Here is a 144179-nt window from a genome sequence, read left to right on the forward strand (position 1 = left end):
ACGAAGTTTCGATCAAAATACATTCTCACAGATTCACAGACAGCGTATCGCAATTACCTCAGGGGCAGGGTCGCACCGCTAGCAGCTGAAATACTGCAAGATAGCTACACCCGTGTCTACCAACCCACACACAAACACTTAATATCGGTACCAGGTCACCAGGGCATCACAGGGAACGAGAGCGCACATGCATCAGCCCGAGCATTTCTCCCCCGGGCACCCAGTGCGGATGCCGTGAAACCTCCTCCCCACTACTAACTTACACCGACATACTTCAGCACTTAAGTTTATCCCGTCGGGTTTACCCTCCGCCGGCTAAGACAATGGACAAAGGGGAGGAACTACACATCCGAAAGCTACACACCAACACTTACAACAACCCACAAAGACTACACATAGATCCGGTGTGACTCACACTGCAAATTCTGCGGGGAGAAGGCGGACCTGTACCATATGGTATGGGCCTGCCAACGAAATCAGGCGATCACTGTTAATAACCAGCCAACGCAGGAGGGGTGGGAGGCAGCTCTGACCAGCTCGGACGAAAAGTGTCAAAAGCAACTCATCGAAAGGGCCCGGACAGCAGCCTACGCCAATGGGGTTCTGGACTGAGAGCGCCAACCACCGCTACAACCTCCTAAACTATTTCATTAAAATATCTTTACCAACACCAACCTCACGAAACACTTGCATAGACCTCCTCTTTGAGAACCAGACATTGGTGCAGCAAGTCGAGCATATATTGATCTATTTCTCCGACCGCAAAGCTTCCTTCATGACAATCCAGAACAGTTAGCGGATTGTTTCTTGAGGAAGGAATATGTGTTAAAAGAACCAGTTGCCTGTTATTGTGCACACGTCTTGCTCCAATTCTTTGCCTCTATCTGTCAAAGAGCTCAAACAGCCGATGAGCCGCGCACAAATTTCGCATTAGGAAGTAACGTTCTCCTCGGCAATTTTTCCTACCAGCAAGGTTACACGCACAGGAAGTTCTGACCGTTAAAATGAGATGGTCCTCGAGCGCTGACATCTTTCTGCCAAGAACGCTTCAGAATATGAAGATTAAATGAAGCTCTCCTCGGTTGCTTTAGTTCTAATAATGTGAGGGCATAAACATTTTGAGTAATGAGTAGTTCGACAGGGCTCAATATTTAGCTAATCGGTTTTGACGCATTTCGCCTGCTAACGCACCTAATTCACGTTTGGCCTCACTACACAAATGGACCAATATTTTTTTCTTCCATTCATTGCAGACTGGCGTTTGTAAGCTCTTTGGTGCATTATACTCAAACCAGATGGTAGTCAGCGCTGATGGAGATTTCACTGCTTTTGCTTATTCTCCTGCTCTGTTTTCGTGGTGTTGTTTGGTTGTTTTAACGAGGATAGTCGTTTAGCTCAAAGCACAGTTGTCGTGTAGCTCTATATCGCTTTTACTCTTCCCAGTGCTACCACACACCTAGAACTTATTGGTGTCAGCTGTTGCTGACATACAGCACTGTCAGCAAACAACACCTTCAAAATGAATTTTGGAAAATTGGAGGGTACAATTAAGCTCCTCCTTAAGGATAGGACATTATAGCATAATGGCTTAAGTATTATATATATGAAGAATTCGTCGTTCTCTGCTTTATATCGATAAATCCCTGGAACCCGTCATAGCCCTCCTGATGCCGTGGTGCAGCCGTTAAGCGATGCGCCACTGCCCTGCGATTAAAGGTGCTCCCAGTGCTGAGACTTGTCCGACTAAGGTTGCTCTTCCCTTCGCTACCAATCATTAATTTAACTGCCACCTGCCACGGCGGGCAGTTTGCTCTCCACTCGGTGGGCACGCTGCGATATCACCGCAAGGTCACGCAACCTAGGTAGCCCACCTGCCTCCTATGCTGCTGTCAACGCGCCACATGACATACTAATGCTCGTTTTTATTTGCTCACAACGTCAACAACATCGACGCTGACCCCAGATTTTGTGGGTAATGGGTCCTTTAAGGTTATCGACTTAATAGGGGCCCACAAACTTCTCATTTATTTGTCCTTAGGCCGCAGCGCTGGCATCGTCGTGGCTCGACTTCGTGCTCACTCTAGAGAAGGTCGGCGGCCGCGAAAAGTACTTCGGGCAGTTTCATGATCGATACAACGCTTCGCCGCCGGAACCCGAATCCATTGCGGCACGGCTGGCCACTGAGAAGCAAGTGCTGTCCATCCTGGACGCTGCGCGGGCACCAGCGCTCAGCACCCGGCCCGTTATCGCCAGCCTGGCCAAGGTTGCCGCTCAAGTTCGCAATTCTACCCTGGACAACTGGCTTGATCCGGTGATCGTGGCTCCCGGAGGAGGCACTGCGAACGACAAGACATTGGTGTCCGTGCAAGACGTTCGTGTTCTACAGGCGGTTGACGAGCTGCTGTCGGCTTACAGTGAGGCTGCTTTGGTGGAGCACCTATCGTGGTGGCTGGTGCAGATATTGACCGTGGTGGGCTGGCCCCAAGGGTATGTCATCATCGCCGGCAGTCGGGAAGTAAGTGTTCTTCTATACCCTTCGATAGCTCCTACGAATGTGCACGAGTTGTCACGAATACGTGCATTTCACGCAGATCGCAGATATTACGTTTTTGAGTGTAGATTAATAACTCTTAGATCCGGAGGTGCTTTCCAAAAGCGCTTCCACAACACATTAACATTCACAACAGGGCAATCTTTAACAGGAACATTAGAAGGGTAACGTTAAAAAATTCCTCATAAAGTGTCTTTCAAGAGGAGGGGCGTGATAGCATTCAGGACTGAGCAAGACAAGTGAAATAAACCAAAGTTGGGCTAATTGCCACAGCATCTATAAAAGGAAGAGCGCAATAACACACGTCGAATGGAAGGCACATAAATCTTGCCTTCTCGCTTCGTCGTTTTTCCATGCCCTATTCGCTTCAAGAACGGCAGGAGGTTCCGAGCAATCCAAATTTATAAATTAATGGGGCTGCGAAGCTGACTGTGCGGATTTGAAGAAAGTCCGCTTCATGGCAAAAAGCCCATTATGTGTAAAATATCAAACCTAGTTCTTTGACGACGTATTGAGATAATCAACGGGGAACACTGAGTGGCCGCAGATTCTTCGCGTTAAAATACATCTTCCATTTTTTTTCCGCGACCTTTTCAAAGCAACAACAGCTTCCGAAAGAACGACTTTCAAAAAGTTTTCCTTGAAATAATAAATCAAAGAACACCGCAGGTAACAGCCTAAAAAAAATAACAGAAAAATCTGTTTACTGGTTAAGAAAAATTGCACACAGAGGCGGAAATCACTTTCATGAACGGTTTTTATGAGGACGCGCAATAGTGCAGTTCACGCCGTCCAGAGTCGTCACAGTCATGTGTCGGGACAGCATCGGCTGCGCGAGGATTAAGCTCCCTCGTGGGGGAACCAGAAGCACAGACGACAGCGCCATCTATAGCGCTACGCGGAACTCCGCGGAGCCGGTGAGTGTTTCAGTTGAAGCACCTATATAAAATGACAACAAAAATTATCCACCGCAGTGGTCATCACCATGGATTCTCTCTGATGTACTAGGTCATTGGACGTCTGACAGATTGGCTTACAGTCAAGAGTGACGAATATGAGAGCGCTTCGGTTCGCAGCAACGTTTGCTGTAATACGCAGAATGGACTGCAGCAGCGTCCGACTTCAGACGCACTCTATGTCGCCGTGCTTCTCTCATGTCGCAAGCTGTCTTGTACATTCATATAGCTGTAAACCCGTGAGGCTACCAGCTGTAACGTGGCGTGCTTCTTCCTCAGTGAGGTACAGTGACCTTATCAGACCCTGACTGGCAAACATACTATGAGGGCATCTGAGGTTCTGGAATTGGATGAGTTTAGAAGGGTCTAATTTATGACACATGCAGGTAAAACCTGTGAAATCGTTTTGCTCTAGCGTTGGAAATGGTGGCGAATGTCTTCTTTATGACTCTTTGTCATTCAAAGACAAATTTCATTTGCAAAGACAAGCGTTTCTTGCCCTGCACTTCAATATCTGGAGTATGAACAATAAGGAAGACAGCCTTAATATGATCCTGGAATCTTTGGGTGTGCAATTCAATGTGATCTTGTTCACAGAAACTTGGTTACGATCCCATGACGATCATATTAGCATAAAAAATTATCATTATAATGGACTAATACGTCAGCAAGGAAGACGTGGAGGCCTTGCAATTTATGTCAGGAATCGCTATCCGTACTCTCTGTTCGACGAATTTTCTGTTATTGATCCGAGTGTGGAATGCTTGGCTCTTTCCGTTACAAAATGTGTTGTAGCTTTAATATATAGACCTCCTACTGGTAACAAATCACACTTTTTTAAATTTCTTGAAAATTTTTTTGAGTACCTGATCTCCACTAAGCTCACATTTGTAATTATGGGTGACATAAATATTAAATTACGGCACGAAGATGCCAACTCTGCAGAATTTAATAGCATCGTTTCTTCCTATGCCTGTACAAACAATATAACTCTTCCTAAAAGAGTTACTTCAGATACTGCTACTCTGTTTAATGTCTGCATCAATAATGTGATGTCTTCTGATAATGATTTTGGACTACTTGCATCAGATATTAGCGACCACCTGCCAATTTTCTGCAGCTTTCCGATTGGTGGTAGAAAAACTGCAGATAAAGATGCTGTTGTAAGGTGTAGAGACATAAACGAGACTTCCCTTAATATATTTGAAGTATTAATTGAAAGCACATGTTGGGATTGCGTATACGCCTTAACAGATGTAAATGAGGCATATTCTGAATTTTTTCCAAATTTAAACATTGTTATTACAAGGCCTTCCCTCCCGTCAAGAATAAACTGAGGAACAATAAGTTTCGTAAGCCTTGGATGACCAAATAGCAAAGAAAAATGGCGTTTCATAAGTTTGTTCAAACACGGTACGGTAACGCTTACGCCGAATATAAAAAAAAATATAGAAACAAACTTAATATAAACATAAAGGCTTCCAAAATGAATTATAACATTGAACAGTTTTCAAAGATTCAGAACGACTCTAGGAAACTATGGCTAGCGGTCGCTAATATATCCAATAAGAAACAACCTAAGAAGATAATCGAAATTATGACATCCAATGGTAAGCACCGTAACACTGAACTACCTAATGTAATGAATGAGTATTTTGTGGCAGCTGGTAACGTAACTACAGGCTCATCACCACCTGCGTCTAACTATAACAATCTGGTTACTCTTTTGCCTAATTCAGTAGTGTTCGAACAGGCTACTTTCAATGAGGTAGCGACGTTAATTATAAACATAAAAGTTAATGAGGCTGCAGGACGCGATGACATAAGGGCACTTCCACTCAAGTATGTGTCAGTATTTACATGTGACATACTGAGTCATATCGTTAATCTTATGTTAGCGGCTGGCGTATTTCCAGATGCGCTAAAAACTGCACGAGTCACTCCGGTATACAAAGGAGGCGATAAAACTGAAATGTCTAATTATCGACCTATTTCTGTCCTGTCAGTATTTTCTGAAGTTTTTGAAGGTGTCATTAATAATAGCTTGATGGGCTTCTTTCATAAATATAACATTATCGATAGTTCGCAATACGGATTTATGAAGAATAAATCCACAGAACAAGCTTTATTAACAGTGAAGGAGAAATTATTGAAAATATCAAACATCGAAGATACACGCTTGGTCTCTTTCTGGATTTTCGTAAGGCGACTGCGTGCAGCATAAACTCTTATTGCAGAAACTAGTAACTTATGGTATTTGTTGTACTGCGTTAGATTTGCTAAATAATTACTTACATAATAGATCTCAGTATGTGCAGGTAAATAATGTATCTTCCAATCACTGTGCTATTAGACAGAGAGTGCCACAGGGGTCAATATTAGGACCACTCCTGTTTATCACCTATATTAATGACTTCTCCAAAATACCAGGGTCACCTCATTTAATGATGTATGCGGATGACACTAATATTTTCTTTTCTGGAACTTCCATGTCGGAGTTGGAAACAAGTGTAAATTCTTATCTAAGAAACGTCATTTGTGGCTGCAAAATAATAACCTAAGTTTAAACCTGACAAAAACCAACTACATTATTTTCACACCTATTAATGCATTCACATCGCAACTTATCAATATACATTATGCAAACACTACAATAAGTCGGGTTACTAATCAAAAATTTCTTGGCGTTTGGTTTAATGAAACCCTGTCCTGGAATGTACATGTTTCAAAGCTAACCACAGAATTAAGTAAAGTTGTTGGATGCCTGTATAAAATTGCACCTTTAATGCCTGTTTGGCTTAAGCTAGCAATATATTATGCCTTTTTCAATTCCAGGCTATCGTACTATATATTTGTCTGGGGAACCACGACGGCTGGTAACATTGAAAAACTTCACACACTCCAAAAAAGAGCCTTGCGGGCATTACAAGGATTTTATGGCTTACCGTTAAATTTGCCAACTGCTCCACTCTTTACAAAATACAGTCTACTAAACACTAAGCAGATTTTATACACAAAAATCGATTATATGATTCCACCAATGACACCCCGACAATGAGGTACCCCTTCCGAAAAATAATGAAAGTAGTACCAAGAGTCCGTGTAAACTACAGCAAACAAGGTTTGAATTATCAGGTACCAACTATCCTCAATGTGTTTCGCCTTAAAACTGAATTTACCATCTCTCTAAATGGTTTTAAGAAAAAAATCAAGAAGCTTTTGTTAGAAATGACCCTCTATTAACATGAAACTTTCTTAAGGTCGTCTCGTTTTTGGCGCATATTTTGTTCTTTTTACTTTTTTACTGCACATCATGTTACTATATTGCCACATTCCTCGACATTCTCGTGGCGCCGTCTCCTGGCCGAACTGTCTTAACCGCCATCCTGGCTAGCCTTAGCCATGGTGGCGGGCGGGGCTTCTTCGTCGTCTCTTCTTCGGGTTCCGCTCGGGAGTTCGCTGCTACCTGGCGCTGTTCAGTAAAACGTGACCTGGCTGTCCCTACTGTATAGCCGTGACATATTGGTGGAGGTGCTGGGTAACGTCCCATGTACACTGACTCTGAAGACACCTTTGAAGCCAGCCCTCAGTGCGTGGACACAACCCCCGTCCACAAAGCGAGCCGCCGCCTGCGAGGCCTACAGCCAGAGTTCAGCGGCCTGACAAAACCGGCAAGAGATATGACATCAACCACAGCTAGCCAGACCACTCAACATTTTGGAGCTGACACTCTCTTCGTACTTCACGCGCCCAGGTCACCGCCGACGTTCGACGGTGACAGGTTCGAGGATGTTGAAGACTGGTTGGCCAGTTTCGACCGTGTGGCAGCCTTCAACCAGTGGGACGGTGAGCGCAAGTTGAGGAACGTTTACTTCGCGCTAGAGGACTCGGCAAAGATCTGGTTCGAGAACCACGAGTCCTCTTTTGCCACCTGGGAGGTTTTTCGTCGCGAGCTGCTGGCGACATTCGGCACCAGTGAACGAAAAGAGAAGGCGGAAGTCGCTCTGCACTCGAGATCGCAGCAGCCTAATGAGAGCGTCACCATGTTCGTTGAGGACATGATGCGCCTCTTCAGTCGAGCCGACCCTGCTATGGCCGAGGCAAAGAAAGTGCGGCACCTGATGCGGGGCGTTAAGGAGCAGCTGTTTGCTGGACTTGTCCGCGACCCTCCAAGGACAGTGGCCGATTTTACGAAGGAGGCAGGGAGCATGGAACGCTCCTTGCAGGAACGCGGTGCACAGTACGGCCGGCAGGCTAGTATGGCAGCCGCTCAAACCTGCACGCCTACGACGCTGCCTCCTGAAGATCTTCGAGACCTTGTAAGGAGCATCGTTCGTGAAGAACTCGCGAAACTCCGCTTCGAAGCTCCACAGGCCAGCGTCGCCGCCCTGTCGGACGTGGTACGGGATGAAATCCGTGGAGTGGTGTAGCCAGCACCAGTTGTTCCGGAGCCGCAACCCTACATCATGACCTACAGCGAGGCACTTCGACGGCCTGCGGCAGTGGCACAAGCTTTTTCACCTGTGCCGGCTGTGCAGTACCCACGTCCAACTGTGCCCACCACCGTGCCGCAGGAATTCCGGCCCGCCATGCGTAAAGCGGACATGTGGCGAACGCCGAGGAACCGGCCACTCTGCTACCACTGCGGTGAGCCCGGCCACATCCTGCGCCACTGCCCCTACCGTCGGATGGGTTTAAGGGGTTTCGCTTCAGACGCTTCCTCGACCACGCTACGGCGAGCGACCCCAGGAGATTGAACAATACCTGACGTCCAACGTGCAGGCTCAGACCGTGCCGCGACGCCAGTCTCGATCCCTATCGCCCAGGAGACTCTCTTCTCCCAGCCGCCCGTCGACCTCTGGCGAATTCAGAGGCAGGTCCCCACGGCGGGAAAACTGAAGACGGCGTCCTCTGGGGGTAGAGCCGCCGCAGCTAGAAACAAGAGCCTCCACTCGACGATCTGCAGCGACGACGAGACCAACGACCACCTGACCCGACGAGCCCACCGCCGACGAAGAGCCAGCAGTTGGCTTCTACGGAAATTCCAGTAACCGCCGATAACTGTGAAGTAACCGCACTGGTAGATACCGGCGCTGATTTCTCTGTGATAAGCAGCCGGCTAGCCACGACCCTTAGAAAGGTTTTGACACCTTGGACTGGGCTCCAGATCCGCACAGCCGGCGGCCATGTTGTGACGCCGACCGGCGTTTGCACCTTACGAATTCAGATCCGCGGCGTCACTTTCCCCGGCTGCTTTGCTGTGCTTCCTGAGTGTTCTAAAGACCTGATTCTCGGTCTGGATTTTCTACAGGAATATGGGGCTGTCATAGACTTTAAGGAGCTGATCGTCTCGTTTGCCGCACACCGTACTGTTGGCGACGAACCGCAGCAACGCTGGACTAAGTTGCGGGTCTGCGATGATAACGTGGTGATTCCGTCGAGAACCACCATGCTAGTAACTGTGGAGTGCGATGACAGCGCCGGCACTCATGGCATCGCTGAAGCCAACATGTCACTGCTCCTGGGTCGGCAAGTGTGTGTAGCTCGCGGGCTTATAGAACTGAACAATAAGCGAGTCGAACTACTGATAACAAATTTCGGTTGTGAACCCCAACGTTTAGCGGCCAACACAACGATTGCTTATTTTGAAGAACTCGGGGAATGCGCCGGAGAGTACGCGTTGACAGGGACTACGAAGTCCGTGGAATCAACGAATGCTCCGGTTAAACTCGACGTGAACCCGAATCTCCTGCCTAGTCAAAAACGCAACCTGCAGACTGTCATTGACTCTTTCCAGGACTGTTTTGCGTCAACCTCCAGAGTTAGGCAAACGCCGATAACAAAACATCGAATTATAGTTGATGAAAGCCAGAGACCATTACGCCAGTCGCCGTACCGGATATCTTCAAAGGAACGGGATGCAATTCGAAGGCAAGTTCAAGAAATGCTCCGCGACGACGTGATCCAGCCATCGAAGAGCCCGTGGGCGTCGCCTGTGGTCCTAGTTGCAAAGAAAGATGGGACCCTCCGGTTTTGTGCTGATTACCGACGTCTGAACAAAGTCACTAAGAAAGATGTTTATCCTTTGCCGCGCATTGATGACTCCCTAGACCGTCTGCGCCACGCCAGATACTTTTCATCACTCGATTTACGCAGCGGCTACTGGCAGATAGAGGTGGACGAACGTGACCGGGAGAAGACCGCATTTATTACCCCGGACGGTTTGTACGAATTCAGGGTGCTCCCCTTCGGCCTATGCTCAGCTCCGGCAACTTTCCAACGGATGATGGACACTGTGCTTTCTGATCTCAAATGGCAGTCGTGTCTTGTGTACCTGGATGATGTTGTCATCTTCTCCGACACTTTCGAAGAACACCTCAGCCGCTTACGCGCTGTTTTCGAAGCTATCCGTTCAGCTGGTCTCTCCCCTAAGCCCGAGAAATGTCACTTCGCTTTCCAGGAGCTGAAGTTTTTGGGCCACATTGTGAGCGCCAAGGGCGTTAGTCCAGACCCCGACAAGACTGCCGCCGTCGCTTCTTTTCCCATTCCTGCCGACAAGCGAAGTGTGCGCCGTTTTCTGGGTCTCTGCGCCTACTATCGGCGCTTTGTGAAGAACTTCTCCCGAATAGCTGAGCCCCTTACTCGCCTCACCAAAGATAACGAACCGTTCGTCTGGGGTCGGGAGCAACAACATGCCTTTGAAGAGCTACGCACGCGTCTTCAAAATACACCCATACTTGGACACTTCGGTGAGGCAGCTGACACAGAACTGCACACAGACGCGAGTAACGTTGGCCTTGGTGCGGTACTTGTACAGTGGCAGGATGGTGTCGAACGCGTAATCGCTTACGCAAGCCGCACGTTATCACGGTCTGAGGTGAACTATTCCACCACCGAAAAAGAATGTCCAGCTATTGTGTGGGCAGTAACGAAATTTCGACCCTATTTGTATGGCCGCCCTTTCCGAGTGGTGAGCGACCACCACTCGCTGTGTTGGTTGGCAAATCTCAAGGATCCCTCAGGGCGACTCGCACGCTGGAGCCTCCGACTGCAAGAATTTGATGTCACCATCGTGTATAAATCAGGGCAAAAGCACAGTGATGTAGACTGTTTGTCCCGTGCCCCACTTCCTGCCAGTCCCGTGGACCTCGATGACGATTCCCTTTTCCTTGGGGTCATTTCCGCTTCCACCCTGGCTCACCGCCAACGAGACGACATTGAATTACGGTCCCTGATTGACTATCTCGAAGGAAGCGCTCAGACTCCGCCCCGCATCTTTTCACGCGGCCTGTCATCATTCTGCTTACGGGAGGGTATCCTGTACAAAAAGAACTATAGGTCGACGGAGCTCTTCCCCGCGGAACAGCTGCGGAAATTGCCACCTTCTTCATGCACAACATCGTGCTTCGTCATGGCGCACCCACGGTCGTTATAACTGACAGAGGAACGGCCTTTGCCTCGGCGCTGACACAGGAAGTTATGCGACTCAGCGGCACGAGTCACCGACGAACAACAGCTTATCACCCCCAAACTAATGGACTCACTGGGCGCCTAAATAAGACGATCGCCGACATGATTTCCATGTATGTCGACGACGACCACCGCAACTGGGATGCAGTACTCCCTTACGTTACGTTCGCATATAACACCGCGCTGCAAGAGACTACTCACTTCACACCATTTCGCTTAGTCCATGGTCGCGAGGCCGTGACAATGCTCGACGCCATGCTGCTTCCTGGTAGTGAAAACTCCACTGTCGTGGGGGCCGACCGCTTTGTTCACGAAGCCGAGGCCGCCCGCCAACTTGCTCGGCAGCATATCCGGCATCAACAAGAAAAAGACGCTCGCCGTTACAACCATCGCCACAGGGATGTCACTTACCAGCCCGGAGAACATGTTTGGGTGTGGAGCCCAGTCCGTCAACGAGGGCGCTCTGAAAAGCTTCTTCGGCGGTACTTTGGCCCCTATGAAGTGTTACGCCAACTCGGCGAGGTAAACTATGAAGTTCTCCCTCAAGGAACTGTTCGTTCCTCTAGGCGACCAACGTCCGAAGTTGTGCATGTCGCCCGAATGAAGCCTTACCACGCCCGCTAGCAGCTCACTCGTCTCTACCTTCTCTCTCTCCACTCGGCTCTTCACCGTTCGCACCCGTCGAGATGGTGATCGGCCAGAACCGCCTCATGGAATTCGGCAACGTCAACATCCATTCCACACTTGCCGTGCTGTTCAACCACAACACGCTGCAGCTTGAATATTTCGTCGGACGGAGCCTATGTCCAGACGACTAAGAGCGCAAAGATCATGGCATTCTCCATCCTGACCGTCCATATGCTCCAGCTATCCGCATCTATGATGATTGTCTTAATGCCTCCCTCTCCTCGCGTACGAGATCACGACGGCCGAGAAAGTGGATTCCGCGCCCGTCGCCGATACCTACTATATACACCAGGACTACTGCGCCTCTGCAAGGGCACTCTATGATCAGCGGATGTTCGTGCCCCAAAAGCCTGTGCCCGGGGAAGCGGCTGCCGGACCACACGCCCTCCAGCGCCGCGGGCGGCGCTTTCCAGAGGGGGGGAGCAATGCCACATTCCTGGACATTCTCGTGGCGCCGTCTCCTGGCCGAACTGTCTTAACCGCCATCCTGGCTAGCCTTAGCCATGGTGGCGGGCGGGGCTTCTTCGTCGTCTCTTCTTCGGGTTCCGCTCGGGAGTTCGCTGCTACCTGGCGCTGTTCAGTAAAACGTGACCTGGCTGTCCCGACTGTATAGCCGTGACATTATTAATTTACTACGCTTTTACTATTTGGTAAATATTCAATGTTTACATGGTTTATGTGTCCGTGCGGCGCTTGTGCACCTCTTTTGTGTAATTGTTGTGTATCTTGTGTTCTATTGACGTTGTCAGTAATGCATGCAGTGATTCTTTACTTGCATTCTTGTTATGCCATTGCATTTACATAAATATATATATATATATATGTAGATTATATGTCCTGTGTGTTATATACCGTGGCGACACTTTCTAATACAGTGCTTCTCTATCTCGTTTTGTGTACATAATGTCACCAATTGTATTTTGTTGCCGTGATATTATCACGCTTGTATATCTATGGTATGTGCTGCGCACCGCTGCTCATGCTTGAGGAGCCGAGACCTCGTCAGGCCAATTGGCCTTTTGCCCCAGCTCCCTATTTCTCCTCAAAAGAAAGAAAATAAATTTCAATTTCAATTTCAAAAAAATCGTCGAATCCAGCAGCATAGGCGTTCGGGCTTCTCTAGAGACCACAGCGACGTGCACAGGCCCTGATAATAACTTCACACAGATGCCGCTACGTTTCCAGCGACTAAACGGAGGTTACAAGGAAGGAAAGCAATGCTATCGAAGGTGAATATCTTGAAGCATTCTTTGGCGGCATCGGAAGACGTACAGCAGCATGCAGGCGAAGGCAGAGGAGATATGAAATTTCGGCGACAATGAAACCACTCTGGGTTTCTCCGCCTTATTCACCGCATGGAGGAAAAGCCTGAACATCGTTGAGGTTTCAATGGCCGATCTCTTCGCCATTTTAAATGGTAGTGCAGACATAAGCAACCCTGGGTTCGACGGAATGCGGTCTGGTCAGCTAGTGGCAGAGTAGAATAAATCTCGAGTCACTGACCAAGTCTGAAACCATAGCGGACGTTTCGGACCCGCTGCGGGTTCCTTGTTCACATCGAAGAACCGGTTGAGTAAGATGCGGCTAAAGTAGCTAAAGTGAGCTTAAGAACGTGGCGAATACTATTTCCTCGGCTACCGGAAAAGCTTCTCTCGCTTCCTCCAGATCGAGAATTCCCGGACTGTTATTGCCTGCTGCCTTAGAGTACACATTTGCACAATAAGGCTGCTACCAGCTACAGTTGAAGGGTTGTACATGCCTAACACTTGTTAATCGTTTCAGCTGGCGTGACTTAGAGACTCAAAGCTAGCACAAAGTGCGGTAATCTCTGGTTTCGAGCGAACTTGACGGCTTGTTTGGAGGAGCAACGTGATGCAAAGGTGTCTAAACTTCGGTGTCTTTCTAGGTGTCCTCACAAGTTTCTGAACATTCTTTTACGTCTCCCCTAAAGGACGTAAATAAGCTGCATTTCAAAGGTCTTCACCTTACGCAGGCTGCAGCAGTGCAGTTGAAGGCGGAATGCTACCGGACGATGGCTGGTAGGTTCGCTCTTCTGCTGGCCTCCGAGAGTGCCGTCAAGTTCTTCACTCCGGAGTCGCGGCGAGAGATAAAGGCGTTCCTGAGGGGGCTGCTAGACTTACTTAGAGGCGTCGCCAAAAAGGTTCCCTGGCTCAGCGACAAATCCAAAGCGACGATTGCCAGAAGGATCCTAGATCTTGACGTACGACACGCATTTTCCTACTAAAGATGATTTAAGCAAAGACACATCTTTACCGCTGTGAGAGAGACAAGTTTTCAATGCCCATTGAGTCAATGGTTTCCGGAAGGATCCTTCGAGGGACATCGAACTGCGCCACTGCTACAGAGTGAATTGCAGTGGTCATTGAGAAGTCAGCATGTGGTCCCACGAATAAAGCTAGGCACGGAAAACTAAGCACTGTATATATTAAAAACAATTGAAGTGAAGCACTAAGAACCCTGAAGTCACTCTTTGAAGTGAGGGCTATTTTTGACAGTAGCATTTAAATATTCAGTTCGGCAAAATCTGCAGGTAGCGATGGCGCGGAGATGATAGCCACACCACGATCTTTGTTTCAGAGCTGTTAATTATGTCCCTGCGAAGCTGCCATAGATCACTGGCCTGTTGGGCGCTTTTTGTTCTTGGTCGTCGCAAAGTGCACTGAGTGGCTAAAAGTAATGAAAAGTAGAATGACGCACCAACAAAAGTGGCTTTCGTAGCATCGGACTTAGCACTCCGCTGTCATTTTGAGTACAGAATAAACTTTCATTTACGCACAGACTAACGTAATCCACAATTGACGCTTCAAGAGAGGCAGCTTTTCTTTTTTTTCAAGCCCAATTTAGTGCGAGGCTGTTGTAAAAGATCGCTGACACTCCAATCATCATTCGCAACCTATCCTGTAGTCGATCCACATCGGGTAAAAGGAACATTAAAAACCCGCGATAGGCACTGGCTGCTCCATATTGAGTTCGATGCCTATTGTCTCAATGGACTTTGAAACTGCGCATGTGAAAGAGGTATTACTGCTGCAAGGGTAGAGCGCCTACGATGTGCACTATCGGCGACAAACGTCGCATAGATGCATGAGTTGCAATTGAATTGCGCAGGTCTTATTAACAGGTGGCTCTATACCACACTTGTTGAAGTGGAACTAAGGGTCCTCTTCAATTCTGCCTGCTTTAGTTTTAATAAACAAATGAGAACCGCCAATATAGTGTGATACTCGATCTTTAGGTTATCTTTCATGGATCTCAAAATCGGCAGGCTTTGCAAAAAAAAAATAACTCTAAGAAAACTTAACAACGCTACTTTCGGTAAATGCGATAGCATTATAATCAGCGACTTTTAAGGCAGATCACAATACCGGCTTTTTGTCTTCGTGGTGATGCTTCTGCTGGCGGCGACGTAGGAGAGAGAGATGGGGGGGGGGAGAATAACAGGCGAGATTAAAGTGAAATTGGAAGGTTACGTGACCTTATGACATCATAACTGTCTTGACTATTCAGAATATATTTTGATAGACCACAACGTCGGGTTTATAGCATTCTTGTTAAATTTGCGGGCAGTGCTACGTGCTTCAGCACATGTGTGATATTGCTTTTCATTGTGTAAACCCTTTAAACTTCCCGTTCTCGCATTTCGTCCGTTTGTTACAAGTATAACGGAATGAAGGACTAACCGTGGACTAGAAACCACAATTCAGCAAGCCAGCTTTGAAAATTCGTAGTCAGATAACTACCACGCAGTACGCATTTGAATTAAGCCAACAGTCTTCAAAACAAAGGAAAGAATAGATGAACGTTCCTACTTTCTTTTAAATGTTTTGTGTTTATAAATGAGAAATTAATACACTTTATGGTTGAGAGATGGCTATTTAATAAGTAGAAATAAAAGAACCCCGCGACGCCGGAGGGATCTGAGCCCACTGCCCTAGAATTTCGTGTATTAGCACTGAAATAGTTCGCGCGTATATTGTATCCTGCCTACGTGTTGCTGTACACAAACAGTCCTTGAGGAAGAAGACTGGTAATCAGGACGTAATACTCAGTAACTGTCTCACATCTTGATGGACACCTCAACCGCGCTTTGAGAAAAAGAACAAAGTTGGGAGTTAAAGAATACAGATGGAAAGAGGTGCCGTAGTGTAGGGCTTAGGTATAATTCAGACCACCTGGAAATATTTAATGTGCACTGACATCGCACAGCACAGGGCCTGAGTGGGGCGCTAGACTACTTTGTAGGTGCTGCACGGGGAGCTTCTTTTATCTTAACAACTATATTTCGTTACCATATTGTACGCCTTCTTATATGTACACAAATTGTGTTCGAGATAAATTCCTGTCTCGCCGCGATGAGGACCATAGCCTCTAAAGGCAATAGCATTTCTCGGCCTGTCACTTCTCTTTTTGTTGACTGCAGGTCACACTGTGGCCTCTGAAAGTGGACAACAGCAATGAGACGCTCTGGGAGTTGTACTCCAATTTCTGCGTCTCCTGTAACCAAACTGAGAACACCACGAGCGTCTCAGCATCGCCATCAAGAACCTCGGCGGACCCTTGGCGACCGAGGCTGCTAGACTACTGGGTGGACAACAGCATCAAGTTCTGGAGCCTCACCGCCGCAGAGCGAGAGGACATGCAGCTGCTGTGGCAGGGAGACGCGATCGAGGCACTGCGGTACGAGCCGTGGAGCAACCGGCTTCGAGTGTCCCACGTGGCCCTGCGCAGCCCGTTCTTCCACCCAGCAAGTACCGAGCTCGAGCATGCGAACTTCGGAGGCCTCGGAGCCGCGTTCCTGGCTAACGCGTTGCAGATGTTCGTACCGCCGGTGAGTTGACAGGAAAATGCTCGCCCTTGGTGATAGTCTTCATTGCCTTGGAGGATGCGGTTGCTGAGCAACTTTACATCTTTGGTTGAGCCAGAAAGAAACATGAATATACTCCGTTTCACAAATATCTTGCGTGGAGTGGAGCTTACTCGAGCGAGCCGACAGCTTCCTCAAGAGCTCTCTTTGAGAAAAGCAACCAAGCTGCTTTCAGCACTCCATACACTACCAAGCGCCCCTTTGTGAAGCAGACAAGAACTATAGCTAGACTGCAGGGTCGCACAGGTTTGCCTCACAACCGATGAGCTCAGCTAGGAATCTTAATTCCGCAGTATCATCGCAGGCTTGTTACTTTTGCTAAAGATAGCATGCTGCCACGGCCTTTCTCTGGAGTCGGCTATTGGCTGCTGGTAGCTTCGACTTTAACATGAGCAAGTTATGAGACTGAGAATACGATGTGCTTGGTGTCATACCTTTCAACTGAGACAGTCACAAACTGCATCTCTTGTGTGCTCACTACTGAAATAATTTCAACTACACGCGTTCATAGCAGAGCCCGTGTTCCGAGTCCAAGTACTGAAACCTGAGGTGTTTCTGCTGGCTCGTTCCTACGCTCTCTGCCAATGTAAACCTGCCTGAAATAACATAATTTCAAGGGTCCATCAAAGATTTTGCATTCCCTCTTCAATTCAGGTTGCAGATATCGGCCCTGACGTGCCCCTGGAAATCTGGCCGGAGATCAGCGGTATTGAGGACTTGGCCAGCAGCCTAAACTGCAGCGCTGAATTTCTTCCCAACCTGCGTGACATTGCTGCTTTGGGGCTTGCCTGGCACGCCCTGAAAGGCAGAGTCAACGCTTCGTCCGGAGACAGCAGCGTGCGACCACCGCACATCAGTGGCCTCGCCATCAAGGACGAGAAGAATGTGGCCCACTTCTACAGCGCAGACCAGCTCTTCTTTCTCACCTACTGCCGGACCAGGTGCGCTTTTATCCGTTGAAGTCAGATCTCATCTTAACCTTGATATCAACCCTTTTTTGGTCAAACTATTAAGCCATCAGAAAAAAATCACAATTCTGACATTCGATGATCTAATAAACCCACACAGTGCAATAAAGTTGTAAAATATTCCTCTCTCCCTCTCGCCCTAATATTTGCGAAACCAATATGTCGACCACGTACCCGAAAGTCTTTGCCCCATTTAGTGCAAGTAGACAAAGTTCGATCGAGGACCCTATCAAAAGTATCTTACGGCAGCGAATGTTGTACGAACAGCTGCAATTTCTTAGACAGAGGCGGAGAGGCTGATGGTAGAATGCAACAAGCAAGCTCATAACTAGTTTAGTTTAGTTTAGTTTAGTTTAGTTTAGTTTAGTTTAGTTTATGGGGTTTAACGTCCGCCGTAGTGGAGGGCTCCGGAAATTTCGACCACCTGCGGTTCTTTAACGTACTTCCAAAGCTCATATCTGAAGCACAAACTTTAACATATTGGGCGGTAGGTGGGACGTCTCAATGCGCGACAAGAACATTTATCTTCGTGCTGATGATTGCATTCATTAAACATACTGAGATAATTAAAATGAAGTGAGAGATGACGATAGTGAAGTGGTATACGTTGCTTTGAAAAGATCTTTCCTATTTACGAGTTCCAGTGTTGATCAGCGAGTTTAGACTTCCTTCCTCGTTGCACTAGTACATGGATCTGTTTTGTGCAGCAGCCATGACATTGTTTTTTTTTTTTTCAGAGAACAAATGTGCTTTATTTCAGTGGATAGTAATTGCTTTTGGTAGGCAGTATGCATCAAGAGAAATCCTATTTCTGTGGGGGTAGGAGCTTCGATGTATTTTCTTGAACAGATAATGAGAGGTGTGGATGCCCGATGTGGCGAACAATCCGCACATTATTCTCCACAAATTCTGGTCCGAAGCGTCTGTTTTTGACAAACACGGCCCTCAGGCTCAGGTAGAGTAAACAACTTTTTATCCAGCAGTCGTTCCTATCTTTGTAGCAAAAGCGCCAAAAACAAATTAAGCCTGAAGAGAGGTTAAAAGATAGAGGGAAGTGAAGGGAAGCTCGGCTGATACTAGCTACAAAACATTTTGAGTAGGAAGCATTTTCACATACGAGCATGTTGACATCGAATCATGCATGCAAATTCAGTGAATAAATGAGCGCACTGCTTTCAGACAGTATGTTTGGATTCCTGACACTAACCGTTTAAGGGTAGATATTCTGTCAAGTTACGTAGAGGCTGTTTTTCACCTCGCGTAAAGCATTAGTCATCTACTGCTCCTCCAATTATAAGGTCTCACACGTACATTCTTTGCCATTGCCCCCAGTAATTCTTTTCTGCCGATTACTTGATTTGACCCTAATGCTTGAAGAGAATAGCTTGCCGGAATTGTGCCACCGCTAATGTGCCTTCGCTGTGTAAAATGCGGGTGGTATGTCTATTTTTCATGGAAGACAGTTGGGCTAGTTGGTGTGAATTCGTTAGTGACTGCGACATTGCAACTAGCGTGGAAATCACAAGGACAGCGACAAAAGGAACCGACGGGACAGCACGCTAGTCTATTTTTCCAGGCATTACACCCCTTAACGCCGACCATGAGGCCAGAGGAGACCTTCAGCCAATACCAAAGCGGTGGATAGCCGGTGGCATGTAGAATAGACCCCGACACAGCCGCGTTGAAGAAAAATTGTGAAGAATATTTGATTTCTAAAATAGCGACATCGAAAGGATGCACGCAATAAACTCTGTCAAAAGGGCAGGCATTGCGTCTCTGCAACGAGAGTATCAAAGAGGGATATCAACACGTTCACGTTTTTACACCATTTCGCGTCCGCCTTTGATTTGACGTTTTGAACCATTACATTTCGAAGAAAAATCGAAAGACAACACCAGATCACATGTAAAAAAATGACTCCTAAAAAAATGCATACTTCAGGCGCAAGCCAATACTACTCGCAATTGAAATCGCCACTTCATGCAAATACGTTAAACTGCAATGAACAGAGGGTCAAGTCAACGAGCGTAATTCGAACAACTACAGCAAATATCAGAAACTGGTAGTGGCCGGTTTTTAGTGGCCCTGATAACTAGCGTTCAACTCAGATGGAAAGAACTTCACTGCGCAACGACAGACTAGTCACGTAAGGAACAAAGGACACGCGGTCATGTACACCTCAGGACGTGAACATTCTTGTGATAAACGCGAGGATGGTCTCTAAATGGGCATCCCAATCACCTCTACATAATTGATTCGAAATATTACATCAGACTACAGTGGTGCCTCTGTGAAACTAAGCTGAATGAGAGCGATAACATGACATTGAAATCAAAGCAGTAAACATTGAGAAGCAGCTCAGGAATATTTTTGGTGTAAGCATTTTCAAGTGCGTCCCTTTGGTTAGGATCATTAAGGTCTTGACAATGAACCTTGCTGCAAAGAACACCATTCTCTACCAGTGGAGGCAAGTCTCTACATCGATGTTTATGCTTTCACAAACGGAAGGCATCTAAACTCCCGCTCTGCAGCCTCATGGTCGGCCACTGTAACATTAGCGTGGAGAAACCTGAAGCGAGTGCTTCCCAGCCTTCTTGAATGACGAGATAGGGCGAGATATTACCTCACTCCCACCACATATCAATAACCAAAGAAGGCGCCTTTCTGAACTACAGGTGTGTGTGGGGAGCTCTGAAGAGCTGTCTACATTGTTACTGAAATCTACTGAGTCATGCAGTCTCTGCTTTGCCTAAATACCTATGTGGGGTTCCGGACTGCGTATCAGTGGACTTTGGGCACATTCCTAGGATTTTGTGGGGTCCATTTTGTATTAATGTGAGTGGCTCCCTCTGAAATGCCGAAATATTCCTCGCGACGAATAGATTTTATTCAATTCACTGTACCTACTCATCCCAGAAAAAATATGATGATGCACAGTACAAGCGAAAAAGAAAAGAAAAGAAACATTCTTAGCTTTTGTTAGCATGCTGCACACCTAAGAGGAGATGAGTTTTAATTATTCTCTCTCAACAGGTGCGCACGCAGTCGATCCCGTGGCAGCACACGCGGTCCAGATTGCAACGAAGCGGTGCGCAGCATTGCAGACTTCGGTCGCACCTTCAACTGCGCCCCTGGGTCGCCCATGGTTCCCACGAACGCCTGTTACGTTTCCGACTTCTTCTGACTGTGACAACGTCGACGAGGAGTTTATCATCGTTATCATCATCATCTGTCAAACCCTAGTGACCGTGGAGGGGGGTATTGCACTGCTGTGTTTTTAGGCTGTGGGAATGTGCGAACTTCCAGTTGTTTATTATTTGCTAGTGCCGCGAAAATTGTTTTTTTTTAGAATCTTAATTTTGTGATCCCGGATATAGGTTTTACGGCCGCTATACGATTAACGTCCATTTGCGACTGCAGTTGACATCCGAGTTACGCGATGAAATTATGACAATTTGTAGCAGTCAAACTTATTTTAATTACGCTGAGTTCTCATTGAAGATTTGCCTTTAGCCATAATTTCACGGTGAGTCATTTAGCTCGAGGGGCAACTTGCTGAAAGAGTGGCTCTTGGTACTATGATACCAAGGACTGTATCAGGGCCACACTTGGTGTATCAGTGCTGCCAAACCCGGCTGGTCCGCCTGGTAGTAGACTAGTTGAGCTCAATGCAGTGTGGAAATAGAGCGATCTTCGACGCACGAGAGGTTCCGATGCCTAGGAATTCTACTAATTTGTAAAGTCGCTGCATCAGTGCGGCCTGTTCAGCGATATCCGCTCAGTCTGCATCCTCCGCCGTTATCTGATGCGTTGAGGGGTTAGTCTTGGCTTTATCTTTTTGCAAACCTATTTATCTGTGTACTTCAAAATATTCTCACTAGAAAACAAATTTCCCACACTGATAAAACCGCCACATTTGTGTTTTTACTATTGGCTTTTGTTTCATCAGTAGCAGTAGGGAAGTGTGACAGACGCAAATTCTCAAGTATGCCGCGCGAAACGTTTCTCTAGATTTTATAGAGCTGTGTGCGTGTTTTATGCTTTGATAAAAATTGTTTCCATCATATTTCTGTGTTCTCATCCGCGCATCAGTGACCTTACTCGCTGGCACTGAAGTATTAAAACTGCTTAACTTCATTTTGCCTGCTTTTGACTACTTCTCTTCTAAAGTTTGAAGCGTACTGTTATTCAATGCCATACTTTCCTTGATTTAATTGCTTGAAATTGTATGAGATATGAGAGGGATTCTGAAGACTTTTTAAATTACTTCCGTGACTTTCTTTCTTGTGCCATCCCCCCCCCCCTCCCCCCCACCGCCCCGCAACGATCCTCTAGCTTCCTCGCTACACGGACATCGCAATAAAAAGCTGGTGTTATAAGTTCCCTCGAGAACTTGTTCCTACGGGATAGACCATTATGCCGTGCTTTTCCGTAAACAATACATCACGAATTACCACCGGCATGCTGCCGAGGCGTCACACTTAGTACTACTCTAGCCAGAGCACTCAGAAAACATAAAACGCCCTTCTAACCACATCCCGGCGCTCCTTCTACGACTAGAAATGATCCCCCCGCGCTAATCAGAGCGCTGGGAACGTTCAGTGAGAGTTCATATCAAGGTATCACTGGTCTAAAACAGTTCAGTCATCCGCCACTTCCCTTATCCTTCGGCCTACTAACCATCAGAAAGGGTTCGTCGAAAGTTCTCGGGCCACAGGGTCTACTTTTCAGCAGGTCAACACAGCCGCGTCTGGCTTCCCGAAGTCGTCAGCTACCTGTGCATACCTCTCGCACACAGGTGGGGCAAAATTTAGGTCTTTTAGGGCCGATCTTCACTTGGGTATCGTGGCGGCGGCGCTAGGCCTAACGCCTACGGCGGCGCCCGACCGTGAGTGAGTCGCCCACCCGCGGCAAGATGGCTTCGCCAAACCTGCAACGTGGCTACGACCCGGACGCCATGGCCTGGTCCGAGGTTCCAGCAAATCCAGCGCCTGATAGCCCGGCCTCTGCGCCCATCGAGAACTTGAAGTTATTCAAGCTAGTGGAACGCCGCTCCCGCAAGCGGAACGCTTCCAAGAAAGCGGACGCCACGTCGCCAGGCCGCTCTACACGGCACAACGCTGCTGCGCGCGCTGCAGCGCTTCACGGTGGGCCCCAGGGACCTGCTTGGAAACCAAAGCCGCTGCCGCGGCTTCATCCCGGCCTGCGTGCGGTGCGGTACCGTGGGACACCGAGCGGACACATGCCCCTGCCCGGATCCAAAGTGTGGCCTTTGTGGCAGTGCGGTGTCGATCGTCGACGGGGTGAAGACACCGCATGAGTGCACACCGTCCTGTGCAGTCTGTGGGCAAGCCCACGCCCCCAACTCCCGGTACTGCACGGGGAAATTAAGGCAGCTCAAGGTGCTCGGCCGCAAGGCTAGGCGCCCAGAGCTCCCTGGAAAACAGCGACCTGGTCGGCAGGCAAGTCATCCCAATTCAGGTGCCGGTGGTGGAACGCCGCGTGGAGCTGACGGCATCGACAACAAAACGTCATCATCATCATCCTCGGTGAAGTCACCACCCGGGAACAAGACTACGCCCCCACCGCCACCGCCCAGCGGCAGGGACGCTGGCCACTTCCCGGCGCTCAAGACAAATGGCGCTGCCGGCGCCCGGGCATCAGCGTCTCAACACGGCAAACAACAGGTGAGCAGCTGGGCTGAGATCGCCTCCTCCTCCTCCTCCCATTCCCCCTCCTCCCCAGTTACCGTCTCCGCACTCGATGCGGAATACAAAAAACAGATCGACGTGCTCCGGGCACAGAATGAGCTTTTGCTCAACAAAATTAAAAATTTAGAATCAAAATTGGCGTCCGCCGCTCCGAGCCCGCAGAACTCGGACGCAATGGAGAGCGACGCGGAGATCTCGCCTGCCCTCGTGACAGCCATCTCCGCGATGGAGGAGCGCTTAACCTCTAAATGCTTCTGGCAGCAGAACAAAACACTCCAAACATATCACACCTCTGGATTTTAGAACAGATTCCTTCAAATACTCTTTTCTGGTTCGCACTATTCACGAATGGAACAAATTACCAAAAGAAGTGATTCAATGTTCGGATTTAAAGGCTTTTGAAAACGCCCTCATGAAGTATTTGTGACTGGTTTGACTGGTATGTTTTTGACCCATATCACATGTCATTTTGTCTTTCCTATAAATTTGTATTGTTGTATTGTTTTGTATTTCTCCTAAGGCGGTGATCTGCTGATGTACTGCATCTAGTTCTTGTTTATTTCAAGGATCTCAACTCCTGTCTTGGCAGCAGCTGACAGTATGAATAAATAAAATAAAAATAAATAAAAATAAATAAAAATTACGATCTATGAACGAGACCGCCATTGACCAAATCTTGACCAAGGTCAAATCTGCCATCCACGCGGTAGTATCAAAACACATCTTGGACAACCCCCGCCTCCTCCGTCGGACGGGGCCCATTAGGGACGTATCCCGTCCTTCAAAATTCAACCGTCTGATTATTGATTCGGAGAATGAGGACAGCTGTCCCGCTCCTTCCGTCATCACCCCCTTGATGGCGCAAGTAGCTGGCTCTGAGGCAGCCAATCCCTCCTCCTCCCCCCCCCCCCAAGAATTTTAAATCACGGCGAGACACCTTAGTCAAAGGAGTTCCGCCATCTCCAATTCGCCCATGTCAACTTCCATAACACAGTGGAACTGTAGAGGCTTTAAGGACCGCGCTAAGCGGGCCAATTTCCGCCTCTATCTTGAAACTTTCGAGTCCTTACCAGCCGTGGTTGCCCTCCAAGAGCCAGGCCTGGGCGCCACAATTTCAAATTACACGACGTTCCAACAGGACCCCGCGTCTTGTCTTCTCGTTCACAAAGACTACACAGCCAACCTAGTGGATCTCGACCTCCAACTAGAGTACTCTTATGTAATGGTGACCCTCCTACCAGTCCGCCGCAGGGACCCATCGTTGCATATACTCAACGTGTACTGCTCTCCCAAACTAAAGCGAGTGACTTTTGCGGACCTCTTTAGCCGCGCGCTAAGAGTAGCGGGCCGCGATCCCCTGCTCATTGTGGGTGACTTTAAAGGGACACTGAGGAGAAATTGAAGTTGACTTGCATCGACAGAATACCAGCTCCTGATTACAAAAACGCCATTCATACTGACAACAAAGCTCCTGTAACATAGAAAAGAGCAAGAACCAAAATACAGGTATCGCCGCCACAGGCCGAACTGCAAGTACAAGCTTCATGGCGTCATAGAACAAAACAGTGTTGCTAGAACCAATAGTTCTAGCAACACTAGGACACGAGAAGCTACGAATCACTGAGGCGCAGCAAATGCATGCGCAAATCTCCTTGACGTCGCCAGATGGCGCCACGTACCCGATAGCTACGCGCGCTCCTGCAGCGCCGGGACCAATCAGCGCTTGCTCTCAGCGGTATTGGGGCTCCCGGTATTCCGCTAACGGTAACAAGGTACACGGTATGCTAAAGGCGTCTTTTTGCGAGAACTTCGTTGGCGACTTCGAGAACGGGATCCATTGTAACGCTGGCACAACGCCGGTGCAAATGTAAACGAAGCGACGGCCGCAATAGCCGATAGATGGCTTCAATGTGCGGCCGGCGGTAGCTTTCTTTTCGGCTGCTGCTGGGCCGCACTGCTGGCCGCCAGAAATCACAGAGTCTGCGTTACGTCATGTGAATGTCATGTTTCACGTCACTTAGTTCTGTGTCGTCATAGCAGAATCCCAAGTTTGAATCAGAGCGGCGGGAAAAACTATTTCAACTTCGAATCCAAATTTCTTAGAAATAAATGCATCTTTCGTTGCCGGCCAAGTGGCAACAAAGCCATGAAATGCCGAACTATCGGATTTTGCTATAAAAAAAATATTAATAGAGCTCTCCTCAGTGTCCCTTTAACGCTCCCAGTCAGCAGTGGGGGTATCGCAAGGAGGAGTCACGCGGGCGTAAGCTGGCGGAGCTTGCGTCCACGTTGGGCCTCACCCTACACACGGACCCTGTCCACCCAACCCGGCTAGGAAATACCGTGACACGGGATACGTGTCCGGACTTAACCTTCACTCGCAACATACGACACGCAGACTGGCTCAACACCGAGGAGACCCTCGGTAGCGACCACTGCATCATTAACACTACACTACGCACATGCCCCCTCAAGCGTCCAAGAACACAAGCCCATATCCCAGATTGGGCGAAATTCAGGCAAAATTTTAACTCACTTGATAATACACCCATTTCCGTGCAAGGCTACACAGCATGGTCCCAACAGCTGCTGGCACACCTTTCCTCGCATGAAACACACATCCAGCTCTCGGAGGCGGTCACGGACGTGGATAACCACCTTCTACACCTCTGGGAAGCCCGTCGCAGCCTCGTCCGCCGTTGGCGACGCCAGAAACACAATAGAAAGCTTAAAGCTCGAATTGCCGAGTTTACCCAGAAAGCGGCAGAGTACGCGGCCCAACTCGCCGACTCCAACTGGGTAGATAGATCCAACACGGCCGCGCGACAAATGTCCAGCCGAAACACGTGGCGTCTCTTTCGAGCCCTAATCGACCCAACCCAAACACGAACCGAAACACAAAAACATTTGCAGCGAGCCCTGGACGCTTTTCCTGGCAACACGACTCAACTGGCACAGAAACTTCGGTACCAGTATCTGTGTACAGCCCAAGACCCCCGTGGATCTGCGTACTCTTATGCAGGCAGAGAGAACACGGAGCGGGATCAACCTTTCCAGCTCCATGATCTGCTGGCGGCTCTCGCCAAAATGAAACGGGGCACTGCGCCAGGACGGGATAAGGTCACCGTCAAGCTTTTGACGAACCTGCCCGACTTGGCATACCAGTCCCTCCTGGAATACGTCAATGCGATTTGGTGCGGGGACACCCCCCTGCCAATCGAATGGAAAACGGCTTTGGTCACTTTTATTCCTAAAGCTGGCAAACCAATTGACACAGATAACCTCCGCCCCATCTCTCTCACCTCATGTGTGGGCAAACTAATGGAAACGATGGTGCGGGATCGGTTATCTACATATCTTGAACACAAACAAGTCTTTGCGAGCACCATGTTCGGATTCTGCCCACACAGATCCGCACAGGATGTCCTCCTGCAACTCAATCGGGAAGTCCTTGACCCCCTCGAATGCCCCCATAATGACCGGGCAGTACTCGCCTTGGATCTCTGTGGGCCACGCAGGGTAGCACAGGAGACATTAAAACCAGCCTGCAAACAGCGGCGACGATAGTAGACCGCTACGCCCGCCGCTGCGGTCTTCAATGTTCCCCTCAAAAATCGGAATTTGTGCACCTCCGCCCCTCACAGAAGTGCACAACTAAAATATATATCTCTCTTGAGAGTGGTCCCATACGCGAAAGTGATGAGATACGGGTACTCGGACTCTACATCCACAAACACAGGCGGCCAGACACTACATTGGCCAAACTCCGTAAGGTGGGGGACCAGGTGGGCCGCATGGTCCGCCGGGTTTCCAACAAACGCGGGGGGTTACGAAGTAAGGATGCCTTGCGGCTGGCAAACGTCTTCGTAACTAGTCGAATTCTCTATTCGACTCCTTATCTCCACCTACGGAAACAAGAGGAGGACGCCCTTGAGGTCATCCTTCGCAAAATTGTTAAACGTGCCCTTGACCTCCCTATCACTACTTCAAACAGCCGGCTTATGGCTCTTGGGGTGGTGAATACTTTCCGGGAGCTCCGGGAGGCACACCTTACAAACCAGTACACGCGCTTTTCGCTAACGGAGTCGGGTCGCCGCCTTCTTGCTCGACTCCATATCCAACACACCCCTCCAATGGAAGACAGGTTTCGCATCCCGGAACTGTGGAGACGTGCCCTCCACATGCGGCCTCTTCCAGCAAACATGTCACATCAAGACCATAATGGTCGGCGCCTGGCACGAGCGGAAGCGCTAGCCCGATATTATGGCAACAAAACAGGTGTATACTACATGGACGCCTCCGGCCCTCACCACGGGGGATGGTACACGGCCGCGGTAGTTCACAACAGCAACACAGTTAACGGCCTAACTTTCAGAGCCCGCAGTGCAACACAAGCAGAAGAGGTCGCGATTTCTCTCGCGGCCTCACATTCCAATTCAAAATACATAATCACCGACTCGCGAGGGACCTGTCGGAACGTCGAACAAGGCTGCACTCCCTTCCTAGCCTATCGAATATACCAAAATCGCATACGGGATACGGACCCCGCACACCGTTACCTCATATGGGCCCCTGCTCATCAGGGGTTGGCAGCAAACGAGGCAGCAGACGCAGCCGCCCGCGCGCTCTCTCACCGGGCTGTTTTCTCCTCCCCATCCGATCAGGAACCCGATTTTAACCCGGTCTATACATTCAAAGATACTACAACATATTATCAAAATTGTCATCGCCTTTACCCTAGCCCATGTAAAGGCCTGAAGAAGGCGGATGAGCGGCTCCTTCTCCGCCTTCTCACCAATACTTTGCTGTGCCCGGCAGAGCTAGAACATTTTGACCCCTCCTTTAGCGGCAGCTGCCCACACTGTAGTGCAGTGTCTTCTGACACCTATCACATGGTGTGGGCCTGCCCCTCCAACCCCGCTATTCCCCCCATCCCCAACCCAACCCGGGAGGACTGGGAGGCGACCCTGCTCGGCTGCCACGACTTACAGGCCCAACAAGCCTTAGTCGGGCGCGCCCGGGCGGCAGCAACCGCCACTGGGGTCCCATACTAGGGACCTCCACCTAGTGTTTGTAAGGATCGGTCCCTTACGGGCTGATCCAAACATACCTCCTGTTCATTCGTAATAAATGTTTTCACCACCACCACCACCACTTTTCAGCAGTATATCCTGACACTTAGTACGTAAATCCTATCAAGGTTCTCAGAGGTGGGAATGATACCTCTCTTACCCTTTACAGGAATTTTGATCTTCGGGCGTTTCGTAACTGCCCGACTGTGCTGCTCAAAACCACAACCTGTGGTCTGGAAACTTTTTGTCACCGCTGTACATAACAGACCAGCTCATAAGCATGGCCTGATAAAGTGGGGTCAATGCTAAGAATCATGTATGCACTGTTCCTTCCCCCGAGTGTCCACGCGATTGCTAAATTTTTCGACGTGCTGCAATCTGAAGAAGGGTACGACAGAAGAAGCGTACGACAGACCCATGTCCACGAATTAAAGATAACAGTGTATCAGGAAAGGAAAGGCGCAGTATATCGAACCGGGCCATAAGGGAGGAATGAAAGGAGGGACAAAGGGTCGCCGCAGTCCGGTTGTTGCCGGACTAATTTCGACCAGCTGGGTTCTTTCAATTACACAGACTTCGCACACTACACAGGCGCCTTTTGTCTCTCTCCTCCATCGAAATGCGGGCGCCGCACCCGGGATCCGCTCACGTGACCTTATGTTCAGCACTAGAACTCCATAACCATTGAGCCACAGTGGAGGAGTTGGAGTGGGTTAGTCTCTGGGCCCACCCCCCCTCCCTCCCCCACCGAATCCGCCCTACAGCGGCAGGTAGAGGAGCTCAGGCGCCAAAATCAAATTCTCGCCCGTAAAATTCAAGAATTAGAAGCTAAGCAGGCCGGGCAGTCCGAGCCCATGCAGAACGCTGAGCCCGAGGATAGTGATGACGGATCCTCAGTATCATCTTGCCTAACTAGCGTCTCGCGGCAAACTGCGGACACGGTGGTCGATTCGGCCCCCGCGGACGCCGGCCGCTTCGAGGCCCTGGAGCGTAAAGCCGAGCAGTTGGAGGAGCGGGTGGCAGCGCTCCCGAACCAAGTTATGATTGCGGTCCGCGAGTCCTTTCAGGACATGTTCAGTTCCGCATTTGCTGCAATGCTTCCCGACATTGCGGCCCAGGTGACTGACTCTGTCCTTAAGGCGGTGCAGCCCTGGGTCAGCTCCCAAATAAAAAATTCTCTCTCCTGCGACTCCCCGCAGCTAAAACGTAAAATAGCTCCTCGACAGGCAGCGGAAGAAAGCGGTTCCGGGCCGATAGCCGCGGCGTTGATGCAACCCCTACCTGGGGCTGCGCCGGCCCCCGAACCGAGTGGCTACCCAGCACTGTAAAATAAAAACATCAATATGGCTGGCAAACCTTCTCAGAAAGCTAAAAAATTAGACCGATTCGAAATCATTCAATGGAACTGCAGGGGTTTCAGAGCCTGCAAAAAACGGTCACATCTCCAGCTCTACCTGCAGTCCCTTGGTGACATGCCGGCGCTTCTTGCTTTGCAAGAGCCCGGCAATGATGCTGAATTCTCTGGGTATAGCTCGTTTCAGGGGGGCCCCTCGACCTGCATCCTGGTGCATAAAGCATACACCGCGATTCAGGTCGATCTTGATCTGGAGACTGAGCAAGAATACACCATGGTGAGGGTTCTGCCTCTCAGGCGCCGCGACCCGTCAATACATGTGCTTAATGTGTATTGCCCCCCGCATAAGCCCCGTGTTACTTTCAGCGAAATTTTCTATCGTGCTCTCAAGTCGGCTGACAATGAACCCCTGGTGATCATTGGGGATTTCAACGCACCCAGTCTACATTGGGGCTATCAGGACGTCCCTCCGGTACTATTCTCCGACGGCTATGCGGAGTGGGCAACACAGGTCACCAACATACAGAAACAACACACGCAAACACTTCACACCACCGACGAGATCCCCGCAGTGGACAATCACCTCCTGCATCTATGGGAGGCGCGCCGGAGCTTAACAAAACGATGGAAGAAACAAGACGAATCGCAAGCTTAGAGCTCGTATTGCACAACTTACGGAGCAGGCTGCGGCATATGCCGCCCAGCTCACAGACACCAATTGGATAGAACGCTGCAACTCGGCAGCACGTCAGATGAGCTCGAAGGGGACTTGGCGTCTCTTGCGCAGCCTCATCGACCCTTCTCAAACGAAAGGGGATACGCAAAAACAGCTCCGGCGGGCTCTGCACGGGTACCAAGGTACGACGGCGCAACTTGCGGACACTTTGTGCGACAGGTATCTCTGCCGCACAAACGACCCGGTTGGGCCCGAGTACACGTACTCCGGCAAGCCAAATCAGGATTTAGACGCCCCTTTTGAGTTGCATGACCTTAAGGCGGCCCTGGCTAAAATGCGCCGAGGTGGGGCACCGGGTCGGGATCGCATAACAGTGAAACTGTTGGCGAACCTCTCCGACTGTGCATATCTCCATTTGCTACAATACATAAATCAGATCTGGGATGGGTGTCCGCTCCCACTCGAATGGAAAACATCCTTTGTACCGTTCATCCCCAAAGCAGGTAAAGCCGTGACTACGGACAACTTGAGACCCATCTCATTAACCTCGTGTGTGGGAAAGCTCATGGAGACGATGGTTAGGGATCGCCTCTCTCCATACATGGAGGGTAAGGGCCTCTTTGCAGACACTGTGTTCGGGTTCCGCCCGCACATGTCTGCACAGGATGTCCTACTCCAACTACACAGGGACATAATACGACCCACAGCCATGCAACACAACGACAAGGCCATTCTCGCCCTCGATCTTAAGGGGGCGTTTGACAATGTTAAACATGCCACCATACTCTCTAACTTGAACACCACTAACTGCGGGGCGAAGGTCTTAGCCTATTTCAGAGACTTCCTCTCTGCGCGTCAGGCGCTCCTCCGGATCGAGGACGAGGAGTACGGCCCGTACTCTATGGGTACACGAGGTACACCACAGGGGGCGGTGTTATCACCGCTCCTTTTCAACATCGACATGATGCACCTGCCCGGCCGACTGGCTCAGGTAGATGGCATAAAACACGCACTCTACGCAGACGACATTACAATCTGGACCACCGAGGGGAGCCTTGGGGATGTAGAGGACCGCCTACAGCAGGCCGCCACCATAGTCGAAGCATATGCTGCTGACTGTGGTCTCCAATGTGCTCCCGCCAAATCAGAGCTTCTACACGTCAGGACAAAACACAAGGACAACACGTCTCTACACATATCTCTGTCAGGCGGTCCCATCAGAGAAGTGGCGGAGCTCCGGATCCTGGGTCTGTTCATCAATAACAAACTTAGGCCGGACTCTACTATAGCGAAACTAAAGAGCATAGGTGAACAGGTAGGGCGCATGATCCGCCGTGTTTCCAACAAGCGGGGTGGTCTGCGGGGCAGGGACGCGCTACGGCTCGCCTATGCCTTCGTGACCAGCCGGATCCTCTACGCCGTGCCGTACCTACGCACCACCAAACAACAAGACGAGCGCATTGACGCCATCATCAGGAAGGCAACAAAGCGAGCACTGGACCTTCCGGTGGCTACCTCCAACGCCAAACTGAAGGCGTTGGGAGTGGTAAACTCCTATCAGGAGTTGCGGGAGGCCCACCTCGTGAACCAATATACGCGGCTATCGCAGACGGTGCCTGGGCGCCGCCTGCTAAACCGCTTACACATCCAACACACATGCATACCAGAGGGGACGGAGAACATCCCGGTGCTGTGGCGCCACATGCTCTTGGTCGCTCCGCTCCCGCGTAACATGGACATGGCTTCACACGAAGGCAGACGACAAGCGCGGGTTCGCACGCTTGAGAGGCAATATGGCTATAAAGACGGCGTCTATTACGTGGACATCACAGGGCCGTCGCCCGCGGGATTCTTCACGGCTGCCGTAGTCCACCGGGGAATGAATTTCGATGGGCTATCTTTTCGGGCCCCAAATTCAACACGAGCGGAGGAAGTCGCAATAGCTCTCGCTGCCGCCGATCCAAAATCGAAAACGGTTGTCACAGACTCTCGCCGGGCCTGTGAACATTATCTTGCAGGCGAAATATCACCTCTGGCCTCGCAAATTCTAAGACGCGCTCTCGCCGATCCAACTCGCACAAAAGTGATCTGGGCTCCTGGCCACCAGGGTCTACGAGGCAATGAGGCCGCTGATGGGGCCGCCCGAGCGCTCACACACCGGGCTCCTCATCCTAGCTCTCATGGCTCAGAAGCTCATAAACCGCTTCTGCGGTTCCGCGAAATCCTAATTTATTATTGCGACAGCCACCGTCTCTACCCGGCACCTGCCAAGGGGCTGAGTAAGGCGGAGGAGCGAACTCTGCGGCGCCTGTAGACAGGAACCCTTCTCTGTCCTGCAATAGCAAAACACTTCGATCCGAACACAGATGGGCGCTGCCCGCACTGTGGAGAGATCTGCGATATCTTTCACATGGTGTGGGCATGTACTCAGAATCCTCACCTTCCCCCCTCCCCCACCCCCACCCGAGAGGCATGGGAGACTGCCCTCCTCAACTGCTCCACACTGGAGTCCCAAAGGGCTCTGGTCAAGCGGGCGCGAGACGAGGCCTCGTCATGCGGTGTCCCGGACTAAGGATACCGACCACGCAGCAGGGTTATTTTTTTTTTAACCCTCAAGCTCTCTTTGATTACAGTTTTTCACCACCACCACCACAGTGGAGGAACGCTCTATAGAGCAGCTTCGCGGTCTATTCTCTATCTGCACGTTGCGTTCGTAACAGCGCCTAGTGTTGCAGTCCTAGTGTTTCAGTCCACTGTAGCAATGCATCAAGGTTCGCCTGTCATCCACAGTCTCGCCCGACTAGTGACACACCCAGTCAGCATAAAAATTCAGCGGGCACTTTGGCTCTCTAAAGTTCTGCAAGGCGAAAGCGTTTCCTGGCCACTGTACTTTATTTACTTTTTTATTTTTCATATTTTGTTTTTATTTATTTTTTTGCTCCTTTTCTTAATTTTATTGTTTTTATTTTCATTCTCACATCTTATCTTTATTTTGTTTTTTGTTTATTTTCTTTTTCTTTTTATTTTCCTTTTCTTAACTACACTCCTGTCATTTTATTTATGAAGCCCACGCATTCACTAGATGCGCCTTTATTCATGCTGGAACCTTGAGCCTTTTAAGCAGTGACGCCGAAAGGCGGACGAATCTGCCGACGCGTCTGTCGACACGGCTGCCGACGCGTCTGTCGACACTCCAGCCGACGCGTCTGTCGACACGGCCGCCGACGCGTCTGTCGACACTCCTGCCGACGCGTCTGTCGACACTCCTGCCAACGCGTCTGTCGACACTCCTGCCGACGCCTCTGCCGACGCGTCTGTCGACGCGGCTGCCGACGCGTCTGCTAACGACAGTATGAGGCATTAAAGGCTTTCGCCTTAAAATATACCGGTTTTTTCCATGCCAAAATAACTTCAAAGGGGTGCATTATAGAACATAGTTGTGGAGTCAGCTATGCGGTCGACGCTCTCGACAGCGCAAGGTTGACGCTGTGGGAAAATACGCTCTACATAAGAGCGCGGCGGAGCGAAAATAAAGGGCAATTAAAAAGTGCTACAAAAGAAATACTGTGAGACGCGAATGGAACGAAGCGGAAACGTTAAGAGGTCGAAGGCCCACATGAAACCTGGCTCACCGCCACGCCCGAGCTCACTTGTACCTGGATTACCCCGTAACCGATGCGGCAGAGGAGCAGGTTACACGGCCCCTAATTATCTTTTCCGCACACTTACAGGCCTACAGGCAGGCCACACAAACATACCTCACACCTTACAAAACTCTAGAAAAAGCGAAAGAACACGCCTTTTGCCGAATAAAAAAAATTGCCGACGATTACTTCACTTCCTAACGCGAAATTTGAGCTCTGCTATTCAGCGGTTTCAACTTTTCGATAAGGTTCAGGCAAAAAATTGGAGCAAGACATGTATGTACAGTTAGAGACAACTTGTTATTTTTCACACGTATTCCTTCTTCAAGAAACACTTGACTAACAGTTCTTGACTCTCATGAAGCAAGCTTTGTGGATGGAGAAATAGATGAATATATGCTCGACTTGCTGCACCAATGCCTGGTTCTCAAAGTCGAGTTCTGCACAAGTATTTCGCGAAGTTGTCACACCTGTGGGTACTGTTACGAGCGAGAGGAACGGAATTCCCGCTTGTCTCTATATATCTATATTAAAGTCACCGCCCACCCAGCCACCCCGGCAGGGGGCAGCGTTTCTGGCACAACGTTGTCAATTCCAAAGCATGCAGCGCACATCTGTCACTACCGCCACGTGGCTTAAAGCACGATTGAGGGATCAAATGTTCCAAGAGGGCAGGTATGCGCCTTCCCTCTGATTCATGTGTTCACAGAGATGTGTGAGACAGATACTGTGCATTTCCTTTCTTCAAAAACTAATTTACCAATTTTACCCTCTGCCTTTCAAGCCCCCGCTCTATTGGTTTCGCAGCTGTGGGAGACAGATTCTGCGTATTTCCTTTCCCCAAAAATTTGTTCACTGAAGCTTAAACGGCGGCTCGGGCGGTCAGTGCACTTCTTATATAAGCTCGCTCCATGTCTGTCTGTCCTTCACGCCAAGGCAGGCGTACACATACACACAGTGTCGGCTGTGCAGTCTCCTCCTCCATCTCGCGCTGAGCGCGCGTCCTCATTGATCAAAGGCCGAGAGTGGCTTCGAGGAGCATCTAGAACTTTCTGTCGTGGCGCCAGCGCCGTCGCGCGAGTGAAGACGTGGCGGGCACCTCTTAGCGCACGCAAGGCTATGCCCTCTCCGTCAGCATCGCGTAGAAACGACTTGGACAGTCTATAACATTTGATAGCAATCCCCCTGCGCGCCGCGTCGGCGAATGGTTGAAGAGGGGCAGCCACACACAAAAGGCTAGTCGCTCTCCAGGGGTTCGTTGAATCAGTTTTACCAATCGCGCCGGTGAGAGCCGTGCGCGCCGCATTGATTTTTTTTTTTGCTGGTTTCTTGCTAAGGAGGAGAGGAGGTTGCGCTTTTACCCTCCCCTGGATACAACGGACAAAGGCGACGCTGCGAAACGCAGAAACGGGCGCCTAGGAGCTGCGCTCTAAAACACACTCTAGTAACAGCAGTTAAACGAAAGTGTCCACCCTGCGGAGAAATAGCTGAGGATTTTCCCATGGTGTGGGTATGCCAAGTCAATCCCGGTATTGAGAGATTTCTTAATCCCAATACGGAGCAATGGGAGGCAAATCTGCACACCGAAGACCCCGACCAGGAACGAGCACTGGTTCGCCGTGGCCACGCCGCGGCGCAGGCCAATGGGCTGCTGGAAAAGGCGAACCATCCAAGACTCCGAGAATTTCCATGCATTCAACAGTTTTCACTTTGTCGCTCTTCTTCCTCGTAGGACATAGCCCACCGTCCGTGTACGTCGTGATGGTTCGTGCTGGTCGCCAAATCCCTGACCGCGCCCCAGCATTGTTCCAGCTCGGTTAGAGCAAAGTTACAGCTCTGTCATGAGCAGTTGCGCTGCACTGGCGCGCACCCAGATAACTGGAAGAGAGCGCGCGCAGTTTAGATGGTTTAAAGGGGAGGTAGAGCCCCACAAGGCATACAAATATTTACAGCGCACTCTCTGCGTAGTTGGGCGTAACGCGCCATTACGTACGCAGTCTTCTTAAGACTGCCTTAGTCGCTTTGGGACGTTAAGCCCCATAAACAAACAAACAAACAAACATCTTAAGACCTCTCCTAACGATCTCCTTACAAAAAGGGTAATGCTGAAACCATCGTAGCAGGTTTTTGTGCGTTGTGTGCTGGTCCCTACAGAGCGTAGACCCTGAGAGCGTGCCAGTTACGCCATCGAATACGCAGTGGCAGCAAGGCCTTCAAGAAAACAGAAAATGTGAAACTGCATCGCTTCATGAATTAGGTCAATCTCACCAACCAACAAAAACATAATGAAGTAGAGGGCTTGCGGACATTCACCTAGGTTTCGCACTTCTCAGACCACAAGCCGAATGCGCAGGGTCGAACACTTTATTAAGTTCGCTTCCCAGATGGATTTCGGAATTGGAGGTAGTCATATATGCGACTGCCTATGTGTCAGAGCCTTTTGAATCTTTATCAATGTTTTTAGTAGCCGTAATGAAAAGAAGTTCCAAGCAATAGCGGTGCTTAGCGTCGCTTGAGTTATTATGGGCGAAATAAGTCAAAGTAAGCTGAGACTAGAACGAAATCAATCCTGGCCTATAATTCAGTTCCATAGTAACATCATCATCATCAGCCTGACTACTCCCATGCAGGGCAAAGGCCTCTCCCATGTCTCTCCAATTAACCCTCTCTTTTGCCAGTTGTGGCCACCGGGTCCCCGTAAACTTCTTAATCTCACCGGCTCAACTAAATTTCTGCCGCCCCCTGCTACGTTTGCCTACTGTTGGAATCTACTCCGTTACCCTTAAAGACCACCGGTTCTCTTGCCTTCACATTACATGCCCTGCCCAAGCCCATTTATTCCTCTTGATCTCGACTAGGATTTCATTAACCCGCGTTTGTTCCCTCACCCACTGCGCCCGCTTCCGATCTCTTAACGTTAGACCTATCATTTTTTTTTTCATAGCTGGCTGCGTTGTCCTTAAGTTAAGCTGAACCATCTTTCATAGCCTCCACGTTTCTGCCCCATAGGTGAGTACCGATAAGATGCAGCTGTTGTTGATTTTTCTCTTCAGGGGTATTGGCAAACTGCCATTCGTGCCATATTCGTGACCTGCCATATGCGCTCCAGCCCATTCTTATTCTTCTAGTTATTTCCCTCTAATGATCCGGACCAGCGGTCACTACGTGCCCTAAGTATACATATTCTCTTACTACTTCCAGCACCGCGCCATCAATTGCAAACTTCTGTTCTCTTGCTAGATTGTTGAATTTTACTTCGGTTTTCTGCATGTTGAATATAAGCCCCACCATTCTGCTCTGCCTGTCTAATTCATTAATCATGCATTGCAGTTGATGTCCTGAGTGACTTAGCATGGCAATGACATCAGCGAATCGCAGATTACTTAGGTATTCTCCATTAACTCTGATCCCCAACTCTTCCCATTCCAGTCTCTGGAATACCTCCTGTAAGCAGGCATTGAAGAGCATTGGCGAGATCGTGTCTTCCTGCCTGACACCTTTCCGTATTGGAATTTTATTGCCGACTTTATGGAGAACTATAGTAGCTGTGCAATCGTTATAAATATCTTCCAATATTTTCGCATAGCACTCTTCTACACCCTGATTCCGCAATGCATGCATGACAGCTGAGGTTACCACTGAGTCGAATGCTTTCTCGTAACCAATGAAGGCTATATATAGGGGTTGGTTATATTCTGCGCATTTCTCTGTCACCTGATTGATAGTGTGAATGTGGTCTGTTGTCGAGTATCCTTTACGAAAGCCTGCCTGATCATTTGGTTGACTAAAGTCCAAGGTTGTCCTGACTCTATTAGCGATTACCTTACTAAATACCATGTAGGCAACGGACAATAAGCTGATCGGTCTGTAATTCTTCAAGTTCTTGACGTCTCCTTTCTTATGAATTAAGATAATGTTAGCGTTCTTCCAAACTTCTGGTACTCTCGAGGTCACAAGGCATTGCGTATACAAGGTGGCTAGTTTTTGTAGCACAATCTCTCCTCCGTCCCTCAGCAAATCTGCTGTTACCTGATCCCCACCAGCTGCTTTCCCTCTTTGCATTGCTCCTAAGGCTTTCTTTACTTCCTCCTTCGTTACTGGCAGGATGTCCCATTGCTGTGCTCGACTGCCTCCCTCAGTAACTTGATGATTACATTCGCTACTGTATAGATTTGTGCAGAACTCTTCGGCTAATTCAACTATCTTATCCATATTGGTGATGACATTGCCCTGTTTGTCTTTTAGCGCATACATCTGGTTTTTACCTATGCCCAGTTTTCTCCTCACTGGTTTTAGGCTACCTCCGTTCCTTAGAGCATGCTCAATTTTCTCCATGTTAAACTTTCTTATGTCGGCTACCTTGCGCTTATTTATTAACTTAGATAGCTCTGCTAGTTCTATCCTGTCTGTGGAGTTAGACGTCCTCATGCTTTGACGTTTCTTAATCAGATCTTTAGTCTCCTGAGATAGCTTGTTGGTATCCTGTCGAACCATCCTACCACCTACTTCTGCGGCGCACTCTGTAACGATAGCTGTAAGATTATCATTCATTGTTTCAACACTACGGTCATCTTCTTCAGTTAAAGCGGAAAATCTGTTTTGCAGCGACATTCTGGATTCCTCTACCTTCCCTCTTAATGCTAACTTGTTAATAGCCTTTCGCTTCACCAGTTTCCTCCGTTCCCTCTTCAAATCTAAGCTAATACGAGACCTTACCATTCTGTGGTCGCTGCAACGGACCTTACCGAGGACATCCACATCATCTACGATGCCAGGGTGTGCACACAGTATGAAGTCTATTTCATTTTTAGTCTCACCATTGGGGCTCTTCCATGTCCACTTCCTGTTTGCTCGTTTGCGGAAGAAGGTATTCATAATCCGTAAATTATTTCTATCTGCGAACTCTACTAATAACTCTCCCCTAATATTCCTAGAACCTATGCCATAGTCACCTACCGCCTTGTCTCCAGATGCTTTTTACCTACCTTTGCATTAAAGTCGCCCATCAGTACAGTGCACTGTGATTTTACTTTGGTCATTGCCGATTCCACATCCTCATAGAAGCTTTCAACTATCTGGTCATCATGGCTTGATGTAGGAGCGTAGGCCTGCACCACCTTCAGCTTGTACCTCTTATTAAGCCTAATTACGATAGCTGCCACTCTCTCGTTAATACTGTAAAACTCCTCGATGTTGCCAGCTATATCTTGATTTATGAGAAATCCCACACCTAGTTCTCGCCTATCTGCTAATCCACGATAGCACAGTACATGCCAGCCCTTTAGTACTGTATACGCCTCATCTGTCCTCCTAACCTCACTAAGCCCTATGACATCCCATTTAATACCGGCTAATTCCTACAGCAGCACTGCTAAGCTAGCCTCACTTGATAAGGTTCTTGCGTTAAACGTTGCCAGGTTCAGTTTCCAATGGCGGCCTGTCCGGAGCCAGAGATTCTTAGCAGCCTCCGCTGCGTCACAGATCTGACCGCCGCCTTGGTCAGTTGCTCCGCAGCCGCTGGGGACTGAGGGCCGAGGGTTAATTGGTTTGTTAATTGGTTTGTTCATAGAAGGTTGTGGCCAAGTACTACACCAGGGTGGCCAAATCCTGTTCTGTTGAGGAAGTGCGTTTTCGGTTCTGGTCACCGAAATCAGGCCGCACTCCAAGCCTGGTTATGCAATTCCATCGACACGCGGAGTTTTTTTTTTTTATCCGGTGGAGAATTGCGTGGCACCGGGATTCGAACCCCGGTCCTCTTGCACGCGAGGCGGATGCTCTACCTCTACGCCATCGCTGCTACTCTACGCCATCGCTGCGGATATTTGTCAATAATAGTGTCATTTTCCCAGATGCCCGTGCATCTCTGTTTGCTAATGGCGATTTATGAGGACTGGCACGTAGACGGCGGAAAGGAGGTGGTGGTAATGGCTATGACGACGACAGCTGTGTTACAAAATCGGTTGTGTCATTGTACACGTATTGCTTGCTACCAATAACAAGCTTGTTGACACGCATCTTTAACGCAGCGTTAGTTTGCTGAGCATACTCAAAAAGTTTTTTTCGGGCCAACCTAACACGGGCTGAATAATCCTCACGAACATTAAACTCCGAGTTTTTAAGCTGAGATGTAGCTGAAAGAATTGACGATTTGGTTTTGAAACGCGCAAATTTTACAATAATGGGACGATTCTTTGCGTCCATGTAACGTCCCATTCGGTGCGCACGCCCGAAGTCAGCAGGATCAATTGACACGCCTAGTTTCTCGCTGCAGAAGGAAACGACATGCTCTTCAGATCGCGCCAATGTTTCATGTTTTACATCCGAAATTCCAAAAAAGATAAGGTTCGAAGAAGGCGGTTCTCCGCGTCATTACATTTTTCGGCGAGCTGTTTAATTTCAAACGAAAGTTCAGTACTGTTCTGGCTTGTGTTATTGTGTGGGCAGGGGCTACTCGAGTGATTGTTCCTAACATTTCTTTCCAAATCATCGACACGCAGAGACAGATGATTCACAGATTCTAGTATGTTAGACTGGGCACCGCGAATAGTTGACAACTCAGCAATTATTGTGGCATGACATTGTTCGAGGCGAGCGAATGCTTCAGAAATAGACTGTAATGATACAGAGGGCCCAGGATTAAGTTCAATATCAGCTGACTGGCGAGCATCAAAAAGACAAGAAATGCATTAAAGTAGTGGAAACATGAAAGGCGCAGTATCCGGTGAACATAATCGAGCATTTCAGGGGGGGCACGACGCCGGAGTAAGAACGGGTCATTTGAACGGACGGATGCCGAGGACGGCAGGTAAGTAACCTGCGTAAGAAGGGGCGAAATCATGACCGAGTTCCGAGCGGTGCAGTGCCCGAGTAGCTCCAGAGCAGATGCGTCTTTTCTAGTCGATGCGTATCTCCCGCGCTGATAGTTCCGCCAGGTTGCCAGGCGTTATACTTGACAGGGGGCGGGAACGGCGGTAAAAGGCAGGTTTCAAGTTCTTCGTGGTCGGTGACGGAAGGGTACCAAGGTAAGTCGATGAAGCCGACGAATCCGGGGGGTTTGTTGAAGCAGGGAGGCGGTGCCGTGATGCAGAGTAGAATAAAAGCCTGCGTAAGAAGGGGCGAAATCATGACCGAGTTCCGAGCGGTGAAGTGCCCCCATAAAATACTTCGTCGCTAGTGTTAGGTTGTTCTTGCCGAAACGCAGACAATATTGCGCTGCAGAGAAATTTCGCCAGCTGCGCAGTTGACCGTTGCTCCACAATCGCGCAGAAAGTCAATGCCGAGAATGGCATCATGCATGGTCGGGCTAAAACAGCAAACTCAACCCGAGAAGTTTCTTCAGCGATGGCGACTGACACGCAGCGGAGACCCGCAGGTCGCAAATGTCCTCCCCACTCCTGGCGCCGTGGTTCAGCCGTTAAGGGGTGCGCCTCTGCCCTGCCGTGGAAGGCGCTGCCACCGGTGGGGCTTGAGCGACCGAGTTTGTTCGTCCCGAGCAACCTCTCGCGACCAATCATTAATTTAACTGCCACCTGCCACGGTGCGCAGCTTACTCTTAACCTGGGGGGCAGGTAGTGATGACGCCACAAACTTACACGCTGGTGTTTTGTCCTTCTCTTGTGTCGTCTTTCATTGCGCTGTTTTTCCAATTCGTAAAACATGTACCAACCAGACCGTATTTACCCTCTTCTGAAACTTAGGTGACCTAGGTTGCCTGCCTACCTCATAGGTCGCTTCTCTTTTGATTTTTAGTAGATTTTTTGCTCGTAGACAAAGACATCGACGACGGCGACGACGGATTTTCTGCGATACGAGCTCCTTAACGCTGTCCCATCACAAATTCTGCGCGCGCCGACATCGCACTGCGCGTAATTGCCCCGCCGCAGTAGCTCAGTGGTTACGGCGCTCGGCTGCTGTCCCGAAAGACGCGGGTTCGATCCCGGCCGCGGCGGCTGAATTTCGATGGAGGCGAAATTCTAGAGGCCCGTGTGCTGTGCGATGTCAGTGCACGCTAAAGAACCCCAGGTAGGGGAAATCTCCGGAGCCCTTCACTACGGCGTCCCTCATAGCCTGAGTTGCATTGGGACGTTATACACCACAAACTTAACTAAACAATTTTCTCCTGCCCGAGCAACCACTGGCACAGCTGGCACCATGCTCCTCCGAATTTACCCAAGGTTACCCAAGCTTACCTGAATTATATAATTGTTATATTATTGTTATCTAATTTAAGTTATACTTACGTTATATAATTTAAGTTATACAATTGTTATATAATTTTACAGAAATATTGCAGGTAATGGTGCATTCTTCTGATATATAGCAAATTCTTTCCTTTATCGTGTTTTCATCAATCGCATCGAAGAGTTAACTCTCCATAGAAAACCAAGGGGGAAAGCTTTTGACGGTATCAAAAGTGTTAATAAGCATATATTCATTGTTTTATTGAGAACTTCCCTAACATGAAAAAATTGCGCTTATAATGAACAGTTTCTCGTTCAAAACCTCTTCTGTCCAGATTTGTTGGGTATGCAACCTTTACATAGTGTTGACTCTAAATTTAGCCGTATCGTTCACCAATCATATGGCCACTGAGTTCGGTGCTAAATTTTCCATAGCCCTGCAGTGAGAGCTCGGACAATGTGATTATATATACAGGGAGTGCACTTTTTAGGCTGTGGCTGCTATTCCTTTGCTGGATACAACACGGACATAGGATTTTTTTTCCTGCACTCGGAGCCTGCATGTTGGTACAAAAAAGGAATCAACCAATATCAAATGGAACCGTTGACTGTTTCCGCAATGCGGCATCGAATTAGCAACCTGTCGAGAGTTTGCCAGCTGCTCGTCTTGTGCTACCAAGGTGAAGCTTTCTTGTATTTTTTATGGTTGTGGTAGTGTTGACGCTTGCAAACAAAAAAAAGCACCTGCCTGAAAACTTCTGCGCCAGTGCCAGTCTTGGAGCAAGTGTTTCTTCAACAAATGCTCTCTATATATAGAATGAATTCATTATTGCGTGCTCTTCCGCAATTTCCGGGCTTGTCACCACCTAAAACATCGGGATTGTTTATTTTAGGTTAAGACTCGCGATGATCGCTAGGGTATTCGCAGAACACAATATTTCGAATAAGCGGTTGTGTGCAGAACTTCGCAGAACAAGACGACAATGTAAAGATAACAGTCGCGAGCGCTGCGTCAATATTGCAGTTCAGCTGATATTACACCATGTTGCCCTTACCCCTGTGGCGGAAAGGCCAAGTTGTTTGACGTGATCGTCAAACATAGGTACGGCATGGCATGGTAAGTGGGGTTTAACGTTCCAAAGAGTCACATGAGCTGTGAAAAGCATGGTTACAATCGATTTACATTACCCGGGTTTCTTTACGCGCACGGACATCGCACAGTGCACGTGCGTTCTTCCACGCAAGCTTTCTTCAAAATGGCGCTGTAGCGTCTGGCGTCCATGGGGTGAGCAGTCGTACCCGATAGACACTAACACAGCGTGACGAATTGAACGTTGCTTTGCTGAGTAATTCTGTTGAACTGCTTTGCACCGAACCATGTGGCTTAAGACGAGATTTTATTGCTCTTCACCACTTCAATATCAGCCTTTCTTCGCACTCTTCCCACCCTGACTGGCCGGCATTGCGGCCGCACGTTGAGCACCGAGGACGTCTTGAAGGCATTTCTGAAAGGCGAACACAAAACGAGTGTCAGAAAACTTTTTGTCGCTGAAGATATCACCAACAACACGAGAGTTAAGGCCCGAATCTTTGCCGAGCTGTTGTTTCCACGCAGGGGCTGGCTCACGGACATGAGAAAGCAAATGCCGCATCCCAAGGAAATTATTTTTGCGATCTTTAAAAGTACCCGCAGATTGACTAACATAGCAAGTGCACCACATCATCCACTTTCAACATGTCCTTTTGTTTTAAGTTTAGAAAGGATGTACAGCCTTTGTCAAAAGTTTGGAGCCCAAGGGGTTTGCTTCTGAGCCTCGCTGTGTGGTTCGTGATGGATATCCAGCGCTCCAAATTTCCTCTGGGTAAGATTTCTGGTTGTGCCTCCTTCAATGAGTAGGACTTCCCAGAATGCTTCAGGAGTCCCACTGCAAGGCTCAGAAGTACACCCCCTGGGCTCTAAACTTTTGACAAAGACTGTGCCTTGTAATAAATCTGGCGCAGTTTGCGCGGACCAAACACTCTGCGTTTGCGAGCACAGCGGATAAATTTTCGAGTGCACTTAAATAAATTGATAAGCTGAGTTATGTCCCACAATGAGAAGCGCATTAACAACCTTTGTAGTTTTCGGTTATACATGAGATATGCAGATTAGAACAGCATAAGGCGCCCGAAGGTGCAATAACTAAAGTCATTAAGCAATGCATATCTGTGCTGAAAAGATTTTTTCCATACACCATACCGAAATCACGAAAGTACTAGCAATGAGCTTAATGGCTTAAAGTTTTGTGCCGTTGCTCTGGACTTTAGAGCGCCAGAGGCTTCATTTTAGCGCTCTTTTAAATCCTCTCTTTGTCTCCCCTCAAACGGTATACTAAGCCGCATTAAACAACGCCTCATTTGCCGGAGACGACATTCAAGCTCTCGAAGGCTAGCTGATGAGATCTTTACATGCTTCAGATTATAAAGCATTTAACTTTTTCGTCATTTCGAAAGGCACTTTAAAGAGAAATGCGACGAAGTTTCAAAGCTGTACTTAAAACGAGGTCAGGGGCACTAAGAATGCATGAGCAGGAACGCAGCATAAAAACAAATTTGGCATTTTCGGAGAGCGTGTGGAAGTATTCGCATGCACTTGCAAAATACGGTCTGCGGCTGCATCTTCACTTTCCTGGAACTAGAACAGAAATTGTACATTGGTTCTTTTTTCAGCAAGTTTTTCCCCTCTTGTAGCGTGAATAGTGACTTTATAGCACCTCTTAATTGAATCAACAGGAACTAGTGACCGCCTTAGTCTGAGAGAAAGCCCAGCGCCAGTGCTTACGCAAGTGAAAAAGCTAAGGCCACAACATTAGAACCAAAATAATTTCGTCGAGTTGCCGTGTAGCTCAGCAATAACATCGTTACTAATCTGTGCGTTTGGATGTGGAAGGGTAGTGCGCTTTAATATTCGTGGTCCAAGTAAATGACCTCTCTGCAGCTGAATAATTTTTTGCCCCTCATAATAAGAAAACGCGATAAAGATAAAAAGACTACGTTTATCCTCTAAAAACGTTGCGTGCTGAATCAGTGCTGTGGTTGTTGCTCACGGGATTCTCAAGGGTAATAAATAAAATTAATTTAAGCGATGTATTAGGCCCCACTTCTAGAAACATCTTCAAGCTCACAATCACTATCATTATTTCAGTGTGAATATAATTTTGGTTTGGTATGCGGAGTAAATAGAAACGAAAGGCGCTTTAGGATTGTTGGCTGGTTTATGCACAAGCGAATGAAGGGTCCGTTACAAGAAATGGTGCTGATGGAATAATCTTTTCTCTGAGCACAAACCAAATAGGCGGGCATAACCTTTACCTTTAAGGCAACTGCGACGATATTCTCTTTATGCTTTCTTCTGTTCCTTGAGTAACCACGCGGTGTTACTATGGTTAGTTTCCTAAAATGCTGCAATGCGCGAAAGTATAGTGGACTTCATCTTCAAGGTGCTTCCCGAGTGATTCATACCTGGGTATCAGATCCAACGAAAGATCGATTATATCATAATCTGAACCGGCTTCAAAGTTTTTTCACAGCTGACTTATGATCACTAAATATGATGCACCATCTTGCTATCAGCCGCTGTATATAAATGTCCTGATTCTATCATTATGTGCAGCTCTTCTGCTGTGAAGCACATCTCAAGCTTAAGTCTATAGAATTTCATTCGCTCAGTCGGAAAAGCATAGAGACCGCAAGGGAAACTATGATGAGCAGACAAGCCATTAGTAACTTTGAGTCTCCTCCCAGTAATTTTTGGTTACTGTTAACAACCTAATTTTCGTAATGACGTAATTTTCGCGTGTTTTGCACATTGCGTAACTCGAGAAACATACGTCACACGATTAACTTGGGCAACAAGACGACTTATGATTTTCCGAGAGAACCCAGCAGGTTGGTCCCATCTGCAGATAGATCCTGCTCATAACAGTGATATTTTTCGGCTGAGAGTAAGCCCTTGTTTAAAAAAAAATGCTCTTCATTTTCCACGACTGGTAGCTCAACGGCAGTTTTAAAAGGTAACTTTCCGAGCCCGTCACCCAAGTTCTTGTTCGTTCTTCTTGTTCGCTCGTTTTCAGCTTCATTGCGTCTTTATGTCCAACTCCTGTCTGTCTTATCCATGCAAACTCTTGAAAACGGCTACGACCACAAAAGCGATCGCAGCGTTCCACAGCTTGTGCGCGTAAGATTTTGTATTCTCCCTCTCGACCAGGTGAGTTTAAGAATTAAATTAATTTTTAAGACCTGGCTGATACTGTACTGCAAAAAAATTTGGAGTCACTTTGGCGACTAAAGTGGTGCAAGGCGAAAGCCTGAGTACAGCATTCTGCACACGAATGTGGTTGTGAATGATGATTCAAGTGCTGCCAGCGAATGACGCGTCCATTGGCTGTCTGCGTGTGTTACTGATGTGTGGTTAAGATGTTAAGCTTCGCCTGTAAGAGTGGAACGCGACAGTGTCTTGCAACGCTGCCAGGGAGTCTACAGAACGCCATCGCCAATTCGGCTGTACGCCTTGCGGGACGGTAAATTTATTTTTTGAGGAAAGGAAATGTATCTCTCTCGCATATCTGGGTGGACACCTGCACCTCGCCGTAAGGGAAAGGGGGAAGATGGGAGTGAACGAAGACGCCGTATTAGCTAGACGCGCCTTTGTTCATTCCAAACCATTCAGCTGGCATTACGGAGTGGCTAGCGTGCTCGTGTCGCACTCCGGAGACCCTGGTTCGATTCCCCAACTCGACCAATTTCGTTCTCGGTTTTGTTGATTTATGCGGTCTAACTAGAAAGGTTAATTAGGCTATTTCATATTTATATTATTGCAATTCTATCCATCGTGTTCTGTCATTCACCTGTCAAATGTTGGAACTGTCTAGGATGTTCGACACAACGTATATGAAACGAGCAACGTCGAACTGAGTGGGTAAGTGTGTGGTGGTGGAGCGAACGCAACCGAGATACCGCAACAGAGATCAGTACCAATCCTTTTTGCCTACTTTGAAGTTCCTCCTGGGCTGAGTTCCACGATATTACGGCACTGTGGTGCATGAGCCTTGCACCTGTCTTTGCAGGTATTGCAGATACTATCAGATACAAAAGTTTGGGGTGCGAGTTCTCCGGAAAACAGTTTTTGCGGCTTCACCCCGCTACTCAGTCGCCTGATATTGTTACCAGAAGAAAAAGCACTTCGGCATATAACACTTTCACATAATATCAGGCGACTAGGTAGCGAAGGAGATCTACATTAAACGTTTTTCCAAGAGCTCGCGTCCCGCAAATTTTTGTCCCAGACAGTACATGGTTCATGCTCATGCATGATACGTTAACCTTGCAGATTTTGGGTAACGGGGAGGAGGGAGGAGGGGGTCAGAACTAAGTAGCCTGCCACATGTGCTTCGCGATATGTGGCGCTGGCGAAAAGTTTCAAACTGAAACAATAGCCAAATTCTTTCAAACTATTGAGCTCGCGAAAAACAAGGTGTATACTGTATGTGTTCCAAAGCAACTTCGAGTATTCCAGCCTGGGCCCCGGTGTTCTTTGTGCTGATGCCATGTTTACGTTGCTCGACATGTAGATGCGAGAGTATTCAGGGAGGAAAGAGAATGAGGATAAAAGTTGCGGCAGCTGGGCAAGATAAGCTAAGCATAAAGCGCAACGCGCTACTTGTGAACAATTTAGTTCGCCGTTCGCTACGCACTCTCAGACACAAGCTTTCGGACATAATTTCGTTAACCTGATTGATCTGAAAACTCACCGTCTTGGCATTGTCGGTGGCCTGCAGCCGTCCCAGGTATCCCGTGTATTCTTTGTAGAGCTGTAAAAAATGGAACAAATGTTGCGTAATTTCTAACGAATCATACTACATGTTACCACACCACTACTGAACTCGTGTGGCTTGGTATGCGTGTGTTCTTGTGTCAGAACAAGTCAGCGGGCGTTGTTAAAGGGCGGTAATTATGTATAAAATTAAAGGAAAAGCTCTATCGCACACTGTTAGTCTTTACCAAAAAAGATACCACGGCAAGTAATCAGGCGTCTCTGCAAAGTGACCCTGCGTTTCGAGGTAGTAATATTCAAAGCAGAGCGAAAAGTGGTGGCAAACTTACCTCGCTTGTTATAGGGGAGAGAGTGGTCGTTAACATCGTGGAACGCGTGCATTCAACTCACTGGGCCCGCGTGTCTAGCATTGCAGGGCTATTCATGCGAAGTAGACAAAGGCGAAGGTGATGCGACTGAGCGTCCTAAAAGAACCTTGCAAAGTTCTCGATAGCCCCACCCACGTGCTTGCTGCAACTCCGTTGCACTATTCAGTACCCGCATAAGTGACTCACATAACCACAAACGGAAATAAAAAGCCGGTATCGTGCAATTTCTGTTCTGTGTATTAAGGGGGGGGGGGGGGGGGGGCATGTCTTCGAGCGTTGTAGCAAGCCTTAAAAAACCCGTACCACTTGTTACGTTTCCTTGGAAAGAGAATGCGCTCTGATATAATAGCTTTATACCCAAATCTCCCGCTTCGCGCCGAGGGCCACAATCTCACCCAGACTTTTAGGAAATAGACGTTGATCATTATTTCCTGCCTACTCCTTTGTCAAAAGGTAATCACGATGCCCTGAAGCTGTAGCAAAAAGGGTATTTTCATTATGAAAGACGTACAACCGCGCAAACCCGTGTTACAGGTCCGTGAATCAGATGAATTTGCATTAAGAGCAACACGGTAACACATGACTGAATGCGCACATTATTAGTTCCACGTTGTATAACGGATCTTTTACTTTATCGTCCAGACTCTATGGAGTAGTGAGAACGAAGGAAAATTTTTGGAGGCAGATCATGTATATGTTTAGCAGGGTTGTTCTAAAAGTATCTGCTGCTTCCGGCAACAACATTCGAAAAATTTACCCCTAAATCAGTCGGCCTGGGGTTACACTTTCTGCTATGTGTGCAACTATCATCGCTGCACCTGATGCTGGCGCCGTGTACCGCTTTGAGCGAAAGAAACTGGGTGGCGCATTTTTTCTACAAGAGTCTCCAGCCAGCGAGCCCGGAACATAACAAGGCTGCCAACTTACACGCTTGAGCTCTCAGGCACAAATGTAACGTGAGCAGGATTTCGTGTTTCCTAGTTTTCCTATTTTCCTATTTCGTGTTTCCTATCACGCAGATCACAGTAAAGCTCGGTGCACAGGATTTTTTTGAGTAGCTGGGCAATCAATTGCCCCAACAGCCACAGTGGCGTTTTTTTATATATACTACTGCATTTGCAACTTCCAGCACGATTGAACGTTAGCAATTTTCGTTACCGGATGTGCGGCCTCCTTCTTGCTGTAGCAGGCGTCCACCTGTAAAAGAAAGTATTAAGCATATTCATCGGCGTTGAATGCTCGCGTTAATTGGGGTTTTGCCATCGCACGTATGCTTGCTGTCGCGCGCGCATCATTCGGCATTTCAGACGCAAGCAGAGGATGGAAAAGGTGTGAAAGGAAAAGTGTCAGCCGCCTTCAATGAGAAGCCATGCTCAAACATAATGCAAAGTGTTGGTATTTGAGACCCCTGCCTCTGCATGTTAGTTTACGTAATGCAACTGCAGCACTTCGGCTGATTTAGGCTGGGCGTGATGACCCAGATTCTATTCCAGAATAAAACTGACAATTGCGGTGTTTCCGTGAAAGTGAATACTCGTTTCGAAAAAGCAGTTGCGAAAAAACAGAACGATAAATCCTAGAACCAATTGAAATCAAGGCGTAGACACTCAATGCTTCAGCAACAGCTCGGTCTCGTTTACTGCAAGAAAACAGAATTTCATGCACGGGACATAGTTTGGGACATGGGAGATATCGGCACTTGCAATGCCAATTGTTTTTTCTTGTTTTTTTTGGCCGAGTGTTTGTTGCTTACGACATTGTTTGCCCTGCTCTGTTGTGACAATTTTCACCGAGTAAAATTAGGTTGTGTTTCTAGCGTCTTGTGTGCTCCTCCTTCTTGTGAATGTGTCCTTTTCTGATGGTTTCTTTTTCGTAATCATGCACAAATTGGTCCAACAACCTACGCTTGTTCAACATTATGCCAACACGTGCTGCTGAGATGCCAAATACCACATGATGCTTACCGCGGCCTCAACCTTGCCAGCATCGACGGTGGTGTAGACCTCGGAGGCGCACTGCGGACACTTGCGAGGAGCTCGCCCGTGGCTGGTGCAGTACACGTCCACAGGACCACCTGGTCCTGTAGGCTGCCGGCGACACAGTGGAACAAGGAAGAAAATTATGGTGAAGAAAATTACATCCTGAGTAACGCCCATACGCAGAACGTGCCACCCCGATTTTGGCTAGAAGCAATAAAAATAGTGAATGACCAACGCTGCCCTTAATCCCGATCGACTCAACTACGAGCTACCACGCGTATGGCAGATCCGCAAGGTGCGAACCAAGCCCCCCCCCCCCCCCCCCCCCCCCGACCCAAATCGTACCCCAATGTTCTTGGAGACCTGGTTCTTCTCACCGAATGTGGGGTCCGGGCAAAATTGGTTCTTTACGCCCGCTGCTTTTCGCCTTAAATGCAGTTAGCTCGAACATCAGTTTCTTAAATAAAGTTTGATTCGCACTCTGCCTGCACAGCACATCACGAAGTGTCGTCCGCAGTGAAGCCAACAGCGCTTGTGAGCAGAGTGATTATTTTTTATTATTACATCGCTTATGAAACCGGTGCAAACGATGTACCTTTTTTCCGGCTAGGAAATGGTTACGCCACTTACACGCTGCATGTGCATGTGCATGTTCACAAGAAGTCTTCAACACAAAGTGCAATGTACACAATTTTTTTCTAATTTTAATTTCTGCACACGTGAGTTCACAGGATTCAGCTGCATCTTTCAGGTTTCACATAGCACCTTCCTGAAAACGTGGCTGTTTCTATGTGTAGTCAATGACTGTTTTCGTAGCTGTGTTCAGAATGGGCTGTGTGGTAGATAAACAGCGCTTAACTGAGCAGTGTTTTAATGTTATTTTTACAAAGAAAACGCATGTTTTGTGGCGGACACGTGAAATTCCAAGTGAATAATAAGAAGCACCTCAGCAAGTCCTACATGTTACATTAGAAAAACTGACGGTCTAGTTAGTGTTGCATCGTTTTCAGCAATCGGTAGCAGCTAAACGATGCAACGCCAACTGGCCCGATAACTTCTATTCTCAGCCCTTGTGTGTTGGTGTCTTCTTATGCTCAGTACTCGTGCTGCTACGCGCGCTGAAAACAATAATACATTACAGAAGCTGTAGGCTCAGAAATAGGTGTTACGAACTACTTCGGCATCAAACGCACGGGACACATCGAGTTACCGCACAACCACATATTCATAAGCGATTAAACCGATTTTTACACGGGTTGTGGAAGTCATGTGCACTAACTGCAGCGAGAAGTGTACCTTATGCACACACTCCTGACTCGTTCGTGCCTGGATTACCACCTTCCTAAACTTTTTATTGTCTCTACTAAGATTCAACACCTCTGTACTGTATTGTGTAGTTGACCGACCATCAACAATCCACTTGACAAACCTTTTTCAAGGTTTAGGGGATCTTAGCTTTCAAGACGACAGACTTACAACCAGTATATAAATTTTCAGAACTTCAACATTTCTAGTTCGCTACATAATAGCTGTCTAGGCTGCTTCCCTACAGGACCACAAATGATTGTTAGTATAAACAACTAAATCCATCAAAAGCAGCCCCAACTTCAACATTTGCTTCAGGTGCCTTAGTGAAGACACTGCAGTTGCAGCTCTAGTGAAGTTGCGTGCACAAGGGGTGACATGTGGGAGAATAGAGAAAAGCAAGGGGATGAACTTCTTTTGGTAACTTTCCAACGCAGTGTGTCAAACTGGCGTTGAAAACAGCCTATTAAAGAAGCGAAGCTCATGAACGGAGCAACTCAATACAGCACAGCTCAGAGTACAGTGACTTTTGTCTAATATTGAGATTTAAGCACCTGTAAGAGTTTTTTAATAAATATAATTAATGTAAAGTATCAATACTCACCCCGTCCACTATGGTGTCCTCTTCGTGCTCCGCACAAGAGAGATACTGAAATACAGAAGGCGTAAAGTGTAACGCTGTTAGATTTCCTATCACTCGTACTCGTGAATACAGCAGGGAAGTTAAGAAATTCTGTCAAGATCTTGAAATACTAACTACTTGTCTCCTCACGTCTACACTTTTGAGGTAAAAACTCTTGCGGTCAAACTAATTACGCTAATAAAGATTATTTGAACGCAGGAAAATTCTAAATTACGCTCCTCGGCTGCAGGAAAGCCACAGATTTCTGGTTTATGGTTTATGGGGTTTAGCATTCCAAAATGAGTCAGGCTATGAGGGAAGCCGTAGTGGAGGGCTTGTGATAATTTCGACCACTTGGGGTTCTTTAAAGTGCACTGACATCGTGCATTACACAGGCTTCTAGCATCTCGCCTACATCTAGATGGGACCGCCGTAGCTGGGATCGAACTCGTGTCTTTCGGGTCAGCAGCCGAGGACCACAACTACTGAACCGCCGCAGCACATCACTAAAGAAAAGTCCAGAAACTCTAATCTGACTAAAGAGGGACCTAACCACCCCTGACTAAAATAGTTCGTCGTGTCGGGTGGTCAGGGGGGGGGGGGGGGGGGAGCAACGGCCGGCGAGGTAGGTTTGGGTCTAGCAGGCTGGGGCATAGCCGGAAGACGCGGGCCAGGAACCCGCAGCCGATGTAAGGATGCAGACACAAGGCTCCGAAGAATAATGACCAGGAGGATGAGAGTTTGGTGGTACCCTGCAAGCTCCACCAAATGTTACGTGGCGGCCAGCCGAACAATGAGGTGCGATGAACGCTGTACAAAAGATGATTTAATGGCCGCTGGCCTACCATGAGTGCATGGAGGAAAAAAAACTAGGAGAGAGTGCGCTCAGCCTCTGCAAGCCATCCTCCTCTGACGCCGCTGCCGAGGGCCCTTTTGCGCACTGGCTATTGGGAAATGGGCCCTCCACAGTTACCAGACTGCCAACCAACGGTGTTTTTTAGTGAACGTCCGTGCTCCGATGTAGCGCAGAAGCGCAGCGCCTGTGTTGCAGCTGTGCTTTAGTGATGTGCTGCGCCGGAATGCGTACCGAGCTCGAGGCTGTCTGAAGGCTCCGCGTCTCAACACTTCTGTTGATTACTCTCGAGTTTTTGGGTGCACTGTAGAAAACTGCAGGTAAACTTTTCATGAAAGGGTGCGGCCGCGACCTCGATCGTCACTGTTCAACTGTGGTTCATAAAGAGAATGGAGAGGAATTCCGTTCGTCGTTATACACACATACGGAGCGTTTATCTCAGCGCATGCTATAAGCGGAGAACTCGAGAGTAGGCGAAGAAAACGAGCCTCTAAAAAAGTGCGCAATGGCTTCCAGAGCGCTCGCGGCGGACGGACTTGTTTAACGAGCGCTCCGGCGCGCTGCGCAAGATTCTGTTCCTCGGGCAGGCGGACTTCGGCCCGCCCATGGGCCCGCCGTTCTCCGCTGTTCTCGAGGCACACGTCGCGCCGAATACGCTCGCGCACATACGCGGTTCCGACGTGAAATGCAGCAGTGAAGTATTTCTCTCTCTCGCTGTCGAGAGAGGGTGCCGGCGGTTTTACGTCTGCCCCTGCGCGGGGTCTCCCGGCCACTGCGCACAATCACTTACAAAAAGAAGTAAACTGTATGTACTACATAGCCGCGCGCACGTAGTGTCCTGTCTCGACTAATCGCGCGCGCGGTACACTGCACTAGCGGGAAGTCAAGCCCGCCTGCTCGATGAACGCATAGAGGCTCACCATTGTTCTGTCACGGGTGCGCGCACTGACGCGCGGCCACAGGAGCGCTTCACGACTGTCCGGTATGATTCCCAGCGCCCTGTAGGCCGCGAGCATCTCGCGACGCGGCACTGCAGAAGCGGCACAGCGAAGGAGCATGTGGTCTCCACTGCGTCGCAGTCATCGCACGCGTCGCTCGGGGGTGGTGGCCGCTGCGGCGAGCGAGCAGTTTGCCCTCACCACGGAGCCGTCAGTGAACACAAGCAGATGGTCACACAGTTGCTCGTAGAGCGAGAGAGCGAAACCGAAACGGAAATCCGGCTAAGAGCTACCGCTGCCTTGTCACGTGAGGGCCTATTTCCCATGATTCTTTCCATTATATTTTTATGACTAGGCTTCAAGACTGTGACGTCATGCTCCCTCCTAGTTTTTTTTTCCTCCATGCATGAGTGCTCCAACCCGCGCCACTCCCAGCTTCGTCGTCTTCGTCACATTCTCAAGCTTACGGTTTCACTGCGCGTCTCAACCTCACCGTCACTGACATGCTCCTCATGTTCGTCTCACCTGCCCACCACGGCTGGAACGTAGGCCCCATATCGGCCGACCTCTCCACCTTTCCCTCATTAAAATTCCTTTCTCTCTAGGCCCCATATGTTACATTTGCCTACATTTCCTCCCGTCCCGCCACTGCCTGCTTCGTCTTCTTCGTCACACTATTTTGTATTCATTAATGCACTAAAAATATGCAGTAAATAGGTTTATGAGATTTCATGTTAGGTATTTCAAATATAGGGTTAAAATTCGTCAAAAATACTTCACTTAAAGCATGCTTCGAGCACGCTTCAAATACATAAAAATATATATGCGATTTTAGCATCTTCTCACTATATTCAGAGTGTACTTTCATAAATACGAAATTAATTTGTCCGAAATAGAGTTCAATTCCGAAAAAAAGTCTTCTAAATACTTCTAACTGACTTAGAACAGCCTAGTGCTCGAAATCACGTTTCAGGGGATCGCATTTCCATGTTGGCAATTTATTAATAGCGTACTTTTGTATTATGAATTTTATTCGCCCAAAGTATGCTTAAATTCTAACATATGGGTGGCCCTCGTAAGCACATCTGGAGCACACTTCAAGGTGTCGTACACTCTAAACAGAAAAGAGCAAAAAAGAGAGTAAGCTGTCCTCTTATGCCCTTTATAAAAGGGTGTGCGCTAGAGGACTTTACTCCCTTTTTACTCCCATATAGGTGTATTCTTGTTATTAGTGTAGAATAATCGAGTGTCGGAGAATCGCAATAGAATATTGGAAATGTGCCAACACTCATAATCATCATCAGCCTGACTACGCCCACTGCAGGGTAAATGCCTCTCCCATGTCTCTCCAATTAAGCCTGTCCTTCGCCAGTTGCGGCCACCGTATTCCCGCAAATTTCTTAATCTCATCCGACCATCTAACTTTCCGCCGCCCCCTGCTATGCTTGCCTTCTCTTGCAATCCACTCCGTTACCCTTAATTAAGGACCAGCGGTTATCTTGCCTTCGCATCACATGCCCTGCGCAAGCCCACTTTTTCCTCTTGATTTCGACTAGGATGTCATTAACCCGCGTCTGTTCTCTCACCCACTCCGGCCGCTTCCGATCTCCTAACGTTACACCTATCATTTTTCTTTCCATAGCTCGCTGCGTTGTCCTTAACTTAAGCTGAACCCTCTTTGGTAGCCTCCACGTTTCTGCTCTATAGGTGAGTACCGGTAAGATGCAGCGGTTGTATACTTTTCTCTTGTAGTGTGTGGGATAACTTTAAAGCTATATGGGTTCGCTATTATTTTTAACAACAGTGAAGAGACAACTACATTCTTTTAGGAGAACAAAACAGGATTATATTGTGAACTGAAATAGATAGTACGTCCGAAGTAGACGGAATACAGTGAGCTTCTCCCTGGGCGGTTGGGCCGAGCACTCGACGCTTGGCCGCTGGCTTCCCCCTTTCCCTCTTATGGTCGGCGACTCGACCCTTGGAAGCAGTGTTCTTTCCCGGTTGGGGTCGGCGCGCAAGCCTCTTCAGCTCCGGGCCCCCCTGGGGTGGAGCCGCGGCCTTACAATTTATGGCCGCGCCTGTCACAGTCGAGTGGCGTTGAGGGGAATTCTTCCAGGACCGCGTTTTCGTTTCTCCGCGTAACAGGATACGTTGTTTTTGTCGTCGAGGCCCCACTTCGGCTCCGCGCCTTCTCGGAATGCTGCAGTTTGGCTGCAAACACGGACATGCTACCGTAGCTGCGCCTGGCTTTCTCGTCCGGTTCCACTACATCCTCCCCCCAAACGAGTATACTCATTTTACTTTAGTCTCTAGAGGGTAGAGAAGTTGCACTGGTCGCCGTAACTGCATTCCGGATGGCATCTTTATTTCGCAAGAACGCACGTGGCCATCTCGCCTTTTGAATAGTTCCACGACGCGAGCTGTGCGCCACATATGTTTTGGTGCATTATCGTCCTGGACAATGACGATGTCGTCCACTTGCAGAGTGTTGGCTGGACTTGCTGCCGATGTGTGAGCTGACCGTAGATGCAGCAAGTACTCTCTTCGCCATCGCTTCCAAAACAAGTTCACGATAGATTGCCGGTATCTGAAGCGACGAGTAATGTCCGAAGCAGTGGCTGAAAGCACACGGGTCGAGTGTGCTGCAGGGGGGGCTGTCAGCCTCCTGCCAGTCAGCAAATAGGACGGCGTTAAAACAGATGGCTCACCAGGTTCATTAGTGCTGTACGTTAGTGGTCGAGAGTTAATGGTGGCTTCCACATCGGTCAGTACAGTGGCAAGCTCTTCAAAGGAGAGGCTTTGACGACCGAGGATTTTCCGTAGAGCGACTTTTACGGATTTTACCATACGTTCCCACCAGCCTCCCCACCACGCTGCTCTTTCAATTATGAACTTCCAGGTGATCTGCTGCGAACTGCAGTAGTCCTGCGTTTCTCTACTGCGAACGACGTTCCAGAGTGTCTTGATGTCCTTTGATGCCTTCTTAAACGTTAATGCATTATCACTATAAATGAGAGATGGCATTCCTCTTCGAGCCACAAAACGTCTTAGGGCAAGCAGGAAACACTCTGTTGTTAAATTGGAGACAAGCTCCAAATGAATGGCCCTCGTTGTAGCGCAGGTAAAAAGGGCGATGTAGCTCTTTGAGCTAACCTTCTTTGTCGTCGTGTATAAGGATCCAGCGAAATCAATACCAGTGACATCGAATGCATGACTACCGCTCACTCTATCACTTGGTAGAGGCGCTGTTGGAGCGGTCGCTGGCTTGAGTCGCTGTCGGAGGCACACCGGGCACTTTCTTATGACCTTCTTCGTCACTTGACGGCAGCTCGGGATCCAAAATTTTTCACGCACTTCTGTCATTGTTGTCTTCAGCCCTCCGTGGAGAGTCCGCAGATGAGCTGCTTGAATGACAAGCTTTGTGATCGCGTGGCCCTTTGGAAGTAGCAATGGGTGTTTGATGTCTTCAGGCAATGGTGAAAACTGAAGCCTGCCGGTGACACGTATCAAGCCGTCCGCGTCAAGGAAGGGCTGGTACTGGATTATCTGCGATGACGTCGGTAAGCTCTCCCCGAGTGACAGGGCGTTAATTTCTGGCATGAAACACTCCTCCTGAGCCTGCCTAAGCCAGTATTTTTCAGCTTCACGTATCTCTTCGGTCGTGAGGTATGCATGAGCTTTCTTGTTTTCAGTGCGGCAGTTTTGCGCAAATCTAATGACCCATGCACTGACTCTCAACAAGCGGGTGTAACTGCTGAAATGGTCTGCCTGCAGAAAAGGTGGCAGATGCGATGCCTCAATGCAGATGCGATGCCTCAATTAGGAGCTGGCTGGACTGCTTCTTTCTTTCTTCATCTGCCAATATACTGTCACTCTCGAGCAGAGACTTATTCGATGGCCAGTTATTCGAGGCTTTCGAGAGCCAATCGGGCGCTCCACCAGCGTGCGTTAGTCAAAAGTGCCTCTGCTTTCATTCCTCGAGTGAGGCAGTCGGCTGGATTGTCCGCACCCGGGCAGTGGTTCCATTGTTCTGGGCTGCTCGCACTCTGTATTTCGCCAACTTGATTTTGCACGAAAGGCTTCCAGTTTTTGGCTGAGCTACGAATCCAATGTAGCGAAATCATTGAGTCAGACCAAAAGTACGTTTGCACTGCCTCAGGGACTATATCTTGCAAGTATGCTGCCATTCTTGTTCCAATCAGGGCTGCCATTAATTCGAGCCGAGGTAAGGACAGAGCTTTCAGAGGTGCTACTCTTGATTTTGCAAAAAGAAGGCTCACGCTCACCTTCCCGTTGTCGTCTTGAATCCTGAGGTAGGCGCAGCAGCCGTAAGCCTGTGGGCTTGCATCGCAGAAAATGTGCATCTGCCAAGAGATCCCATTGTTCGACACGATGCAACGTGGGAAATGCAGTTCTTTGAGCTTCACGAGATCTGAACACCAATGTGTCCACTCAGCTTCCAAGTCACAGGATAATGGCTCATCCCAACCTAACCCCTTTTCCCACATCCTCTGAAATAGTATCTTTGCTCGTACCACAAACGGAGACACAAGGCCCAAAGGGTCAAACACTCTCGATGACGCCCGCAACACCGCTCGTTTCGTCTTGCTCCCCGTGCTCACGTTAGTTTGCACACTTGTGAGGGATATTTGCATGCGGTCATTTGTGGGCATCCAATGCAGACCAAGGACCTTTTGTGTCCCGTCTGAGGCGGCGCAGTCCCCACTCAGTTCTCTTCGCACGGCGGCCGAGTTCGACGTCCACTTTCGCAGGCGCATTCCTGCATTTTTCAGTATGTCTGCTGCTTGTGTTGCTATTTTCATAGCCTCGTCGTCTGATTTTGCACCCGTTACTAAGTCGTCTACGTAGAAGGAGTCCTTCAGTAAGCTAGCCGTTTCTCTCAAGACACTGCTTTCCTTTTCGAAGTGATGAAGAAGTGTGGCTGTGAGAAGGTAGGGGCTTGCTGTAGTTCCAAATGGTACTGTCACGCCGCAGCTAGCGTGCGTCGTGGTAAAGTGTGAGGAGTGGCGCCGAAAGGGAGCAGGGGAATGCGCAGACAAAAGGAGAAGGACTTAAAACGGCGTAGCGTGCGAGGGTCGCGCTCCTCGGCCCCAGCGAGTGGGGAATGGTTTCTTCTAGGAAGTCGGTCCGAAACCCGAGACGACGACAGGACGGCTCGGATGGACTGGCGCTGTTATTGTTTTCGTTCTTGCTAGCTGGCCAGAGCGGCTAACAGTGGAGCGTGTGTTTTGAATTGTGTTTGTTTCCTTTTGTTGTAATAGCTTCTAGTTAGCCATGGCTGCTTACAGCAAGGTGTGTGTTTTATATTGTTTACTTGTCTTTTGCCTTGTGACCTCTTACTTCTAAACGACGGCGGGAAAGTCGTCGATTGGCTAAAAAGTAAGTTTTGGCGGGAGGATTGTTTATTGGCGGAGGATGGAGTTTTGGCGCGAATGTGACGAGATGGGTGCGCGCGAAGGAGAGCGCCGAGGTTGGGTGTGTGGCAGCCGGACAGATCGGTCGTGTGTGGCCGGTGGTGGTCCCGGGGCCGAGAGCGTAGAGTTGGAGACGCGAGTTAGTTGAGCGGCGGCCGGACGGGTTGGCCGTGTGTTGGCCGGCGGTGGTCCGGAGTCGTGGAAGTTTTGAGGTTTTATATTTAGTTAAAGTGGAGAGGCCGAAATCATTCGGCATATGTAAATAAGTTGTATATACATGTGTAATAAATAATTTCTTGAAGAAAGCCTTCCAAGTGCCTCACCATCCGAAGGCCTGCACACCTGTCTAAACTCACCAGTCGCAAAGTACGTCCCCCGGGTCACTCACGAGACCCGCCCTCTACGACTCCGCATCAACATCAAGGAGAACAACATCAACAACGACAGAGAGAGAGAGGGAAAAAAATTCGTGACTAGCGCAGCCGACAGGATTCGCAAGGGACCGCTGCTTTGCGACGGGAACGAGGAAGACAGAGGCAACTCAGGTTGAGAAGACGTCGATTTGGTGAGCACACAAGGAACGTTTGCCCTTGGGTGGCGAAGAGAAGTCGAAAACTGGACGTCAAGAAAGAAGAAAGAAGGCACAAGAGACAGCAGACGGATCTTCGACGATCATCACCGATCATCGCAGCTTCGACACCAGTGTAGGTGGGAAGAGGAATCGTGGACACCAACAGAGGAAAGCAGGACGGACTTAAATTGAAGGGGACTTGAGAGTGCGGCGGCGTTTCGTAACAAGACTTGTGGCGTACCAGCGTGAATTTTATTGTGAGAGAACTCTGGAACTTGTTTTGACTGACGATCTTTGAAGAGAAGGCAGCGAAAGAAAAACGGTGAGCGAACAGCGCTGCTCTCAAACTTTGTGCTTTATGCTTACGAGGGGAAAGAGTAAACTACTGTCGCCGGAGATGGATAGTAACATGACAGGGGAAATGAGCGAGACAAGCACGGAAAACGGCCAATCTGGACCCAATAGGCAAATTGAAATAGAACTTGAGAAAATGAGGCTAGAGAGGGCCAAAATTGAATTGGAGACAGAGAAATTACGCAGGCAAGGCACAGCTGATCTGTCAGAGGGGAAAGAAGCAGTAAAATACTCCACAATGCTGAGCAGTGTACTACCTCGAATGCCGAAAGATGAGTCGCTTATTCCGGGGTGGTTTGATTCTGTAGAGATGCTTTTTCACTCCTTCAGAATACCGGAAAGCGTGCAGTCTATCACCCTGATTCCATACCTCACTGACCGCATGCGATCGATGGCGATGCAAATTGGAACAAAGGAGATACTTGAGTACAAACTGCTAAAGGAGGTAATTTTGAGGGAGTTGCGATTAAGCCCGGCGGAATATAAAAGAATGTTTGACACAGCTAAGAAAGGACCGCAAGAATCGTGGCGCCAATTCGGCTACCGACTACGCAGTTATTACTCTTATTATATCAGCAGCAGAAAAGTGACCGAAATTGAGGAGCTGATGGAGCTGGTAGTGGTCGATAAAATGAAAGAGGTCTTGTCTAACGACGCGCTCCGACAGATAGCTCTTCAAGAAAACAAAAATTGGCTTAAAATCGACGGACTTACAGAAGTAGTCGAGGCGGTGGAGAGCAGCCGAGGGAAAGCATTTGGGGCTGGCGTTGCGCGCATGAGTACGGCCCGCGGCCAAGGATGTAGGAAAGAGGGGGAGGCCGGGGCGTCGCAACTTCGTGGGGGAGAACCCATGGAGGTGAAGTATGCGCCATTTAGAGCACATACGATGACACGCCAGTGTTACCGTTGTGGCCGACTAGGTCACATGTCTAGGGAGTGTCGGGAAACTGAGGTAAAGATCGGAAACAGAGATATGGGTGTCCGCAATGTTGCTACGGAGGGGCATTCTGCCGGCAGGGAATGGGAGCAGGATAGGGGAAAGAACCCAGCGTCACCCCTCTGTTACCGCTGTGGCCGTTTATGGCATATGGCCCGAGAATGCCAAGAGACGGAGGCCAGGAAGATTACAGCCAGAGTGATAGAAGTAACCCCTCACCGCGCTGAAATTCTGTGCCAGGACCGGGAGCCAAAAGCCAGCACTCAGTTGACGGAGACGCATAGGGTGGGCGATGTCTCCCTCTTTTCAGGGGAATCAATAATCTTGGCACGAGTGGTTTCGGGCGCGGACATCACAGTGGTCAGGGGGTCACTACTGCCGCAAGAAAGGGTAGATCCTCGAGGCAAAGTCGCATTGAAGGGTGCCTTCGGACATCAGATTGAGGCTGAGCTGGCGTATGTGCCACTAAGAATTGATCGGAGGGGATCACATGTTGCCATCTTGTGCGCATTGACAGAGGAATTGGCGAATGAAATTAATTGTTTGTTATCAGTGAGCGACTATAATGAACTGGTCAAGCAGAAAGAAAACGAACAGATCGAGGACCACTGTAATTTAGGGAACCCACGCGCTACTGTGGCGGCGGTTGTCGCACAGCCATGTGAAAACGAACAGCTGGGAGAAGCAACGTCATTGAACTTTAGGGCACTACAGCTGGAGGATGAAAGCTTAAAAACTTCATGGCAACAGGCGAAGGCTGGCACCCATGGTATGCAGGTAACCAGCGGCCTGCTATATCATTCAGATAAGATAAACGGGAGGATGGTGAAACAGCTGATTCTGCCGAAATGCAAGAGGCAGGCGGTGTTACAGGTAGCCCATGACAGAGAAGTTGGTGGGCATCTTGCGGCGAAGAAAACAAGGCAGCGCATAAAGAATTCATTCTTTTGGCCGAACATGAGCACCGAGATTCTTAGGTATTGTCAGGCGTGCCCACAGTGTCAAAAGAATGCTATACAAAGGAAGTCGGACAGGGTACCGATAGCACCCCTGACAAGACCGGCAAGCCCATTTCAGGTGGTAGTGATGGACTGTGTAGGTCCAGTAGAACCCCCGTCGTCAAAAGGCCACAAGTATGCTCTTTGTCTAATGGACGTATGCTCTCGGTGGCCAGAAGTAGTCTGTTTGAAATCGTTGACAGCCCGAGCAGTGTGCCACGCCCTTGTGGAAATATTCTCTAGGGTTGGGGTGCGCGGAGATGGTCTGCTCGGACCAGGGGACAAACTTTACGGCAAAGGTAACCCAGGAACTGTTGGCCCGTCTCGGGGCATCCCCTAGATTTTCAACCCCTGGTCATCCGGAAAGCAATGGCCTTGTTGAAAGATGGAATGGGACATTCAAAAGAATGCTGCGGCATGTCATTGGAGAACACGGACGGGGGTGGGACCGACTTGTCCCGTGCCTTTTGTGGGCATATCGCGAAGTGCCCAATGAAACGACCGGAGTGTCGCCATTTGAGCTCCTGTATGGGCGCACCCCTACAGGGCCATTAGCAATATTAGAGAAGTCTTGGACCGGAAACTGGACCCTTCCGATTACACTGAATGAGTCGGCAGAAAAGTATTTACTGGAACTACGTCAGCGGCTGGCTGCCATGTCGGAGGTGGTGGGGCAAAATTCTGCCGATAACCAAAGAGCATACGCGACACGGTACAATCTGAGAGCACGGCCGAATAAGTTTAATTGCGACGATCTCGTTCTAGTCAGGAATGAGGATACGTCAAAGGGGCAGTACGCCTGGAGGGGGCCGGCAAAGGTAGTTGAGAGGAAGCGAAAGGATAGCTACGTGGTGCAGATGGAGGATGGATCCCGAAAGTGGATACATGCAAATAATTTGAAACCGTTTACGGTCGGGGTAAGGACAGTCGGGGTTGTATTTGAGGATGAAGAGTTCGGAAAGGTGGAGGAGGTACCGGTAGTATCTGTTCGCATGAGCGAAGCAGAGGTAAAAGACTGTCATATCCAGGTAGTTGTCCGTCGGCACAGTGAGGTGTTTTCGGGAAAGCCGGGGAAAAGTAGGGCAGGTAAGCACACGATCCGCATAATGGCCAACGCACGTCCTGCTCCTCGTCACCAGTACAGGGTCCCGCTAAAGATGAGAGTCGAGGTTGAGAGACAAGTACAGGAGCTAGTGGCAGAGGGAATGATCTATCCCAGCGAATCCCCTTACGCCCACCCTGTGGTGTGTGTGGCGAAAAGCGACGGGAGTGTGAGGCTCTGCGTTGATTACAGATTCCTCAACTCCATTACAGAGGTAGACGCCTTTCCGATGAAAAAGGTAGACGACCTCCTGGCGACTGTGGCAAAAGCATGCTGCATAACAATTCTGGATTTCACACGCGGGTACTGGCAAATTCCGCTAGACGAGCAGAGCCAAAGATTAACCGCATTCGCGACCGACAGTGGACAGTACGCCTGGACAGTGATGCCGTATGGACTAAGAAATTCCGCGGCCACTTTCCAGCGGATTATGAATGAAATTCTCTTTGAGCATAGAACGTATGCGTGCGCTTACATCGATGACATCGCAGTTTTTTCTGAAAACATGAGCGAACATGCCCAACATCTCGATGCGGTGTTGGAGACACTCAAATCTGTGGGGCTCAAGGTAAATGCTGAAAAATGCAAATTTGCACAGGGAGCGTAAAGTACCTGGGGCACATAGTCGGTTCTGGAACGCATTGTCCCGATCCTGAGAGGGTTCGATCAATAGAGGCAATGCAGCCACCACGAACAAAGGCGGAACTCAGAAGCGTACTAGGGGTAATGAACTATTACCGCAACTACATAAAAGATTACTCGCGGGTAGTGCTGCCCCTCACAAACTTAACGAAGGGTCGTCGAAACGGCCCGATCAGCTGGCAGAGTGAACAAGAGCAAGCATTCCAAGAGGTGAAGAGTGCGCGGGCAACTCTAGCTGTTCTGTGCCCACCAGACATGTCCAAGCCTTTTATTCTATCAACCGACGCGTCCCAGGAGGCAATCGGAGCATGTCTGGCGCAGAATGCAGAAGGAAGAGAATACCCAATTGCATTCTTGAGCAAAAAGTTGAGCGAATCTCAAGTGAAGTGGTCGACGATTGAAAAAGAAGCGTTCGCTGTGGTATGGGCATTGGATCAGGTGAGCACATGGGTACTGGGAGCGGAAGTGCATGTCAGGACGGATCACAACCCTCTGCAGTATGTGGCCACTGCGGCATCGAGCAGTGCACGGCTCCCGAGGTGGGCATTGTCGCTACAGAAGTACAACATCACGGTCCAGCATATCAAGGGGGGCCACAACGTGCTTGCGGACGCGCTTTCCCGCATTCAAACCTAACATGAGAAAAGAAAAAAGGAACCCCTGAGCACAGAGCATGAGAGCAGCGATGTTCGAGGCTCACCTGTGTGGAGTGTTGTTGTGGTTGATTTCCTTTTTATTTGCATGCATGATTTTTGTATCATGAACCTTCACTTCAAACATGTAATCTTGTGGCGTATGGTGCGTTGTGCAGAAGTGTACATTGTTTTCATGTACTTGCATGCCTGTATTCTTTTTCGGAGTGTATCTCAGGGTGTGTCTCGACGGGAAGATTTAGTGCTTTCTCGCACTAGAGAGAGAGGCTGCGGCTTGAGGCAGCCTAAAGGAGAAGCATGCTTTGTTCGGAACTGGCGAAAAAAAAAAAGGTCGGGGGAAAGAATTGAGAACAAGGGGGGGGGGGGGGGGGTGTCACGCCGCAGCTAGCGTGCGTTGTGGTAAAGTGTGAGGAGTGGCGCCGAAAGGGAGCAGGGGAATGCGCAGACAAAAGGAGAAGGACTTAAAACGGCGTAGCGTGCGAGGGTCGCGCTCCTCGGCCCCAGCGAGTGGGGAATGGTTTCTTCTAGGAAGTCGGTCCGAAACCCGAGACGACGACAGGACGGCTCGGATGGACTGGCGCTGTTATTGTTTTCGTTCTTGCTAGCTGGCCAGAGCGGCTAACAGTTGTGGGGATACACATGAATCCCCTGCCCCATTGTAACGGCCGCGCGTAATTATCACGCGATGCTATGCGCGCGCCGTTCGGGAGGTTTTGCGAGGGAGGGCACTCTCGCCACCCCCGCTTCCTTTCGCTCCCCGCCGCGGAGACTTTCCCTCTTTCCCCTCTTACAACGGAGAGACCTCCTCTCCACAGCCCGGGAGGAGACGCGATTCTCCCGAGGCTCGCTCGTCTTCTGGCGGGAGCCGTGCACACGCACGGATCGGAGATCTGCCACGGAGACCGCTGCCCTTATCGCCCGGCCACCGTGTGTGACTTGACCGCCGCGGGCCGTGAGCGAGGAACCACGCGAGGTGAGCGGAACCTACTTCCCCCACATTTTTGCGTGCGTTCTGCCCTTTGTGTTTTCCACCCCCGTACGCGAGCGGAACATCCTCGCTCGTTACGGCGGTTGTATTGTTGCTGCTGCATTGTATTGCTCGGGAGCAATAAACGCTCCTCCGAGTAGCATACTCGTGTTTGTCCCCTCTGGCCCGAACCCGCCGTGGTTGCGACTCACCGCACCGCGGGTTGGGGGTCACAGCTCTGACTGCTAGGGCTGGCACGCTGGTGCTAGAGAGCGACAACTGCTTCTAGCCCTTTGAGCGTTATCACAAGAATAGACCCCCATATTCTTGGCGCCCAACGTGGGGCCAGAGGTGTGACAAACCGAGTGTCTGTGTGAGCGACTGCCGACACACAGACTAGCCATGGCGGCGAGCGGGATTGACTTCCAGTCCCTGCTGTGGTTGTCCAGTACGGCTTCTCAGCAGCAACATCCTGGTCACGGCACTCACTTGGCTGAGACGCCTAGGCGAGCCGTCCGGACGCCTAGCGCGATGGGCGCTACTCCTCCAGCGTTACGACTTTACCGTGCGCTACAGGAGGGGCAAGAACAACGTGGTGGCGGACGCACTTTCGCGCGCGCCCGTTGACGGCTTGGGAAGTAACAACACTGCCCACTCCGCAGCGCCCGACAGCCAGAGCAGCGCGACTGCCGCGCAGCTCACACAACGCCCCGAGGGAAGGGACACCCCGCCTTCCCAGGGCGAAAGCGTGAACCACTTGGAAGCGTCAGTTCCGTGGTGAGCGTTTTCAGCAGAAGGGAGCTATTGGAGGCACAGCGGGAGGATCCATTTTGTCGAAAAGTGTTCGACGGGCTCAGGGAGCCGGGCGGCGCGGCCGCGGCGCACATGGAGGCAACTGGTATTGTTGTCCGTGCGGGGCGCTCGAACACAGCTGGTAATGCTGTGAGCGCGATGGATTCCTATCTGCTCGACTCCGATGGCATCTTGCTGAGATATATCCCCTCCGAGAAGGATACACACGAGTCCTTCAAGGTGGTGATTCCACGCACGCTGAGAGGAGCACTTTTACGCTACTTTCATGACACGTGCATCGCTGGGCATGCGAGTGGCCCTAAGACTTACCTCAAGTTGTGCCGCCTCGCTACCTGGCCTGGCATGAAGCGGGATGCGATACGCTACGCCCGCTCGTGCGACGTGTGCCAAAGGGTCAAGCCACGTGGTGGACGCCCACCTGGGCTCATGCAGCCGATCAATAGCCAGGGTCCTTGGCAAATTGCGGCTTGTGACGTCATGGGACCTTACCCCAGGACTCCGAGTGGAAACCAATATCTGCTCGTTGTCACAGACCATTTCAGCAAATGGGTGGAACTTTTCCCACTTCGAAAGCTGACGGCACGCGTAATCATGGGGAAGCTGATCGAGGTGTTCACACGATTCGGCTACCCCGGGCAGTTGATAACGGACAATGCATCGTACTTCACTGCCAAACTTTTCGTGGACTCCTGTGCGGCCCTTGGCATTAAGCACAGGAGAACAACCACGTACCACGCCCAGGCGAATCCCACGGAACGCGTGAACCGCAACATCAAGCACATGCTCGTTGCATTTGCGGAGACGCACATCGACTGGGACACCTGTCTCCCCGAGATTGGGTTTGCTCTCAGGTCGACCGTGAACCGCTCGACTGGGTACACACCTGCCGCTCTCAACCTTGGCAGGGAGCTGCCGAACCCGTTAGAACTTACTCTACAGGTTCGCAGCAACACCCCGATTGCTTGGTCGGCACGCGCTGACTATGCGACCGGGCTGCGCGCGAGGATGACGGAGGCTTTGGACAAAGCACGCCGGAATCTCAGCACTGCTCGGGCCCAGCAGAAAGCGCAGTATGACCGCTCTCACCGGGAAGTTCACTACAAACCGGGTGACCTGGTGTTGAGGCGCAGTCACGTTCTGAGCGATGCCAGTAAGCGGTTTTCTGCTTCTCTGGCGCCGAAATGGACGGGACCATATGTAGTTCGTGAGAAACTTTCCTCTCTCGTCTACAGGCTGGCGGACTTGACGCTAAGACCGACCGGCGGGCCAGTGCATGTCTGTGATCTCAAACCCTACTTTGACAGAGGGAACGAGTGGCCTGTGGAGAACACCCTCCCCCGCCAGCAGGCAGCCGCACCGAGACGCAAGGCTCGACAACAGAGCCCGGCGCCTCGTTACAACTTGCGCCCACGGCAGAAACAACTCTGACCAACGCGCAGGGAGTAATTTCTCCTGCTTAATATGGACGGAACACCCCTTCCATATTTCGCAGCACGGCTTCCGGAGCAAGCACACGCTTTCTCGTCGGAAAAGACCGAGCGGGGTTAGACTAACTGAAAAAAAAAATGTGTGTAAATCGTTAAAAGTAACTAAAAAGAAAAGACGGCTTTGCAGCCGCAGGCCAGCCTTCACAGCGTGCCCGGAGGAGAGCCAGCGGACGCCGCAACGACCGTTGCTGCTTCTAACACCGAGAGCCAGGCCGTTTGGAAGGCGGCCGCATTCCGGAGCCAAGAGCCCGCTGTCGCCACCAAGTTGCGCAGAAGAAAAACAGCTTCCGGTCGGCCGCAGGACGAGCGAACGGGAATTCGGGGAAACCGGGGCCTGTGTCTGCCGCGGCGAAAACTGCGGCAGAGAAGCCGTCTTGGAGTCCCCCTGTCCCCGCGGCAGCGGCTTCGCCCACGAGGGAAGCTTGGTGCCCCGCTGGGCCCGCCTCGCAAGTTCTCTGCGGCAGAGGGAAAATGGGTCGGCGCGCCTTTGTCACCCCCCAACCAGAGGAAAAGAGGGCGAGCCAAGAGCAAGCGGTTCATCCAGCTGAGTGGGGGCTTGCCGTACGCTACGACACGGTGCGTAATTGCCCTGAGCCTGCCTGCCGCCCGCGCGTCCCGGCAAAGCTGCCCTGGCCGACTCACGGGACCTGCGGTCATCGACCCCCTTCAACCCTGGGCTCCACGGTCGTCCATGGCGGTCGTCTACACTGCCTTCCTGCCCTGGCGTCCACGGCCTTCGACGGCGGCACTGCTGGCTGTGAGCTGAATCTTTTCTTAATTCGTTTTAAAGTTAAACGGCGTTTCGCCGGCCCCACTCGGTATACCCTTTTGTGTGAACGCGGTCACTTTTCAGCCGTAGGGCAGTTTTAAGGAGGGGGGGATGTGGGGATACACATGAATCCCCTGCCCCATTGTAACGGCCGCGCGTAATTATCACGCGATGCTATGCGCGCGCCGTTCGGGAGGTTTTGCGAGGGAGGGCACTCTCGCCACCCCCGCTTCCTTTCGCTCCCCGCCGCGGAGACTTTCCCTCTTTCCCCTCTTACAACGGAGAGACCTCCTCTCCACAGCCCGGGAGGAGACGCGATTCTCCCGAGGCTCGCTCGTCTTCTGGCGGGAGCCGTGCACACGCACGGATCGGAGATCTGCCACGGAGACCGCTGCCCTTATCGCCCGGCCACCGTGTGTGACTTGACCGCCGCGGGCCGTGAGCGAGGAACCACGCGAGGTGAGCGGAACCTACTTCCCCCACATTTTTGCGTGCGTTCTGCCCTTTGTGTTTTCCACCCCCGTACGCGAGCGGAACATCCTCGCTCGTTACGGCGGTTGTATTGTTGCTGCTGCATTGTATTGCTCGGGAGCAATAAACGCTCCTCCGAGTAGCATACTCGTGTTTGTCCCCTCTGGCCCGAACCCGCCGTGGTTGCGACTCACCGCACCGCGGGTTGGGGGTCACAGCTCTGACTGCTAGGGCTGGCACGCTGGTGCTAGAGAGCGACAACTGCTTCTAGCCCTTTGAGCGTTATCACAAGAATAGACCCCCATACAGTGGAGCGTGTGTTTTGAATTGTGTTTGTTTCCTTTTGTTTTAATAGCTTCTAGTTAGCCATGGCTGCTTACAGCGAGGTGTGTGTTTTATATTGTTTACTTGTCTTTTGCCTTGTGACCTCTTACTTCTAAACGACGGCGGGAAAGTCGTCGATTGGCTAAAAAGTAAGTTTTGGCGGGAGGATTGTTTATTGGCGGAGGATGGAGTTTTGGCGCGAATGTGACGAGATGGGTGCGCGCGAAGGAGAGCGCCGAGGTTGGGTGTGTGGCAGCCGGACAGATCGGTCGTGTGTGGCCGGTGGTGGTCCCGGGGCCGAGAGCGTAGAGTTGGAGACGCGAGTTAGTTGAGCGGCGGCCGGACGGGTTGGCCGTGTGTTGGCCGGCGGTGGTCCGGAGTCGTGGAAGTTTTGAGGTTTTATATTTAGTTAAAGTGGAGAGGCCGAAATCATTCGGCATATGTAAATAAGTTGTATATACATGTGTAATAAATAATTTCTTGAAGAAAGCCTTCCAAGTGCCTCACCATCCGAAGGCCTGCACACCTGTCTAAACTCACCAGTCGCAAAGTACGTCCCCCGGGTCACTCACGAGACCCGCCCTCTACGACTCCGCATCAACATCAAGGAGAACAACATGAACAACGACAGAGAGAGAGAGGGAAAAAAATTCGTGACTGGTACCCTACACATTCTCCATTCTTCTACGTTGGGCAAAGGTTCCTGAGCAATAGGTGGGCTGCTGTACCAAAGAAATCTCAGCGCGTCTCTGTCCTCCGGTCGGACGCTGATTTGCAGAAATGCCTTCTCTATATCGGCAACAAGTGCAACCTCGTGCAGACGGAATCGCAGTAAAATGCGCACCAAATCGCTGATTAGCTTGGGTCCTTTTTCTAAGTGGTCATTAAGTGACTCCTTGCCGGGCGCGTGCGATGAGGCGTCAAACACTACGCGCAATTTGGTAGTGGTCGACTCGGTTCTGACAACTGGTTGGTGCGGCATATAGTAGACGTGGTTGGTCTTCGCTCCCTTAGGAACTCTTTCCACATGCCCTTCTTCCATGTAGCCTCTGATTGCCGAGTCGTACTCTTCCATCATTTCTTTGTTTCGACTAAGTCGTTTTGTCAAGCTGCTTAGTCGGTGCACTGCCATGCTTCTGTTATTCGCCAGCTCGGCGCTTTCGTCTTTCCATGGCAGAGCAACCTCGTAGCGGTCCCTTTTCCGCTCAATATTTAGGACGGAAGGTTGACACGTTTGTTTATCTGGCTTGTCGTTAGTTTCAATGGAGTCCTATTCCCAGAATTTTCGAAGAGTCGTTTCGTCTGCGGCTTCGATCCCAATTCTCAGCACATACACGTTGGCTGCCAAAGCGAGTGCGCTGGTGACGTTGTAAGGACCTTGGAATGTCCACCCTAATGTGGTATTGACTGCGGTTAACCCGTCGTCCTCTCTGTGACGGCGAACTTCTCCTGTCACGAACTTCCACAGGTGGTCTGAGCCAATCAACATTCCGATGCCAGGTACTGCTGGCATGCCGGTACACAGAAATTTATCTGCAATTAATGCTCCACTCTTTTCCATTTCTTGCACGAAACTGTGCTCCACAGGGACTTGCAGAACATCGCTGCATATAAATGGCACTTCGACAGCGTCTACCTTTGTTTCTTTTTGATCGTATTGTCCCCGTAGAACAAGCTCGACAACGCGGCATTTTCGCACACCTGTACTAGTGCAGCCGAATGTGTTCAGTTGGAAATCCTTCTCTCCCAAGACTCTCAATTTCAGCGTTCGTGAGACGTCTTCTCTGATAAAGGTTCGCTGACTTCCTCCATTCAGCACTCCGCGTATGTAGCCATGCACACTGTCCCCAACAGCCCATGCGCGGAACGTCTGCAGAGCTACTTCTTTGTTCTCTCCATTGCCAATTGCTGCGTGGACGTTGGCTGTAGTGGCAGCAGAGGCCCTGTATAGCCCTTCTTTGGTCGCAGCATTGTTGCTCCCCGCTTTCCAATTGGGATTGCAGACTGATGACGCATGCCGTTTTTTACAGTGTATGCAACTGGTCTGTCGTCTACAGTCTTTCGCCTGGTGACCCCACTTTGTGCAGCGGAAACAGCGCCTTGCCTTTGCTAATCTATTTCTTTTTTCTTCGATGGGGAGGACTGGCAGTCTTCCGTTTTATGCTCTTGAGATTCACAAACGGAACATATTTCTGCACTGGCGGAATTAGCATGCAGCACCGCAGCACTTGCCTTCGTCGGGGGTTGCCGTGCGCTGCTTTTGAAGCCGTCTTGGACACTGCGCTTGGGCTTCTGTCTCTCATATACAATACTGGCACCTTCCTGGCATCTCTCTCTACTTTCTGTTTCCAATAGGAGGAATTCCAGTACTTCTTTCAGCCTTTCCTCGCTTTTGTCTGAATCAGCCACTGCAGCTCCAGGAGTCGACTCATAGTGTCGTAAATATGAACGGAATTCATCCAAAGCATACCTCAGTTCTAACAAATGGGCAGTTCTTTAAAGACATTTGCGGCACACTTCAAGCTTACGTGGAATAATCTAGTGCTTGAAATGACGTTTCTGGAAACAATAAAAAATTCTTCCTTTTCTGCCACCCTTTCGATTTATCTTAACTTCTAGCAAACACAATCACCACTTAATTACATTACATGTGGAGAAATATACTGTCGGCGCATCAGGCCGGTAAGTTCGTCTTGGGCACCTCCAGGCCCGAACATACCAGCAAAAAAGGACCCTGACTAGCAAGGCCGACCGGCTCCCATAGACGCCCATGTATTTGTTGGTTGACTGTTCGTCTCTTGACCGATGCCTGCCGCAAGTTACGGCTCGCAATTCGGTTCTAGGTCGTCCCCAGATTCGAACATGACCAGTCCCGCACTTGTATGATAATATGGGACTTCATAGCCATTGCGGTAGACAAGTTTCACCGGGAAAGATAATGTAGAGTCTTTGTAAAAAGTAATCAGGCTGCATGGTTTGCTTCTAGCTTGTATAGTGGAGCCCTTGTGGCTTTCCTAAAGATCAAAAGGTGTTGGAACGTAAGAAGACCTCCAGTCCTTACCTTTAACGACCATTTCAGCTTCAGGGAAGCTGTAAAAGCTCCACTCTACGAGCTAGAAGCAAACCATTAAGCCTGGTTACATTTCACAAAGACTGTACTATCTACTACTACTACTACTTGTGGCTACGGAGGGGGGGGGGGGGGGGGGTGCACTCGCTCTTCTGCCACCCTCTGAATGGGGGCACTGCTTGGAGCGGGGAGGGAATTTTGTGATGGGGGGGGGGGGGGATGATTTGCAGGCGGCACGCGCGCAGTGGTCGTCGCTAAGACGGCTCCTCTGGCGTATGGTGCCGCTCGTACCGGGGAGGGGAGGGCTCCTATGCGCTGGGACTGATGCACGGAGGCTGGGGCCCTGGAGAGGGATACAGCTGGGCAGCTGGGCTGGAGGTACGGCTTAGAGCCGAGTCCAGGCCTGTCGCCTGCAGGAACTCCAGGAGTAGCCTGAAGGCAGCGATGGGGCTGCGGGCTTTCGTGGGGTGAAAATAAGCCAAGCCAAAAATTGCGCTTGTCAGAACTCTTTCAGTTTGCTGAAGTCACTTTCTGTCGTCATTTGCGGTGTGCGACATCTTTCCTGTTGAAGTGGAGTCGCGTGACCTTGCAACATCGTCGAGCTGTCTTGATTGTTGACAACGCCGCGTTTTCTCAGAGATGGGGCGCATCCTTTGCTTACGCATTGAAATTGTTATCGACCAAACGATTCTGTCGGCACGTCAGTGATTAGTTTTGCCGCTGACAACTTTAAGCAGTCTCGTCCAGTAAAGCGCAGTATTAGTCCTTTTTAAGCCGAACTGAATATATCTTTATTCTATTTTTAGTGTATTTAATATATATTTTAGTACATTCTGAATGTGTAATAAATATATTAAGAAGGAAAAACTTGTATTTTTGACATATTTGTAAAAATTTTCAAAGTATTAGTCGAGGTATCTTACAAAGCATTCATTTTAGTATGTTGAGTATAGCGACAAAAATAAAGAAGTATTATGAAATTATTGAATATGTTCGAGAGGCATTTTTAGTACAGCATTTTTTCGCTAAGGGTAGAGTCATGCCGATATTTTTCCGGAAAAGGGTTGTAGCGCCGAAACAGACAGCACACATAAAGCTAGACGCGACAGGCGCAATCTGGGCGTTGTCTGTTTCGGTGTGTTGTCTGTTACGGCGCTACAAGCTTTTCTGGAAGCATGTACCAACTAGCCCCACAACAAGTATTAGTCATGCCGATAGTTCAAGTGTTTTGCTATCATTATGTCAAAAGGAGTTGCTGGCGTCGCAGTCATGCACCAACATCTCCCTTTATGTACATGTCAATAAAAAAAAATACGAGCGCTTAGCAAAAAAAAGAAAAACAACGGTTCACTTGAATCGGCATGTTTGGATGCAGCAATTATTTGCGAATTGATCACTCACTCTGCACATTCAAGAAATATGAATATATGCCCTGCCTCGCAAATCATATCATGGTCGACCAAACGGTGGTGAATAAAGGTAATCGAAGGAACCTAGGGCCTTTAATAAAGTCGCGCGGCCACGGCAATATAAACACTAAAAAAATAAAAGAAAAAATAAAATTAAATGCTACTCGACGTGCTCACACAGGCACGAAGAGTACCGCTCTCTAAACAAATTAACGAAGCAAGGAACAAGGAAACTCCTTGCTCAACTCACAATGTCCAAGGCAGTGGTGTTGAGATGGAGGGCGTAGAGGAACTGCAGGTCTCCTTGCAGATTGGCGGGCAGCTTCTTTTGGGCCTCCAGTGCGCACTCACGGATCATCAACTGCCTTGCACGGACCCACTGGGAGTACGGGAAAACGGTGAGCCATGAACTGCCACGAACTGCGGCGAATGCATACTGCGGCCGGTCGCCTGACGCAGGAGTGGTCGTGATGCAGGGCGTCAAGGCGCGCAAATCGGTTTAGTCCCTGCCACATGCTACAATGTCAAAAATGGAATGTCGACAGAGCTCTTGAATGCGGCCGGCGCGTTTCTGTTTTTTTTTTCCTTTTCAGAATTTTTGGCTCGATATTTGTTGTATATTTTTCTGCACACCCCCCTTCCTCCCTTCATTGAGTTTCACATAATTCCCACATTATAAAACTCGTTATGACGTTTGTAATGCAAGTCGCCTGTGAAAATTGGTGTTGAATAGCTCTGTAGATAGCACTGCGGCAGGATTCAGAGCGCCCTTAGATTATTAAAAAAATACTACAGAAGGGCCCTCCTCTGACAAACAGTGTCAAAATATTTCTAAATACAACAAAGAAAATAGCGCATCTAATACGCTTGGGTTTCCCTCTCACGTGCAGGAAGCTTCGGGTTTCGTGCTTATTGTGATAACTGCTTTTCGTATTGTTCTTTTACCCATTCGGCCTTAATTGATGTGTCCTACCCCCCAGACACATTGCAATGGCTAAGGTGGTAATAGCTCAAGTTAATAGCATCAAACAAGCGATAACGTTTTAACGTAGCTCAACCGAGTAGATGTATGAAAGCATATATGTAACCTGGTTGGCTCATGGTTTTGGTTTGCTGGGTCGTCGGTACGTCCGGACACGATCTTAGACTCGGGTTAAGATCTGATCGAGGTTAAGCTGACATCATCCCTTCGCGCTGCAGATGAATGTTGACGAAGATGACGGTGTACAATGCACAGCGCGAGAGTGTACTCAGGGTGCTATGCACCGTGGCCAATCCCCCGCCGTGGGTATGTGCCATTAAGCCTGGGGACATCATCATCATCATCAATTCGAGGCGTGATCGGCGACGGTGATAACCTAGTGCTCTCGTCCAGTAGCCAGTAAAGCTGGTATCTTCGCGGTGTCGCGGGTTTGAAGCCCAGTCACGGCACTATTTATTTTATTTCTTCAACTTCAAAGCCAAGGATGCCACAAGATTCATGGATGGGTTTAACACCGTGAAGTAGTCCTTCCGCACCAAAAGGCACGCAGATGTAGTGACTAGCATGTCGCGCGCATGATTACAAGGAGAAAATCTGGCCTTATTGTTGTGGATCGCGAAAAATGGCTCTCAGAATAGGAACTGCTGCATCAAGCAAGCTTATCATATCCATTTCAAGGCACTACGACAAAGGCACGCACCTTTCCTTTCAAGGAATTCTTGTATGTGCAGGCATCGATCTGTAAATAAAAAGCCCATATACAGGGTCTCAAACACATGAATCGTGCATTTCAGCCCAAAACATTATGATTAAGAAAACGAAGGAATGAGAAGTCTTCATAACACTTCTTGTTTAGTTGCGTCTTTACGTACACCAGTGTTTAAATATAATTAAGCAAGAGTACATTGCTCTTGAACAACCAGAGAAGAAGAACTAGTTGTTCAGAGCATTTGAGAGAAATTAACGATCAGTATATAGTTAATTCCAAGCTCCCTTCGAGAGAGCGCCTTTGTTACGGTATTGGTATTACTAGCAGAGATAGTAACTAGGAGTTGTGAATAACCCAAGGTGAAGTATAATAAGTAAAAGTGCCACTAGTACTATAAGTAGCAATAATCAAAGTATTAGTAGCGTGCACCGTAACTTCCTGAGTAGTGGGCACACCTGAACTATTGCAAGATCGAAAATTAAGACCGGCGAATATAATTAATGGCTTGGCGATAGCGATATCAACCTGACGGACTAATTCGCTACTTCGGCAGTCCCTCCACGCGCCTGCAAGGATGTATCCGCGGCCCTTTGATAAAAAAATCGAGCATATGCCTTCCACTCTACTCTCCAATTAAAGTGTGAACTCGTTTTATTGCGCTTTCCATATTCGTAAACTGCATGCCACCCATTCTTGAAGTGCCTCATCTCGTTCAATAACTGCAATAAGAACAAAAAGTAACTGTGCCAATAAACTCGTCTCATCGTCTGACCAACAGCCGACATTAGATTTAGGGAACACAAAGTCGGGAGTCCTAACTCTAAGCAAAATTGTATTTAATCGCCTATACAAGAAAACCACTGAAGGCTAATCAAAGAAAAAAGTAAGCAGGAAATAAAAGATATATCTGCACTGAGAATTTCACCCGTCGTAGTCACGCGAGGTCGACTTAGTGCCTGCCGCAAGTATACCTTTTTCTTGGTCTCGAGGTCTCCCTTCTTGAATAAGCTCATTGCGTGGGTCATGTACTGACTAGAAGTGACCCCTGGTGCCATGGTCTTCAGACATCCAGTCCGAGCGGCTTCGTTCATCTCCTTTGTCTGCACATCAATAAAAATATGTTAAGAAAAACACATCCTCCTCCCACTCCATTTATTTAACGCATTCCAATAAACTTTCTCGTACGTGTGTAGTATAGCACATTAGCGACGTGCTTGATCTCCCCGCTTGATCTGCTTGATCCTCTTGACCTAGCGCCCTGTTTGGTTAGCAACAGCATCATTCTCCCTTCACTCGCTCCTTCGTAGCTTGTTTACGCCTTAATGTTTAAACCATTTCAAACAATTAAGAGGGGGTTCCGGTTGGTTACACTGATTGGAAGAAAGGCGTAACCAACCGGAACAATCTAATTAACATCTTCGGGCTTCCTCTGATGCACGCTCTGTGCGTTAGCACTTTTTAGCGCCCACTTATTTAAAATTTATAGAGTTGTCATTTGGTTTGCGAAAAGAGAGAGGAACACAAGTCTATGATAAAACAAGAAGACTCACCGGTCCCTCATCCAAGACGTAACGCATGGCACCTTCGAGCTGGTTGGAAAGAAGTACATTCGTGTGAATTAGAGCATGCTGTATTGCAGCTCTATTCGCGGGTGATTTTTCTTTCCGCTCTCCAACAGTTCTTGTCACACTGAGATACCGCTAATGAAGCTACGCCTGTTGGCACTGTTAAAATGCCTCAGGCTGCACAAAATTTTGCACACCGATTAACGCAAGATTGACGCATTATATATAAGCTGTTTTGTTTTTAATTGCAGTTCTCAAACGAAAGCAAAGATTTTGATATGTATAAAGATGTTCCTAACTGCCAAAGATCGTTCTGCAAAATTGAATAAAGCACTTTTTACGATAGGAAACACCTGTTACTCAAAAAATGAAAGCATTACGATTGACGCTTGTTTCTTACGCTGTATGCTTGCGCTACAGCATCATGACAATTTATAAACACACTAGCGCGATACTTAGCGGAACTAAGATTAATTCTAGTAGATTAAAACCGTGAAGTGCATCAGTACATTCTCAGAAACGTACTCTTCACAATAACTTTGATTTCACACTGAAGAAAGACTCTAGTGAGCCACGCCCCCCCCCCCCCCAAAAAAAAAGAAAAAAAATCGAAAACCTTTTGGCAGTATGCTATTACACATCTAATATGTAACCGCTACACACTCGATAAAGTACATAGAACGTAACTGCTCCCACAAAGAACACGCAAGCCCACTTGCCTCCGAAGTGACGCGTACCGCGTTGTCTTCGTAGCCCTCGAATGTCTTCACCACGTCCTTGTAGCGCGCCAAGGCATCGGCCTGGGACAGCTTCGGAAAAGCGCACTTGAGGCACTTGGCCTGAATGGCCTTAATGTCCAGGCTGGGCTGGGAGGCCGAAATAAAAAAGTGGATCGTTGGCACCACATATTGCACACATCTTTCAATCAAGACAGCTCCCTACCATCTTTCGCCTAATTCCTACACACAAACACGGAAGCAAACACTTGCGAAAACAATGCACATACTCTAAACTGTGGATGAAATCTAGCGAGTCTGTGATGTCGAGAATGAGCCAGTCCCGGCAGGCAAATTAATCTCGCGCTGATATATCAATTATACGAATGTGTTAGAGCATAATAGGTAATAAGCAATTCCAATTGCAATTCACATGACCCGAAAGGTAAATTTACAGATAAATAACTAATTCACTATCCGTTCTGCAAAAAGAAAACACCCAATGCCTGCTGTTATTGTGGCAGGTGATCTAGTTTAAAGTGTGCGTAATTAAGAATTCTGGGCGATAAGCTAGCCAAAGCACGCCCAGGACTGGGTTAATTGAAAGCCTATGGGAGAAGTTTTTTTCTTCTATGGACGTTAATTAGGCTGATGATGTTAATTGTGATGGTGGTGGTTACGAAAAGTGTACAGACAACGACTTTCATGACGAATGTATGTGTGACGATGTACAAGGCATCATCTGTCCACATAAATCAGTACACGTAAATCGACAAGTGGAATTCGCCTACGTAATTGCAAGTTGTGCACGCTTTGGTTTCAATGGTGGCTATGGCGCTGCATATAATCCTAGAAGAATAAGCTTACTTCGATATCACTTTATTTAACCCGTGCTCTGCTCCATGTAAGCAATCTGATCTATTTTATTCGATGCAAAATAACCAAAACAGCCTAATGATAGGAGCGTTTTTAGAACATGTTAAAATAAGGAAGTCAAGTTGAAATTCACATGACTCCAAAGGCAAATACCCAGCGCCTTCTATTATTGTGGCAGACGATTTTATTATCCTGGAATTCACTTGTGCGCATGCCGATAACAATCGCAACCGGCATAGTGCGGAAGGATGAGCGCCAAAAATTCCTAGATATTCTCTCCATTTCTTTCATCTAAGCCTAATGGTTACTGTCCTGACCCGTGCGTCTTCCTAGTCAATCATCTTTTAAGAACGAACCCAAGCGACGCACTTTTTAGGGCCCTGGGTTGTATCACTGCTCAGAGTATGTTGCACTGTCGATTTTAAAAATAAACAGAGAAATTGAGCCTAATACAGAAAATTAGATTGAAATTTTAGACGGGGAAGGTGGACGCAGTGTTTAGTGAACTGTCTTGATTTCCATCGCAGTTTCTAGAATATGTGTCTCATCGCAACGCGAATGAAAGCTGGATTATTATCAAAATCAAACTGACTGTGCTGAAGTACTATCGCATTTCAAAAATCGTAATCACTGCACCTGCTCAGAACTTAGGGTTCACTTGGCATATAAACCACTGCATTAACATAAAAAAAAGGACCTGAGCTCGAAAGTAAAGTTGGCCGTCTTTGATGATGATTATCAGTGTTATAGGTGAGTCCTAATTGTGCAAACTTGAAATTAAAGCCCAGTAAAATGTTTTTGTACAATGTTATACCAGAGCTCAATAAGTGGCAACAAAAAAATTGAAAAAAGGTTAATTTTAGGCATTAGTCTAGCTTAATACAAATTGCTAAAGATAACAAGGTTTCTTGCCATAACAACAAGGTCCTTTCTCCGTAATTTGCGCCTTATGGCGCACATCATGTAAGTGACAAAGTTCACTAACTACATGACCAATTAACGAAAACTTAGTAATCAACACCTAGTTTCTTTTTGGGGGGCAAAAATAAAGGGCGAAATTGAATACCGTCAACATAAAAGGTGAGCCCAGATTTAAATTTTTTTAGCCGCAAATGTGGTTCGAATTACCAAACGTTAAAGATACGCAAATTTGCCCTCGTTCAGTTGGCTTCCTCACACTGCATATTTATATAATGGCGCCGCTGCACATGGTACGGCTGCGGAAATTGAGTAAACCTCATCTACTTTATCAAATACATCTACTTTATCAAAAACGGTTTGTGTATTTGATGCAAATGTTAATGGCACCACTTTATATATATGTATTGCGTGAAAGCTAACTCTACAAGCTTTGAAATGCGCATTTTTGACTTTCGATTACTAGAATCACATTGGCGATTAAAAAATTTAAAACTGGGCTCACCTTCAATGTTCGCGGCCTTCGATTTGTATATAATATTGTCCTCTAATATCAGAAATAATAAAGTGTATTAGTTTATTTTAGTTAATAATTCGTGTAAATATTGACATTTATAACCTAAAAAATGTCCGCTTTCCTGTAGAGTCCACCTGAAGAGACCACATCAGTGTATCTCCAGCAGTTATTAAAATAAAAATTTATAAAGATTTCTAAAATCCAACCTAAATATTCACAAATACGTTCGAGCGAGGTACCCACATTATGTAATAAGGAAAACTCCTCTATAGGTATGATTCCTTTTTAAAATTTGTATAGAATAAAATGACACACCCGGTGCAGCACCTTTTTACATAGCATGCCATCGCCAGTGTTAATTCCCACTGAGGTCATTTGAAAGAGAAACAGATCGATTTGCGAGCGCATGTTTTATTGTAACAAAAGGCGTGTAACGTACTTTCCCCAATGAAAATTTTGCTGTGGAGAACTAATTGCGTTATCCTCAGCATCTCCTCAAGAAAGTGTAAAGTTGGATAATAACTAAAACGAAGTTCATGTAAGACGGCCATCTCTGAAGCGAGAAGTGTGCAGAAGTAAATAATGATTACAATCAAATGTGATTTTTAAAAGCTGCAGGTTTCTTTGGGAACTGCGCTGTCAGAAATTTTTTTGAGGCTGGTGAGACAGTTTACAATGGGCATTCGCTTAATCGTGGTATTATTCGAGGCGGTCATATTTTAATTTGTATCCGTGCAGCAAGCAGCGAAGTCTCCCAGAAATGGTAGCGTGAAAAGGCCGCGCACCTCCATATGCTGAAAAAGCAAGTTCTTTTCAGTGCCCTTTTGTAGTAATTACAGCACCGATTAAGAAAGGCGAACATTAGCAGACATGAACGAGAATATCTGCAATCAATATATGAAGACGGCGAAAAATAAAAAATACAAACAGCGAAGAAGGTTTCTGCTAAACCTTTGTTGCAGGGAATGTTTTCGCGGCTGTTTTTTTTTCAGTGACCCGTTCGTTCTTCATGTAGCAATTGCACCGGCTCATGCCCCCAAACCATTCTCGCCCCCATGAGACGTTGCGAGTACAATGTGTCCTTTTGAGTTGCTCACAAATGTAGCCAGGACTATAATTATTCCTTAATTCAATATTTGCCTGACACTGTGAAGCTATACCAAAGTCGTATCACTGTTACCGGGGTCAGTGACAAATGTGTCATAGTTTCGAAGTCTAAAACTTACTGCATCGACACCCTTCGTCTCCAGCTCCTTTTCCATGCAGCTGGTCATCTGAAAAGAAATTGTCCCGCCTTCAACAACGCAACAAAAACTTGGACACAAAGATAATCCCTTGTTTCTTGTCAGAGGACACCAATGCCCGAGTTTCAAATGACTGATGGGGCAAAACAACACTACCTACAGAGTGGGCACCCTATATCACTGCTTTTTGCAGAAAATCACGCTATAATGATCCGGATGTGTCAGCCGTATTAATATTCTATTTTGTTTTCACGTCGAGTGCTCCGTAGGGGATCTAAATTCATCGCCATGATGTCCTGGTACAACGTCCCCCCAAATAGTTACATGAAAGCGTTTCACCTTTTTTGCATGCGTGGCTACAAATAAAAACGGCGAATCGGCATGACCGTCGGATTTCTTTTTATAGATGTTTTGGAGTGCACATACCTAGAGATTGTGGAAAGGCGCATTTTTCCGGCGAAGGGTTGTTTATGTAGGCAATTTTTTTCGCATATCCTGCGATTGCACAACGAAAATCAGTACAACCACAGATCCCATATCAGGATGCTTGAAGTGTTCTGCTACTTATTGTCAAAAACGAATCCCACTGCTCTTCTATGAGAGTCTTGGTTGGCTGATTTTTAACGTCACAAAGCGGCTCAGGCTATGACAGACGACTTAGTGAAGGGCTCCAGAAATTTCCACCACATTTAGGCGTTCATATTGTTACGAAGACGAAGAAGAGGACAGTGGCGCGGGACGGAGCGCTCGCGCTAGGCCCGCAGCCATTAAATAATATTATCATCTGTCATCATGTCGTCCTTTTCCTAGGCTTGCCGCCTCGTAACATTTGGTGGAGGTGCTGGGATATGCTTAGAATAGGTGATTGTCAGTAAATACAATCTTTACATCTGAAAAGCGAATGGTTACATCTTCCGAAAGCTCCTGCGTCACAGTTAGGGGGTTAAGACGCTCAAGAAAAATGGCGTAAAACGGAGAGCTGAAGTTAAAAATCGCTGAAACGTCATCTACAATTCCAAAAACTTTAAAAACATTGGTTCTCTCAATGTCTGCGTCCGTGTCTTTTGCGCTCTTTTAGGAAGCGTGGACCACCAACCAGCCCGCACGTCTACCCCATTTAATCTGTAGTTACTTTGTACGCTCACTTATATTCTAGTGACATACAACTGGGCTCGTCTATTTCAGAAACACAATGCTGAGAAAGCCCAATGTGCAAGGGCGCCCTTCCCGCTACAGAAGCATGTTTGAGGTCTCCTCGCATTGTTTCCACAGTGACTGAAAGCAGCTTGAGCAATGAAATTTCGGCAAGAAATAAGTGCTTATAGTTTTTATTCACAACACGCGCGTACATATGAAAAATACTTCGACGAAACGGACGTCGTCCGCGCCGAAGAATTTTCCGTGGACAACGACAATGTTTCATTCTTACGACAGAAACGAAAAAAAAAAAGCCTAACGCCTGGGAGTAATCGTACCCTATCCTTTTATTTTTCTAACGTTTGTCTGCTAATAGACAACCCTGAAGATATAATTGAAGCTTAATCTATCCAGAAGACAAAAGTCATAATATGGCGGCTGGCGGATGCTACAGGTGCTCGGTGTCGTTTAGTAGCGAGCATCCCTCCTCGTGGCGTACGCTGAGTGTATATGTAACTTCGAAGTTTCGTGTCCAGAAAAGGGCATTTAAAGATATTGGTATTATCCATATATTCAACGCCAGAATATATTCAACAGAATAGCGTTGCCAAAATTAAATATCATCTCCGCAATTATAGTGCATGTTGAAGCGCGAGATTTCCTTGGTCATGAGTCGACACTTGAATTTCATATGTATCAAAACTCATTGTCGTCTGTTTTCCTGGATAGGATGCGAACATGAAGTAAAAAGTGTACACCAACTCAGGAATGCTGTTTGGAATGCCGCAACCTAGACAGGAAAATATAAATTTCTATTTTGCTACTGCATTGTTTTCAAACAAAACGATTCAGTTGTTTTTTTTTTTTGTTCGCTTTTATGGCTTGCGACTGCTCCGTGACAAAGGTTCGAGGACACACTTGCATGCGCTAAGCAAGAGTAATTGCAATTAAATAAAACTGAGATAAACAGATAAGTAGGCAGAACTTGAACACGGTACTCTTACTCTTCATATGCTTAAGTGCAACGCTACACAATCTGCACAAAACTGCAATTGAGGTACAGGTCTTCCGAGTGGAGACTAAATAACTCAGAATAGAGTAATAACTTTGGGAAAAGGCAAGACAAGACCTATACTTGCATTTTCCTAGCTACACCTTAATATCTAGCATTACTATATCAACAGATATGCTTTGGCGTTCGGCACCTCCCAAGGATGCGTCACCCGGTGCGCCTGGGTTGGCACTTACTACTGATTTCCTCTTCACCACTTCGTTGGTGCCGTCGAGCGGCGTCATGGTGATCTCGCACACGGTCTGGCTGAGCTTGTCCGGCGGCGTGCCTTTCGGAAGGATAGCCTTCAGCGCCTCCTCACGGTAAGCATCCAACTGCGCGTCGCGCTAAAAGAAAGAGGCCGGCAGGGGGCAGCAGTTAGAGCTGGAAAATAGTTGCCTTCGGTTGCGACATTCAGCGCACGCATCCCAACAATGCGACCTGGCGTCTGTTGACATGGTGACAAGAAACACAAACCCGCTGGTTTGGGCGAACTTGCGACCTAAAAAACATTACACTCGGCGGCTCTGGTAGTAGTGAGCTGTACGCGGCGGTCAGCGAAAATCAGAATGTCCGTCGCTCTTAGCCAAACTAAATTTGAAGGTGACACCTAAGTCTCTCGCGTATGTAACAAAGTGACAATACCGAGTGCCTCCGGGAATAGAGAACAGTACTGAGCATTCGACTTAGTAGAAGCTTCTGCAGTATACAGGCATTGCAGAATCAGGGTGTAGAAGGGTGTTATGTGAAAATATCGGAAGATATATATAACGACTGCACAGCTACCATATTTCTCCATAAAGTCAGCCATAAAATTCTAATAAGTAAAGGTGTCAGGCAGGGAGACGCGATCTCGCCTATGCTATTCACCGCCTGTTTACAAGAGGTATCCCGGGGCCTGAAATGAGAACAGTTGGGGATAAGAGTTAATGGAGAATACCTAAGTAATCTGCGATTCGTTGATAACATTGCCTTGCTAAGTCACTGAAGACATAAACAACAAAGCATGATCAATGAGTCAGACAGGTAGAGCAGAACGGTGGGGCTAAAAATTAACATGCAGAAAACCAAAGTAATATTCAACAGTCTAGCAAGAGAGCAGCAGTTCGCAATTGGTGGCGAGGTGCTGGAAGTGCTAAGAGAATATGTCTATTTAGGGCAGGTAGTGACAGCTGATGCGGATCATGAGAGGGAAACAACTAGAAGAATCAGAATGGGGTAAAGCGCATATGGCAGGTTCTCTGAGATCATGAATGGAAGTTTACCAATATCCCTCACGAGAAAGGTATACAACAGCTGTATCTTGCCGGTACTCACCTAGGGGGCAGAAACGTGGAGGCTAACAAAAAGGGTTCAGCTCAAGTTAAGCACAACGCAGCGAGCTATGGAAAAGAAAATTATACGTGTAACGTTGAGAGATCGGAAGCGGGTGGAGTGTGTGAGGGAACAAACGCGTGTTAGTGACATCCTAGTCGAAATCAAGAGGAAGAAGTGGGCTTGGGCAGGGCATGCAAAGCGAAGGCAAGATAACCGCTGGTCCTTAAGGGTAACGGAGTGGATTGCAAGAGAAGGCAAGCGTAGCAGGGAGTGGCAGAAATTTAGGTGAGCGGAGGAGATTAAGAAGTTTGCGGGAATACGCTCGCCACAACTGGCGAAGGACAGGGTTAATTGGAGAGACATGGGAGAGGCCTTTGCCCGGCAATGGGCGTAGTCAGGCTGACGATGGTGATGATGATGAGTAGTGAGAAGAAGAAAGCGAAAGGCGCTTCATAGTTTTACCTCTCTCGCAGATAAGAAGAAGATAAAGAACGCAATCACCAGCGTCTCTTAGCGCGCGTATCGCGGATGAAATCGCACAACGTGCACCCCTTCTGAGCATGCGTGACACTGTTGCCGCTGAACCAGGAATGAATTCCCGGTTCAGTTCATTTAGTTGTAGAAGTTATCTTGTAGGACCCGAAATAAAGCTGTAGAAGTTATTCACCAAGTCCCACGATGGTGTATTGATGCTCACATCAACACACCGTCGCCTGGCTTGTAGGGCTCGCATAGTCGTCGCACAATGAAGCATACATCATCGGTGAGTTGCTTGTCTTTAATGGGCAACCGGGAGATGTCAGGCTCCTTCTAAACGCTGAAGGTAGGTGGCTACGTCTATGTCAGTTTTATCAATGACCTCTGGTAGTGTATCTTCGATCGTGATCCTTGATTTTCTGCTGTGTACGGTTTCACCGATGCCAGACCAGTCGTTTTCTGCACTGTGGCATTTTAAGTGAAAACGATGTCTCGGTCTTGTGCTCGATATCAAAATGCGTTCCGAGCAGGTAGGCGATGATTTTATTTCGGCGTTATGTGAGGATATGTTTGTTTCCGGATGACAGGCTGTCTTTTTGCGGTGACGCCTCCCACTGTAGTGCAGAATCGCTTGTGGTATGTCGGCTGTAAACGCTGTTGCCATGACCGTGACGATAACATCGAGGGCGCCGTGAGAAGGGACGATATTCTCAACGAAAAATTTCGCAACTTCAGCGGCGCTCCTGCGAAACAAAGCTTTCGCCTCAGCGTAACTGGACATGCAGTCAGTTCTCATAGTTATGCACTTGTTAGCAGAATTTTTGTTCGAAAAGGTCGCACTGGTGGTTGAATTTGGTGCAAAAATCCTTCTAGGCTTGCTGTAGGCATCTATCGTCATTGGCAGCCTCGACAGAATTTCACATTGCGTGCGACGTCTGCTGAGAGACGAGGCCAGTAATACCTACTCTAAATTCTACGGAACACGCGGATGAATCTGAGGAGACTCACGGGCTTGCTTGTCGCGAAAAGCTGGCAGAACGGTTTCTGGAAGGTTCGTAAAGGTCATGATAGCAGGTGGACTTAAATGAGGAGTTCTTGTTTTTCAGCAAGAACGTGGTTCTTTTATTCGGAGGAGGAAGAGTCGCACTTCAACATTCCCTGGGCTGAAAAAGTCTTCCCTCTCAGGTACTCGACGAGGTTTTGCAGCCTAGGGTACGTCCGCTGCTACTGTGCTAAAGTGCTCCTGCTAATGGGTCCCAAGAAGGCGCCCTTATAGTCTTCATTCATTGGCACCTCCTTTCCCAACTGTGAATCGTATGAGGAAGTCTGCACTGAAGTGTTAATTGCCTGACTTGTCGACCACGGTGACGTTGAACTCTGGGAGTCGCTAGCTCCAGCCAGCAAGGTAGCCCTTAAGTTCAAGTTGGCGAGCCAGCGCATAGTACACTGGTGGTTTGCAACCTCTATGGGTCTTGCAGAAAAGTCATGGGGGGGAATTTCGAGGCAGCCGAGATGGTCGTAAGGCACCCTTTACGCAGTGAAATAGTTAGCATCTGCTTTTAGGAGAGCGTTGTTCTTAAGAGACGACTCGTTGTGGCTCATTCTTTTTTTAATCTACTAAGGCACAGAAATCTAGGCTTATTTCATCATGTGCATCTCAATTGCAGCGTCTTCGTCGAAGTGGATGAGGGTTGCTGGTACTTGCTCGCGGCGTCGAAGTTGTTTGAAAGCTTCGATTTGCCTCGTTTCCGATCGGAACGAAACGTCTGCGTTGGTGAGAAGAGTCAGTGTCTCGACAATGCACGACAGTTCCTTCACAAACCTCTCGGTAAGAGTCCCAAGTAAGTTTCAGAAATCTTCCGACGTCTTTCAGGTCAGCAGGCTGGGGAAATTGTGTGATAGCGGCTGCCTTCTGCAGCTGTGGCGTGCGCCGTCTTTGCTAACAACGTCGACTATAAGAACAGCCGCTCCCCTTAAGCAAAGCCTTTTGAATACACAAAGCATTTGGAATTTTTTGGAAAGTTTACCACAGGTGTATCTTATCTGTACCCATTATATGGGGCACAAACCTTTGGGGCTGATGAAACAGCTTCTTGTTAAATTGAGGGCAGTGAGCCGATCAAGAGGAAGGAAACTGACAGAGGTAACGTTAACATACAGAAAGAGAGCAGAGTGCTTATAGAACAAGCGCGAGTTAATTAATGGTATCCTAGCTGATGTCCAGAAATGTGCATGTACAGGGCATGTCCTGCGGAAAGAAAATGACAGCTGGTTCTTGAGAGTAACGGACTAGCTCACAAGAGGACGAGGAGGAAGAGGAGAAGCAAAACATTTTTTTAGTGATGTTAGATTGGTGGGTAGTAGGTCGCCAACCTATTGCGGTGGTGTCCTCAGTGCAGCTCTCTATTGTCTGTTGCTGCCCTGAGCGCCAGCTCAATCGACCGTTGCTGTTCTCCCAGGTCTCAGCCGGACAAAGCAGCCTCCCAAGAGGAGATGGTTGAGTCGGCTATGGGTGCTTCGTGCCCCGGTCGGTCGCAGCATTCCAAAAAGGTTTGGTTTGGTTTATGAGGTTTAGGAGTGGAGGAGAGTGCGCCTAGCGCTGCTGCGTGTCGGGCAGCATGGTATTGGGTGGAAAGAATAGGTGCTTCTGATAGAGGTTTGGGAAACTGTGTGTCTAAAGCTGGCGTCCGGCTGTGTGTGTGCATGCGCACGCGCGCGTGTGTGTGGGTGCGTGCGTGTGCGCACGTGCGCGTGTGTGCGCGTGTACGTGCGTGACCGTGCGTGCGTGTGCGTGTGTGTGCGTGTGTGTGTTTGTGTGTGCGCGTGTGTGTGTGGGGGGGGGGGGGGGCGCGCGCATGAGAAGGGAAGCTGAGCATGCGCGAGATCAGATGAAACGTAGCAGAAAACGAGAGTCAAGTGGCGGGTCGGCGGAATTGGAAAATTTAAGTGGGTAAGTGCGACCGTAGGTCAGTAGGGAGGCTTTTTCCTGCTGGAGGACGCAGTTAGGCTACTGAGAATGGTAACAAGCGAAGCGGCAGCCGTTCGTCAAAATCAGTCGCGAAGACAGCGGTGTCATCCAGTGGCATGGGGCAATTTTTCTCTTTTGCTGCTTCAGCAGAAGTTGCTGGCCCGGAGTGCACTCCGAATTACATAATCTTGAACTCGAAGAAGACGTGGAGCGCGGATAAGGCTGTCTTTTCGCGGCCGCTTTCGTCGATTTCTATTTGCCAGCAGCCACTCCTGATACCGGCAGATGATTTCTAATATGCCTAGATACCAAACAATCGTGCTCTGACACCATGGTATTTTTCACTTAATATTGGCGCTTTCACCAGAACTATGGCTTCCGAAGACTACGTCCTGTGTCTATCGTGGACTCAGGGCCATCGCGGACGTCCTTAAGGAAAGCTCTGCTTTTGCTTCGGTTTCGTGAGATTGTTTGACACGCAGTGAAATCAAAACACACGCGCATTTTAATGCGACGGCCACAGCCGGGTGCTCATCCCAATGCGTCTTGATCAGCAGCGAAATGCTGTCACGGCTAAAGGGAAATAGATTTGGTATGGCTTTTTCCTTTCTTAAGCCTCACCTGTTTTGCTGCTGTGGGATTTGTGGAGAGGCATTTCAGCACGCTTCCACGCAAGGCTGCCGGGAACTCTGCAGTGAAACAAAACAGTCGTATACTTTAAGATTTCATGAAAACCCATTCTCTGGCTGCTATTTCAGTCAGCGTCCAGAGGTTGCAACAATTTGCACGACTATGAATGCACACAACTACGCGATTCCGCAGTGCTTTCTGCACTGGAAGCATTTCCGCAATATCTTGCAATGCTAACGTATGTTTATTTATAGAGACCCTCATGCGCGGGTTTTAAGTGCTTTTTCGCGAAACAAGGTAAAATTCTACAGACATGCTAAACAAGTTGAACTATATTTCTCCTGCAGAATAAAAAAATTAGCATAGTCTAGAATGAGAAATCCCGGTAGAATGGGAACAAATGATTGGTCAGTAGGTTTAAGGGGTAAAGCATTCGATATGATCTGATTTTTCAGGAATTTCCGCCACAGTTCGGCAAGTCACTGCTCGAACAATTTGCGGTTTCACAGAACTGAATCACTACTAAAGGAAGAGGATCCATGAATAGAATTGCTCCTCAGTGGTGGCCGCCTCTTCCAAAATTTACCCGCCGAAGATTTTCATCGTACCACTGCGGAGCTGGTGAACTGGTACAATTCGCAAAGCGCAAGCTACGGTGGAATAAAAAGGAAATAAGAGACCTCGCAATGCCTTAAAGGGCAACTCAATAACTTTGCAACTGGGTGAGCTTAAAGGAATCGAATATGTGAAACTTTTGAGTACAGCACACGAAACCTTTCTTGTCCTAGCATTTGGGGTGAACAAAGCCGCGATGGCGGTCAGGCTTCTCCACAGCGCGACGCTCCGGATAGTGTTCCGCATGGTGACGTCATGTACGGTGGCTGTGTACTTCCAACGCAGGTACTTTTCCTTGAACAATTTTTTGAATCCTTGAATCTCAGGTCTCAAAAAATTATTCAGCTTTCCTTTAAATCATTGTGCTCTATTATTGCTAGGTTAAGCAAATTGAAGTATTGCCTACAGGGCATTAGTGCTTTAATAAATAAATGAAATAAATAAACGTCATTACAAGACACTATGTTAGTTTCAGTGCTTGAATGCCCACACACGCGAGTGGTTTTGTTCTGCTGTAGCATGCTAGGCAGGTAAGTTAAGACTGATGGAAAGGTAACAGACTGTCTTGTTATGGTGCTCCTTGACTGCGCGTGAGTAATCACTGCACAGCATAAGCGATAAGAGATATTGCCTTGTTTTGCCGTTAAGTAATCTTTCGCACCGGCTAATCCTGTGCACATACTAGCAATACAGAATCAGAATCAGAACGCGTCTGAAAAATAATAACATTGTCACTCTCTCAGTAAAACAGAAAGAGTGAGAGACAAAAGTTTTAATGGCAGGAAGGCTTACAGGTCCACCCTAGGAGCATGCCTTTTCATTCACCTTACCTCATACCTTGATTTATTGCAGCCTTCTTGATTACCTGAATGAGCCGAAATAATTTCTTTCCTCACAGTCGTGTCCCGTAAATTCTGCTGCCGATAGTGCGCATGCTAGATGCATGCTTATTGGGCATAGTAACATCTTGATAGTTTGCATTCATTAACTTCGTGATATGGGATATTCTGAAAATTATAGGCTACATATTTTAATTGTCACTGCCAAGGAGACTGTTCTGTTAGCATTAAGTTTCAATTCCCACCGATGACAGCAGTCATGAACGTTCTGATGGTTTGAATTCAGAATGACTTCGGCTCCGCGGCAACTGATTTCTTTAACAAACCACAATAATCGAGAGAAAAAGCCCAACATGCACTTGTTCACTAATTACTCCAGCAATGACGTCAATGCAAACGAATATCAGCAGTGACCCCACAACATTTTCTTGCGGCGCCGAAATGTCGGTTCTCCCATGAGACTTAGATCGGAGTGTCACATTTTTTTCTAATACGCATTCCGACCAAGTAACAGCGTTCAAAGCGATAGCGTTAAAGCGCAGGTTCGGAGCCAACCCCGGAGATGTGAGAACGACGTTCCCACAGGTCCATGACAATGAGACGCCACAACGTGACCTCGCGCGGGTGATTCAAACACTCCATAACGATCACACAGTAGAGCAGTGATGATGCCTCTACAGAACTTCTCATGGGTCTGCAGGCTCGTGACGTCATTTACCAACATCACGTGTTGCGTGTCAAGAAAGAAAAGCAATTGCGCTGCAACGAAAAACGGCCCAGTCGAGACTCGAACTAATACTACCTTTGGGACATGAGCCGGGCGCTCTACCCTTCCTCCTTAAAGTAGCTTGGGTTGAGTGCTATAAAATGATGAGAGTAGGCTACAGAGCAGGAAAAAACATCTAGTTAATTAAGGTTACCAATTATCGTCCCCAGTTAATGTCGCCAATTTACAAAGCCTATGCATACGAGCAACAGAAAGGCGATTGATGTGTCGTAGCGATGGCATGCGGCGGCCGCCGGAACTACGAGCGCGGTGGAGTACGCCGCAGCGCCAAGAGATGACGCGCGAGATGCGGCCTGTGCAAGCCTGCGCCGCTAAATGGAGGCTGGGATTTGACGTAGAACAGTATGAAGGGCTGAGCTTTAATTGCAAAAGATGTGAGGGAGAAGAAGACATGGAGGGAGTGTCTCAGATGGGTGAGTAATCAAGCATTAAATACGATGGCGAAATAAAAATACAGTGTCTGTGAGTGATAAGCAGAGTGGTCCCCAGGCCGCTGAAGGGGCTCATTAAAGACATCGCGTCATAGCCTTAGGCGGAACGTAAGTGCCCCAAGATTTTAAAGCGAAAGCTTTACTACTTGCACTTTCAAGCCTTTGCCGTGCGACGGCGGTGCACATGAAATGACCTTTCGCATGACCTCTGTGTGACGTCACGCCGAAGAGCTGGGCGACCATCTCGCGCCGTCTGCGAGTAGTGGCGGTGCCACCACCGGCGGCCTTAGATTAGATTGGATTACATTACATTACATCACATTAGATTATATTGGATTAGATTGGATTTAATTGGATTGAAATGGATTTGATTTGGATTGGATTGGATTAGGATTCGATTGGATTGGGTTGGATTGGATTGGGTTGGATTGAATTGTATTAGATTAGATTACATTAGATTAGATTACGTGAGATTATATTAGATTACATTACATTGCATTGGATTGGATTGGATTGTATAACCGATGCATCAGTTTCAGTTTCAGTTTCAGTTTATTTCCCACAACAAGTACAGGGCATGTACGAGGTGTGGCGAGGGTGACGGGATAAAAGCTGCGTCGAGGGCAGCTTGACTGGCCCGTCTCCCCGAACAACATGGCATCAAGCACGACAGTTCAGAAGGACATAAAATATTTATGATGGGAAGAATAACAAGGAACAAATGGAAAAAAATATACGAACAAAAGTGCAAAAACAGTGAATGAGTGCATTAGTTAAAAAATACAATCAAATCTTACAGTACAGGTTAGTTAATAATGTCGAATAATTTTTTCTTGGTTAGAACTCGCAGCTGCTCTTCCGTTAGCTTATATTTGTTTAGTGTGTACTAGGCAGCCTGTTTCGAAGCATGTGGAGACCGTAATTAGTACGTGATCGCGGAACGTGCCAATGTTCATGGTGGCGGGTGGAGCGAGATGACATGTTAATCTGCAAGTTTGCAACGGCTCTTAATGTTGTTAAATTTCTATGGATTTCAGATTTCAAAGATGCCAGCAACTGGCGCTCATAAAGCGTAGAAATTTTAGTAATCTTTTTAAATAGGTCGGAAGTGTAGGCATTATATGGAGAGTTTGAAATGGCTCTAACTGCATTTTTTTTGTAATGTAACCAATCTATTTAGTGATTTCTTGGTGCCATTACCCCAAACAAGATGACAATATAATAGATGAGGTGTAAAAAGCGTGTTATAGAGCATTAATTTTGGGGGGACAGGTAAAAAATGTACTTTTCTCAATATACCTAATGCTTTGCATAGTTTAGTTTGTATGTTTTCGGCGTGAAAATCCCATAGCATGTTTTCATCAAAAACGACACCCAGGGATTTTGCTGATGAAGAAAATTCTATTTCAGTATTATCGAACTTCAGTGGATTAATGCGAAGATTTGTTTGTTTAGCTTGAAAGAGAACTGCTTTTGTTTTGGAACAGTTTATTTTTAGGTTTTAGCAAGACAGTTTCTCTAGTAGGATAGTATGATTGATTCTGTCAAACGCCTTGGAGAAATCCACAAATAGTCCTAGTGTTAGTTGCTTCCTTTCAATATTATCTGAAATTAATTCTTTTTGGTGAAGTAGAGCTGTCTCAGTAGATCTATCTGTCCGAAAGCCATATTGCGATGATGCAATAACAGAGTTAGCCTCGACGAAACCAGTGAGCCTTATAAAGATGATTTTCTCGAATGGTTTTGAAAATATTGGTAATATTGATATTGGCCTATAATTTCCTAAGTTATATTTTTCTCCACTTTTGTACACTACTGTCACTTTAGCAGTCTTTAGTTGCACTGGAAATACACCGGTATACAAAACTAGGTTGTAAATATGGGTTAGGTATGGGGCAATAAGCTCAATGACAAAGCTAACCGGCTGCATTTTTATTCCATCTATAGCCTCGCATTTGCTTCTCTTCAAGGCATGGAATAAATTCAGGACTTCACACTCGTCAGTAGGATTCAAAAAAACGGAATGTTCTAATGGAGCAGATAGATATCGCTGGGCGTCGGTGTTGTAACAACTCTCGACTAATGAGAGAAAATAATCATTGAATTTTTCTCCTAGTGCTTTTCCCTCGTACTGTTGGCCATCTATTTTTAATTCCAAAGTTCTTGTCTGATGCCTGGAAGGTAAAATTGAACTCAGTTTCTTCAATGCTTGTCTAGAATACGTAATTCCATCAAAGAGATGTGCATAATAGTCGCGTTTTGCACGCTTCAAACACTTATTTAACAAGTTCCGGTATTTTCTAAAATCTTCTAGAACTTCGGGGTCACGACCCTCAAGAAAATTGTGATACATCCTTGTTTTAACTTTTATCATTTTTAGTAATTTATTAGTCATCCAGGGCTTTCGTGCACGTTTGGATTTCTTTACTACTTTATATGAAAAATGTTTCTTGTATATTGAAGAAAACAGTGAAATAAAATACAAGTGAAATAAAATGGTCATATTCGTCATTGGGCGAAGAGTAACATAGGAAGTCATGCCAGTGTGTGATAGCTATTTCGTTTCGAAACAGCTGAAGTGCATTTTCTGCAACATCCAGAATTCTAAAACTCTGCATGCAATTTTTTGCGGGTATAAGTTTCTGATCGGCAACCAGAAATATAGGTAAATGATCACTAATTGCTGCTGTTGCAGTACCACTAAGTATATTATTATCAAGAATATTAGTAATAAATAAGTCAATTGCCGTTTCACTATTTCCAGTAACGCGTGTAGGGGTTTCTAAAACGTTGTAAAATGAATGCGACTCAAGGATCATTAAAAACTCTTTTTGTTTCGCGGTGCAAGAGAGAATGTCGATGTTAAGGTCACCACCAGGAACCATTGTGTAGTTACACTGATTTACAGAGGAAAACACCAAATCTAAATAACTAAAGAACTTGTTTAGGTCACCTTCGAGTGGCCTATACATGACAGAGAACACAAAATTACCACTCTTTACACAAATAGCTTCATAATGATCAGTAGACAGTGATAAGTCACTCATAATTTCATAGCCATTTCCACATTTAAGATATAGACAAACACCACCACCGCGCTTACATTCACGGTTCAAAACTAATGGGTTGTAACCATTGAGATGCATAACATCACTGGTGTCACTGTACCACGTTTCAGTCAACATGTTGACTGTGAAATCAAAGTCAAATTGTTCTAGAAATGCACAAAATTCATCACTCTTATTTCGGGCTGATTGCATATTCAGATGCAAGAAGGTAAGGGTCTAACTTGTGGTTACACCACAAGTCTAACCACAAGCACCACCACCAGCTACACTACCAGTTGAACCATGGCGTAGGTACGGATATTGCTTTCGCAATTAGCGGGCTTAACCGAGCTAGGCCACAGCGAATTTTTTTAACACGATGCGATGTTTCAAGCAAAAATTAATAACTGCGAGTGAGGACTATGTTCGTTGCGCAGAAAGAGATGCCCGTAGCCAGAAAAAAATTGCTCCGTCGCCAGAAAAAAAATTCGCGCCGCGTTTCGATGGAGCCGTAATGCAAGAGGTGCCCGTGTGCTGTGCGATGTCAGTGCACGTTAAAAAAATCCCCAGGTGGTCGAAATTATTCCGGAGACCTCCACTACGGCACCACTTTCTTCCATTATTTTTTCACTCCCACCTTCCTCCCTTCCCTTACAGCGCGGTTCAGGTGTCCGCCGAGATATGTGCAACAGATACTGCGTCATATCGTTTAATAAAAAAAAACATACAAGTATATACAGTAGGCAGCCATAAGCAATGCGCCAAAGTTGCGTCTTACAGTGGATGAACAGCTGGAGCTTATTGAGAAGGAAGGGATTGAGGAAGGGTTCAAAGGGGCAGCTATTAAAAATAAAAAAAGAACGGTTCGAGTTGCTGTCGCTGAGTTCCGCGACTGACGCAGCAGAGCGAAAGCGGAGTCTATTTCTTATTTTGGACTTGGAAGTGGACTAAGGTGCTGTCTGGACGTGCCCAGTCTATCCTCCACGCCTGCAAACGAGCACCGTATTCAGGCCTACGTGGACTGGGCAGTCTCTTGGAGTAATGGTAAGACAACGTGTCACAACTATCGCCCGTCAACCGGCTACCTGGCGCAAGCCGTTGAGGCACAGGGGCCGCTGTACGCTCCCCTGTAGGTTAAAAGCGAGCGTTGGACAACATTTATTTGTTAAGGCCAGTCAGCCCGTGCGTGGTGCACGTGTGTCGGTGCGTCGGTCATTGAGAAGGAACTCAAAGAGTTCAAGGTTTAAAACAAGCATTTCCTTAAAGGCAGAGAGAAACACACAAAAAAACTAACAGCAGGAGTAGCAGAAACTATACAGAACACGAAACGAGACAAGCAGGAGGCAGACAATGCAAAAGTAAACTCATCCAACAATAGCGGACAACTATAAGGCGTACAGTGCATGAAAGGTAGGAATATACAAAAGGTTGCAGAGGTAGGAAAAAGAAAATTCCGACGGACAATTCACATACGGGGACCGAGGCGATGACTCCGGTTCGAGTGGCGGTCGATGCGGCGATGGGTCGAAGGCGGCGGGCCTTGCGCGATAGAACGCGTGTACCTCGGCGCGGTAATTCGGCCCTCCACGCCCGCAGACAGAACACTCAACCTCTTTAGCTGCCTGTCTCCTCCCGACTGTCCTCAGCTCCCTGTAACCCGGACGGGCCGGCAGCCAGCACGCTTTTTCCCTTCCCCTCAATGTCGAAACGCTTTTCTTAACGCGGTGACGACGGGGCAGAGGGACGCATTAACCCGCGAAGCTCCCTCGCAGCGCCGCGCGGTTCGGGAGGGCAGGAGGGAACGCCAAAAGACGTCTTCCGTGACAGCCGTCGCCCAGTCGGCCAAGCCTGCACTCTCTACTTTCAAAAAAACAGCGCATCCGCACTGCCGCCTTTGAACTTGACGCGCTTCCTGGAACTCCAGTGTCGACTTCGTTCGCCGATGGCCGAGCTTCGAGAGAGAACTTGACGGACCCCCAGCAACAGCCGTGCTACGAGCCTGTTACTGCGCTATCGGAGCAGTCCCCTCTGCTCTCTCCCGATGAGCCACATCCCGTTGGTCTGTGACACAACGATACGTGTTAACACCTGGACTTTGGGGCTCAAGATCGTCCAGGTAACCGAGCGCAATCTTATTATACGGAATTGATATGCTTAGCTTTGTATTCAGATCGCTAGGATTCACGACGTGACAGTAAGTCTGCCTTGACTTGTTTAGACTTTGCTGCTGGGAACTACCAATGTTAATTGAGTGATCTGGCCCCGCCGTGGCGACTCAGTGGTTATGGCGCTCGGCTGCTGACCCGAAACACGCGGGTTCGATCCCGGCCGCGGCAGCCGAATTTCAATGAAGACGAAATTCTAGAGGCCCATGTGCTGTGCGACGTCAGCGCACGTTAAAGAACCCCACGTGGTCGAAATTTGCGGAGCCCTTCCCTACGGCATCCCTCATAGCCTGAGTTGCTTCGGGACTTTAAACCCCTGTAGGGTTCGGCACGCTGCCGCCTCTTTTTGTACATGTGTTACGAACATTCCGCGAGAGGAGAGTGGACTAGGCTGCGCTCCCCGTTTTGTTTCGTTTTGTTTGTTTTGTTTTAGTGCGTGCCGTTGGAAGGGGAGGAGCGGCTCGAACGCCCATGCTCTTCGGTTGGTCTCCCCGTTCGTTCTTGCGTTTTCCCTTGCCACTCCAGATGGCGGGGCTCTCTGCCGACATCGACCTTGGGCTCCTGTCCCCCATCTTCCCGGAATCCTGCCTCCCGGGGGGGAGAAGCCGCCGGCCATAAACAAGCGAGAACGGTCTCGGTTTCGTCGCGTTACGCGACGGGTGGTATACTAGGCCAGCACGGTTAGAAGCTGAAAGTGTCCGTTGGCCCCACACGTCTGGCGCGCCTCCGCTCCACTTGGCGGAGGATTGCGCAGCCACGTAGGGAGGAATTTCGGGGTGAGGGAAAAGGCGCTGACATCAGTTCTGAGCTTTCTTATTCGTTAAAACTGATGTCAGGCGGGAAGCTGTAGCACTGTTTATTTTTGCGTGTGGAAAGGGGCGCGGGAAAATCGTAGTGGACTCTCGAGGAGACCCGCGCCCGAGGGCTTTTGGCTCTAGCTACTCGTAGCTGTCAGGCGCTCGGTCGGGCCGAGCGCGGAGTAGCGGCCGTTGAGAGCTGGTGCAAGGCGCGCCAGTTCCGACTGTTGGGACGTGGTGTCCCTCGCCTCTGTGAAGGCGGTCGGCTAGGCCGGCCGCGGATAGTTCGACCGTACTGAATCTTGTACCCATCTGTAAATAGCCTGTATAAAAGTTCTTCGTTTCTCCGTGAATCGCTTCGCCTGGAAGTCACTTCATCGAGAAGCCCTTCAAGCGGTGCATCCAGTTGCTGGAAACCACCGGACCAACACCACCGGCACAACTTTACTACCCGAATAAACCAATAAGTGAGTGATCTTCAAAAGGCCTGTTTCAATTTATGTTGAAAAAAAGAGTCCGAAGTATGGTTATGTGATTGGCTATGAAACTTTCAAATAGGGTTGAGGCGCAGTCTGAACGACACTACTGTCCAGATACTACTAAATTTTTTCTGATGTAGTTATCTTGCCCAGAAGTGCCCTTTTCCTTGAGTAATCTTACGTTGTGCACAATATTCTGATGCTGCGGAGAGCATTCCCTGGTGCCACCTCGGTTCCGTGCATTGCGCGGAAGACAATGCGATTTCCACGCAATGAGAATGAATTTTGTAATTTGAATGCACTGCGATGGCGATTTCGGCCTCGGTAATTAAAACGGCGCACCTCACCAAGCGAATACTCCATCGATCTCGCCGACTAAGCCATCAAGATATTTATAGGTACATTCATTCTCATGACACTTTTCATTTCTTGAAATGTTCCACACGGTAGATGCTTACACAGATGTGGCGCCGACAACATGCTTTCGCCGCCGATTCCTTTCGCCGCATTCGGTTGCCCCCGTTTCACTGAATCGGTTCGCGCTAGATAGCTGCGTGATTCTGTGAGGCGAAATATTTTGCTCAGGCAAGAAAGGCGTGCATAAAAATCCTATAAGCGAGTTTTGCTTGTACGTCTGGTCTGAGCCGAGGCTTTAATGAAGTTTTTGTTTTGCATTACGCTGGTTTAATCAACGTAGAATTAAGATTTCTTCAAGGGTACGAGGGTTGAAAAAATTCTATTTTATCGCACTCGAAATGGTAAGCTAAGTCTCAGATTTAAGAACAGCGCGCTGTTCTTCACACCACCACACCACCTTTGCCTAACGTAACAAGAAAACGGGATTTGATTCTCTGTCGTAGTTATATAACAGACCCCTTGCAAGCCCCGTAAAGGCCAAAAGTTTCCAGAAATAGAGCCAAGGGTTCTTCTGGCATTACACTGATTTATAGCCTCAGAAGTGCCTGAATTGCTCCGCCACACGACACAGAAACAAACCCCATTGGACGGTTACTTTCAGCAAACATTGCTCCTGTAAAGAAAAACTCCCAGGAGGAGGAGGAGGAATAAGAAGCGGAAAGGCAGGGCGGTTAACCGGAAGAATAATCGGTTTGCTACCCTACACTGGGAGGAAAGGAGTGAGGGGATAAAGAAACGAAAGAGAAAAGAGAGTAGCAGAAAATTGAAGTCACTCTAAAAAGCCAGTGTTTGTTGATGTCACAGCCTATCGTGTTGGCCAGTGCCTTGGAGGCCTTCACCGCCGACGATCGCCGCGGCCAGTGGCCGAGAATCTTCATTTCCGTCAAAAAACTCCCAGAATCTCAAGAAATAATGCCTCTTATTTGTACCGGACAACGAAATGTGGTCTTCATAGGAAAGTAAAAATTTCTGAAAAGAAGTATATTCAAAGTGTTTTGTAGCCCACCCTCCTGACCGACTCTACACAGAGGTGCGGCAAACTGTCAAAACTCCGCTAGACGGCAATAGTAGGAATGCGTATGGACAACTCCAGCTTCAGCCATACGGCCTGCGTTGAAGTGGTCGCCTGCAGGTTCCCAGCACCATGGTGAAACTCGGCAACGGTTGCCATATAATCACATGAGGACCATATTTATTAAGCTGTCCATTTTAAAAAAATTGGAGAGGACACTTAGCCTGCGGCTTAAGGGCATGATGCGATGGCATTAATGTTTTAATGTCCATATATACGGAATCGTTCATTCTCAACTTTACATCGATAGGTACCTGGGAGTCCTCATATCACTCCTTGCGCAATGGTGCAGAGGTTAAGGGATGCGCCACTACCCTGCGATGGCAGGTGCTGTCACCGGTGGGGTTTGAGCGACCAAAGGGCTCTTCTGGAGCAATCTCTCGAGATTAATCTCGAGATTCAACTGCAACTCAGTTGAATCATTCATAGAGCATGTCAATAGCATTGATTCATCAGTAATGCCACAGTGATAAAACTATGATGCTGACTTTCATTTCGTATTTTTTGTAACTATATTTGTTCCCGTACTGAACCTGCTATTTTCGTTTCCCTGAATTGGCATCATTACCACCACGATGCCGCTATGATGATGAATTCTTATTTTGTATTATATATGTACCCAACTTGTTCCCCTGTATTGTCTCCTTTGTATCCACTCCTGCATAGGCCTTAGAAGGGCCTGCAGTATTTGTAAATAAAAAAAATAAAATAATTAGTTTAACTGGCACCTGCCAGGGTGGTAAGTTTGCTCACATCCCGGTGGGCCGGTTGTTATGATGCCACAAGGTCACGTGACCTAGGTAGCTCACCTAAGTTGCTTCTCTGCGGGGTGGCCACCTGCGCCACCCTACGCCACCCTATTTTTTGTTCACAACGCTGACGACTCCGACGATGCCGACGCCAACGACGCCGGATTTTCTGCATAAGGGGGGCTTTAACGCTATCACGTTAAAATGTCCCTTTCGCGTCCATTTTGTTACCTGTCATTGGTCACTCAGACATACCCGTGGCTTCCAAGTGTCTGTGAGAAGCGGTCCAACCTGTCGCTGGAAAGCGACGTATCGGCTTGAAGAAACGTATCGGCTTTGCAGTTTGCCGACACATCAGTACCAATTTCTTCACTCAATCGACCCACATCTTAGATCAAGACTTTCACCCAGAATTCCTCAACATCTGGAAACACTTTATCACCGACTTCGTCTGAATGCTGCATATACAAACGGCTTGCGATACCGTTTTGGACAAATGAACAGTCCGCATTGTGACAACTGTGCCTCGATAGAAACTGTGGAACATATCCTGCTTGAGTGCCCTGCGTATGCTATCGAGCGTGCGTACTATGAACATTGCATGCAGAAGCTCTGCCCAGTGCCCCTAACAATGGACAAAGTTTTAGGTCCCTTAGCCTGCCTTAGGCAACAGAGACTTGCAATGAACTTTCTATTCACATATTTAAAAGACATTGGACATCTCGATAAGCTTTAAATTCATTTGCACGTTACCTTCATGCATTCTTCATGCAGTGAACTTCGTCAGCCCATTTGTAGGACTATGCAACTCCACCATTCCATAGGTTACATCAATACTCGCCATTGCATCCTTAGTACCCATTTCACGGCCGCATTTTATCTTCATTTTTTTTCACCTCTTCCACACTGCTCTCCTTCTGTCTTTATCTCCCAAATTCCCCTCCCTACGCAGAGTAGCATGCCAGCAATATATATTTGAAACGCCGGCTAAATTCTCTCTATTTCACTAAAGAGTCTCTCTCTCTCTCTGGAAACCGACCAGACCTGACCATTGGCTCCATATCGCAGCAAATAGCAGCGAGTGGTCGGGTCCGTTCGCCGGCTGTTCACAGAGCGCTGCGATGCACCTCTCCGCAGCTGCATATTGCATCCAATTTCAGCCAATGGCAATGTCCGGGCGCCAACCACCTAACGCCCAGGTCGCTTTCCACAGGCGCTTGAAAGCCGCCGGTATATGTAGATTACCAATGGCAGAGGATCAAATGGGTGCGAAATGGACATTTGAAAATGTACAGCATATAGAATACGGCCTCTGGCCGGTATTCAGGAAGTGTCAACTAAGTGGACGTATACACTTCGGTCTGCGCAGATTAAGAGGAGCCCCAAATACGGAGTGACGGCAGCGTGACGGCAGCTGACCTGTCTTTCTACTTTGTGGGGATTGAGCTTCTTGGGCTACCCGAGTGTGTGCCCGCTTCCGCCGTTTCGTTCGTTAGAGGGACCCCCCGTGGGGTGTCCGCGAGCGGAATGCGGGCAGCCGCGCTGCTTGTCCTCCCTTGCAAGGGAAGCTCTTCCGAGAACCGCAGTAAATCACCCTCCCTTCCGTTCTTTCCGCTTCGACCTCGCTTCCCCATTGGGTCACACCGAGTGACAGTTGGGGGCGTTGTTTCGGCGAGAGGTCCCGAGCGGGAAATGAACGGGGAGATCGCCACCGACTCGGGCAGCAGAAAGGTGCGTATAGTTTGGCTCCCGGGTGCCCCGGCCTTTACCGGGGGCCAAAGAACGCGGGTGCTTTAACGTGCGCGCCTAGTATGTATGCTTGAGTCCAGGCCCGAACCTCCGGAGTCGTGTAGCCCGCCTGTGCGGCGCCGACGCGCTCCGGATTTGGAAGGGCCTGATCTGGCTGGTTCTCCGTCATCGCCGGCCATTGCCGGTGACGACGCGCGATGAGCCATCGATGTGCGAAATGCGTCGTCAAGATGTGCTCCGCGTATACCCCCATCCTTCCTAGTGTTGCGCTGCGCGTGACTTAACCCTTTGGTTGGCCGCGCGGCATGCGATCGCCCTTAGCTGTGCCGTCACGCGCGTATGTAGTCTTTGCTTTGCGCGCGCGGCTTCGCGGGCCCGCTTTCGGGTGCTGCGGCGGGGCTATGGGTTGCACCCAGGTCTGGGGATTAGTGCAGTGTTATGTAATGCAGCTTTCTGTGTAATAAACACTTGTGCTTTCGAATAACTGCGCCTTCCTTCCTTCGGAGCGAGAGCGCAGGCGCGCACCAAACGCTGGCAGTGCCCTCAGCTTGCTCCGGCCCGAACCCGCGATATGTGGGCGAAGTGCTACCTAATTAGCACACCGTCACTCCTGTGATGACGATCCCACATAATTGGCGCACCAACGTGGGGCAGTTCCTACCTTTGTAGTTACTGCAGTCTGTTGCAAGCTTCAGGGCTAGTTAAGCCGGCTGGTAACGCGCATGAGACGCCTTTCTATCCTCCGTTGCGGGTAGTTAGGATCTGTTAGGAAACTTGCGAATTCGTAACATCGGGTCGAAGGGAACCTTTATTCGGAAGTGAAGCAAGATGCATGCAGCCAGCCGCCTTTTGCGTGGTTGCTATCGCGCTGGCGCCGAAGGGGACTACGCGTACGAGCATCCCTGCGCCGCGCCGAGGAGTCGCACAGCAGAGGCCTGGCTTCGTAGGACGGTGTGTAAGGGCGGCAAAACTAGCCGGACTCCTCGGGAGTAGCTAGGATTATCTCCAGTCCAAAGAGCTTTTCAGGGCCCAGCGCGGTGACCCCTTTCGCGTTTAGAATTCACGGTAGTCTCAGGGAGACAATGCGTCGGAAAGTCGCTGGTATTGCGTCGCGCGCATGAGGCCGTGGAATTCTGTCTCTTGAGAGAGACCTGGCGCCGGAACGCTAGCTTGTACTGCAGCGTGCGCCGAGGGGCCGAAGCCAGACGGAAATGGCGTCCCCGGGGCTTGCCCTGGTGGGTCATGACGGCTCGTGCTGGAATATCGAGTCCACCCAACAGCGTAGCAGCATCTCTTTCTAAATTCACGAAGTTCCGTCTCGACCCACGGCTGTTGGTGGTCAGTAACGCAGATTTACCGCGGGACGGCACTCGTTCTCGCTTTCGAAGTGTTGAGAGCCGATCCGCCGAGTCCAGGCCTAGCGATACCCGCGAACCTTTGTTCCGCGGCGAGAAACAGGGCCAAGATGGCGCGAAAGGATTTTTTCTTTCTGCGCGCAGTTTTTCTCTCGTCTTGTTCGTGTCCTCTGTAGCGCACGGAGAAGTCGGGTTACGCTGCCGACTTGATCGCTTACTGTTGTGAGCGAGATAGGTGATGCTGAGGTCCATTGATTTCACATTTTGGCAAGCGGGCACGACCGAAGCATACGACCGCTTTCGGTTGTCTCTTCGGTGCCTCCTCAGACGACATTCACTTTTGTGTTTTGTCCCGTGCTTGATATCGTTCATCTTCGGTTGAGAGCTGAACTCGGACTTTTACCGGCCTTCGCCGAAGCGAGGCCGTTCCGCGGCGTTCCCGGAGCGAGCTACTTCGCTGAGCCTTCAGCCCGATATGTGAGTTGAAGAATGCATGTTTCGTTTCTGTACAGTGCTGTGAATGTTTCAAAGTGTATTTTCGTGCTAAATACTTCCCGTCTGTATAATATGCGTTTTGAAGTGTTTTGTTGTCTCGCTTATGTACAGTGTAGTATTGTAGTTAGGCAACCGCGTTTGCGGTCACTTCGGAAGAGGGGCTTCTTTGTCTCATTGTGGCGCGAAGGTTAGTGTGCGGGGTTCCTTTTTTCCCGGAAGAGCCGGGAGGGCCTGTTGCTGTGGGGGTGAAAAGCTTTCTTTTCCTCCATGCGTGGGCCGGCGCCCTCCTCCTTTCCACTGTGCCTGGCCGCCGCATAGCTGCTGTCGTTTGCGCCTCTCGCTCGCCAAGTGTTTCTACAGATGTACAGGAGGCTGTGTGCGCGGGCACGAATCCGTCCAACGGGGCCCAGATGTGGGAAGAGAAAGTAAAGAAAAAGAAGAGCATGCCGAGAAGCCGCTGAGGGGCATGCTTGTTAGCGACGTTTCGGAATGTGTGTGTGCTTGCAATCCTCCTTACCCCGGACAATTGTAGCGTCGTCGGGCGCTCGCCCGTTGGGGTGGGGGAAATTGTGTTTGTTTGTGAATACTCTTTCTTGTTGAGTGGTATTATTGCCCTTCAGGAGCCTTGCAGTGGACAAGGGCCATGGAATTGTCATGTTTATGCTTTCGTTTTGGGACGCCTGTCGCTGCTTCCTGGTTCCTTGAGTGCGTGTGCGCGAGCCCCAGACTCGACGGTATGTGCCAAAGCCGATTTAGCGGAGCTTCAGAGGCAACCTGCGCGGAGATGTCCGCATCGTAGCACTGCTGAGACATCGTCTTCAGAGCATCGTGCGCCTGGAGAGGACCGCCATCGCGGCGCGACGACGCCGGGGTGAGCTGCTTCCGGCGCATATCGGTTGCCGTTCGTCAGGACCGACCGATTCCGTCGGAGATATCGGCTCCGGCGGCTAGTTGTGTCGAACTTTTTCCGGCGCTCTGTCGTGCGCGTTCTGATTCATTGTGACAGCATGGACGCACGTACATATATGCCAGATTTTAACTTATGTAAAGATGTGTACAGAGTGCATTGATTATGTGATGTTCGAGTGACCGCATTTGTAATTTTCTATGGCGCGAATACTTGTGTGCACTTATTGCGTAGTGTCGCATGTGTGATGTTTTGTAGTTATAATTCTCAGTAATCTTGTTGTGTGGGGTGTGTTTAAAGGCTGGAGGTATGGCGAAAGGCTGGTAGCTCATTGATGCTAGTGCAGACAGTTTTGCGCTTTGCGTAATGACCGTCGCTCTGTTTTCAGAGGGACGGGGGCATTTAAGAAGAGGGGGATGTGGGGATTGAGCTTCTTGGGCTACCCGAGTGTGCGCCCGCTTCCGCCGTTGCGTTCGTTAGAGGGACCCCCCGTGGGGTGTCCGCGAGCGGAATGCGGGCAGCCGCGCTGCTTGTCCTCCATTGCAAGGGAAGCTCTTCCGAGAACCGCAGTAAATCACCCTCCCTTCCGTTCTTCCCGCTTCGACCTCGCTTCCCCATTGGGTCACACCGAGTGACAGTTGGGGGCGTTGTTTCGGCGAGAGGTCCTGAGCGGGAAATGAACGGGGAGATCGCCATCGACTCGGGCAGCAGAAATGTGCGTATAGTTTGGCTCCCGGGTGCCCCGGCCTTTGCCGGGGGCCCAAGAACGCGGGTGCTTTAACGTGCGCATCTAGTATGTATGCTTGAGTACAGGCCCGAACCTCTGGAGTCGTCTAGCCCGCCTGTGCGGCGCCGACGCGCTCCGGATTCGGGAGGGCCTGATTTGGCTGGTGATTTGGCCGTCATCGCCGGCCATTGCCGGTAACGACGCGCGATGAGCCATCGATGTGCGACCTCCGTCGTCAAGATGTGCTCCGCGTATACCCCATCCTTCCTCGTTTTGCGCTGCGTGCGATTTAACCCTTTGGTTGGCCGCGCGAGAGGCGATCGCCCTTAGCTGTGCTGTCACGCGCGTATGTAGTCTGCTTTGCGCGCGCGGCTCCGCGGGCCCGCTTTCGGGTGCTGCGGCGGGGCTATGGGTTGCACCGAGGTCTGGGGATTAGTGCAGTGTTATGTAATGCAGCTTTCTGTGTAATAAACACTTGTGCTGTCAAATAACTGCGCCTTCCTTCCTTCGGAGCGAGAGCGCAAGCGTGTACAAAACGCTGGCAGTGCCCTCAGCTTGCTCCGGCCCGAACCCGCGATATGTGGGCGAAGTGCTACCTAATTAGCACACCGTCACTCGGGTGATGACGATCCCACAACTTACGTCATCTCGGCTGGAACTGCACTTCCCATTATGTTACTGGCCAAGCAAAACTGACCTAAGCCCCACCGCGGCGGCTCATAGGTACGGCGCTCGGCTGCTGACCCGAAAGACGTGGGTTCGATCCTGGCCGCGGCGGCCGAATTTCGATGAAGGCGAAATTCTAGAGTCCCGTATGCTGTGCGATGTCAGTGCACGTTAAAGAACGCCAGGCGGTCGAAATATCCGGAGCCCTTCACTACTGCCCGGTGACTCCGATTGAATTGTAGGCAAGAAGCAGACAAGACCAGGCAGTGGGAGACAATGGCGTTTGTATGTATACAGGTACCATCGCTGCCATTATCGGCTCCGCGATAAGAAGCGGCGACGGCGATCAGCGCCTTGTGCTCAAAGCGCGTTCTGTTCTCTCGGTGTTGGTTTCGGTAGTGTTGGCCCATGTCGCCTTGCAACCTGCTTGAGTTAAATAACCTTTTGTTATGGGCCTGAGTCTTTGATTCATTTCATGTGAACGCGGCACCCTTCTGTCCACAGGTTCTTGGAATTGAAGGGGGGAGTTTTCAGTAGAGTTCGCAGAACGACACAGTTTGCGTATCATGAATACCTTCCTCCATAAACACAACAGCAGAAAGTATACTTGGGACAGCCCGAATGGTGAAGTAAAATTCAAATTTACTTCACACTGTGCGAACACCCTGGCCGACTACACAGTGTAGAGGTGCACATCAAAGTGGATGTAGAGAGAGACCAAAGGATGGTGAGGTTTCTAATCAGCCTACGTTTGAAGGTTCAATGGATGAGACTACTATGGAAGAAGCGTCACAACGCGTTAGCGCTAAAAGAGAAAGTAGAGGTGTTCTGGATACCGCTTCAGAACGGATGTTCAGCTTTAATGGAGGACGACAACCTTAGGGCTCGAGAAATCCATGATAATCTCAATAATATTGCTATGAAGTGCGCAGCAGAAGAAGGGGGTTGGACAGCCACACAGAATACTGGCAAGTTCACTCAGGGGACGAAAGATGCGATTAATAAACGTCTAAGTATGAAATATCCTAACCCAAAAGATAGATAGCATAGAACTTAGTTCAAAGCTAGTCGATAGGCTTAAGGTAACCGATATATGGAAGTATAACATGCAGAGAACTGAGCATGCTCTTAAAAACTCAGGCAGCTTAAAAGCAGACAAACAATTAAACGTACGCACTAAAAGAGAAGGCAGCGTCATTGCCAATATATATAGGATAGTTTAAGTAGTCGAAGATTTCTACACAGATCAATGCAGTAGCCAATATTTTCAGGATTCAAATTACAGAGGCAGGTATAACTAGGAATCGGGCATCCTTCAAGTAACAAAAAAGGAAGAATTCTTCTCAACCATTAAAAAGCTGGAAAGCAGCTGGTGAGGATCAGGTAGCAGCACATCTGTTGAAAGATGGTGGATACCTTGTGCTGTAAAAAATTTCCAGCCTGTATAAACGCGCCCCATGCCACCAAGCACACCACAATCTGGTAACACAAGCTTGACCTAATCCATACAAAAGGAGACGTGAAGAACTTGAAAAATTGCAGACAAATCAGCATCCTCTTCATTGCCTAGCACATATTTACTAAAGTAATAGCTAACAGAACCAGGCCGACCTTAGACTCCAGCCAAAGGACAGATCAGACTGGTTGTCATGAAGGATCCTCTACAATAGAGCACAATCGCACCATCACCAAGGTACATATTAACGAAGCCAACACTCATCGGCACCAAAGAACGCATAAGGGAATTATTTTTTTATTTTGTAGTGTTAATAATCAGACTATAATAGTGCAGTCAATCTACGGCAAGAAATTAATCGATAATAAGGTAGATGGTAAGGTAGATACCCTCAAGGTTCGGTACACTGCACATAAATGCCCGCGATAGCAGAAGATTGGACAGCCGTTGCCGTAGCTCAGTTTGTGGAGCACTGGCCGCGAAATTCGGGGATCATTGGTTTGGATCCCATCGGCGGCATGTGGTTGTTTTTGCCTCTGCGTTCTATTGAGTTATGTTTTAAAAAACTAAGCTTTTAATTTTCTGTTTACAAATTAAAAGAAAAACAAAAAGCATCCCCATATGCTCCTTGACTGATTTGTAAACGTACTGAAGATTATCTGTTGGGTGCGTACAGCCACCGTAGTTCTTCATAAGGAAAACAATAAATTAACAATCGAAAAGAATGTCAGGCAGAAGGACACGATCTCTCCACTTCTATTCACTACTTCCTTACAGGAGATATTCAGAGACTTGCAGTGGAGAGACTTCCGGGTAAAGGATATCAGAGAATGTCTCAGAAATGTGTGATTCACTGATGGCATTGCCTCGCTAAGTATATCAGTGGGACGAAATGGAAAGCATAACTGAAGACCTAAGCAGGCAAATATGAACGGCATGTCTAAAATTAATGTGAATGAATCTAAAGTAATGCTGAAGACCAGCTGGCTCCCGTGCGGCGAGCCCGCTATGCACTTAGTCGCAGCCTCAAAAGCCGCGTAATTAAGTGCATTCTCATCTCTCTTTCTATAGTCACGGAAGGAAACAACAGTTTACGGCAGACAGCGTTATAAGCTGTTGGGAATACACCTACTTATGGCAGGAAGTAACTGCAGCCCGGACCTCGAGAGAGAAATGAACAGGTCATAAATGTCAGCTTACCAGTACCCCTTATGAAGAAAGTACACAGCAGTTATATGTTGTCGGTTCTTACCTATGGGGCACAAACTTTGAGGCTAACGAAAATCTTGAAACTAAGTTCACAATAGCGCAGAGAGCTGTAGAAAGAAAAATGATAATGTCATCAGGTGGCTCCAGGTAGCATCAGAAGACAAGGAGGTGAAGGTTGGCTCACGCGCCCTGAGAGCTGCTTCTGGAAACGCTGCTGGTGAACTGTGTCTCCTTCCTTGCTTCCGTGAGATATTTTTGGTGAAGGTGTTGGGTACTTTCCTGGCCAAAATGTCCCACGCCTCTCCTCGCACCACAGACCTCCGGCCTCTGCCGGTCGAGATGCCGTTCACCAGCAGCGTTTCCAGAAGCAACTCTCAGGGCGCGTGAGCCTACCTTCACCAACCCTTGTCTGCTGATGCTACCTGGGGCCACCGGTGGCAATATAGACCTTCTCACGACCCAGGGAAAAACTGGTTTTCTGGGTTGTGCTGAGAACGAGGGGACGCTTCCTCCCCAACTCTTTCCTCGACTACTAGCAAAGCTCAGTGCCCAGAATGGCGGCACCCATGGATGTCTTTTTGAAAAGGTCTATATGTGGCATTTAGACACAGGAAGAGAACAAAATGAGTCAGAGAACAAACGCAAATCAGTGATGTCCTAGTTGAAATCAAGAAGATACGGGCATAGCAGTACATTTAATCCGAAGCCTACATAGCCGTACGCTCCCTTAGGGCAATGCAATGGTTCCGAGACAAGGCAAGCTTAAGAGGGGATGGCAGAAAGTCAGATGGGCGGATGTGGTTAGAAAGTTTGCGAAGCTCAGCAGACCGCAGGTAGAACCGCTAGGTGGCGCTCATTAGGGGATATGGGAGAGGCGTTTGTCTTGCAAATGGCGTAGTTTGGACGATGATGATGATGATGACCTCTTGCAGTGACATCAGTCCGTGGATTATTCCTGCGTAGCCGACGTAGTCACCGTCGGCGTTCTTGAAGCCTGTCACGTGACCAAAGCTGGTCACGTGATCCTGCGTGATGGTTCCACAACCTTAGAACCATCCGATGGCATTCCCTTTTCGCAGATCACGCGACTTTTCGGCGCTTGCGACTCGTCGAAGTTGTTTGCGTGGATGAAAGAATAAAAAAGTGGTAGGGTTTTAACGTAGTTAACGCGAGTAGACGTACGAAAACACGTTAAAATAGCGAGAATTGGGCCTAGTAGGTTGTTCACGGTTGTTCAATGCGCTCAACTTTTCACACGACAAGATCAAGACTCAACAAAACAGATCGCGAGAGAATGCAAGCCTATCTTCGAAAGAACCACAGTCATTTCGCATTCCAGTAACAACATAGAAAAAGATATCGCAGAAGCTTTCGAAATCAAGTCCGCGGGTGCTGAAAAGTCTATCAGCAATTTGTCGTTGTCCGAGTAAGAAGTTGACCTCCTTAGGCTATCCCAATGAGTGTGCCGTTTAGTGTGATCTGCTTACGATTGCTAATGTCAATATGTTCTCTCCTTTCTCAGTGTTGTGTCGACATCTCGTTCTTTGGAAAGTTAAGCACGTTGAACCATCGCTAAAGCCTGTGTTCAGCCTGATTGGCTCATGGCTTTGTTTTGCTGGGTCGTCGGCACTTCTGGCGTGATATTAGATTCAGGTTAAGCTCTGATCGAGTTTATGTTTATCCAATCTGTTCACGATGAAGATGGACTTGTGAAGACGACTATGTACAGTGCACAGTACGAGAGTGTGTTGTGCAGTTTCCCACGAGTCGTGACAGGCTGCGACGATACCATAATGCTCTCGAGCAGTGGCAAGCGAGGCTGACCTGCTCGCGCCGCTCCAGTTTCGAATCCCAGTCGGAAAATATTTATTTATTCAAGGTCAAGGTAAATGCTTCAGCCATGGCCCTGCTTTTGGGGCTTGGGTCATGAAGTAAAGATTTCGCTCTAAAAGAGCACAGAACAACTCAATAGAGGTTGATGGGGCTTCACCAGCGCCATGAAAATACAACGTAGGCAACAGCTCTGCTAGTCAAATGTATGAATGAGAAAGGATAATCGTGGACTCATTTTTTATACTGGATTCCTAAATTTTGTCGCGAAAAAATCGCGGATGCGTCCCTCTCACCTCGCCCCTACAGGTCTGAAAAGAATCGAAGTTGGGACAGTATTGACCTATCCATCGGTGAAATTCGGGACACAGTAAGCGGCTTCCATTGCGTGCGTTCTGGTGACGCGATCGAGCGGAAGGCACTTTAACTTATTGCATGTTGCGTGCACTGCCGTCTTCCTTTCTCGGTAGCTCGTGTTGGGTGCTGTCTATCACTTTCGGCGTAACGCAGATATGACCCTGGTACTTTTGTGGTAAGCCGCTCATCAGCGCAGTCTTCTCTGAGCATGTGCGAAATGTCAGCTCTCCAGCATTACCATGAAGCGCTCCACTCATGTTTGGTTGTGGGTGTGCTATGCTGAAGTACAGCATGCGCGTACATAGGAACCTGGATACAAAAATTGCTCTACTTAAGTTTTAATTACTAGAAACTCTTCTTGTACTCACTATAAAAAGCTGGTCGGGACACTTAAGCTCCGCCTTAATAGAATGACGAGGTTAGCGTATTGCGTTAATACCTATATATGCAGAAGTTCCTTCTCTACTTTGCATTCATAGATCCCTGGGAGCCCTCATACCCCTCCTGACGCCATGGTGCAGCGGTTAAGCGATGTGCCACTGCCCTGCGATGGAAGGTGCTCCCAGCGTCGGGCTTTGTGCGACCAAGGTTGCTCTTCCCGAGCGACCAATCATTAATTTCACTGTCCCCTGCCACGATGGCCATGTTGTGATGACGCTATAAGGTCACGCGACCGAAGTGGCCCACCTGCCTCCTAGGTTGCTATCTGGACACCCGCCGCCAGAGCCACGCTCTTGATTTGTCGAGTTGAGTTGAGATGCTGCAAGCTACAGGAGGGGTTAGCCTTGCGATTTCTGCCGGCAATCGTTCCAGCACATCTACAATAACTAAATGACATAATCCGGCACCGGAACTCACAAACACAAATAATAGTCACTTCTAGTGTCACCATGTGGAGACTAGGTCCGTGTACAGTAGGTACTTTAAAAGAAGACGTGAAGCCTCCTTTCCACAGAATTGGTTCCAGAGCGGCAAAACAATGTCCTGAAGGAAGCTGTGAGGGAGTCCTGCTTTCTTGATAGAACCGAATAACACGCACCTTTCCGCGTTGTAAAGAGTACAGCACATTAATTAATGTCCTATATCACCGCACACACGACACGTTGAACGTGATGGAGACAACGCCAGCGCCGTCTTATATATCAAAGCAGGAGTACGAGCAGAGCCCATGCGTAAACGGTACAGTAAAGTTGCTTGCGATCTTTGGAGACCCTTGGTCACACATGGCTTGGTGAGTGAGGCCCACAAAGAAGTGAAGTTACTGAAAACTGGCACTCTGCAGAGTTTCTTGTCATCTTGAGGAACTTTTCTCGAAGGCTTCTCAAGCGCTTTATGGGCGAGGCTGTCCGCCATGTTGTTGTCTATGACACCAATATGCAAGGGCACCCATTAGAAGAGCATAGAAAAGCCTCTGCAGTTCACATTAGGCAACAAACGTAGAGAGCTAAGACACAAACCATCAGTAGGGAACCCACGCTCTAACTTTTGAAGGGCAGGTTTTTAATCCGCAAGGATAACAACAGGTTGATCCGTACAAGACCCTAGCTTCTTGAGAGCCGCCTGAATAACAACGCTTTCGGCCCTTGAAGAGGACACTTCAGTAAAGCGAACAGGCCAGGAACACTTTAAAGAGGAAATGCGAAAAGCAGCAGCGGCACTAGCTGCTGTGACCTTGTCCACAGAGCCATCAGTAAAAATTTGAAGATGAGCATATTCGGGCTCAATGTGTTCCAATACAAGCGAGCGTGTTCCCGCCAAAGGAGAACTCCGCTTAGCGCCAAGATGAGGAATTGTCAACCAAAAGTCGAGACTCGCAAATGACCAGGGTGGTTCCAACCTCTTGCTCCTACGTCGAACGTCAAGGCCCAGCGATACACGATCCAAAGGCACTAAGTGCCATCAACACTCGAGACTCAGATCTCTTTCGAAGGCACTGTGGAAAGGCTCGCCCGGCTACTCTCTTTTTTTGGGCCGGCCAAGTTACACTAATAACCTTTGTGAAGCGACGAGGCTAAGAGGTTTCGATAGAGACCCATAAAAAACTGCATTGATAGGAGCAGACTGTGGGACCCCAAGAGCTCTCCTGAGGCCCTTTATGCACAAAACTTCACGACGTTCAAGCTGTGATACCGATGTGGAAATTAAAAGGAGCTGATACTTTATGCGACTCGTCACCAGTGATCTGTGAAGCCTGATCATTGAAGAAGGGTGATTCTTCCATTGCTCACTTGCGATTCTACGGAGCACACTGAAACGCGAAGATAATGATGCCACACTCGAGTCCACAGCCCGCCGCCACTGTAGACGGTGATCAATAATAACGCCAAAAAGCGCATGTGAGTGTATTGACGAATGCAAGAGTTATCGAGGCCTATCTTCAGCCACGCATAACGTTTTCTTACACATGGAAACAGGACAGAGCCAGATTTTTTCCACTGAGAGAGACAATCCATCAACTTGAAGGTAATTTTGAACTGAAAGCACGGCCTGTCGAGCTATCAGAGCTATCCGCTTGTGTTGGTATCCGGTAAACCAAAGGCAAATGTCGTCTGCACATATCGACATAAGGACATGCCTGCAGTTTTCTTGTAGATCAGCGGGAAGACCAGCCATTACAATATTAAAGAGCATTGGGGAAAGAACACTTTCCTGATCAACCCCTTCCTCTGTTGGTATTACTACCACTGGGTTTCTCATCGTTATTTTCTTCCTCTGACTCACCACCCTGAGGTCGTCGTTGGCCACATCCGCCATATCGGCCACTTCCTCACCGGAGTCAACGATAGTAAAGACTTCGCCACTAAGCGATGAGGACCCACTGGACTGGTGGTCGTCTTCGAAGTACGGCAGCTGGGCACCTTGCGAAGCCATGGCCGCTTCCGCCACTCTGGCCTCCTTCGGTTGACGCTGTCCCATTAGAGACGGCGGCGCCCGAGCAGCCGTGCCCTTCCCATAAGGGCAGTACCACGGGGAAGATGCAGCCTTAAGGATGTAAATACCTTACGGAAATAGACAAGACCTAACCAAATAACGGAGCTGAGTTGTTGTTGTTCCTGTTCTTGTTGCCTTGGAGGCACGCACATACCCACGACGGGTGATTGGCCAGGGTTCAGTGAGGAGAGCCAAAAGAAGGTAAACTGGGGCCAAGCTAATGGTTTAACTTTGATTTCCAAGCTAATCATGAAACGTTGGGTAAAAATTCAGAGAAATTGAAGATGGAATCAGCAGACCAAGCAGCGTCTTCGTCCTCGCCGTCCTCCCTTGATTTGTCGCTCACAACGCCGACATCGGATTTTCTGGACAACGGTGCTTTTAAGGCTACCGCATCAAAATCAGCATGCTGTAATTTTCACTTTATGTTTAGAATTGCACTTTTTTCCTGACTAATGCACTCTTATTGGCCCTCTCCCACTGTACTGTCATCAATATGAAGTAGCATTTTTAGTTAATGGATGAAATGCTGACCTGAGCCCCCGTGCTAAGACTCTTATAAGCCCAAAACTTGATTACGCGTCCTCAGCATGGGATCCTGCTACTGTCACCCTAATCCATTACTTCAACTTGTTCAGAATAGTTCCACTAGCTTCATCCTTTCTGTTTACAACCGAACAGCCAACGTATCAAATATGAAATGCATCGTTGATCTATAGTATTTAGCATCTGGCCCTGAAATTTCTCGCTTAGCATTATTTCATAAACTTTTCCACCATCCCTTACTGCCTACCGAATTGATTCTTGAACCGCTCTATCACTCTCATCATATTGATCACATTCACAGAGTTGGTCTTGGTTGTTGCAACTCAAACTTTTTTTCAGTCATGTCTTACATCTCGCGAATGGATCCACCCTCCTGCTGAAATTGTGTGTATCAGTAATAACGAACTGTTTATAAATTCTTTAGCTAACATTGTATGATTAGGAGAAATTTCTTTTTATAACATTTAAATGCATTTGTTATTCATTGTTTAACCTTTAAACCACACCCTTCTGTAATGCCTCTGTCCCTGACGGTAAATACGTTAATAAATAAATATTGCAGCTTCTCCTTCACTCCGTGCTCAGTCTAAGCGTGCTCAGTGCTCAATCTAAGCGTGAACTGTGAACCCGAAGTGGACGCCTGTACTTACGTTCCACGTAACGGAATCCGTTGCCCCAGAGAAGTGGCTTTTGTTGAGCGCAGGCTTCCTTGATGGACCGCTGAGCCTGTTTGGCTTTAGGAGCCGCAAAGCAAAAGGTTACACTAAACGCCATCGTTGCAGCCACTAATAAATAGCCAGCTAGCGTCATTCTAAGCGGCTGCGTACTCCTGTCTTCAATACAGGTTACCTTGAAGTCGGCAGAAAAAGGGGATACTTAGAGCAAGCCGCACTGCCTGTTCACTTCAGCACAGACGCGGGAGACCTGTCTGCACCTCACAGGCCTGATGTGTGTAGTGACGCGTCGGCGCCTGTCTGCGAAAGGGCACAAGTTGCGCCGGTGAAGTGATCACGACCGAATTGCGTGCGATGCAGCCCAGGGAAATTTGGTACAAAATCGCGACGCGTCCGTTCTGCAACAGGTGAACAATCGTTGCGGGAGCCCGAAGGAACCCGTACTCTCGCGTGCACTCGAGCCGAAACGGGCGGCAGTCGTGCTTGTTCAAACTCCGACACGCCTTCTGCACGTGCCCGCATATATTAAGCATAGAAGGCTCTTAGCTCACAATATCGGCGACTTCAATACCCTGAAATTACAGCGGCCATAAAGCCGAAATTTCTATCATACATGTGGTCGCCTCAATTCAGCACCTTTCTAAAACTGTGGTGACGGCGAGCCAGAAGTGACGGCCCGAATATTTATCAGAATGATGTAGTCGTATAGGCGAAAATAATTTAGCTAACGCTCCGAGGTGGATTCGAACACCTCCCATAACAGAGCGGCCTGGCGCCTTACGGCATCTTGCAATAGGTTAACCGAAGCGTCGCTCTGTATTCACGAAGGAATGCAAAATCCGAAGATGTGTGAAGAAAACCGAATCGACGATACAACAGAAGACTCGTTCCGGGCTGCGTGAACTATGAGGGTTCGTAATTACATAGATAAAGACGCGAGTAGTAATTCTCATTTTGGGTGGGAAAACAGCGCGAAGGGACGGAATACAAAGATGAAGGAAACCACAAGGACGAGCGCTTGGTAGATAAGCGGATCGACGAGCAGATGGTAGATAAAGAGGTCTCGTTTCTTGACAACACGTGGTGTGTTTTTTTTTAGTTCTTTCGTTCTTTTTTTGTTTCGGGCTGTGTCGTGTTTTTTCGGTTAGTCACGGCGTTCTGAAATCGAGTTGTAAGACTTTTAATATTGACTCATGACGTAGTTCTTCTTAGACTGTTCTTCTCGGGGCATGTGCGCGGGCGACGTCAGGTCATGTGACTTTTTTAACTATAAATGTCTGTTTTCTTCTGAATAAAAAATAGTTGTGAGTAAAAAAACAGCGCTCGTCCTGTGTGGTTTCTTTCATCTTTGTCTTCCGTATCTTCTCGCTGTTTTTCCACCCAAAATGAACGTATACCAACTCGCCCAACTTTCCATTCTACTACAGTATTAATGCTTGCTGAATATATCGTGCACGCGCAGTTGATTCCCACACCAGGTAGCGAGCGCATACTCAAGCTGACTAGAGCGGTGAGACACGATGGGAGGGGGGGGGGGGGGAAGAAATGTGATATCCCATTAGAGAAATTTGCATTCCAGCCATAGTTAGCCAAAAGGGTACGTATGCAAGGATAATCATTAATAGCCCTAAATTAGCCAATACCTACTGCATAACAAAATGACAGCTTATTGAGCTGAAATGTGAATTGTAATCACTGTTGTGTAATCACTGTTGAATTGTGTGTTGTCACTGTTTGTATTTAAAAAGGTTTCTGCAGCAAAACGGTCTAGGTACCCCCTTTTGCTAAACGTTACCAAGTAACGGAGTCTGCTGCTGAGCCGTACTGTAAAGCCCCTAGGGAACTTTTATCAAACCTATAGGTCTGGAAAGGTGAGGGCAAGGGTTCCTCTTACCTTCCACAGATTTGAGCTTAAGGGCTGCCAAAAGTGCCTTGCTACGTGGCTATGAAGCAAAACCCTTTGATCGGTTACTTTTTGCAACGGCGTACCGTGCAAGTTAAACTACATTGGTGCTTAGAGGGAAGCTGAAAGGCTCTTTTGAGAATTCGACGTGACTCATGGGTTCGTTTGTGTGATGCTTGTAGATTAAGCATACCACTTTGATTTACGCTAGCATTTATAATGATTAAGTAATTGCCAATAAAAGTCGCAAGAATCCTCAAGCTTTTTTTCACACCATTAAAAGAGGGGGCAGAAACTACATACTGACGTCATTGTTTGCAACGTTTCAGATTTTCGCAGCCTTCGCTGACATTCGGCAACGCGTCGTCTGACGCCGCCAAGGAACTCTTCGCGACATTTGCTTTCGGTGACGTTAGTTTTTTTTCCCCCGGGAAAACGTGTTTGCTTTGGAAATGTACCACTGCTGATGACATCATCATCAGGCTCCGTAACCGCCGCTGTCTGCTGGGGAGAAGTTTGAATGCCGCCGAAGCTTTATTCAGCGATTGTGTCATCATTTTAAACACTGGCATGAAAACGTCGTCTAATTCTTGACCTGCAGTGTTCATATATTCGGCCTCTTAACGCTCGCCGAAGTTTAAAACATCTTCACCTATCCCTTAATGCGAGCAATAGATTTATAATTTCCTGGTTTATGGTCACTGTGTGCAAGATGCGGGCACCTCCGTAAGAAGCTTTTGTGTGATTGACTTCTGCCAATGGATGAGCACGACCTAGCGAACTAACGACAGAAGAAGGTCACATGGGTTCATCAGCAGTATTCATCATGTTTGGCCATGAACAGTAATTGATTATGCACAAACTAAACTTTGCAAATTTCACGTACGAACCTTTTTTGGCTCTTCGGCACACATCGCATTTCCTGCTGCGTATAAAGTAATTATCGGAACTTATGCATCCCGCTTCATACTATGATCAGCACCAGTTTGCATGGAGTCAGGTGGTAACATTGCATACAGTTTGAAACTAGGCAGAAAGCAGGAATACAGTGCAGCCTTAAATGCCAACTGCAAACCAACAACTGCCTTTTGTGGCATGTCCTGCACAAATTTGTATTCAAATTCAATTCATTTATTTCTGCCGGTTCTAGCGCTTTAACTCCGTTAATCATGGAATAATGTGCAGCAGCACTTCGTTTTTACACGGTTCTGCTTGTCTCTCAATGATTAAACATTGGCGTCACAGTTTTACAGTCACGTTGATACCAAAGTCTGTAGCACACAGCGCGAAAACCCGAACGGGTTTTCCACAAACGCACGCGCGAAGATTTTCCTCGGTGCAGAATTTTCAGCCACACGTTCTGCCGGTTTTCGCTTTCGGTGAGACGCCATCGCATCTAGTCACCACTGTCGTTCTTCATCGGTTTCTTGCTGACGTCTTCTCCGCACATACTGCCTGTGTGCTTCCAATTCTTTCTGCCTCTTTGCCGCGTTATTGTCCTCCGTTGATTCCCGCTGCCGCTGCCGTACTGGACGTTGTTAATGTCGTCGGACACGACAGTATTCTTCTAAAGAGAACCGAGACTGCCCCGAGTAAGCTTCTATGCTCACCCAAGAAGCAGAGCCACGGCAGAATGTGTTCAAGGACGCCTAACTGTTATCGTTGTTTCCTGAGTGACATAGCACATACCCAGGATGGGGGATAGGCCAGGGTTTAGTGAGGTGAGTCAAAAGAAGAGGGTAAACTGGTGCCAAGCTAATGGTTTTGCTTTGGGTAATAAATCAAAATAATTAAAGTGGAAATCAAAATCAACATCAATAAAAAACTGTAGAGAAGATCAGAGATTTGTATGGATGAAAATTACTGAGCGATCTTTTAAATGCGAAGCGAGGCGAGATTCTTCTCCTTCGGTTGCTTTGGGATATTCGAGGCGTTCTACTCCACCTCCGGCGCGGCAGCGGCCGCGAAAGAGACTGTGACTTCCCCTGTGGGGCAAGCGCTCTCTGATTGGCTTTTTGGTCGGCGTTCCTTCTATTGACTTCATTGGCTCTGATTGCGTCATATTTTAACGTACATGCATAGCACGCAAACTACTATATGATGAAATGAATAAATCAAAATTATTAACTACGCTCGTGTTCAGGAGAGAAGGAACATTGAACTGCAAACGTTCTCTACCTGAATTCATATGAGGTATGGAAACCGTCCAAGTTTTCGCCTGCCTTGTCGTGTAAAGTCGCGTAGTGTAGTGTAAGCTGGACGCTAAAGCGATATTTTTTCAAATTATGGATTTTTGCTGCACCAGTTTTCACAAAGAGATCTGCGCTTGGTGAGCCTGCGAAGGGATTGTGAACGTGACGAAATAACTTTTTCTGCAAAATACAGATACGTCGAAGACAACTAAACCGGGGTTGTGCCCCACACTAAGTTGCCATAATTTAAATATCAGTAAAAGAGGGAGTTGTGAAGGAGTAATTTTATTGACCTTGGAAAACGTATCTGAACCGACTTACTTTCCTAGTTAATTGAGCGAGTTTTGTTGTGATATGATCCACGTGACTTTCTCAAGATATACTGGAAGAAATAACTATTCCTTTGAATTTAAATTGTTGGACAAAGTGTAACGCCATGAGTTTAATTTAATGTCGAAATCTCCAGGGGGTTGGAAAGTGATTTGTTTTTAGACCAGAATTTGACAGCTTGTGTTTTCTTGTCATTTACACGCATACATTCGGATTCAAATAATTTTTGTAGCACAGCCATGTTGTCATTAGCTTTCTGAAGAAAAAGACCAATATGATTTCCAGAGAAAACGATGCTTGTATGACTAGCATAGTACTAGCAATAAATTTATTGCTTAATAATCAGCATAGGTAATAAATTTAGTGGTGGAAATAACGTTCAAAATATCATTTAACGTAAGCGCAAGAATGAAATTTTGTCAATCGCCCTAGTATCGCACACTGTGCTGTAAAGTGCACACTGACATTATTATGCCACTGGGCTTTATGGGTTATTGACTACGATGTCAATTTTTCTTGTATCAGTTGTGTAATTCTGCTGGTTTTAGCGGCTCATAAGTACTGGTTTCAGTTCACCAATGTTGCCTGCCAGGAAGATGTTACGAATCCCCAGTGTTTCAGATCCCAATATAGGCGGAAATGACTGCATGACCTCCATTGAGGCAACGAAGACAAACTATTCGTGGTACTGACGTTCGACACTGGCCCTATGGGACCAAGAATTTGGTTTGGTTTGGTTTATGTTGTTTAACGACCCAAAGCGACTGAGGCTATGAGAGACGCCGTAGTGAAGGGCTCCGGAAATTTCGACCACCTGGGGTTCTTTAACGTCCACTGATATCGTACAGTACACGGGCCTCTAGAATTTCTCCTCCAAAGAAATTCCAGCCGCCGCGGCCGGGATCGAACTCGCGTCTTTTGGGACAGCAGCCGAGCACCATAGCCACTGAGCCACCGCGGCGGCCAAGAATTTCCCTTGACGCCCAACCACATGGAGCCTATTGCTAACCGAAACTTCCAGTCAGAGAGAACCGTCAGTTACCTGCTCCCAAAATAAAGAAGTGCTGTTTATAACGCATTTGGAAGGCTATAAGCTCGTTTCAGGTTTTTATGAAACGCATGGAGCGTGACATTAAGAACGTGCCAATTACTAGGACTACATTCTGTCTGCTAAACAATATATAAAACATTACAACGACTCTAAATAAGAGAACAACACAAATGAAGTAGAGAGTCAAGACACAATATACGAGAAACCATTGAGATTGAGGTGGTTGTAAGCTACTGATGGGGTTAGCCGTGCGGATTCTGCCAGCAACAGCTCCACTGTAGCGACACCTAATTGTGAAATAAGGCCCATAAATCAGGCATATACTATGGGGGTTATTCTTGTAGTAACGCTCAAAGGGCTAGAAGCAGTTGTCGCTCTCTAGCACCAGCGTGCCAGCCCTAGCAGTCAGAGCTGTGACCCCCAACCCGCGGTGCGGTGAGTCGCAACCACGGCGGATTCGGGCCAGAGGGGACAAACACGAGTATGCTACTCGGAGGAGCGTTTATTGCTCCCGAGCAATACAGTGCAGCAGCAACAATACAACCGCCGTAACGAGGGCGAGTGTTCCGCTCGCGTACGGGGGTGAAAAACACAAAGGGCAGAACGCACGCAAAAATGTGGGGGAAGAAGGTTCCGCTCACCTCGCGTGGTTCCTCGCTCACGGCCCGCGGCGGTCAAGTCACACACGGTGGCCGGGCGATAAGGGCAGCGGTCTCCGTGGCAGATCTCTGATCCGTGCGTGTGCACGGCTCCCGCCAGAAGACGAGCGAGCCTCGGGAGAATCGCGTCTCCTCCCGGGCTGTGGAGAGGAGGTCTCTCCGTTGTAAGAGGGGAAAGAGGGAAAGTCCTCCGCGGCGGGGAGCGAAAGGAAGCGGGGGTGGCGAGAGTGCCCTCCCTCGCAAAACCTCCCGAACGGCGCGCGCATAGCATCGCGTGATAATTACGCGCGGCCGTTACAATGGGGCAGGGGATTCATGTGTATCCCCACATCCCCCCCTCCTTAAAACTGCCCTACGGCCGAGAAGTGACCGCGTTCACACAAAGGGTGTACCGAGTGGGGCCGGCGGAACGCCGTTTAACTTTAAAACCAATTAAGAAAAGATTCAGCTCACAGCCAGCAGTGCCGTCGTCGAAGGCCGTGGACGCCAGGGCAGGAAGGCAGTGTAGACGACCGCCATGGACGACCGTGGAGCTCAGGGTTGAAGGGGGTCGATGACCGCAGTTCCCGCGAGTCGGCCAGGGCAGCTTTGCCGGGACGCGCGGGCGGCAGGCAGGCTCAGGGCAATTACGCACCGTGTCGTCCCGTTGCACAGCGTACAGCAGGCCCCCACTCAGCTGGAAGAACCGCTTGCTCTTGGCTCGCCCTCTTTTCCTCTCGTTGGGGGGGTGACAAAGGCGCGCAGACCCATTTTCTCTCTGCCGCAGAGGACTTGCGAGGCGGGCCCAGCGGGGCACCAAGCTTTTCTTGCGGGCGAAGCCGCTGCCGCGGAGACAGGGGGACTCCAAGACGGCCTCTCCGCTGCAGTTTTCGCCATGGTAGACACAGGCCCCGGTTTCTCCGAATTCTCGTTCGCTCGTCCCGCGGCCGACCGGAAGCTGTTCTTCTTCTGCGCAACTTGGTGGCGACAGCGGGCTCTTAACTCCGGAATGCGGCCGCCTTCCAAACGGCCTGGCTCTCGGTGTTCGAAGAAGCAACGGTCGTTGCGGCGTCCGCTGGCTCTCCTCCGGGCACGCTGTGAAGGCTGGCCTGCGGCTGCAAGGCTGTCTTTTCTTTCTAGTTACTTTCCAGATTTACACTTTCTTTTTTTTTTAGCTAGTCTAACCCCTCTCGGTCTTTTCCGACGAGAAAGCGTGTGCTTGCTCCGGAAGCCGTGGTGCGAAATATGGAAGGGGTGTTCCGTCCATATTAAGCAGGAGAAATTACTCCCTGCGCGTTGGTCAGAGTTGTTTCTGCCGTGGGCGCAAGTTGTAACGAGGCGCCGGGCTCTGTTGTCGAGCCTTGCCTCTCGGTGCGGCTGCCTGCTGGCGGGGGAGGGTGTTCTCCACAGGCCACTCGTTCCCTTTGGCACACGTCGCACGAGCGGGCGTAGCGTATCGCATCCCGCTTCATGCCAGGCCAGGTAGCGAGGCGGCACAACTTGAGGTAAGTCTTAGGGCCACTCGCATGCCCAGCGATGCACGTGTCATGAAAGTAGCGTAAAAGTGCTCCTCTCAACGTGCGTGGAATCACCACCTTGAAGGACTCGTGTGTATCCTTCTCGGAGGGGATATATCTCAGCAGGATGCCATCGGAGTCGAGCAGATAGGAATCCATCGCGCTCACAGCATTACCAGCTGTGTTCGAGCGCCCCGCACGGACAACAATACCAGTTGCCTCCATGTGCGCCGCGGCCGCGCCGCCCGGCTCCCTGAGCCCGTCGAACACTTTTCGACAAAATGGATCCTCCCGCTGTGCCTCCAATAGCTCCATTCTGCTGAAAACGTTCACCACGGAACTGACGCCTTCCAAGTGGTTCACGCTTTCGCCCTAGGAAGGCGGGGTGTCCCTTCTCTCGGGGCGTTGTGTGAGCTGCGCGGCAGTCGCGCTGCTCTGGCTGTCGGGCGCGGCGGAGTGGGCAGTGTTGTTACTTCCCAAGCCGTCAACGGGCGCGCGCGAAAGTGCGTCCGCCACCACGTTGTTCTTGCCCCTCCTGTAGCGCACGGTAAAGTCGTAACGCTGGAGGAGTAGCGCCCATCGCGCTAGGCGTCCGGACGGCTCGCCTATGCGTCTCAGCCAAGTGAGTGCCGTGACCAGGATGTTGCTGCTGAGAAGCCATATTGGACAACCACAGCAGGGACTGGATGTCAATCCCGCTCGCCGCCATGGCTAGTCTGTATGTCGGCAGTCGGTCACACAGACACTCGGTTTGTCACACCTCTGGCCCCACGTTGGGCGCCAAGAATATGGGGTCTTATTCTTGTAGTAACGCTCAAAGGGCTAGAAGCAGTTGTCGCTCTCTAGCACCAGCGTGCCAGCCCTAGCAGTCAGAGCTGTGACCCCCAACCCGCGGTGCGGTGAGTCGCAACCACGGCGGGTTCGGGCCAGAGGGGACAAACACGAGTATGCTACTCGGATGAGCGTTTATTGCTCCCGAGCAATACAGTGCAGCAGCAACAATACAACCGCCGTAACGAGGGCGAGTGTTCCGCTCGCGTACGGGGGTGAAAAACACAAAGGGCAGAACGCACGCAAAAATGTGGGGGAAGAAGGTTCCGCTCACCTCGCGTGGTTCCTCGCTCACGGCCCGCGGCGGTCAAGTCACACACGGTGGCCGGGCGATAAGGGCAGCGGTCTCCGTGGCAGATCTCTGATCCGTGCGTGTGCACGGCTCCCGCCAGAAGACGAGCGAGCCTCGGGAGAATCGCGTCTCCTCCCGGGCTGTGGAGAGGAGGTCTCTCCGTTGTAAGAGGGGAAAGAGGGAAAGTCCTCCGCGGCGGGGAGCGAAAGGAAGCGGGGGTGGCGAGAGTGCCCTCCCTCGCAAAACCTCCCGAACGGCGCGCGCATAGCATCGCGTGATAATTACGCGCGGCCGTTACAATGGGGCAGGGGATTCATGTGTATCCCCACAATACCTAAGACCTGACTGAGCCACATTGCTCTAAATCCAATCACCCATAACAGTCAATAGTCAACTCCTGCTGTCACTGTTCTCTACTTGAACTTTGCAGTCGAAGAAGAGAGGGTCTCGAGTCCAAATCCGAGTCCTGGAGAAACTTTCAAAGAAGGCGTGAAGCCTCCTTTCTACACGACTGTTTTCCGCGCGGGTAGACAGTGTTCTGAAGGAAACTGTGAAGAACTCCTGTATTCTTGAGGGAAGCGAACAACACACACCTTTCCACGTCGTACACTGGACGGCACATAAGGTAATGTTCTATATGACCGCACACTCCCCGTGTGAAACACAGCGGAGACGGTGCCAGATCTGTCTTATACATTCACGCAGGGGTACGAGCAGAGCCCGTGCGAATGCGATGTAGTAATGTGGCCAGGGACCTTTCCAGTCCTTTGGTCGCACATGGCTTGGTGGGTGAACTCCACAGGTTACTCTGACCGTTTCTCTGAAGAGTCTCTTGGCACCTTGAAGGACTTTTCTTCATAGATTACCTGACAGCGCTCTATGGGAAAGACTGCCGCCACTTCATTGCCTATGACACATGCATGTGAAAGATAGCCATTGGAATTGTATAGAGCAGCCCCTGCTATGCAGATTATGCACCGCGCGTAAAGAGCTAAGAGACAAGGCATCAGTAGGGAACCGGGGCTCTAACCTTTGAAGGGAAGACTTCCGTCAGGACTACAACAGGTTCAGCCGGACAAGACCTTAGCTTCCGTAAAGCCACCTCAATAGCAACGCTTTCGGCCGTTGTGGAGGACACAACTTCTGTAAATCATACAGACTAAGCAGTATTCAAAGACCTTATCCATAGAACCATCAGTGAAAATTTGAAGATGGCGGGCATACTCTGTTTCTTAATGTTCCAGTACGAGCGAACGCGTTGCTGCCAAAGGGGAACTGCGCTTAGCGCGTGTGTTAGGAATATAGACTGCACAGTCGAGGCTCGCAGGGTGGTTTCAACCGCTTCCTTTATCTTCGAAAATCAAGGCCTATGGAACTAATAGCCTTAAGTGCCAAGTAGGCTCGAGACTCAGATCTCTTTCGGAGCCGCTGCAGAAGAGCTCGGCCAACTACCGTCTCTCCGAGGCAGTTAAGTTGCATTAGTAACCGTTGGATAAGGCTAAGAGGTTTCGATAGTGACTCATGAAGAGCTGCATTCTTCGCTGCCATCTGCGGAACTCCAAGGTATCTTTGGACCCTTCGTGAGCAAAATTTCGAGACGGCCAAACTTTGATACCGAGGGGGAAATTAGCTGCAGTAGGCAGATTATGTGACTAATCACGAGGTATTCGTGAAGTCTGACTATTGAAGAAGGGTGATTCCCCAGTGCTCGCTTACGATTTTACGGATCACATTTAGACACGAATACAGAGACGAGACTATCGAGTTCATAGCTCGTCGGCACTGAAGACGGAAGTCAATAATGACGTCCAAAGAGCGCATGTGACTCAACTGACGAATGCAAGAGTGACCAAGGTCTGTCTTCAATCGCGCATAACATTTTCCTATGCCTGGAAACAGGACAAAGCCGGAATTTTCCAATGATAGAGACAATTCCACACCTTGAAGGTGATCTTGTACCGAAAGTAAGGCCTGTCGAGCTATCAAGGCTAATCGCTTGTGTTAGTAACCGCTAAACCAGAGAGAACTGTCCTCTGCATATATGGACTTACGCACATTCCTGCAATATTTGTGCACTGAATGGGGAGACCAGCCACTAAATGTTAAAAGCCTTTGGGGAAATTACACTTCCCTGAGGCGCACCTCACGATAGAGCCCTTTCGGTGCTTATGGTACTCTCTAACCGCACTCGATTTGCACGATCACAGACAAAGGAGTGAATGAACCAATGCAGACGGCTCTGTAGGCCTATGTCTTCCAAACTATTCAGTAGTGAGCTCTGAAGGACACCACCATAAGCTTTTGCGACGTCAAGAAAAACTGCTAGTGTGGAAAAGCCGAAAGCACTCCGATGTTCAAATTGGCTTATAAAGTCCAAGACAATATACCTTGCGCACTTGAACCTCGGCGGAAACCACTCATACATGTTGCTAGTGCATTGCTGTCCTCGGGCCACCACGATCACCGTTCACTTCCCAGCTTCTCCATCAGCTTAGCGTCGCAGGATGTCAGCGACACAGGACGGTACGAAGCCAGGTCCGCCATCTCTTGCAGCCAAGCGAGCACATAAAGAGGCCCGTTGCGACCCGCAGAGCCTGTTCGTGTGCCGTAGAATGGCAGAATTCAGCCGACCGAAGGCAGCCTTCAAGGCTCTGAATCCGTCGCATACATCCGACATGCAAGTTGAAAATTGGAATGAAGTCTGAGCTGCAGCTCTTCAATATCTTCAGCAGTTTGGAAAGCACTGAATGAGTCTAAGCGCTAGAAAGTGAAAGCAATACCTTAAGAACAATTTAGGAAATCTCGAAGGACGCCTATCACTTAATCAGGTGCATTTACCTGGCTCTGTTTATGTGCCCGTTCATGTTTTAAGGCGTCAAGAACGAGAATAAGTTGTTTCTGATGCTCCGGAATTGCCTCCTGGAATTTCTCCTGCTCAGATACACGTTTCCTATTCCGTTGAGATTTTGGCTGATCAGAGTAGCTGCCCCTGGGCTTCCAGTTTAATGTCAGCTGGCATCAAGGCTTCATTGTCCACAATCCCATGGTACGAGGAGGTACTGCCTGAAAGGTTGTTAAGCTCGTCATCTCGCATTGCCGGAAATGACATTCATTGCGTCTCTGAAATGATCTAAAAGCAAGGTATAGAAGAAACATTTTTGTGTATGACTCTAGCTTTTCTCGTAGAAAAGATAGAGGTACTGTTTTTCATCATCATCATCATCAGACTGACTACGCCCACTGCAGGGCAAAGGCCTCTCCCATGTCTCTCCAATTAACCCTGTCCTGCGCCAGCCGCGGCCAAAATATTCCCGCAAATTTCTTAATCTCATCCGCCCACCTAACTTTCTGCCGCCCCCTGCTACGTTTGCCTTCTCTTGGAATCCACTCCGTTACCCTAAGGACCAGCGCTTATCTTGCCTTCGCATTACATGCCCTGCCCAAGCCCACTTCTTCCTCTTGATTTCAACTAGGATATCATTAACGCGTGTTTGTTCTCTTACCCACTTCGCCCACTTCCGATCTCTTAACGTTACACCTATCATTTTTCTTTCCATAGCTCGCTGCGTTGTCCTTATTTTAAGCTGAACCCTCTTTGTTAGCCTCCACGTTTCTGCCCCATAGGTGAGTACCGGTAAGATACACCTGTTGTATACTTTTCTCTTGAGGGATATTGGTAAACTGCCATTCATGATCTGAGATAACCTGCCATATGCGCTCCACCCCATTCTTATTCTTCTAGTTATTTCCATCTCATGATCTGGATCAGCTGTCACTACCTGCCCTAAACAGACACATTCTCCTACTACTTCCAGCACCTGGCTACCAACTGCGAACTGCTGTTCCCTTGCTAGGCTGTTGAACATTACTTTGGTTTTCTGCATGTTAATTTTTAGCCCCACCATTCTGCTCTGCCTGTCCAATTCATTGATCATGCTTTGCAGTTCATGTCCTGAGTGACTTAGCAAGGCAATGTCATCAGCGAATCGCAAATTACTTAGGTATTCTCCATTAACTCTTATCCCCAACTGTTCCCATTTCAGGCCCCGGAATGCCTCCTGCAAACAGGCAGTAAATAGCATAGGCGAGATCGTGTCTCCCTGCCTGACACCTTTTCTTATTGGAATTTCATTGCTGACTTTATGGAGAACTATGGTATCTGTGCAATCGTTATAAATATCTTCCAATATTTTCACATAACGTTCTTCTACACCCTGATTCCGCAATGCCTGCATGACTGCTGAGGTTTCTACTGAGTCGAATGCTTTCTCGTAATCAATGAACGCTATATATAGGGGCTGGTTATATTCTGCGCATTTCTCTATCACCTTATTCATTGCGTGCATATGGTCCATTGTCGAGTATCCTTTACAAAAGCCTGCCTGGTCATTTGGTTGATTGAAGTCTAAGGTTGACCTGACCCTATTAGCGATTACCTTAGTAAATACCTTGTAGGCAACAGACAGTAAGCTGATCGGTCTGTAATTCTTCAAGTCCTTGGCGTCTCCTCTCTTAAGAATTAAGATAATGTTAGCGTTTTTCCAAGCTCTAGATACGCTCGACGTCACAAGGCATTGCGTATACAGGGTGGCTAGTTTTTCGAGCACAATCTCTCCTCCATCCTTCAACAAATCTGCTGTTATCTGATCCTCACCAGCTGCTTTCCCTCTCTGCATTGCTCCCAAGGCTTTCTTTACTTCCTCCTTCGTTACTGGCGGGACGTCCCATTGATTTGTTCCACTGCCTCTCTCAGTAACATTCTGATTGCAATCGCTACTTGTAGAGATTTGTGTAAAATTCTTCGGCTACTTTAACTATCTTATCCATATTGCTAATGAAATTGCCCTCTTTGTCTCTTATCGCATCCATCTCGTTTTTACTTATGCTCTTCGCTGCTTTTAGGCTACCTCCGCTCTTTAGAGCATGCTTGATTTTCTCCATGTTAAACTTCCTGATGTCGGCTACCTTGCGCTTATTTGTTAACTTCGACAGCTGTACTAGCTCTCTTTTATCTATGGAGTTAGACGTACTCATGCTTTGCCGTTTCTTAATGAGATCCTTAGTCTCCTGAGATAGCTTCCCGGTATCCTGTCGAACCATCCTACCGCCTACTTCTACGGCGCACTCCGTTATGATATCTGTGAGACAATTGTTCATTGTTTCAACATTATGGTCGTCATCTTCAGTTAAAGCGGAAAATCTGTTTTGCAGCGACATTCTGAATTCCTCTACCTTCCCTCTTAATGCTAACTCGTTAATAGATTTCCGCTTCACTAATTTCCTGCGCTCCCTTTTCAAATCTAAGCTAATGCGAGACCTTACCATTCTGTGGTCGCTGCAACGGACCTTTCCGAGGACCTCCACATGCTCTACGATGCCAGGCTGAGCGCACATTATGAAGTCTATTTCATTTTTAGTCTCACCATTGGGGATCTTCCACGTCCACTTCCTGTCGCTCGTTTGCGGAAGAAGGTACTCATGATTCGGAAATTATTTCTATCTGCGAACTCTACTAATAACTCTCCCCTGCTATTCCTAGAACATACATGGTCTGTTCTGAAAGTAGTAGGACTCACTTTTTTAAACAAAATTTATTCAAGAGAATAGTACAAACGATTACAATTTTTCAAGGTAGTACCCTTCCGCACCTACACGCTGCTGCCAATGAGTTTTACAGTTTTAGTACGCCTCCAGGAACGCCTGGACCGGAATGCTGTTTAGCTCCCTTGTCACGGCCTGTTGAACCGCCTCTACCGACCCGTGATGTTCCCCCTTGAGCGTCGATTTTATTCTCGGGAATAGAAAAAAGTCTGGCGGGGCCAAGCCGAGGCTGCAGGGGGGCTGAGGCATCGTTGCCGCCTTGTGCTGGGCAAAAAATCGAGGTCCTCATTCACATGATGAAGAAGACCCTACCGGTTGGCCTTTTCCTCCACTGACAACGCTCCCGGCACCAATTTCGCGCACGCTTTCCTCATGGATAAGTTTTCTGTCACGATCTCAAAAACTTGGGTTTGAGGAATGCTCAAGTCATCAGCAATCATTCTGATACTCATTCTACGATCACTGTTAAGTAAATGTTTCACTCGCTACACATTTTCGTTGGTCTTGCTGGTCGAAGGGCGTCCGGAGCGGTCGTCTTCCTCCACTCTTTCCTTACCTTCTCGGAACAGCATGTGCCACTTAAAAAACATCTGATCTACCCATGGAAGCGTCACCGTAGGCCTCCTTAATCGTGTTGTGAGTCTCTTTGCCCGCTTTACCAAGATTTACTCAAAATTTGATCGCGTATCGATGATCCATTAAACGCTCGATGATTCTGCGTGACGAGACGTTTCGACAGGGGTTCACAGTACAAGCGACCTCCTCTCTTCAACGGCCGAGAGCCGACTGCCCATTTTCCCCAGCATTCCCAATATCCCCCTTCAACGATCCTCGCAGACCACCTCTCGTCCGCCCGTTCGCCCAGGAAAAAACCAGTCCTACTACTTTCAGAACAGACCCTGTATGCCATAGTCACCTACCGCCTGGTCTCCAGCTTGCTTCTTGCCTACCTTCACAATGAAGTCGCCCATCAGTATAGTGTACTGTGATTTAACTTTGGTCATCGCCAATTCCATGTCTTCGTAGAAGGTTTCAACGATCTGGTCATCATGGCTCGATGTGGGCGTGCAAAAATCTTTAAATTCATAATTGTTCCCAGAAACAGTGAAGAACGTGACTTGAATTGCAAATTGTTTCACCTATGTATGTAAGGCGCGGACAAAAGTAAACGGAGCACTCAACTGCCTTCGAATATTTTTCACGCGTCACCGAATTGAAATTTTCTGCAGTGGTACGCGCATGCTGGTAGAGGATGTTGGTGGGCTTTCTTTTAGACAAACAACCGTTCTTCATTACCAATTGAGAAAGCATGATTGCACTTCGAACGCAATAGTGTGCTCCGTTTACTTATGGCCGCGCCTGTACGTACATAGCTTGTTTTCAGCAGACAAATGTTGCATCGATTCGACACACATTTTTCTTTACAACAGTGCAAGCTCGTAAAACAGCAGAATAGAATTTTGGGTGCCTGATTAGGCAGTGTGCCGAAAGAAGCACATGATTTTTTTGCAGATTTTCGAAACAGCTTAACTAATAAAGGGAGGGTAGAAACGCGCTCAGTCCTGCGACTGTGATGAAAGTTTAGTTTTCTTGTGGTTTATGGCATAATGGTGCAGCTCGCTTCGAAAACAAGAATTGAAAATGTGTCCCACCCATTCTATCGCTTCATCCCAGTAGCATACACTCTCGAGAACAAGTAAGTGAAACCCCGCCGCGGTGGCTGAGTGGTTACGGCGCTCGGCTGATGACTCCAAAGACGCGGGTTCGATCCCGGCCGCGGCGGCTGAATTTCGATGGAGGCAAAATTCTAGAGGCCCGTGTACTGTGCGATGTGAGTGCACTTTAAAGAACCCCAGGTGGTCGAAATTTCCGGAGCCCTTCATTTCGGCGTCCCTCGTAGCATGAGTCGCTTTCGGACGTTAAACCCCATAAACCAAACCAAGCAAGTGAGCGATCATCGACAGGCAGCCTGCCCAAAAAGTTCTTTTGCCGCGCTGAAATAGAGCCACATGGTTGGCGGCAAGCCAGTTCCATTGTCTGGTGCCTCTTTCATAGCAAGAAATTCTGGGCAAAAACATTTTAGTACGCAGGCACTAATCTGATGGGTACCAACCCCGAGGAAAATCGTCCGTTGTAGCGTTTCCTGTCCACCTAGTACGACGATGATGATGATGATGATGTCCTCACGAGCGCTCCGTCCAGCGGCACTGCCCGCTCATCGTCGTCTTCTACGTCGCAAAAATCCGCGCTTTCGCACTGCTTCTATATCAGCAGACATTCTCTGCAGTTTTTTCAACGAAAAATAGTATATCAACGCAATTTTGTTTTCATATATTGCAAGATTTCGCAATATCAATCATTATATCCGCAGATATCCTCTCGGCATGCTTGCATTATTTCCCTATTTACGTTTTTGCAATGGTTAAAAACGTTCCCCATTGGTTTTCTATGCAGCCTTAAATGCGAGCGATGGAAAAACATGAAAAAAAAAAATTTGCTGCGAATCTGAAGAATGGACCATTACCTTTTTATAATAGGAGCTTACAATATTCTAATATTCGAAATTTTTGTCCAAGAATACTTCACGTGTATTGGAACAAAATGGCCAGTGCATTTAAAAAAATGCCACAGTTTTTACATGCTGAATTAACAGCACCAGAGAAAAAGCTCTTACAATACAAGATGACATAGCTAGCGCATTCTGTTATTTCTGTGAACGTAATTTTATGAACATCCGCGGATCGACTGCTTACGATAGGGCTACCAACTAAACACTCGACGCAAATATGAGAAAACTACTCAGACACCTCGCCAGCAGCCGTAATTGAAAACAGCAGACCATTTGTCTTTTGAATTCATTATTGTAAGCTCCTACCGCTGTAAGTTAGCGTATGCATGCGTAAAGAGACGATGCTGACCTCTACTTTAGAGTCAGGGTGTCAATATTTTATCGTACCTACATCCATGTCTTCGCATGCCATCCGCGCGTGGCGCCTTAACAATTGCATCCTATCCCTTCGCATAGCTTTTTCTCCTCGTAACTGCTCCAAATTAACTTCCCATCAATGCCCAGGCGACTGCTACGCTTCTGTAGTGAAACTACTCGCTGAGTCATTGGGCGTGCGCCCCCCCCCCCCCCCCCCCCCCCCCCGTGGAACCCCCAGCCGTGGCTTGTGAATTTAGGGGAGTCGCTGATGTGAGTCATATTATCCAGCGCTCGAATACTTTGTTATGCACTAAAAGCTATTATAATTTGCTGGTAAAAGCGAAGGTAGTGAAAGTGGGGAATATTTTCTCACTCCGATTTCAAGCCCACTTTCTAGAAGAGTACTTTTGTGACCCTTCTGGGGAGATAACCTATCTCTTTTCACTAGAAACTTGTTTAAACTCACATTCATCGATCACTCTCGTGTGACACAATGCTCATCTTTTGTTGAGATAAAGACGACCTTGGTTGAAGGGAGCTCGAACGAGTTCATATTAAAGGAGTAATGATCCCTTTAAGCAAGCAGGGCCCTTGTCTTCATCTTTCAAGGACTTTCCGTCTTTAGGTAAGCCCTAAAAGCCCCACTATACGAGTGAGACGTAAACCATGCAGTCTGGTTACATTAACTTAGGCAAAGACGGTACATTGCATGGCCAACACGGATTCTAAATGAGTGCTAGGAGCATCTGTGGCGAAAGCTGTATTGTGAGACACAGGCGCTCTCTTGAATTTCAGCAGGACACCTACTCTCGGTGAAGCGTAGTGCTTGGTCTTGAGGGAAATGACCGCAGCAAGCTGAACGACCGCCTTTCTCACGTGTTGCTGCCCATTGCAATATGTTCGAATGGATGTCAATGCTAAATAACGCAGACGTTCTTTTTCCTCACAACGACAAGCTGACGCTTCAGATTTGAGGCAAGAGCATCCTCACTTTGCTGAAGCCAAAGAGAGTGCGCGTCTGCGCAGTAATTATAAGTAGTTATAGAGATAGCAAATGCTCAATACCAGTGTTACAGGAGAGTAGACACCTGCGCCATTCCATGAAGGCAGAGATGAACGAAGGGGCGAAAAGAGCAGGGTTTTTTTTTTTTTTAATGACAATGTTTAAGTTAGCTACCGCCGGATTTCACAATTTACGCAATGTTTTCCAACCACCTCAACCTGCTGGCCGCCTGTCCCATTTTATTGCATGCCTTCGGATCTTTAAGAAACCAATAAACGACATGAAATGAAATAAGCGTAATTTTGTTTTCAATTTTTGTTTCTGCCTTTCATATCACTTTTAAAAACCAGAATAGTCTGCAGTCTCCCATGCGATGAAAAATAGGCTTAACGACGAATCACCCCCTCGCTTTTCCCGCAAGGTGTTTCCTCGCCGACTACACCAACCAGATTACTTCCAAAGGTGCACCGAAAACTACTCACGTACGGCATGGGGATACAGGGGAAGTGAGATTATCTCATTTTGCCGCAGCTACCGTTGCCGCTTAGGTGCAGATGCTTGCGGGTCATGAAAGTTTTATATTTATATCTCTCTCTATTTAATGGACTTTGTTATGTTACAAATCAAAAGAACACAAACGAAATCAATAAAGAAAAGGCTGCACACTGTATGAGAGGGCTGAAAAACAGGGGGGGGGGGGGGAAATGGGGGACATAGCCCAAGTTGAAATCAAGAGCAGAAGCTAAAGGTTCCTTAAATATCTGTCTCTCGCCTCGGGGTACTTTTCACTCTCTCCCATCCGCACGAGGTAGAGGTAGTGGCCCGTTTCGGGCTTGTCGACCGGCCCGTGTACTTTCCGGTTCTTGCTTAGTGGAGCCACTTACACATGCACACAAACTCATTCTGTGATTACATTCTTTGATGTAGTTTTGTCGACAAAAAGATAATGAACAATCGAAGACTATCGGCGCCAAATGAAATCAGGACAACGCAACTGTAACAGGAACAGCAAAACGAGATCGCAGCTTAGGGAGACTCGTCGTAGAAGCATGTGGTTTACACTTCCACGATTTAAAGTATGCTACGTCAAAACGTTCCCGACCCTTAACTCTATTTCCCGGCAAGCAGGCAATATTTTTATCTTTATTTTTTTAGTTTTTCGTTATCCTTTTGGCGTTCCACTTGATGGTACATGAACAAAACAACTCATCCTATCTTCTGCGGTCGGAAAGCCTTTCCTCGCTGCTGTTCTATGATTTGATATCAGATACCTTGAGCTTGTAGTGTACCGTGTTACAGTTACCGGAGCACCAGGAGTCCAACTGCCTCCTACCGTAAAAACGCACCCGAATATAATATTCGCATGCCATAAACCGGTGCCATAGTAACGGGAGAGTGAGGAGCAAGGCAGGCGCCGCTGTTGCGCACGGCGTTCGAATACGGCTCCACTGAGCTGACGCTGGCAGTAGATGATTTGCATAGCGATAATAGTTTTGATTTGTCGCGCTGCCAAATAAACCAGTCAGATACTTTGCACAAACTAGCTTTTTTCGTTAGCATGTGGGTAATATCTTTTTCGGCATGCTTTAGCTGTTTACAATTACGCGCTTATCCTCTGCTACAAGTTAGAGTTGACCGAAGTTTCATCATATGCCCTGGTTGATAACCTTGCATAACCAGCGCCGGGCAGAACAGCTTCACTGACTTAGCTTTTGCAGAAAACTATCACATCCTTGACACCTAGAGCGGCTATGGGGGGGTGGGGGTGTCAGTCGTCTAGCAGACAAAAGAACGCGGTTTTGAGGGCTACGTCACAAGCTGAGGTGATGACGGTGGGATTACGAAGCTCCGAAGTGGCGACGCTCTGTGCTGTTCTGAAGCATGCATCTTTCAATATTGAGGCTAAAGCCTTTAATGGCTCATACTGTCGTCCGTTAGCAGAGAGTGTCACATGCTTTTAACTCGGGAACTAAAAAAAGATACAGGAAAGCCAATGGTTCCTTCAGATAGAGGAGGAAAAAATGAACCTAGAAGGCAGGTTTGATGACTGTATATTATTCAGTTAATTAATGATAGACAAAGATGTCCAAATAGCACGGACGTCGATATAGCCCAGGGAACGGTGTGACGTCACATTCACCGGACGTCGTCACGGCATTATGCAAATTGTCACAGAGTGGTCGGGAAAACGCCGAATTTCTGTCAAATTAGATGAAAAAATGTGTAATTAAGCGTAATTAAGACTTAAGATCCTTCATTAAGACTTAAAGATGCATGATTTGGGTATCGATGTAGCCACGGGAACGATGTGACGTCACATCCACCGGAAGTGGTCACGGCATGGTGTCCTCGGCTTTCACCTCTCAGCACTTTAGTTCCTTGCAGTTTTTGTGTCCCGTTCCCAGGGAGGTGTGTAGCGCGCTTGGCGGGAACTGGCTGGCTGCAAGTGGCCCCCGTAGTGAACATGTTATGTTCTAGTTATGTGATATTTTTTACTTTTGTTGTGAAGACGCTGTTGTATCCTCTCTGTAAACTAATCGCGTGCTTTTGCAGACTAACAGCTGGCAGCCACATGGTCAACGGAAGATCATTCCGCGAGAGTCAGAACTTCGCGTGCCGTGTTGTCGTGCCTGGGACAGCAGCGCAGTGGGGCCGTCCCATTACATATGTCCAGGGTGAGGCACTACTTTCGAGGACTGTTGTGTGATCGCTGTCTGCAGCCGCTCGTGACTTGTGGGGGTGCTGCGATCGGCAAGAGACAAGGGAACAGCGATTGTCCCGGCGCAGTTCAGGTGTCCACTGAGATATGTGAGACAGATACTGCGCCGTTTCCTTTCCTCAAAAACCAATAATGTCCCGCCGTTCTCTGAGCACGCGTAATGTGTCTATGTGTTCTCTTCTGACGTCACAGCCTATTGAAACAGAAAGCGAAGGGCCTGGCGAAAAAAAAAATAAATTATTTCAACCACATTATAGCATTTCGTCTCCGTTTCTGTCTTTTCAAATTTCCCATGCACCGATATGAGGGGAAAAAAGTAAATTGAAAGAGTAGTGCGACAGGTTATCTGGTTTGACAAGACAGAAAATAAAAACGCGGAAGCAGGAGAATTTTTTTTTTTTCAAACAAAAATAGAGACTGAAAACGTGGTGCCTCCACTCGTTTAAACAAGTTTACAACTGGTGTAAGCATGGGATGCCCTATTTCCAGAGGCCTCGAAAGTTTTCTATGTTGCCCCATCGGCGGGGAAACAGTTCCGGCACTCACGCCGTCGCAGAAAAGTGACGTTGGTTGTTTACAACACCTAGACCGCACTGCTTCGCTGACCGTTCAGAAGCTCCTTCGTCTTGGGAACGAGCCAGAAGGTGCGAGGACTCGGTCGCTAAGTTGGCAAGGCTAAACGCTGGGGTGTTTGAGGCTTTTCATATTCAAATATAGTGGATCACGCAGTTCGTTTTTCTCCTCTCATCCGATGCGAGCGCCTCGGGAATTCCACTAGCCCGAAGCTCGTTTCTTCCCGTGACGTCAGAGGTGCTCCAGCCTTCGATCCACTTTCATTCACGGCCAACACTACGGTGGCCATATTCATTCTCATTTCAATAACGGTCGGTCCCATCCAAGTACGAGAAAAAATTCTGCTTTCCATCGATTTCGCATCGATGTGCACCGTGGCACCAATGGGCTCTTGGAGCCATTTTGTAAACAACGAATGCAACAACAGCGGCCGTCCGGGAAGAAAAGACCGCCTTCAACGTTGCCGCCCGTCAACGTGCTCTATCGCACACGCGTCCCGTCCTCTCAACGCCGCCTCGAGGTCGTGACGTCGATCGCGGGGGCGTTCCTATTCGCGAATAGTTACGCCGCGTAGTACACGAAGCGCGGAGCGCCCGTGGCCGAGCCAGGGTCTATGTTCGACCCGACGTTGCGTGTGCCCCCGTGACGTCAGGTTTTCCGCTTTCCCTCCCAGCTCCCTTTTTTTTCGTCTTCCCCCTCCCTCTCCGCTTCTTTCGCTCCCTTCCTTTCACGCGGCTCCGGGCCCGCGGCTTGAGTCGATCCCCGGAGCTCAGATCTGCGCGCCACTCCGGCTTATACAACAACCAGCCGACCGAGTTGTTGTTTTCTGGGGCGCCGTCTTTCGTCGCTCCGGCCCGGGTCAAGGTTACTCGGCAGGGCGTGGGGGACTCCGCCAGGCCTCGCTCCCTGTCAAACCCCGGCTCAAGGAGTCTCCGCATGACTCGGCTGTTGCGCAGTGTAGCCCGATCTTCCCGGCGCTGTGCACGGAGACTTAGCTCCGCTCCGCGCAGTGTGCTGGCCGTTCCACGCCGCTGAGGAGGATCGGAACATGACGGGTTGAATCGCCGGCGGTAGCTGACTGTAGCTGTGATTTGCTTCGCGGCTGAGTGAAGACCGGAGAGTGAGACGCCTCCTCGTCTCGCGCGCGCTTGTTGATGGATCTGGTGCGACGGCTTTCCGTCTCGGCCGCCGACGCCGCGCATTCGTGCGCGCGCCGAAGCTCGTCCGCGCTCGAATTCCAGCTCCGACGGCACGGACTGCTAGACACTAGCGCGCGTTGGACGCGCATCTCCGGGTCTGGTGAGTGATGGCTTTTTTTTCTAGTCGAAATAGTGACCGCGCCCAGCTTTCTAAAAACCTTTCTGGCACCTAATTGTTTTCTATTCAAAAGATAAACTCCTGGTGAGAAATGGATGCTGCTCACGGGATTTATCAGCGCTAGGCGGAGAGGAATTTACCGCTCTGCTGCTCTGTGTGCCAACAATGATTTCAACTCTGGTGCGCTTTACGATCAGTCATTGTAGCTCATTGGTCATTGTCAGTCATTGTAGTCATTGTTGGAAACAATGCGCCATCGTCCGAGCCTGTGGTACGTGGTGGAACACACACAGACTCTGCCCCGAATAAGCTACCGACGCTCCGAAATGTAGCATGCCTCCCAGCGTCGCTGTCCAGGAATTCACCCAAAAACCAAGAATATTTTGCTCTCAAAAATTCTCGGTAACTGCGAACCACTGGAGACATCCTACGTACGTGTCGCGTCTCACAAAATCACCTGCATTTAGGAACTACTGCGTCATAACACTGCAATGTCGGAATGTGTCTTTTCGCGAATTTACACTGATGCAAAATGAAACGGGTCAATTGGATATACGAATTTCATCTGTTTGGCTGTGCTATAATTTGTATCCATCAAGCATCTTCACGTATGCAGATATTTTCAGAAAATCAGAAAAGTGTGATCATCACTAAATTAGGTCATTTGCAGGAGTGTCAGTGTTTCCAGTTAAACTGCTGAAGTTTCTGCTACTTTAAGCTATCCCGCGGTGAAGGCTGGATTGAAGAATTTGAGAGCATCAAGAAGTAGCACGTCACAGTACGCATAATGCAATCGATTTCTTTTAATGTTCTTTTTTTCTGATTGTGAGTGAAACTGGGGAAAAAAAATATTAATTTCGGAGTTGACAGGACTGAAGCTCGAGGAGGCAGAACTTGCCTCCTTTGATCCCGCCCTATTTAATCACAAAGAATGCCCCGTCTGGTGCTGGCGCTTGCAACAGGCTAGAGCACTATACAAACGTAGCGCGCGTAACAGTACGAGTTTTTAGACATCTTCGCTCGCCAAAGCCAGCTGCATTTTTCAATATTCTTTATTCGGTCAGAAGGTCACTAACGCCATCTAAGCGCCCTCATGATGGCCCACGGCATTAGAAGTTAAAAAAAAAGCGGCAGCTGCAAGAAAGCAGTCTAAACAATTAAAAATGATATCGGCACCCTGCACGTCCATTAATTCGGAGGTTTCAGTGCTTGACCGTGCTTCGATCTCCTACTCGGGCGGGGCACCTAACCGTGAGGAGAGCAGGAGACGTCACCAAAAGAGTAAATCTCCCAAGTTCACAGAATGTTTTCTATAATAGGATCAAGAATTCAAAATGTTGGCAAAACGGCGCACGGACACAAAGCAGAAGAAACCCCTCAACACAACGCTAACTAACATTTCATGTTTATTGGCATTTCACGCGTGTACTACAAGCTAGCAAATCCGAAAAAAAAAACAGAAAAAGAAAGAAGGCCAAGCACAACCTACCATGACGTACCCGCACGCAGTGCACACCGGGCAAGTAAAAAAAAAGACTTTAAAAGCGGAAAAACAGGAAACTTTTCCCTCGTCTTCTCAAAAATGCACGAAAAAAGTTTGTAACATGCGAGGACAACCTGGCGTGTCCGATTCATCTGTCTATGACAACTTTCATGTTGGTCAAACCCCTTTTTGCTTAAATTGCAGGCTCAGGAATAATTTCAAGAATGTCCCAGAATTTAGGTATCATTTTGTCGCATCTGGCCATGCGTCCTTGTGTTTCAAAAGTACCAACAATTATAGCAAAAATTTTAAAAATTTCCCGACTAGAGAGATTATCCAGGCCATAGAGATCAAGAAGTTCAATGAGAGTTGCATAAGCGTTCCATCTGTTCTTATCCCAGACAAAGAATCTCGGCTGTTGATTTTTGCTTCTGGAGGTTTTCCTTTTTGTTACTTTCACGGTATTCGGTGCGTCTGGGTATGTCATGGTCGGTTGTGCTTGGCATGTTTTTCATGGTCTTCTACATTTACGGGCTCGTATTTATACTAGTAACGAGGCAATAGAAATCAGTTATTCAGCGCTGTGTTGAATCTTTTATTATCTTCTTCGTGCCAGTGCAGTTCCGCTGTTATAATAATCACCATAACCATCCTGACTACATCCACTGCAGGACAAATGCATCTCTCTTCTCAATTAACCCTGTACTGTGCCAGTTGCGGCCACCTTGCTCCCTCAAACTTCCAAATCATATCCGCCCAGGTAACGTTCTTCCGCCCGCTGCTACGCTTGCCTACTCTTGTCATTCACTCAGTTACATTTAACGACCGTCGGTTAGCTTCCCCTCGCGCTACATGCCCTGCCCAAGCCCATGTTTTTTTTTTCTTGATTTCGGCTAGGATGGCATCAATCAATCATTTATTCAGACATGAACTTGTATGCACAGTATATGCCTAGGAGATGAGACAAAAGGAAGAAGCTGCTGGCATTCTTCCTGACGAGGCCTCATCCCGGGTCACACATCAAAGGCAGAAGGGTGGTTACATTCATTAAAACTCAACAAACTCTTCAGTTCAATTTCCACACTAGTTGAAAGTTAATCAAGGCACATGACATTACAGAGAGAAAGGAAAGAAACCATCAACGCTACATTTCGCAACACAAAAGAAAATATGACAGCAATAAGACTATCGCTCCAAGCACTACACATCACAAGTATTTGATGGGTCAGTAGTACGAATAAAGAGCATCTTCATTTTCTTTTTGAATTTACAAGTGGTTTTACTAGTTTCATCTGCGTCAATTATGGAAGGATACACACTACAAACTGCACAAATTTGGTTATCAATGTGTTGGGTGCCCTAGTTTGTCCGGGCACGACTGGAAATGAAAGAAGTGACTCGTAGACTATAGCTTATGTCTGTTGCTTTTTTTCCCTGACCCACAGTGCTCTCTTCCTGTATCTTAACGAATTATTTTCCTTTCCATAGCTCGCTGCGTTGTCCTCAATTTAAGCCAACATTTCCCGTAAGTCTAAGTCCAGGATTCTTCTTCATGAATATTAATTTTGAGGCAACTGCGCAATATTGCAAGGTAATCTTTAGGAAAATGACCCATTTTTCGGATGCGTAACAAAATCTGTCATTTAAAGTCCGTCGCTCGCCTCGAGTTCCATATAAAACGAACTGAGAACGTTTTGACGATAGTACAGGAAAGCATGCGAAGGGGAACTCTGCGGATATATTGATCGTTAAAGTGGAATTTTACGATATATGAAAAAAAATCGCGATCATAAAGAACTGCGCGTTTAAAAAAGCCCTTGTCCAGAATTTCTCTCTATGTCCACGTTACCGGCCCGGAGATCACTACTGTTAAGATATAGCTGTTATATACTTCCCTGTATGCGTTGTTTCCGGAGCTATTTTACAATCTTGCAAAATCAACTTGTCCAGTATTTCATGCACCTTAAAATGTTTACAACTTCTTATGCAAGGATCAAAACGATCTAGCACTTACCGCGGTTGCCTCCCGCAATCTTTAATTTTTCCCCCAACGGCGCATATTTAGGAAACAGTTAGAAAGTTGCTAGAATTTCGAGCATCGGCCGAAGGGTTAAATCTAGTACTGTTCTCATCGCTCCCAAAAAGAAATCGAATTTCATGTTGACAGTATTCGCGCCGCGATATCCTATAATTTCGAAAGTGTTAATTTAATCGTTTTACAACTGGTCACTTTTCAATTTATTGCTCTAATTCATGCTCATGTACCAGATGCAGCTGGCAGAAAGCTGCTGCAGCGAGTTTCGAATCAAGTAGAGCGTCTCAGGGAAGCCTCAAGGCAAACGTCTAAATGCAGTTGCGTTAAGGATTCCGTTAAGCGGAACACCTGGCGTCGTCGTCGTCAGCGGTGGCGTAAGCGAAAAATCCCCACAGTGCCAACCCGGGTAGGTCAAGGTGACAGGTGGTCACCGAGGTCACGTGACCATCTGGCGCCATCATGACCTGCCTACCGGACTGAAATCAAACTGCTCACCGTTGACAGTTAAATTAATGGCTGATCGCGAGAGCTACCTCGGGAAGAGCAACTTGGGCCCCACGCTCAAGCCCCACCGGTGACTCTGTTTGAAACAGCCGCCTGCCGGAGCAGTGACGTATCGTTTAACCGCTGCACCACTGCGCCAGGAGCGGTATGAGGACTCCGAAAGCGCGACCCTACTTTAGCTTTAACACATTGATCGCATTATATCACTCATTTATACATAGTCACATCACTTATGCCTTAACATGCTGGGGTAATACTTACAGCTCTCACCTTGCATCAACTCAGGTAATCCAGAACAAAGCTATAAGAATTATTACATCCAGACCGTGTATTACTAATGCCAGATCTTTACGCCATATGAATATCCTAATTGTTTCAGAGCTCATCAAATCTCATTTAGGTATATTGTTCTTCAGAATCATCAACGACCAATTACCAACAGTTCAGTTTTTATCTTCCACACTCACGAATTCCAACACTACCCGGTTTGCTTCTAACAACAATTTCCTCCTACCAAAAGTTCGTACTAACTATGGCAAGCAGACTGTTCAGCATTCGTCGATTTCATTATGGAACACCTTACCTCCGAATATTAAAAACTCAAGTTCAGTATTTACTTTTAAACCGACCTTAAAACCAATCTTGACAGCGGACAGTTGACCATTAGTTTCTTTTTATTTCTTTATTTTTCTTCTTTTTTTCTTTTTCTTCGGAGTTTGTGTTCTTTGTCTACAAAGGTATGTATCGTGTCTTAATTCGGTATCATATTTCATTTTTAAAATGCTGCGCATTGTTTACTTAACCCAATGTTATTATGAGCAGGAGGTCCCCGTTCAGTCATTTGACTATGGGACCTCCTTCTGTATATCATTGTATATTGATCAAATGATTGACTAATAAAAAATTCTCATTCTGATTCTGAACGACCTGTAAATGTAGAGTAGAGGGTGACAAATTCCGCATATATGGGCATTAGCTCATTACGCCATCGCGTCATAACCTTAAGGCGGAGCTAAAGTTTCCCGTCTAGTATTTGAAGCTGCAGAAATGTTCAGAGCGCTAAGAAAATACTCAAAACAGTCTGCAAGAAAATAAAAATGCGTGCGGCATGTGTGCTTGCTCTGAAAGTGACGCGCCTGACGGAACAAATTTCCTGTGTCCAGCCAACTCTGCCGGGAGTCCAGGCCGGTGGAGTCGAATTCCCTGTCAACACAAACTTGCTTCCACTCTCTCTCTCTTCCTCTCCTCGCGTAGAAAGAAGTCTGAATGCATCTGTCCTACAGGAAATTGCCTCGTTTGGAGTTTGTCTGAAACTTGGGAATTTCTATTGGTGACGTTTTTTTTTCTCCAGATATTCCGCGAATAATTACTTACCGAAGTATATGATCGGCTAATTTTGAAATAAATATTCTCCTGCGCGACTCCAGGAATTCCCACAGTAGCTATTTCAGACATAACTTCACCAGCGAAAGAACGAGACACGAGGAGAAGAACACAGGACCAGCGTTGTCCTGTGTTTTTCTCCTCGTGTCTCGTTCTTTCGCTGGTGAAGTTATGTCTGATGTACACCAACTAGCCCACATGGGTACCTTGTTGTAGCTATTTCAGTTTCATGAAATGGCGAAGTTTCTTTCCACGCCGCCCCTTCATGTTGAGTGGATCCACCCTTTGCAACTGACACGACCGGAAGTGTAGTCGTCATAGCAAGCAAAGAAGCCAGTTGAACCGAGCAGCTTCTTCGAAAGCACTCCCTCACTGAGGCATAAAAAATTCAGGGGGGCATTTTGTTGAACTAAAGTGCGGTGAGGCGAAAACCTTTAG

The 144179-nt window shown here is 48.3% G+C and overlaps 3 protein-coding genes across 4 annotated transcripts in view; 2 read left to right on the forward strand and 1 right to left on the reverse strand.

The window, feature by feature from the left end:
- The first annotated feature begins 13696 nt into the window (after nucleotides 1-13696).
- Nucleotides 13697-20895, forward strand: LOC149360659 (uncharacterized). Its single transcript, XM_089567890.1, has 4 exons — nucleotides 13697-13885; nucleotides 16106-16513; nucleotides 17204-17490; nucleotides 20551-20895. Exons 1-4 carry the CDS (start codon nucleotides 13697-13699, stop codon nucleotides 20699-20701), a joined length of 1035 nt encoding a protein of 344 aa, XP_089424016.1. The 3' UTR covers nucleotides 20702-20895.
- Nucleotides 20896-43537: 22642 nt separating this feature from the next.
- On the reverse strand, nucleotides 43538-115638 carry LOC149360660 (uncharacterized). The gene is made up of 14 exons (XM_089572449.1): nucleotides 115420-115638; nucleotides 89135-89202; nucleotides 83949-84098; nucleotides 81546-81593; nucleotides 78012-78158; nucleotides 77278-77316; nucleotides 76699-76827; nucleotides 75719-75757; nucleotides 74287-74415; nucleotides 52223-52267; nucleotides 50299-50421; nucleotides 49493-49531; nucleotides 47944-48003; nucleotides 43538-43659 (listed from the first exon to the last, which is right to left on the reverse strand). Exons 1-14 carry the CDS (start codon nucleotides 115577-115579, stop codon nucleotides 43576-43578), a joined length of 1260 nt encoding a protein of 419 aa, XP_089428575.1. The 5' UTR covers nucleotides 115580-115638; the 3' UTR covers nucleotides 43538-43575.
- Nucleotides 115639-137806: 22168 nt separating this feature from the next.
- Nucleotides 137807-144179, forward strand: part of LOC149360661 (prestin-like) — a 282903-nt gene continuing 276530 nt past the window's right edge. For both annotated transcript variants that reach the window (XM_089572439.1, XM_089572440.1), the window contains exon 1: nucleotides 137807-138318. In XM_089572439.1, coding sequence (XP_089428565.1) covers nucleotides 138174-138318 — 145 coding nt within the window. In that variant the 5' untranslated portion in view covers nucleotides 137807-138173. The remainder of the gene's footprint in view (nucleotides 138319-144179) is intronic.

This window comes from Amblyomma mixtum, chromosome 2, assembly GCF_055824585.1.
Source record: "Amblyomma mixtum isolate Tamu chromosome 2, ASM5582458v1, whole genome shotgun sequence".
Taxonomy (NCBI): Eukaryota; Metazoa; Arthropoda; class Arachnida; order Ixodida; family Ixodidae; genus Amblyomma; species Amblyomma mixtum.

Coding starts and splice junctions, on each gene's coding strand:
- LOC149360659 (XM_089567890.1), top strand. CDS start 13,697: ATGGCTGGTAGGTTCGCTCTTCTGCTGGCCTCCGAGAGTGCCGTCAAG. Junction 13,886..16,105: donor GAAGGATCCTAGATCTTGAC/GTACGACACGCA, acceptor TGTTGACTGCAG/GTCACACTGTGGCCTCTGAA. Junction 16,514..17,203: donor TGCAGATGTTCGTACCGCCG/GTGAGTTGACAG, acceptor TCTTCAATTCAG/GTTGCAGATATCGGCCCTGA.
- LOC149360660 (XM_089572449.1), bottom strand. CDS start 115,579: ATGACGCTAGCTGGCTATTTATTAGTGGCTGCAACGATGGCGTTTAGT. Junction 81,594..83,948: donor TGGTGAAGAGGAAATCAGTA/GTAAGTGCCAAC, acceptor ATTTCTTTTCAG/ATGACCAGCTGCATGGAAAA. Junction 49,532..50,298: donor CTGGCAAGGTTGAGGCCGCG/GTAAGCATCATG, acceptor TTTCTTTTACAG/GTGGACGCCTGCTACAGCAA.